The sequence below is a fragment of the Apodemus sylvaticus genome, chromosome 2, assembly GCF_947179515.1.
Source record: "Apodemus sylvaticus chromosome 2, mApoSyl1.1, whole genome shotgun sequence".
Lineage (NCBI taxonomy): Eukaryota > Metazoa > Chordata > Mammalia > Rodentia > Muridae > Apodemus > Apodemus sylvaticus.
The window spans coordinates 79,929,440-80,072,843 of NC_067473.1; the positions used below are offsets into that span (position 1 = coordinate 79,929,440).

At 46.2% G+C, this 143,404-nt stretch overlaps 3 protein-coding genes and 1 pseudogene across 6 annotated transcripts in view; 2 read left to right on the forward strand and 2 right to left on the reverse strand.

Annotated features, from left to right (window-relative positions):
- Positions 1 to 28,126: 28,126 nt before the first annotated feature.
- Positions 28,127 to 76,969, reverse strand: Nod1 (nucleotide binding oligomerization domain containing 1). Of its 3 annotated transcripts, XM_052173772.1 has the most exons (12): positions 76,595 to 76,967; positions 51,268 to 51,587; positions 49,632 to 49,806; positions 44,593 to 46,417; positions 40,375 to 40,458; positions 39,198 to 39,281; positions 38,399 to 38,482; positions 35,290 to 35,373; positions 34,429 to 34,512; positions 31,776 to 31,859; positions 29,841 to 29,924; positions 28,127 to 29,244 (listed from the first exon to the last, which is right to left on the reverse strand). In XM_052173772.1, the coding sequence occupies exons 2-12, from the start codon at positions 51,466 to 51,468 to the stop codon at positions 29,172 to 29,174; spliced, it is 2,862 nt and encodes a 953-aa protein (XP_052029732.1). In that variant the 5' UTR covers positions 51,469 to 51,587; positions 76,595 to 76,967; the 3' UTR covers positions 28,127 to 29,171. The 3 variants fall into 3 exon arrangements, with proteins under 3 accessions (XP_052029732.1, XP_052029733.1, XP_052029734.1); XM_052173773.1 differs by lacking the exon at positions 31,776 to 31,859 and having other exon boundaries at positions 76,595 to 76,968; XM_052173774.1 differs by lacking the exons at positions 28,127 to 29,244; positions 29,841 to 29,924; positions 31,776 to 31,859; positions 34,429 to 34,512; positions 35,290 to 35,373 and having other exon boundaries at positions 38,397 to 38,482; positions 39,194 to 39,281; positions 76,595 to 76,969.
- Positions 76,970 to 79,176: 2,207 nt separating this feature from the next.
- Positions 79,177 to 79,296, forward strand: LOC127679557 (uncharacterized; annotated as a pseudogene).
- Positions 79,297 to 88,420: 9,124 nt separating this feature from the next.
- On the reverse strand, positions 88,421 to 94,558 carry Ggct (gamma-glutamylcyclotransferase). 2 transcript variants are annotated; one of them, XM_052173775.1, is made up of 4 exons: positions 94,295 to 94,554; positions 90,989 to 91,134; positions 89,619 to 89,754; positions 88,421 to 88,778 (listed from the first exon to the last, which is right to left on the reverse strand). In XM_052173775.1, the coding sequence occupies exons 1-4, from the start codon at positions 94,433 to 94,435 to the stop codon at positions 88,635 to 88,637; spliced, it is 567 nt and encodes a 188-aa protein (XP_052029735.1). In that variant the 5' UTR covers positions 94,436 to 94,554; the 3' UTR covers positions 88,421 to 88,634. The 2 variants fall into 2 exon arrangements, with proteins under 2 accessions (XP_052029735.1, XP_052029736.1); XM_052173776.1 differs by lacking the exon at positions 89,619 to 89,754 and having other exon boundaries at positions 88,721 to 88,778; positions 94,295 to 94,558.
- A 43,561-nt stretch (positions 94,559 to 138,119) lies between these two features.
- Gars1 (glycyl-tRNA synthetase 1) overlaps positions 138,120 to 143,404 on the forward strand; it is a 39,073-nt gene continuing 33,788 nt past the window's right edge. The window contains exon 1 of the mRNA XM_052173777.1: positions 138,120 to 138,384. Coding sequence (XP_052029737.1) covers positions 138,199 to 138,384 — 186 coding nt within the window. The 5' untranslated portion in view covers positions 138,120 to 138,198. The remainder of the gene's footprint in view (positions 138,385 to 143,404) is intronic.

Here is a 143,404-nt window from a genome sequence, read left to right on the forward strand (position 1 = left end):
ACAGCAAGTTTTCTTCAGAAGACAGGAAGCATCACATCACAGGCCTATGGAAACAGTAGAAACTTAACCCTGAGAATATCCCTAGATGACAAAAGGACCTAAGTTTATATATTCCACATAAAATGCTTTAAAATTTTTTTCTTCAGTACTTAATATAAAATTTAAAATTCTGTTAAATAGTGCTTTAACTAGCAGTAATACTTTCTGTGAGCTCTTGAATTCACTATGAGATTCAAATAGAATTCAGACAAAAATGCCTTCTCAACAAAAGTAAATTTGAGTGTTTAGTATTTCTGATTTACTTGGTCCTTTAGTAGCTGAGTGACCAGGACATTAACTGAACAGTGGCTGCAAAGTGTTGGCCATAGTGTAAAACTACTTCAGGAATACGCCAAAGAACTAAAGAACTGCGTATCATGAGCCTTTGGTAGCTCATTAATGCCTGGTATGTATAGTGTTAAGCCAGATGTTGGGGGGCAGAGGCATCTCTTGAGTTTGAGATGAGCCTAGTCTACAATAGCCAATTCCAGACCCCATCCCACTTCACCCCCACCCCCTGAAAAACAAAAAGTTAATTCTAAGGCTATTTACTACCCAGATCCTCTACATCAAGGATGGCAAAGAGCACATAATTCACCTGTTCTTAGAACAAAAACAAAAGCCACAAACCACACCCTAGTCTGTCCATACACAGATCCATCTTATCATGTCATTAATTTGATGGTCCTCCACTGATACATTACTAACTTGTTTTCATCTTTGGAATTTGGAACTGGGCCTGTTTTCAGTGCTCAACAGTTGATTAACCATTGGTTGTTGTCCTGAAAAGTAAGTTTGGGTAGCTCTACCTCAGGAATCTTTAATATATGATCTTTTTGTGCCTGGATATTTCTGAAGTCTTGTGAAGACTCTGACCACATTTGGAGTTGGTTTGGTTGAACAGCTTTCTGTGAGCAGCTCTTGCCCAGTGTTGAAAATAGAAAGTGTCAACTTCTGCAGCAAAAGGAACTGGAGAAAAACAAAATAGGAAAATTCAGGTCCTCAGGGGCATTCGCAGACAACTCTGGCCTTCTTGGGGCTGCAGCTTTTGGAGGTGATGAGCAACTGGTCTATACCCAGGAGCTGAAAGGGCTTGTGAAGTCTGATCACCAGTGTTGTTTGTGAGCCTGTTTTAGATATATCACCTGTCTCAGGTTCTGCCTGGTCATTTTCCTGACCATGTAATTGTAGTTGACTTTCTACCATGTTTGTGCTTAGTGCTATTAAGGCTGATCCACAAAACAGTCATTTGCATAGTGTGTTAGACTCACAGTCTAGCTTGAGGAGCAGTCTAGAGGTGGTGAGGTCTAAGCATTCTTGAATGTACTGCCCAGCCTGCCTAGGGGTCTTGTGCTCCAGTGTTATGAAGAATGGAGTTGTGTCAAGTTGAACTGTGCCCTGGGAAGAGGCATGTTAAGCTGTTGTGCCTTTTGATTCCTGTGAGTCAGTCATTTCTCAAAACTTGGTCAAGTATTAGATCAACTTGAGGCATAAAGGCAGCTTTTTTAAACCTGTTAAGGCCTCAACTACCCACGTGGCTTATCACGGGTATCCATACTCAGGAATGGGCCCGAGAGACCTCAGCCTGTGCAGCCAGACTCTGCACATCTCTTCTGCTGTTCTTCCTAATCACAGATATCCATACTCAGGAATGGGCCCAAGAGACCTCGACCTGTGCAGCCAGACTCTGCACATCTCTTTTGCTGTTCTTCCTTCTAGTCATACTTCTCATGCTGAATGATGAGAAAACTGCTCTTGGTGATGTTATAAATTCTTACCCTCTTTGGTTAACTGACTGGCTAAGGCTCTGACTTTAATTTTGCACAGCCAAGCTTAGTAGATTCCTCTGCGCCTTTTCTGCCTCCAGAGCTTGGCACTCAGGCAAACCAGATCCTATTGCTTTCAGGCCTTTGTCTTCTTCACATTTAATAAACTCAGCCTTGCCCCTCAGGACTGAACACTGACATCTGTCCCTTTATCCTCAAGCAATGACTCCAGTGCATCAGTTGCCAAAAGCAACCAGAACATAAGCAGTTACCAGGAATGAGAACCAGAGTTGTCAAATCTAGTATCCACAGCTGGCCTAGTAGCACACACCCATAGTCCCAATACTTAGGAATAGAGGCAGGAGGATCAGTAGTTTTAAGGTCATCCTTCTACTTAGCCAGAGGCCAGCTTGGGCTACCCCAGACCCTGTTCCCCCCAAAACGTATTCCAGTGAGATGGGAAAGCTGTCCCAGTGTGCCTCATTCATAGATGACCCTTCAGCTCTCATCCTACAGAGGAGTAAGGCTGTCTAGGGGATAGAGAAGGAGTTGATATTCACCATAGCAAACAAGCATAAGAAAAAATAGAGCATGCCTGCATGCGCCTGTGATTCCAACAGATCTGAGGATTGTTGCTGTGAGTTTGAGACTGACCTCACCTCTGTAGTAAATGCCAGATCAGCTAAAGACATGACAAGGTTGTCTCAGCAACAGAGGTTTGAAACTGTCCTCAGGTTTTGGAGGGGGTGAGGGATGGTTGTCGCATAGGACAGTGGGCTCATATGCTGAACCAAACTAATGTACTAGTGAGAACCTGTGTGAGCCCTGTGGGTACAGGCACAAGAGAGCGAGGCAGGTTTGTTGGCCCTCTTTGCTCATCAAGCACAATGGTGTGTCCTAATCGAGCTATTTCTTTTTTACATATAACAGAAATACCCATGGGAAACCACACCTAAGGAATTGGACAGAAATGGCACCTGCGTGACTTATCTCCACAACCAAAACAGAACATTTCCATCACCCAAGTCACCCCAGGTCCCTCAAGTCAGTTCCCATCCATCAATGCTCAGCCCTGAGCCACTGCTGTCTGCTTCATCCTGCTGTGTATGAGATGAAAGCAGTTAGTATAGTTAGTATGGCTTTTTTTTTTTTTTTTGAGTGTGATTTCACTCAGCATGCTTCTGTGAAAAGCGCATCCATGTTATTTGAGTCAGTTTTCTTCAGAGAGTAGTATTCTATTACATGAATATATCCTACTGGTGTGGGCATCAGCTGCTTTTAGTTTGGGATGTTATGAATACAATGCTTATGAACATTTATATACAATGTGAACATATAACTTCATTTCTCTTCAATAAATATTGGTGGTTAAAAAATGGCTGAGTTGCGTGGTACTTAACGTCATAAGATGCTGCCAGATTGTGGCAGAGTGGCTTGTCTGTCACTTCCCACCAGCACCATAGCACATTAAATAGTACATGCCTACTATCCAACATTCAGGAGGTGAAGGCTGGTAGATCAGAGGTTCAGGGCCAGCCTCAGTTACATACCCCAGGTTTGAGGCCTGTAGTACCTGAGGTCCTTCACCCCCACCCCCTCCCCCCAAAAAAGACTTTTCTCCATCTACTCTTTTTTCAGCCTTAGGACTCTGACCATCCTGCTTTCTGTAGATCAGCCAATCAGTTTAGCCTATGTCAGCGAACTCCAATATGGACCTGAAATGTTACCCATGTTTAGTACAGAATAGCATTCTTTTTTGTTGTTGTTGTTGTTTGTTTTTTTTGTTTTTTTGTTTTTTGGATTTGGTTTTTTTCGAGACAGGGTTTCTCTGTATAGCCCTGGCTGTCCTGGAACTCACTCTGTAAACCAGGCTGGCCTCGAACTCAGAAATCTGCCTGCCTCTGCCTCCCAGAGTGCTGGGATTACAGGCGTGCGCCACCACTGCCCGGCCAGAATAGCATTCTTATTTTAGTGAATAGTTTAGTGTGGTGTTATGACACATTTTATCCACCCACTAGTTGGAAGAAGTTTTATCATTTCTGCTTCTGAGGTTGGCTGTTCCTTGGACATCCTCTCTCTAGTCTGTTTGGATTGGTTTCCGGTAGGTATTGAAGAGTGGGATTGCTGGGTCATGTGCATGCACTTCCCTCCTGCTGTTGGTCTCTTCACCCAGACCTTTCGATTCCTGGCTCTACTGTTCCCTGTTCCAACCAGTCGGTCTCTTGTCCTTGGGCTGCTGAGCACATTGACTTCCCCTGATGTTGTGCCCCTTAAATCAACAGTTTCCAACACTGACAGACACAAGTGTTTCAGTTTACTCACAGTCTGTTCGGTCCTCCCAGCTGCCTCCGCCCTGGTAGAACTTTGCCTCAGAACCTCAGAACCTGCTCTGTTGTGTGCTTTTCATCAGTTTCCAAAGCTTTGTCAATGCTTGGAGGGTGGGGTGAGAGTTGGTAAACCTGTGTGGTCACTGGGCTGTTCAGTTTTAATTGGCTCTTCTGTCTTACTAAGTTTTACAAGGAGTGCAAATCTTTTATTAGCTGATTTGTAGAATGGTAGCCTATGGTTTGTAGTGGGTTTGGTCTAGTGCTGCTTGTATTATGTTAATTAGGGTCCCCAAAATTGCACAAAAATTCCCACATCCACTCTTAATAAGACACTGAAGGTCCCTGCCCCCAGTTGGTTTTGATTGGTAGATAAAGCTGCCAGCAGCCAATGGCAGGTCAGGGCAGACAGAGGTGGGACTTTTAAGATTCCCGGGCAAAGGATCAAGGAAGGAGGAAGTAAGAGAGAGACCCACCATGCCAGGAAAAGGTGGAGGACAAGAGAGAAGGTGTGGGATGGAGAGCAGAGCCGCCATGAGGGAGAGCAGTCCCAGGAGAGCTGGAAACCTGGGTCCAGGGCAGCAAAAATGGAATGTAGATTTTAGTAATAACTTGAGACTATCAGACGGAGGTGGATTAGTCACATGGACATTTGGAAGGGGCCCAACCATTAAGGCATATCAATATAAAAGCTGAGTGTGTGTGTCTTTTATTCAGGAACCCAGAATTGGGGCGGGTATGGAGAAATGAGTCACCAATGGCTCCAGGATCTATTTGAGTAATAACTGGGTGCCCCTACCATGCCTAATGTGGGGCACTCACTGGAGAAGACTACTGGGATATGGGCTTAAGCCAATAGAAAGTCTGTATTAGCTACACTGGATATTCAGGATCCCAGTGGAGCACTGAGCCTTTGTTGGGGTGAGCTTTTACACACAGAAACCATGAACTAGGTTGACGACAATTAACAAGAACAGTTTTACAGAAGGTAAAAAAGTAAGGTTAGTACATTTAGAGACTTCCCCAGAACCATGTGGACTTTGATGGATTGGGCCTTTGTTTTAGTTTTGGCAGGTGGTGCTGTCCTCATGAATTGTACAGCCCGAAGGTCACTTCCATCATGGAGTCAGTTATGCTAAGGTCCAGGGACCCACAAAGGTCTGAGGCTGTGTTACAGCTAGCCTCAATGAAAATGTTATATTTTAATGCCATCAATTTATTAGTGTGTTCTTTTCCTAACTTCCTGTTTTCTGCCCTAAGAAATTCTTGCCTAATACAAAGCCACAGCATCTTTGGTTTGGTTTGGTTTGGTGTTTTTTGTGGGGGAGGGGGATAATTGTTTTGGGGTTTTTTTTTTTTTCTGTAGCTCTTATATTTAGGTCTATGATGCAGTTGAAACCCATTGTATGCTGTATCACAGTAAGGGTGTAGGTTTGTGTTTCTTCATGTGACACTCCAGATAATCTGTTATGGTAAATGTATTTTTTAAAGATTTATTTATTATTTATATGAGTATACTGCACCTGTCATCAGACACACATGAAGAGGGCATCGGATCCCATTATAAATGGTTGTGAGCCACCATGTGGTTGCTGGGAATTGAACTCAGGACCTCTGGAAGAGCAGTCAGTGCTCTTAACCTCTGATCCAGCTCTCCAGCCCCTGATTGTTTTTTCTATGGAATTAATTTGACATCTTCACTGAAGATCAGTTTTTTCTTTTTGTCCCCTGTGGTCTGCTGTGTTCATGCTAATGTGTTCTTGACTTGGTTGATGTTGAATTATACTGACTATAAAGCCATCACCTTCAGTTTTGAAGTTTTTGCTGGCATAGAATTATGAATTGTGTTTTCTGTTTGCTCTGTTTTCTTCCAGTATTTTGACGTTTCTAACAACTCTATTCTCTTTTGTCTTAACAGCACCATATAGGAGTACATATAAAATTCACTGTCTGCAAGTGTGCATGACATGTTTTAATATATCCACAAAGTCATGCAACTGTTTTCATCGTGTAACTCCATCACTCCAGGAAGAAACTTCATGCTCTTATCTAGATAACTAGATTTGTTGATTGGTTGTCTGACTGGTTGATTGGTTGGTTTTTTGAGACAGGGTTTCTCTGAGTATCCTTGGCTGTCTTGAAACTCTGTAGAGCAAGCTGGCCTTGAACTCAGAGATCCCAGTACTGGGATTAAAGGTGTGTGCTACCACCCCCCCTGGTGAAAATCCATGTTCTTTTAACAGTCACTCTTACCTACCTCCTCCTGCCCCTTGTGCCCTGGGAACTCCCAGTGATCTACCTGTTGTCTGCCTGTTGGAGACATTTCATCAATGGAATTGGACAGTGTGTGGCCTTCTGTATCTTGTTTCTTTTACTTAGCCACCAGGTTGTCAGGTCATCTCTGCATTACTGTGAGTTATTTCTCTTGTGCAAATTAGCATTCTTGATGTCCTCTGGTGTTTCCACTCTGGAGATTATGAATAAGGTTGCCATTGACATTACTGTACATTGGTATGAACATGGGTTTAATTCCTTCGAGTCTACACTTTGGAACTGCTGGGTTATGTGGGAATTCCATGGACCTGTTTGGAATTTGTCAGGCTTTTTTTTTTTTTTTTCCACTTCACAGATCTAGAGCCCTGGTCATCCAGCAGCTCTGGGGCTGGGGATTGCTTGCTTTTGACTTGCCTTTCCATGGTTGTAGTGTCGTTCTTTGTCTTTTCATGAGCTTATTGGCCACTTGCACTTTTAAAATCCTTTTAAACTAATTTTCTGTTACTGAGTTCTGCATACTAGCCTGTATTCAGATATGTGATTTGTAAATGGTTTCTACCATCCTAAGGGTTGTCTTTTCATTGCTTTTGACTTTTGCAGTCTTGATTTTGATGAGGTTCTTGCTTGCTTGCATATTAAGTATATCTAATAAACCATTGCCTGGTACTGGGGAAATGGTGTAGTTGGTAACATACCGGCCAGGAAATGAACCGTTGGCTTTCTGTCGTGCCCACAGACCCCTTTGCCTTTCCTCCACACAGAACTCCCAAGTTTTACTCCTTTTGATGATAGCCTGATCTTGGCGCCCTGCCCCTAACTCATTAGAATCAGCCTATGTACTGCATAAGCTCCAGCAGAAGTTTAGAAAAGCCTTCTCAGCCTGTCTCCAGGGAATCTCCATGGTTCTCAGCATCAACTTGAGGAAAACTGGTCACTAGGCAAGTGGTATGGATGAAGCTTCTAGATGACTCTCCCCAGATGCCACCAGCTGCATTCGGCAGCCAGATGAGAGTGCCTGAGGGAGGAAGCCTTTCTGGGTGCAGCCCATCTCAGAACTAACCGTTGTCCTTGTATCCCACTAGGGTTGGGGTAGCCAGACACACTAAAAGAAACTAGAACAGACCTGTTCTAGGAATCAGAGTACCTGCCGGCCGGATGGCCTTAGACCACTTCGAGGTTTGGCCACTTGCTTCTCTACTCATGGCCGCTGAATAGGTTTTCTCCTATCCCCTATTCTTAGCCACACAAAGTGTTTTCTCATCTTGCGGTTATGAGAATCCTAAAGAAAGACAAACATATAAACTTAGAGTGAGCCGGGTTTATATGTCTCCCCACCAGAGCTAGGGAGGCAGAGGCACATGGATCCCTGAGCTCACTTGACCAGCCTGCAGAGCCCAATGGGAAAGCCAGGCCAATGAAAGACCATCACTCTAAAAACATTTAAAGGAATGTCTCCTAAGGTTAACACCCACGTGTACCCATATATATGTCTACCACATACATGTGGCACATACAGAGAGAGACAGAATAAAGGGTTTGGTTCATTTCATACTTCCACATCCCAGCCCATCCTTGAGGGCATTCAAGGGAAGAACTGATAACAGAGGTCATGGAAGGATGCTGCTTACTGGATTGCTCCTCATAGCTTGCTCAGCCTGCTTGGTTTTTTTTTTTTTTTAAGATTTATTTTTTTATTATATGTAAGTACACTGTAGCTATCTTCAGACACTCCAGAAGAGGGCATCCAATCTCATTATGCATGGTTGTGAGCCACCATGTGGTTGCTGGGATTTAAACCCAGGACCTCGGAAGAGTAGTCAGTGCTCTTAACTGCTGAGCCATCTCTTCAGCTCCCCCAGCCTGCTTTCTTATACAACTTGGAAACATGTGCTCAGAGGTGGTACTAACCATAGGGAGCTGGTCCCTCCCACATTCATCATTAACCAAGAAAACACCCCACAGACCTGCCTACAGCACAATCTGATGGGAGCATTTTCTCAGTTGAGGTACCTCTTCCTTAACTCGTGTCAGGTTGATGAAAAACCAACCAGGACAGTAGCTTTAATAATTTATCCTTTGTTTCCAAATAAATTTTTCTACCTGCAAAATGATGGATATTTGTTATAGGAACTTTTGAAAATGCAGGGAAGGCACAAAGAAAAAGTATTGGTCGTGTCCCTCTTTTGGCCAGACATTTGTTTCCTGTTAATTTCCTAGTAAATATTTTTCCAGACTCTTTTCTGTGTATATATATTCTTGGAATTATATATAGTATTTTATAATCATTTAATCCCATTTATCAGTTTTTACATAGTATTTCATTTTTAAATTGTGCCATAATATTAGATATTAATATTTTATAATCCTATTTAATAGTAAATATTTAACTGCCATGGTTGAGTAACTCCTCTAAGTTTTGTAAATGTCTTATATAAGACTAAAATGAACATTGTTATCTAAAGTTGATGGATCAAGCTAACAATTACAATGTCCGGTCATGATATTCCTCCACTGAGTCCAATCCTGTGTCTCAACACCAAGGCTTAGGTCCTTAGCATGACCTAAAGACTCCATAACACACAGGCATGGGCACGCCCCTCCCACTTCCTTCTCAAGCCCTTCTGTCACCTTCCCTCACTTGCCTTCCTGTTCTGGGCTCTTCTGCCTATGACACTTCCTCCCCAGAATCCTTGTTTGCTTTGGCATGATTGTCACCTAATGAAGACACCCTTTAACCATCCAGTGTAAACACCAAACATTCCCAGGCCCGTAGTTGTCACTTAGTAAGCTAAACAATAGTAATACCAACATTGGCATTGTGAAAGGAGAGACTGTGGTATAAGAGAAACCACTGTTTTGGATGCTCAAGCAACCTTTCATATAGTTTTATTCAACTAATATTTGGTCCAGAATTTTTTACACCACCTATATGGAATGTCATTTGATCTATGGCTTTTCATTGTTGCATTATTTTTTGGTTTTGTTTCTAGAAAATGAGGGGCTCATTAAGAGCCTTGGGAACTGTTCCTTGGTTTATAAGTTTATACAGAATACTAGGAATGTCCTTCTGTGCGCTGATTAGTCCACATGTCACAGATTGTGCCTTGGCTGAAAAGAGGCCATGCCAAGGTGTGAAGCAGATTATTCTGGCAGTGTGGGTAAGATTTATTACAGCAGGTACTGGCAGTTTCCTCTCTTGGTAGGCAGGGAGAGTTCCTGGGGGAAGGTGGCTAGTGTCTGCGAATTGGGGTAGAGAGTCTCAGAAGCAATCAGATGACCCTCACAGTAAGGACAGCACGGGTATGTGTTCCCACGCTAGCAAGTTGTGCTTGAGTAGTTTCAAAAGAAGGATTTTGTGAGTTTGAGGTTAGGCTGAGTTCTCGTTTCCTTTCTGTAGCTGTGATAAGACACCCAACAAAAGTGTGTTAGGAAAGAAGGGGTTTATTCCAACTTACAATTTCAGTTACAGCCAGTCACTGTGGGCAGATCAAGGCAAGAACTTCAAACAGCTAGTTATATCACATCTGTGGTCAAAAGCAGCTCCCCAGTGCAGGGCTTCTAGGAATGTGCAGCCGTGCCCTCACTTCTGTGCACACACGGGTGCTAGGAATCCTATCACCCTTCTGATTGACCTTTATAGTTGATTAGACTTCATGAATATTTGAAAAATATGTGGGAATTTTAATGTTTACTTAGTTACAGATAAGTAACATTCTTTAATTATTCATTATATATTATGTTTTATAATCTATCGTCTTATTCCATGTAATTATCATTCATCCCTTTTGACTTTTAGGATTTATTTATTCTGAGGCTGGAGAGATGGCTTAGCAGTTAAGAGCACCGACTGCTCTTCCTGAGGTCCTGAGTTCAAATCCTAGCAACCACATGGTGGCTCACAACCATCTGTAACAAGATCTGATGCCTTCTTCTGGTGTGTCTGAAGACAGCGACAGTGTAATCTACATAAATAAATAAATAAATCTTTTAAAAAACAAAATTATAAAAAAATATTTATTTATTCTATATATGTGGGTACACTGTTCCTCTCTTCAGACACACCAGAAAAGGGCATCAGATCCCCTTGCAGATGGTTGTGAGCCACCATGTTGTGGTTGCTGGGAATTGAACTCATGGACCTCTTGAAGAGCAGTTAGTGCTCTTAACCACTGAGCCATCTCTCCAGCCTCCTTTTGACTTTTAAAAACTCTTCCATGGTGACACATGCCTGTCATTCCCTCTCTGGAAGCTGAGGCAGGAGGTTTGAGGGTCTGAGGCCTGCCTGAACTATATAGTGAGATCCTATCTCTTAAAAATAACAACAAAAAAAAAGTTAACAAAAAATTTACCTACCTTTTTATTCATTTATGGCCAATATACATTGCTGCCTAGGTCTCTGGGTAGATTTAATATCCTCACTAATGTAACAATATCGTATGGTCTTCTGATTATTTCTGCTGTGAGGCAAAGCACCTCAGACTTAGCGGTCTTTGTGTGATATCCACATTGGGCTATAGGCTGCTTACTCATCTGTTCTCCTTGCACTTCAGTCGGAGCTGGTGTGATGCACAGGTTCAGGTGGGGGTTGCCTGAGCCTTCACTCTTGTCTGCTGGTTGATGTTGGTGGTCAGTGTGAACCTCACTCAGCTGGTGATCTTTGCCAGAACACATACTGTGAAGATTAGTGGTATTAACTTGCTAGACTCTAGAATCACTTGTGGGCCTCCCTCTGGGGAAATACCTTGTTCGGTGATGAGGGAAGAACCACTCACTGTGGACAGCGCCATTCCCTGGCTGGGATCCTGAACTACACATGTGAAAGAGCTGAGCAGCAGCAAGCAGCCCTCTGTTCCTGACTGTGAGGCTCTGTGCCCAGCTGTGTCAAATCCTGCTACCTTGATTCCTCAGTCATGAGGGACTGTAATTCTGTCAGCCAAAATGAACTCTTCCCCCCTTAATCTCCTTTGTTAGACATTTTATCACAGCAAAGAGAAAAGAAACTAACGTCCCAGTGTGTCTGAATGGCAGCTTCTTAACTGCAGAGGCTGGGCTCTCAGTGAGGTTTTCCCAAGAGAGCAAGGCAAATGTGCTTGGATTTTATGATCTCAGCTCACAAGTCACACACAATCACTTCCACTCTATCAGGTTAGTGGCAAGGACACAAAGGTCCTCCCAGGTTCACAGGAAGAAGACAGGCCCACCAATCAAGAAGGGGTGTACAAAATTAACCTAATAACAAAGAATGTGAGGTAGGATAGATCAGGGACCCTCTTTGAACATGTGAGGTAGGGTGGATCATTGCCTCTCTTTACACCTACAAGGTAGGTAGACCAGTTGTCCCTCTTTGGAAAAGACAGTTGAATATGCCTAAAAATTGAAAGTAAGTTAGTTACAATAGCATGATATAAGTATTAAAATTGATTGACAAGGATATGAAGAGGTATACTTTAAATAGTTAATTCTAAACACACAAACACACACTAAATCATAGTTCTTAGTACTATGTTATAGCCAAGAAATTCTTACTTCCCATGCCCCGATCTTTCCTTTCTAACGTTCTGTCTTTTCCCTTGCCTTACTTCCTTTGATGCTGCCAATTCATACAGCAGGTTACAAACTGTGCACACCTGGAGTGTGATCAAGAGAAACTGAAGCTTTGCCTCATTCTGTGCATTGGGACACATGCTTTAAGTTCTAACCATCTGGTCAGGTACATTCCATCTGCAACAACCATCCTGAGGCTTTTTGTCTCCAACTCAAAACAAATGGGTCCATAGGTTTTGTGTAGCTCTTTCTGTGACCAGTCTCCCTGGGCTCTGCCGGATTTGTGATACTTAAAGAAAATACTACCGTATGGCTCTGCCTTTTTTGAATGGTAGCCACAAAGAGAGATGTATGTTCCAGCAATCAATATCGTGGGAAAAGGTGTAGTGGGTTCCTCAAGCCTTGTCAAGGTCCTGATTTCTGCAGATTATGCCACCAGCATGAAGACTCCTGGGGCTACATGTGTGAATCCAAGAGAAACTTCTGCTATATGTAAATTGTTTCATCCTCAGGAGTCTGTTTCTTTCAAGGGTTATTCATCCTTAATGTGTTTGGACAACTTCGTTTACCCTTTACTGGGGTAACAGGGTACTCTGAAATTGTAGTGCCTTCAAACCACAACCAGTCTTAATTAGCTCCTGATTATGTAGGTCAGAAACCCGGGCTCTCACATATGCTTGTTCGTGCAGTTACAACCAGCAGGTGGATCCCATGCAGTCTAGCTGGTCTGTAGCTGGTTTGTGGCTCCTTGGCAGGTGCTGGCTGCTGACTGGACCACGTGCTTCCGGCTTGCTTGCCTGAGCTCGTTCATGTGATAGTGCTCCCAGGAGCAAGAGAGAACAAGCCCTGCTCTGCAAATACTTTCAGAGCTGATCTGGCTTAGTGCACACCACTGCTCTACAGCCCTGACGCATCACCCAGGCTAGAGGGACACAGGATTTGTCAGGCCATTTCCTGCTACAATCTCTTGTGTATGTGACAAGTGTACAAAGTAGGCACTTGGTTCACATTTGCATAATAGCTTAATTGCATATTTTGTCATAAAGTCCAGTTGTAAGGCTGTTTTTATAGCCTCCTGAATCAATTGAAAATATTTCAGAGGGAGGGCGGGAGTAGGTAAGTACTATGTCATAACCACAGTCTTGTACGTACACAGGCCATGTACAGGAGTCTCCCTGTATAGCTCCAGTCTGGTTTTGAAATTTTGATCCTGTTTTAGCCTCTGAGAAGATGGGATTGTAGATGTATACCTCAGTGTCTGGCTTCGGAATCAACTGACTCAGTGTTGGGCATAATAAAAGTCCAATTTTGTTTTATTACTTTTCAGGTCTGGATATGAGACTAAGCTATTTACCAATTATCATGGTTGTGGCTTTTCTCCCAGGGGCTCATGGGTAGAAGGTGGAGCTGTCAGGAAGTGTGGGCCCTTTAAGAGGTGAGGTCCATGAAGAGATACATAGGTCACTGGGACACACCCTTGGAAAGGATTGGGATTGGTCTCATTGGATTCCTGAGTTATTTCTCTAAAGGAGGTTATAAAACTGGGTGTGAAGGTGCGTGTCTGAGATTCAGAAGTGGAGGCAGGAAAGTCTAGACTTTGAGGTCATTCTCAACGACAGAAGGAGCTTGAGGCCAGCCTTGGATTCCTGAGAGCAGATTTCAAACAAACAAGCAAAACCTTGCAATGAAAGAAGCCTGGCTATTGGAAGGGATGGAAGCTTAGCAGGAAGAATGTAGGTGAAAAGGGCGGGTCTTGTCTACACCATGTACCCAACCCTTTTCCCTCCTGTCACCATAGGGTGAGCCCCTGCTCCCCTATTCATGTTCTGCTCCATGTGCCTAGAAACAGGCTCCAGGGCCATGAATTGCAACTGTGAGCCAAAGTAAACCTTCCCTCCTACATTTGGTCCTTTGTCACAGCTGTGGAAAGCTAACCAAGAAGACATGGAATTGATTTGGCCCTAAGTCTCTGCCTCTATATACCTAATGAGAGCTTTCTCAGACAGACAGCTCCTGTTCTGACATATGAATGATCTGACACGGGCACTGTCTTAGTCAGGGCTTCTATTGCTGTGATGAAACACCATAACCAAAATGCAAGTTGGGGAGGAAAGAATTTATCTGGCTTATACTTCTATATTGATATTCATCATCAAACAAAGTCAGGACAGGAATTCAATTAGGTCAAGAACCTGAAGGCAGGAGCTGACGCAGAGGCCATAGAGGAGTGCAGCCTGATCTTATAGAGGCATTTTCTCAGTTAAGGTTTCCTCTGTTCAGATAACTCTAGTTTGTGTGTCAAGATGACAAAATAGCCAGAAGAGTTATTGCCATGAGACACTTGCATTTTTTTCTTTTATTGAAAATAGATAGTTTTCATGCAATATAGTATAAGAAAGGTGTTCTCTCCCCTGTTCCTCCCAGTTTCTCCCACTTCCCCTTCCATCCAGAGCTGCACCCATTAGAAAACAGGCAAAACAATGAAACAAGAGAATGGGCCAAGGTAAAGAACAAGAAATGAATATAGATGCAGAGACACATTTTGCACATATAGTAATCCCATTGAAAAACTCAAACAGGAAACTAATATGCAAAGGACCTGTAAAATAGGGTAAAAAATTAATGCCCTGACTTGACATGAGACAAAGAACCTCCAGAGATCTCCTTGAGTTTGCTTTCTGTTGGTATCTACTGCTGGGCATGCGTCCTGCTGTTAGGAGTAGTTTGTTTCCCTAGGGAGACTCCCTTGGAGAGAACCAACTTTTCATTTGCACATGGCTATCAGCTGGAGATAGCCTCTGGGCTAGGGATGGAGACACATGTCTGCTTCTGTCTGCTCTAGGACCCCATCTGGTGCAGATCCCTGCAGGCCCTGTGCATGCTGCTGCTTTAGTCTCTTCGAGTTCACAGTTGCTTCAGCCCCATGGTGCCTAGAAGGCCTTGACTCCTTTGTGTCCCCCAGCCTTCTGGTGCCGACACTCTTTCTGACTCTTCTTCCACAGAGTTCACTGAGCCCTGAGGGGATGGATCTGATGGAGACATCCCATTCAGGGCAGAGTGCTCTGAGGTCTCTCATTTCCTGCATATTGTCCAGTTGTAGGGCTCTGTATTGCTTTCCATCTGCTGGACGAGGAAGCTTCTCTGATGGTGGTGGGCAAAGCACCTTATAGCAGTGCCATTCGGAAGCCTGTTGTTACCATGTTCCTTTAGCAGAACAGTAGTATTTGGTTTTCCCCTGGGTTCCTGACCTATCTTGGCTCAGGTTCTCGGCCACCCAAGCAGCTTTGAGTATGGGTTCCACCTCAGGGAGCAGGCCTTGACACAAATCACATATTAGTTACTTCTAGCAGCTGCCTGCCACTATTGTATCTGTACCAGCACATCTCGCAGGCAAGCAACTCTTGTAGAGTGAAGGGTTTATAGCTGGGTTGGTGTTTACCTTTCTCCTTTAGTAGCATGCAGAGCTCCCCTGCCCCAGCATTCTGAATACCAGTCTGCAGGGTTGAAGGCACAGGAGAGGCACCAGCTCAACTTCTTTGCTGTGTCAATGAGTTCTGTAGGTGTCGTTGTCAGCGATAGTCTTACCATCAGTTTGTGGAGCCACCAGTAGCCTTGGAAATAGCATGAGTTGTTTGGGAGATCCTTTTGGCCAACCATTCTGTTAGATGGAACCTATTTCCAGCACTGGAAGCCTTATTTGGTGATAAGATGCCCAGCTAGGGCTCTGTCTCCCCATTATTTGGTGATTTCACTTTGATCCCCTTCATATATGTCTATATTACAGGAAGCTTCTACTGGATTCAGCTTCAATAGAGCCCCAAGTAGCCCTTAGTTTTAGCTGTTCCTTCCTGTGTTCCCTCCCTCGTCCACCACTTCACTCTCCTCCCTACTTGATCCTTCCATTTCAATGCACCCTTCATTAATAACCACCTATTTTATTTCTCCTTCCGAGAGAGATCCATCTCTCTTTCCAGTCTCTTACTACCTAACCTCCGTGATTATATGGATTGTAGCTTGCTTGTCAATGACTTAACAGAGAACAATGAACACATAAGGGAATTCATACCGCATTTGGCTTTCTGGGTCTGAAACAATGACTTCTTCTAGTTCCACTCATGTACCTGCAAACTTCATGATATCATTCTTTTTAATAGGCTAGTAAAATTCCATTGTATGAATATCCCACATTCACTTTATCCATTCATCTGTTGACAAGCATCTAGATTATTTCCAGTCTCTGGCTATTATGAATAGAGCAGCAGGGAACATGGTTGAGCAAGTCTCTCTGCAGTAGGACAAAGCAATCTTTGGGTACACACCCAAGAGTGGTAGGTATGGCTGGAGCTTGAAGGAATGGATTCCCATCTTTCTGAGGATCTGACATACTGATTTTTTTCATAGCTGTACAAGTTTGCAGTCCCACCGGCAAAAGATGAGTGTCCCCTCACCAGCATCCACTAACGTTTGTTTTATTGATCTTGGCCATTCTGACAGGTGTAAGATGCAATCTCTACAAAGTTTTGGTTTACATTTCCCTGATGAATGAGGATGTTAACCATTTCTTTAAGTGTTTCTGAGCCATTTGAATTTTTTGAAAATTTAGATCTGTACCTCACTTTGTTGTTGTTGTTGTTGTTGTTGTTGTTGTTGTTATTTGGATTTTGTTTTTTTTTCCCCCGAGACAGGGTTTCTCTGTTTAGCCCTGGCTGTCCTGGAACTCACTTTGTAGACCAGGCTGGCCTCAAACTCAGAAATCCACCTGCCTCTGCCTCCCAGAGTGCTGGGATTACAGGCGTGCGCCACCACCGCCCGGCTGTACCTCACTTTTAAAGTTGGATTATTTGTTTCCTTGTCCAGTTTTTTAGTTCTTTATATATGTTGGATATTAGCCTTCTATTGAATGTGTAAAAATATTTTTCAGTACTATAGCCTGCTGCTTTGTCCAAATGATGCTATCCTTTGCCATACAGAAGCTTTTCAATTTCATGAGGTCCCCTTTATTAATTGTTGTTCTTACTGCCTGTGCTATTGGTGTTCTGTTCAGAAAGACTTTTCCTATGCTGATGAGTTAAGGACTTTCCTACTTTCTCTTCCATCAGATTCAATATATCTAGACCTATGTTGAGGTTCAGATCCTTTTGGAATAGAGTTTCATTCAGGGTGATAAGTATGGATCAATTTACATTCTTCTGCATGGTCAAACTGTATAGTTAAACTTGATGAAGTAAAAAATCAGGTGTCCATAGATGTATGGACTTATTTTTTGGTCTTCAATTCTTTTATTATTATTATTTTAAGAGATTTATTTGTTATATGTGAATACACTGTAGCTGACTTCACACACACACACACACACACACACATACACACACACACACACACACACACACACACATACACACACACACACACACACACACACACACACACACACACACGGGAAAAGGGCATCAGATCTCATTATGGATGGTTGTGAGCCACCATGTGGTTGCTGGGATTCAACCTCAGGACCTTTGGAAGAGTGCTCTTAACCTCTGAGCCATCTCTCCAGCCCTTGTCTTCAGTTCTATTCCATTGATAATTGTGTCAGTGTTTGTGTTAGTACCATGCTATTTTTATTACTATAGTTCTGATGTAAAATTTGAGATCATGGATGGTGATACTTTCAGCAGTTCTTTTATGATTCAGGAGTGTTTCAGCTACCCTGAGTTTTGTGTTTTTTCATACGAAGTTGAAAATTGTCCTTTAAAGTTCTTTGAAGAATTGTGCTGAAATTTTGGTAGTGATTGCAAAGAATCTGTATAATAGATTGCTTTTGGTAGGATGGCCATTTCCATTTTTACTGTGTTAATTCTACTGATCCATGACTATGGGAGACCTTTCCATCTTCTGATACCGTCTTCAATTTCTTTTTTCCAAGACTTGAAGTTTTATCATTAAAAGTCTTTCACCTGCTTGACTAGAATTACCCCTAGAATATTATACATACATACATACATACATACATATATATGAGGCTATCATGAAAAGTGTTGTTTCCCTGATCTGTTTGTCATTTGTATATAGGAAGGGCATTGATTTTTGTGGGTTAATTTTACATTCTGCTACTTTATTAAAAGTGTTTATCAGCTTTAGAAGTTTCTTGTGGAGTTTTTGGGTCATTTATATATTCTATCATATCATCTACACATAAAGATACTTTTACTTCTTTCCTTCCAATTTATAGCCCCTTGATCTCCTTCAGTTGTCTTATTGCTCTAGCTAAGTCTTCCAAGTACTATAGTGAATAGATATGGAGGGAGTAGGTGACCTTTTCTTGTTCTTGGAAAGGTTGTTCCTTGTTAGTGGAAACGCTTTGTGTTTCTCCCCCTTTAAAGTTAATGTTGGCTATGGGTTTGCTGTAAATTGCCTTTATTATGTTGAGGTATGTCCTTTGTATCCCTAATCTCTCCAGGATTTTTATAATGAAGGGATGTTGAATTTTGCAAAGGCCTTTACCACATCTAATGAGATGATCATGTGGTTTTTGTCTTTCAGTCTGCTTATATGGTGGATTACACTTATTGGTTTAGGTGTGTTCAACCATTGCTGAATTTCTGGGATGAGGCCTACTTGATCATAATGATCTCTTAATTTGTTCTTGGATTTTGTTTGCAAGAATTTTATTGAAAATCTTTGCATCTATATTCATAAGGGAAATTGGTCTGTAATTCTCTTTCTTTTGGAGTCTTTATGTGGATTAGGTATTTGAGTAACTGTAGCCTCATTAAAAAACAGGGCACTGTTCCTTATGTTTCCATTTTATGAAATAATTTGAGGAATGTTGGCATTAACTCTCTTTGAAAGTCTGGTAGCATTGTACAAAAACCATCTGGCTCTGGACTTCTTTTTTTTTTTTTTTTGAGACTTAATGACTGCTTCTATCTCACTAGGGTTCATAGGTTTGTTTAATGCTGTAGCTTTGGTAGTCAGTATATGTAGAGAAAAGTATCCATTTCTTTTAGATTTTCCTGTTTGATGGAGTAGAGGCTTTTAAAGTATGTCTTCATAATTCTTTGGATTTCCTCAATGTTTCCAATTTTTCATCTCAAACTTTGTTAATGTGGGTATTTTCTTGACACCTTTTTGCTAATTTGGCTGAGGCTTTGACAATCTTACTGATTTTCTCAAAGAACCAACTCTTTGTTTCACTTGTTCTTTGTGTTGCGTTGTGTTGCATTGTATTGTAGTGCATTGCATTGTTTTATTGCTTTCAGCTCTGAGTTTGATTATTTCTAGCCACCTGCTCCTTTGGGGTGTTATTTCTTCTTTTTGTTCTAAGGTGTTTAAAGTATACTGTTAAGTGACTAATATGAGATCTCTTCAGTTTCTTTATGTAGGTGCTTAGTTTTATGAACTTGCCTCTTAGAACCACCTTTATTGTGTCCCTTAAGTTTTGTATATATTGGATCTTCATTTTCATTCAGTTCTAGGATGTTTGTAATTTCTGTCCTGATTTCTGTCTTGACCCATTTTTCACTCATTTGTGAGCTGATCAGTTTCCAGGAATTTGTACGTTTTCTGTTGTGTCTGTTGTGCTTATATCCAGCTTTCCTCTGTGGTGGTTAGATAGGATACAGGGTATCATTCTAGTTTTCTTGTATCTGTTGAAAGTTGTTTTGTGTCCAAGTATGTGGTCAATTTGGGGAAAAATTCCATGAACTGCTGAGAAGAAGCTATATTGTTTTGTGTTTGGGTAAAATGTTCTGTAAATACCTGTTCGGTGCATTTGGTTTATAACATCAGCATTTAGTTTCAGCATTTCTGTTTAGTTTTGCTTGGGTGAGTCTATTGGTTAAGTGACAGTTGAGTATAGAAGCCTCCCATTATCAGTGTGTGAAAGCCATATGTGATTTAAGATGTAGTTGTGTTTCTGTTATGAATTAGGGTGCCCTTGTGTTTGGTGCATAGATGTTAAGAATTATAATACCTTCCTGGAAGAGTTTTTTTCCTTTGATGAATATGTAGTAACTGTCTCCTCTGACTAATTTTGGTTTGAAGTCTATTTGTCAGATATTAAAATGGTTAGAGCAGCTTACTTAGTTCTGTTTGCTTGGAATATCTTCGTTCATGCACTTACCCCAGATGGCGTCTGTCCTTAATGTTAAGGTTTGTTTCTTGGATTCAGCAGAAGGATGGATCCTGTATTCAAATCTATTCTGTTTGTGTCTTTTTATTGATGAATTGAGACTACTGAGATTGAGAGTTATCAATGAGCAGTGTTTGTTGATTCCTGTTAGTTTGTTGTGGTAGTGTGTGTTTTTCCCTCCTTTTAATTTGTTGGTCCGATATCATTTATTTCTTGTGTTTTGTTGGGTGTTGTTAACCTTCAAGTTGAAGTTTTCCTTCTAGTGCCTTCTATAGGGCTAGCTTTGTAGATAGATAATGCTTAATTTTTTTTATCTTGGGATTTTTCCCCCCATCTATTATGATTGAAAGTTTTGCTGGGTATATTAGTCTGGGCTGGCATCTCTGGCCTCTCAGAGGTTGTAGAACATCTATCTAGGCCCTTCTGGCTTTTAAACTCTCCATTGAAAACCCATGTGCTATTCTAATATGTCTGCCTTTATATGTTATTTGGCCTTTTTCCCTTGAAACTTTTTATAGTCTTTCTTTCTTTTGTACATTTAGTGTTTAATTATTATGTGCCATATGGAGTTGGTTTATTTTATTTTATTTTTTTTCTGGTCCAGACTGTTTGGTGTTCTGAATGCTTCTCGTACCTTCCTTCTTTAGGCTGGGGAATTTTCTTCTATGACTTTGTTGTTGTTGTTGTTGATACTATTTTCTGATAATATTTTCTGTGCCTTTGACCTGAGTTTCTTCTCCTTCCCTTCCTCCTCTATTCCTATTATTTATAGATATGGTCTTTTCATGGTGTCCCAGATTCCCTGGATGTTTGGGGCCTGAATTTTTTTTGATTAACATTTTCTTTGACCAAATATCCATTTCTTCTAACTTGTCTTCGATGACTGAGATCCTCTCTTCTACCTCTTATATTCTGTTGTCTTGAAGATTCCTAAACTTTTCTTTTCCAGATTTTGCTCAGTGTTGGCTTTCTCTCTGTCATATGTTTCCACTTGCACATCTTGAACTGTTTTCTTCATTTCATTCGCTGTTTGTTTGTGTTTTCATAGATTTCTTCCAAGGATCCCTTCATCTACTCTTTAGGGACTTCTAATATATTCATAAAGACTATTTTGGTGTCTTTGTCTTGTGCTCTGTTGCATTTCTCAGGGCCTGCTGTGGTGGGGTTGCTGGACTCCAGCAGAGACATATTCTTTTGGCTGTTACTGATTGCGTTTTGGGGCTGGCATTTAGGCATCTAGGTTTGGGAAGATTGTAATTCTAGGTTCTAATATCTGGTCTTTATTGGGTGGGTGTTTTGTTCTATGGTTTCTGTTGTCCTCTCTTGTTCTAAGAGTGTAGTGGCTGTGGACTGACTGGCAGGGAATGCTTCTGGAATCCTTCCAGATGTGGCCTCAGAGTGTTCTAGGTAGAAACAAGGTGTTTTTTGGTACCAGGAACTGACACTAAATAATAGAGGTTGACTAGGATAGGGTGTGTGAGAGGGGCCACAAAGAGGGGCCACCGCCAGCAGCCTTCCGAGGAGCTGAGGATGACACTGGGGAGGAAAGGAGAGAGAGTGGCGATCTGAAGATTGCCTATCCACTCCCCTGGCAGGCAAGTTTCCCCAGAATGTCTGCATGGAGTGGTAGCTGAGACAAAAGGATGGGGTGGTGAGGACGTCTGTAGACCCTCTGTGGATGGGGATAGAGAAAAAAGCGAGGCCAGAGCAGATGGTTTGCTACCCAGCTGGGCCTGAATCTGTAGAATTAGATTTGGAAAGGGGGAGGGAGAGTGAAGTTCTGAAGCTCACCCACTTGCTTCTCTGGCCAGTATGACTGGAGGGTGATGGTAGGTGCCCAGGGAGCCTGTGGGAGTTGGCAGCTGAGAAGAAGGGGTGGGGTGGTGAAGGAGACTGTAGGGGAAGGTCTGCTGGTCTGCTGGAGATGGGGACAGAGTGCAACACTTGCATTCTGCTCTGAACCTCCTGATCCTTGGCCCAGGTTAGTGGTGTGGTCACATGATGTGTGTGAGGACACTAATGTCGTAAGGAGGCCAACTTGGGTACCCACAGAGGAGGCTCCTGGTCTCTTGGAGGACAGGATGGTAGGAATCCAAGAAATAAGAGAAAGTACAACAATAGCACGTGTGAGCAAACCTGGCTTCTTGACTCTGCCCATGGGTTGATTTTAGGAATCGGGCCATGACGGAAGTCCTACAGGGCCACTGCTGCATGCACTTTAGAAGGAAGCTGCTCCTATGGTGACCTCTTCCCCTTTCATAGAATGTTGAAAAAATAATAACAAAGGAAAAGTCATTGCACGGGTTAAGATGGTCTCTGAGACAGATGAATGACAAGAATCCACTGTTAGACCTGTGACCATGACTTGGTCAACTGAAAACTATACCATGTACTGAAGGAATGATGGTGAGACAGACAGAGGGGTTCTGGACATGGCAAGGAGATAACTGGCAGGTGTGAGCAGACAGAGCACACTCAAATAGGGCAAGCAAGCACCAGGGAGACAAAAACAGGTGAGGTGAGAGGCTGGGGTGGTAGAAAGCATAGATCTTGACCTGTGATCCTTTGGAAATGAAACAGAAATGCAGCATATCATGTGGCTAAAATGTGCTGAGGGGAGGAGATTAAAGAAGATGTACCGGAAGTCAGTTTATGATGAAGATAGAGGAATCACTGGACTACTTGGGACAGGCGCAAGAGTTTGTTGGCTACTAATGAGTCCTGCTGGGAAATTCATCAAAGACAGGGATTCTCTTAGCTGGTTGTGTTGGCCTATGCCTGCATTCCCAGAACCTGGGAGGCTAAGGCAGGAGGATCATAAAGTTGACCCCTGCTTGCACTGTATAGTGAGACCTTAGACCCTTCCAAATAACCAAGCACATCTCGGTAGCAGGAATCAGAGTCTTACAAGTCACCTGGTAAAACACCCGACTGGACGTCTAAATGCCACCGCAGGCATCTGGTCTGTCCTGTGGGCTCAGTAGTTTGTGAACTTGCTTTTCCTGTAGCCAGGCTGCTGGGTGGTGACCTCACATGTGAGTCAATTTCCAGGGGTGAGCCCAGCCACTTCCTTTTGCTCATTCCTGTGTCACCTCCCTCCTCCCGGTTCTCATATCTTTGTGTTATAGGCAGGAGCCAGAGCTGCAGTGTTATCGAGTGGGAGCAAGAAGTGCTAGAAAGAACCACTCGCTGATAGACAGAAGTTAACTGCAGCCATGGATTCTGATATGGAAAGCCTCTTGTCTGTCCAATCCATGCCCTGCTCACCTGGATGCAAGGCCCCTTTACAAAGTAAAGAAGACAGTTACAGATGTGGATGCTGGTTCATCCCTCTGCATTTAGCACTGCGCATGGCCTCTTGTGTCTGTGCTGTGTGAAGGGGTGTTGCTGTCTTGGCTGTATACTTAAGGTTGGGAAGGGTAGCCCAGCACATCTCTGCTTCTGCCTACCCCAACTAATGGTTCCACTGAGGCAGCACCAGAGGAAAACGGACTGATGAGGTAATGGGAGTCGCTGTTTCTGGGGCCCTAACTGTGCATGGATGCTGGGTAAGAGCTTGACATTAATTTATTTAACCTGCTTGCTCAAATAACCAACCCTACAGCAGGAGCACTGTTTAACCAGCCTGCTTACAGATGGGAAACTCACCAACAGAAAAGCTAAGTCACTTGTACAAGGCCACACAGCTGCAAGAAGCCCTGGGATTTGAACCTAGATCCTCTGTACTCGTGAGTGACTAACCAAGTAGTCTTTTAAGGAATCATTAGCCAGTCCTCTGTGTGTGTTGCTGTCTTGGACCTGATGGATAAATGGAATTAAGATGGTTTCTTTTATTTAGTGCAGTTTGCTTTGGTCTGAATTTCATGGCTAAGCAGGTAAAAGTGCTGGCAAGTGATGTCCCGAGTTTGATGCCACCTGGAATCTACATCCAAAGCCAGATGCAGCTGGAAGCATCTGTAGTACCTACTGTGAGATGTTGGTGAACCAACTAGAAGCCGGTCAGCGCTCTGGCCTGAAGAGGGCAGCACAGCAGCAGAAACAAAAGAAAGCCCGTCTCAAGGTGGATGGAGACCCGGAGCCTGACCTCCCTGTGCAAGCCATGGTGCGCATATACCCCGCTCACCCCGGGAAGTGCAAAAGTGAGCTTGGGCGGGCACGCACCAAGTAAATAAACAATTTAACATTTTATTTTAAGAAATGACAGAGTGCAATAGTGCACCGGTCACCAGGGACCCTGTTCAACTGCCTCTTTTGGGTCCCCCTGTAATGAAAGTCCCCCCCCCCCCCCCAATGTGTTTGAAGCTCTAGTATACACCTGCTGACTTCCGCCTGTCCGGTGTCCTGGCTGGAGGGTGGAGGATGCAGCTGTTGGTTCTCACACTCTTCCTGCCCATGATGCTACTCCACGGTGCCCCCTTAGCACAACCCTCGGTGATGCCCAGCAGCCTGACTCCAGAGTCCTGGGATGCAGGTACCTTAATTGAAGGAGTAAAGTAAGGCTTCCTGAAGAAATCCTGGATACTGAGCAGACTCGCCGTGCCCTCGGGGAAGTCCCTTTCTGCTTGGCCTACCTGGGTTTAATAGGGATGCTGGATAGTTAAACTGAAGACTGTGAGCTGTGTCCTCACTCCAGCACCCCCAGTGATCGGCTGTGTGGCATTCCCTTGTCACTTTTGCCACCTGATACCAGTTTTTTTCTCTGGTGGAGTGAGGGTTTGGATCACGCGGAGCCTCAAGTTCCAAACAGGACAAGTGTCTTCCACATCTGCCCGGGTCCCATCCTGTCGGCTTTGCTTGCTTCATCGTAGGTCTGTCCTGGCTAACAAGACAATGCACAATCGCAGCCCTGATTCTCACTGTCCCTGTTCAGAAGCATTTCCACTCCACAAGGCTGTGCAGGGAAGCAGATGCCGCAGGCATGGGCTTGTACTGGGTTTGTTCAGGCGAGTGAACCCACCCAGAGATAGGACATGTTTCAGTCAAGGAAGAATCCAAGCCCTGCACACTTCCTACTGTCTCCCGCAGGCCTCCTTAAAACAGAAACCCCTCCTTGGGGCCACCAACTCCTCTTGTGGTCGGTCTTGCCACCACCAACGAACAGTCTTCAGCCATTCCCAACCCCTGACACAGGCAGTGTTTAGGCAGTGTCTAGGCTGAAGGGGATGGGCACAGAGCTTTGCTCTTCCATGGAAACGCCCTTGGCATGATATTACACTCTTCTCTGGTTCTCTATCTATCTAAACCATTTCTCACACCCCTAACATGGGTGACAATGAAATAAAATCTCAGAATAGCAAGAGTTCTGCCTTGAAATGGGAATGGTAGACACTGGGGGACATGGGCTACTGAAGGAAGTAGATCTCTGAAACCAGCCTACAAAGGGAATGCTAATGCCTCATTCCCAAACTTCTGGGTCTTTCTGCTCCGTGGCTAGGAGATAAACAGCCTTCTCTTCCACACATGCCTGCCACCAGGAGCCTAAAGGTACCGATCACCGATCCAATCAGCCTTGGCCCAAAACCACAGAACCAGGAGCCCACGGCTCTCCTTTAAACTGTACTTCTCAGGTGTTTGGTCAAAGCAACGGAAAAGGAACATGCTTACATGCAGTATTTTTCAATGTCCGACATCATAATGTCTGTTTAACAACAAAAACAAATGTGCTTGAGGAAGAGCTCGAATAAGGGGACATTGCAAGGCATTAAACACTTACCAACTCCAAGTAGCCAAGTAATTAAGTCGGGCATGGGGGTGGGAGGTGGGGGTGGTGGGAGGTGGGGGTGGTGGGAGGTGGGGGTGGTGGGAGGTGGGGGTGGTGGGAGGTGGGGGTGGTGGGGGTGGTGGGAGGTGGGGGACCAAACCACAAGCTTATTCAGCATCTCATTTCTCACAGCCTCGTTCTGTGCCGTGGAACTCATCCCAGGGAGCCTTTTCAGCACTTGATGCCTCTAGAAACCTTAGGCTGCTTGTGGCTGAGGTTCCTTCCATCTCAGTTGATGAGGTCAGCGTTGGGTGCTCCCCGACACCCACACAGCTTTGTTACAGGACATGTCTTTACCTGTGTGTGAGCATGTCTCATCCTCCTCTAGAGAGGTAGTGCTGGATAATGGCCGATGTCTTACCTCAGCCCCACAGCAGGGCTGTGCTTGCTTCTGTAACTAAGTAGTTAGCTACCAGAAACAGATAAGTGCCATGTCTGGAAGTGAACTGAAAATAGTGATGAGGCCACCATTCCTTGTTTGGTAGTGTCACCTTTCCATCACGGTGACAAAATAGCAGAGAGCAGGCAACTTAAAGAAGAAAAGTTTAGGGGGGCTAGAAAAGGGGAAATCATTTGAAATGTAAATAAATTATATCGAATAAAAAAAACAAAAAAACAAAAACAAAAAAAAAAGAAGAAAAGTTTAGCTTGGTTAACTTGGTTCATCTCATGGACCCTTCACCCTGTCTCTGGGCCTGGGTGAGGCAGAACACTGGCAGAAGGATGGAGTGGAAGACAGCTGCCCTATTCGGAGTGGCCAGGAAGTAGCAAGAACAAGGAAGCCAGTGAATGACCAGTTGGGGCTAGGGAACAAGGGCATGCCTGCATTGACCTAAATAACTGACCTCAACTAAGCTTCACACCCTCTTCTGATAACTCAATAGATTAACCTTTTGATGAGGCCAGAACACTGAATACAATCACTTTCCCAAAGCACCAGCTTGGGACTTCACTATGTCAAAGAATAGTGTGTGTGTGTGTGTGTGTGTGTATGTGTTTATTAATATTTCTAAATGTGTATTTCAAGATGAAACCATAGCAGAATCTGAAAGGAAATTGGACAGCTCGTGGCATAACTCTGCACCGACCGCAGTTCTGGTCCCTGTCTTGCACAGCGGAGACATGGCCTCCAGCTGTGCTCAGCAAGTCCACACTTCTACTGCAGTGTCCTTCAGGAACTCTGGTCAGGACTGACCACTGCCTTTCATTGACAGAGCTAGAGCCTTACAGGAAGCGTGATGCCCACTAATGCTGGAGAGGCGAGGAGAACATTCACAGTCCCTTTGACTTTGCTGGGAGGAGCTCTCTGCCTGAGGGAGAAGAAACAAGTGGAGAATCCACTGGACTGGGCACAAGGATGTCAGGTTTGTGGCAACTGGAGCCTGTAGGGTGGGGACTCTGTGCCAGGACTGCTTGATACCCTACACGACAGCTCACTTCTTCCTCACAACAACCTCCTGAGTTAGAACTCTTTGATTCTCATTTGTCAAAGAAGAAATCAAGATTCTAGCAGTCATAGCCACCAGGCAGGCTGTGGAAGAGTGGGGAGTTAGTCTCAGGTACATAGAGATTTTACAGGCGTGTGTGGGAGACAGCTCAGTCAGTGAAGAACTTACCGCTGGGCATGAGGACCTAAGTTTGATCCCCAGAACTTACATTAAAAGAAAATTTTTTAAAAAAAGCCAGGCATAGTAGCAGGCAGTTGTAATCCCAATGGTGACATGTGTACACACACACACACACATATGTCACACAAAACCACACTTGAACTCTAGGACCTAGATATCTAGAACATCTAGGGGATGCAGTTGGGGGATTCCCTGAACCATCTCCTTTCGTCCCTATTGGCTCAGGGCCTCTCATCATCGGCTTCCGCCCAGCAGCAAACCAGGCCTGAAGAACCTACTGTGTGTTAGTGACAGTATGGAGAACCTACTGTGTGTTAGTGACAGTGTGGAGAACCTACTGTGCGTTAGTGACAGTGTGGAGAACCTACTGTGCGTTAGTGACAGTGTGACATGGGGCCTTCTCTGCCCCAATACAGCCATGTGTCCTCACTCAGGAGCAGCCCATTTGGATTCAGAGACCAGATAGAGTGGCCTTGGATGCCACCTCTACCTTTTTTGTTCCTTGGTGGGACCTGTGAAGGACCAAGATGGTGACACCTCTAGCTTCTGTTCATCTGCCCTCTGTATAGGATGACACCTCAAAATCCCCACTGCCAGGCTGAGCTCAAGCAGGCTTTCCAGGTAGAGTCCCTTCAGAAAACCCCAGACCTGGCCATTAGAAATAGTGAGAATTTTTAATATTTTATTAACAAATGAGGTGACAAAAGAACATTTTATCTACAACATCCAACCCCACTGGGCATCCCCAGATGCCCACCATGGTGTGGTGGTGGGTATCTGTCATGCTTTGCTGCCTGAGCTATCTGTCAGCTGGTTCTCTGAGTCTTAGCTGTGTTCAGTCACCCTCCAACTTCTGAGGACACGAAGACAGTTCCTGCTCACAGGCAAGGGAGAGAGTTTTGTTGGGATCTCAGGACCATCAAGGCAAGCCATACCTGCTGCTGCGGAGGCTGGGGACTGATTCTCCCTCCTGGGGCAGGCACAGTAGATAGAAACGGGTAAACATTCTGGGTGGGACCTCAGCCCTCTCATAGCATAGAGTCCTCTGAGACTGACTTAGAGGGCACCCTCTGACTCTCGGTTGCCACCAGCGAGAATCCAGAACTGAACCAGTCTGTGACGAGCCTTTGACAACCAGCTCGCTGTGAGTCCTCAGATGAGCCCTCCCCACAGTGGACCTACTTCAGCAGCCATAGCTTGGGGAAGAAACAGACCTGTACAGTGGGAGCTACTAAGCAGAGGAAGGAGGCTTCAGGATAATCATGTGGTCACCCAGGGCCTTCTTTCCCCGAGAAGTTGCCATCAGCTCTGCTCCTGTTCCCAGCTCTTCCTTAAAGGTGACGTCATCGATCCCGTGGAGCCGTCAGCCAGGCATCGGTGGGAACGGAGGTTGACCTCCTCTGCTGTTCCATCCCTTCAACTTCAGACTAATTGATATGCAGGGAGATCTTTGTTACAGAAAATGCCTTGCTGGTTGTGAATGGTGACGAGGTTCCTAAGACACTGTTTCTGTGGAGTCTCAGGCACTGCTTGGGCGCCACCAGTCCAAACCTCTGCAGGGAGAGTCGGTCTGCACTGTGGAGGTGTGGGCTCCTGACAGGGACCTGGCTGAGGGCCCTGCACAGCATCCTGCTTCCCTGCTGACTGCACAGTGCTCTCTGTGCCTGAGGAGCAACCGAGGACAAAGCCCCAGCCCAGGAATGTCCGTCAGAAACAGATGAGCCGCTTCTCATTTTCAAAGACTTTAGTTTCCTCCGGCTTAATTAAGTTTCCATTGAGGCTGGTGAAAAGGAGAAAAAGCAAATTTTAAATAAGATGTTATGGACTATTATCCATCATTTTCTAGTAAGTGGCCCCACACCCTGTGCATACCATACAACCCTGAAATAAAGGACCACACATGATCCAAATTATGCTTTGATATGAATACCAGTCTTACCAGTTAATATCCAGCTACCCATGCTCTGCTTACTGGGTCTACCAGGCTCACTAGCAGCCACTATAAGCTCAAGTTTAATGACAGGTCCTCCTTACAGAAAGCTTGGCCTTTGGGTACCAGACAGTGGTCTCTTGTTGGAATAGGACTCTATTTTCTATAACAGTCTTTTTCATAAATGTTTTGCTGTGACTGTAAGAGTGACAGATTCATCACACTGGCAGGGACACTCCAGGCCAGGGTTCCAGGATACATTTCCAGAGCACTTGTGAGTACTCAGGACCACTGGGCTCCCTCCTGTCCTGTAACTGCTGCTCTTCACCACAGCGTCCTCACAGGCAAGAGGGAAGTGGAATGGGCTTCCATAATAGCATGAGGTGGTTAGTGGCACCTGGTCAGAAACGATGGAGCTGGTTGCTGTGACAAGAGCGTGGCCTTACCAAATCTCTGTTATGGTGGTGTTCTTCTGCAGTGCCCTGGCCAGCTGGGCTGTCCCCTTGGCTGTGATATGATTCTGGATCAGCCTGAAAGAAGAGTACACCTGTGTCAACACAGAAGGCTGGGTCCAACCTGAGATCTGTGGGGTCAGGACTGGGTGGTAACAGGATACCCATAATTATTCCTCACTTGACTGACAGTGGCTCAACACAAAAGAACAATGAACAGCCCAGGAAATCCTCCATGTTTTTACACAATGAGTGTGATCTATCCAGGCTCATGCATAGCACCCTCTGTGTGTGTGTGTGTGTGTGTGTGTTTGTGTGTGTGTGTGCCTGCCCTTCATTGCAGGGATCCCTAGGTCAAAAGAATTGGAGACCATCAATCTAACCAACAAGAGCAGGTTGTCTGCCACTCCTTCCAAGTAGTTAGGCAAAGGCAGGGCAGACTTTAAGGTTTTTGGAATTTGAATTCAGAATTTAACGTAACTACCAAGTAGTCCTGTAAGATGGTGCCAGGTCCTCCCAGCATCTAGAAGAGCAGGCAGGGAAAGGGTTCTGCTGCTGTCACTCGTGACACCAGTGAAGCAGCACTGTAAAGAGGCCTTCATAGAAGACGTGTGCTACAGACAAGACATGAACCAAGCCAAGCAGCGTGCAGACGAGGCTGAGAAGGCAGACACTGCCTGGAGCCCTGGCCTGCAATCGGGAACCCTAACCTGCCGTCTGGAGCCCTGGCCTGCAGCCTGGAGTGCTAGCCTGTAACCTGATGCCCTAACCTGGAGCCTGAAACCCTAACCTGATACCTGGAACACTGGCCTGCAGTTTGGAACTCTGGTCTACACAGCCTGGACTCTGGCCTGCAGCCTGGAGTCTGTTCTGCAGCCTGGAACCTGGTTTTGTAGTGGTGCTTTTGCCAACCACAACATAAATTCAGACAGAGGCGATGATGCGTCTGTATTGTATCAAGGACTCTCTTTTTCACCAGGCTGCGGGTACATGAGGCTTCTGCCATCCTCAGTGCCACAGCCACTGGTACACAATTCAAATAAACCCTCTGTTCATGCTCTTGTCAGAATGATTAATTGTAATGGGACACAGATGCACGGGTGTACACACACACACACACACACACAACATGGAAATAGGAAGACTTGAGAAGAAGAGATTTGTTGGGAGGGAGAAGAAACAAGGGAAGATTATTGGGACTTTGCTCAAAGAACATTTTATATGCTTATGAAGTGCAAAATAAATTATATTTAAGAAAAGAAAACAAAAAAATGGATAAATGATTTATTTCCAAAATGGGAAACCAGCTTTTGGTGGGAATCAGGAGAACTGGCCCTCACCATGGCCCTCACCCTTCCACTTTGAAAAGCTGTGTAAAGTTTCCTCAGAAAGTTAAACAGGCTCTCTGTGTTACCAGCAACTCTGTGCTTAACTTTATACACAAAGAAGAGGAAAATATGCTCATGCAAAAACATGTGCATGACTGCTCAAGGAAGCACTAGTCAGAATGCATGGGAAGAGGAAATGGCCCAATATCAATCAACTGATAAAGAACAAAATACCATATTTCTATGCCCTGAAGTCCACGTGGCTTTAAGGCAAGGTAGTACCAATGCATTCCTGCCATGCATGGGCTACCCTTGGGAACTGTGATAATGAACACAGATAAAAGGCTAGGTTGAATGGCCCATTTGTATGAAATGCCCACCACAGAGGCAAAAATCAGAATTGTGTCACCAGGGCAGAGATGGCACGACAGGGCTTGGGGGAAGGGCAGCAAACATGGTCTAGACCTAGACTGTCACAGCTGTGTAGCTTTGTGACACTAATACCCTCTAACCCTTCCATGGCTGAATGCTGCGCTGTGTAGAATTTATCACAAAGTCTATGTACAGAAAGCAGAGTCTGGGACCTGGGCCCATGAGTTACCATAAGTGCTTCAGTGTCTGGTTGACCCTCAGCATCTCAGCGAAGCACTCTGCGGCCTCATCATTAAGTTCATTTTTAGTCAGCCTTGAAGAAAGGAAATGTTGAGTCAGAAGTGCTGATGGGCAGATGTTGTTTGCGAGTTCGCAGAGGACATTTAAAGCCTTCCCTCCAGCCTGGCATCACATGCTGGGACCAGGCTCCCAGTCTACACTGAAACCCTGCAGCTCAGCAGATAAGCATGATCAAGGGCTCTAGCTTCCAGGCAATCCTTCACAGAGATCTTATTTCCTGTCCTCCTGCCTGCAGTGGAGTTCCCCACCAAGACAGAGCTCTTAGATTTTATAGACTTTGATCTCCCCCAACCCCCCACCCCCGCTTCTGTAATATAAGGGGCCAGTGCCTGCTGATCAGCCTCCAGGTCAGTTTCCAGCCCCAGATTTCTGAATGTTATCAGCAGCACACTACCCAGGTCAGGATGGAGACCTGGAAAAGCCCTGTATGGTAAACCATGCTCAGCTGTGCTCTGAGGTCACTGTGAAGGACAAGGACTCTGTGACAAAGCTCAGGGAGCCTCTCAGATGCTCTAAATGCCACAGCTGATGGGACAAGTGCACAGAAACTCCCTGATGTCAACAGAGGAGGAGCCTCTTGTTGCAATGGGTGAAAGAATAAGAAGATTACAGGAATTAGCACTGTTTAAAAGATCATTCTAGGGGCTGGAGAGATGGCTCAGTGGGCAAGAGCACCAACTGCTCTTCCAAAGGTCATGAGTTCAAATCCCAGCACCCACATGGTGGCTTACAGCCATCCGTAAAGAGCTCTGATGCCCTCTTCTGGTGTCTGAAGACAGCTACAGTGTACTTACATATAATAAATAAATAAATCTTTAAAAAAAAAAAAAGATCATTCTCTGCAGGGCGGTTTGGTCACATCCATCCCAATCTTAAATGTACTTTACTCTGAGATAAAAATCATCAGACTAGAAATTCACCCAGATGTGTATAAGATGTTCATTGTAGCTAAGAAAAGTGATTTCTGTAACCCTAGCTACTCAGAGCCAGAGGTAGGAGCATCCTGAGTTTGAGGCCAGCCTCAGTATATTTCAAGTTAAAAAAAAAATATGTAAGAACTGGGAATAGAGAACACTGTCAGAGCTGTTACCCAGTGTGCCAAAGCCTGAGCTTGACCCTCAGTACTGAAAAGGGAAAAGACGTGTAACAGATTTAGACTTTGCAACGCACACTGGGGTTTTGTGCTCAGGGTGCAAAATGTGAAAATTTTTAGGTACCAATAGACAAGACTGATAAAATAGCAGGCATCCATTCGAAGGTGTATTGTGCCTTAGAGACGGTAAGAAAGATTAAGAAGGAGACAGCGTTAAAGTGCTCTGGACACCAGCTTGCTGGCCTTATACTGCTGACTAGCAGAGGCAACTCAGACAAACAGATTACTGTGTCTGATCTTAGCATCCTCATGGGCAAGTGTGAAGAGCAACACCCAGAATGGGTGGTGTCTTAGGGTTGACTGCTGTGAGCAGACACCATGACCAAAGCAACTCTTATAAGGACAACATTTAATTAGGACTGGCTTACATGTTCAGAGGTTCAGCCCATTATCATCAAAGTGGGAACATGGCAGCATCTATGTAGGCATGGTGCAGGAGGAGCTGAGAGTTCTACATCTTCATCTGAAGGCTGCTAGTGGAAGACTGACTTCAGGCAGCTAGCATGAGGGTTGTAAAGCTCACACCCACAGTGACACACCTACTCCAACAGGGTCACACCTTCTAATAGTGCCACTCCCTGGGCCGAGCATATGCAAGCCATCCATCACAGGTGGCTTGAGTCTGCATGTGTGGACGTGCAGAAGGACCCACAGCTTGCATTAAGAAACTTGCATTCTTGTTCATGTCGAGCAGCTGCCCCCAGCCAGTGTGGATTTGGACACTTGACATTACGTAGAGGGAGACCTTTTTGACCATCACAATTTGAGGTGCTCCTGGCACCTAACAGGTAGATGCCACCTACGGAGGCTTCTATACACCCTTCAGTACTGGCCAGCCCCAAGCAACAGCCAAAACAGCAATATGCAAGTGAGACATCCTGACAAGAATGGACGCGTCAGATATGCAATGCACAGTGAACAGCGATGTCGGCACATAGCCAATAGCTGGGTGTTCTTCTGTCTGGTATACATTTGAATACACAGAAAGACACAAGGAGAACAATACAATCTGGAAACCATGAGAAATTCTATTTCTGCTTTTCAGACTTTCATCTGAAAAGCAGAAATAGAATTTTTCCCCCTACAAAGCATATGTTATTTAAAAATACTAACTTTTTGGAGGGGAAATAATGTTTAAAATGTGTACTGACTGACCAGCAGATCCAACATCAGGGGTGCCTTTGGGTCAGGTGTGTGAAAGCTGGCCCTGAGTGAAACTGTCCTGAGGGGACTTCTGGCACCTTCAACTAAGCGAGGGTGAGCAACAAAGTTGGCTTCATCCTCGTGGTAGGCCCGGGTTGTGGAAATAGTGGGAGAAATTTAATTCACCTTTTAAATAAAGAAGCACTTTTCAGTTTAGAGTTCATAACCTGTGCAACCTTGGGAACAGTGACCAGACCCAACCCTCGGAAATGACTCAAAATGTTACCAGATTATTGTCAGCCTGGTGTTCTGCATCAGGGCCTGTGCAAGGCTCTTCCCTCCCTCCGGGGAGATGCCATTGAACGCAAGACTAGAAAGGAAAACACAGGGGATGGATTATTCCAGGCATGTCCAGAGTTGGCCTTGCTGTCAACTCTCAGCCACCTGGGAAGTTTCTGTCTAGACAGCACCAGGCCGGAAGCAGGGTGCTTGGCTCATCAGCGGGTGCCTGAGAGGGAGAGGTCTGAAAAGATCAGGAAGAAACAAAGGCAGAGCTCCAGGGTTTGCATTTGAGCTGAAGGCCAAGGAATCCTGGTGCTCTGAAGGTGGACGGTGCCAGGCTTGTGTGTGTGAGGGTATTCACGGGGCCACTCAGACCATCCGGCAGTTTCAGAAACCCATGAAAGACCTGGGAAAGTCTCTTTGCTAGAGTCTTAGACTCCTTTCCATGGTAGAGCCCACAAGACTCTAAGACTCCAAGGTTCTGGTGTCAGGCCAAGACGCTAATGGATGGCTGTTCACAGGGAGGGTCCCTCTCTGTCCTGGAGTCATTTGAGAAAGAGGAAGGACAGGAAGCTGCTGGCCAGTGTCCCTTCCGTTTTATCTGGGCTCGAACATTGCTCCCAGCCTCTGCCCCTACAAAGAGTGCACATGGAGAAACTGAGGGGCTGCAGGCGTCCCATGCCATCCTGTTGTTCACTGAGCACGTGAGAAGAACGCACTTGACTGCAAGCCTAACACCCACTGAGGAAAACTTTAGCAAGAAAAACCAAGTGCCAATCAATCTTGCCCCAGTAGAAAGGCCAGGCACCCACTCCTCACAGCTCCTCCGGGGCTCCTGGAGCCCACATCTCAGAAGGCATGTTACCTGAGAGTGGTCAGGCTGGGGTGGTCCCTCAATGCCTCTGCGAAGGCCTTTGCCCCTTCGTCTCCAATCTGATTGCCCCACATCCTGAAAGTAGAGGTAAGAAAAGGACTGTTACAGGGCCACACCTCCATCCGATGACAGCTGCCCCCTTGGTTCATCCTCCACAGGGGTTCATCCTACCTCAGCCTCAGCCTGCAGCTGCATAAGAGGCCTGCCTTGGGCTACCAGTTACACAGAGCTGTGAAAGTAGCAACAGCCTAAAGTCCAGGGAGGCAGATTAGCAGGCTGTGCAGCTCAGAGACCAGCCTGTCTGAATTTCAAGAAGGCTCCAGTCAGAGATACTCAGCCGGCAACTTCCCTGGAAGGAAATTCCCAGGCCACTCTGAAGAGCTGTGCACAGGAGTTAGATTCCCACCCTGGATCAACTGAGATAGCAATGGTATGGCCACTGTGCATGATTTTGGCCTCCTAGGAAGCCAAGGCCTGAAACTGGGCTGAAATCACACCAGCAACCTTCTTTGTATGTGGCGAGGATGTTGCCAACCAGACCCTGCGTGCCACTTCAGTCGGTGGAGAGTTAGAACACTGAAGTTGACTTCCCTCCCCAGGAAGACCTCTCAGAGGGCAAAATAAACAATCTGAGTAGTGAAAGTCTCACAGCAAGCTCTGCCTCTGGGAAGAGGAATCTCAGTGGAGAAGCTGCTTCCATCAGATGGACCTATAGAAACTCTAGGGAGTTTTCTTGATTGATGATTGATGTGGGAAAGCCCAGTGCATTGTGGGCAGAGCCATCCTTGAGCAGAGCACACCTTGTTCCTAGGGTGTATAAGAAGGCAGGCTGGAGTGAGCCCCAGGAGCAAGCCAGTTAGCAGCACTCCTCTGTGGTCTCTGCTTCAGTTCCTGCCTCCAGGTTCCTGCTTGAGTTCCTGCCCTGACTTTTCTTAGTGATAGACTGTGATGTGGAAAATGTTAAGCCAAACAAACTGTCCCCTCCCCTGGCTGATTCTGGCCACAGTGTTTATCACAGCATTAAAAAAGTAAACTAAGACAGACACCTATACTGTCTGTGCAACCTTAGGTAAACATTAAAATGTCTTCAGCCCCAGTTTCTGAAATCCACTGTCAGATAGGGTGATGAGGGCAGCCTTTGCAGACCAGTGAGTGAGGTTTTGTGATTCCACAGATGTTAGCCCTTAGAATGGCGCCTGGCCTGGAAGGGTTAGCTGTTTCCAGCAGGAAGAGGGTTTCTGTCTCGAGGGAACAAGACAATCTGCCCCATCTGCAAACTCACAACAGGTCCTGCCCTTCACAGCAAGGACCAGCAGGTTGCTTTCAGGTGTGGGCTACGGGGGCCTGGTTTTCAGTGCTTTACTGAGGAAAAAAAAAAAGGCATGCACAATACAATTGAGTGGCATCTGTTTTTTAGTAAAGTGTCAGAGTATTTATGATATTGAAACTAAGCGAAAAACTGAAGATGAAATCTGTCTATGTGGTTGGTTTCTGCTGTGTAAGGAGAGTGAAAGAAGGAGAAGAGGGAGACAGAAGAGTTTACATGGTCTCAAACACCAGTGACAAAGCTCTCCCCCTCTCTCTCCCTCTCTCTCCCTCTCCCTCCTCTCTCCCAGGCTAGCCTTGAACCTGATATGTAGCTGAGGCTGGGACTAAATTGTAATCCTTTTGCCTTCATCCTCCAGAGTCTGAGATTCTGGGTATGTAAAACCATATCCAGCTTAGAAGCAAACTCTGGGATGGGAAGATGAGTTTATTATCATTCATCTGCCCTGTAGTTTCTCAAGAAAACCACCTATGTTCCTTTTACAATCTAGGAAAAATTACTATGTCACAGGAGCTTCTTACCGTCAAGGAGATGCCACTCCTGCTGGTAAGATGGCTACAGTCAAGACAGAAGAAACAAGTGCTGGCAAAGAGGTGAAGGAAACAGAGCCTACGTGCACTGCAGGTAGGAGTGTAAACCGAGGTGCTGCCCTGAGGAATATATGGGCGCCTCCAAGAATCCAGACAGAGGGCACAGAGCTGGCTCCAAGGATAAGGGGACCTGGGTTTGATTCCCAGCACCCATATGACAGCTTACAATCATCTAGAACTTTAGTTCCAGGCTCTCAGATGCCCTCGTTGGCCTCAGGGGCGCCAGACGGTACACAAACATACATGCAGGCAAAGGATCCGTATACATAAGATAAAATTGTAAATTAAAAAGTATAAGGAAAAAAGAAATCAAAAAATAGAATTAACATTCTACTGTAACCCAAGGAGGGGGGCTGGTTAACCCCAGAAAGTGCAAGCAGGATCTAGCAGGGAGGCCTGGCTCCTAAGCCTGTCAACTGTGTTCACAACCCACATGTCTAGTGACAAGCAGACCAGTGAGCAAATATCCAGAGGACAGTCAGCCTGAAAGGAAAGGAACTCCCACATGCAATAACAGGAATGACCCTGGAGGCAGAGTGGCCCATGGGGTGTCACATTAGGAGGCAGAGTGGCCCATGGGGTGTCACATTAAGTGAAACAAGCCACCACAAAACAAATAAATAAATGAGCTAACTATCTATCTATCTATCTATCTATCTATCTATCTAACTAACTCTACACCCTTCAGATTTAGATGCCTAGAAATGGATTAGCATGCCAGTTTCAGAGCCAAGAAGCACTTTGGAGAGGATGGTCTTATGGCTGTCTTACATGTATGAATTAATACCACTGAACTAAACTTAAACGTGGTGAAGGTGGTTGGCTTTGTATCGTGTGCATTTTACCACAATTTTTAATATATAAAAAAAGCTACCCAGAAGATAATACATTCTTAAAACCAAGACCGGCCACTGGCAGCAGTGACTACATAGAGCTCTGATGGCTTCTTCCAGTCCCAGTCACAAAGACACTGACTTCCAAATGAGTAATTAAAAGTTTGTATAGTTCTGAGTGTCACTGCCTCTGGGACTTCCTACCCATTTTTTCATGCAGAAGCCACCAGGGTGTCTGTGCTGCTGGCCCCCGGGTCCTTCTAGATCACTGATGTCCAGAGGAGCAGCTGGTGCCGGCACAGCTGGCAGGCTGTGTGCCCCCGAGTGTGTGGGAGGTCCCTTCTACTCACCCAACATCAATGATGGAGGTGCTGTTCTTCACAGCCAGGGCCACACACTTCCCGCCCTCACCTGTTATTCTGTTTTTCCCCAGCCTGCAGAGAGAGGCAAGCACCGTTAGTCTCTGTATAGCAACTCCACCCAGGTCATCCTTCTTCCCAGCACTAAGCCCACCAGGCCTGGTTGTCAGTGCGATCTTCCTCCTGGTAGGCATATATTCTATATCTGGGGTCTCCTCTCAGGGTGGGACCCACAGCCCAGGACCAGCCACCTGAGGAGATACTCATGATCTCTGCTGGCGGTCAACCACTGGAGTCTTTCCTGGGATTCTTTAAGTGACCCCAAGACCATCACTCACTTCAGAAGGCTGAAGAATGCACACACTTATTGACAACAGCCAGAGTGCGTGTTTCCGTTATCAGAAGGACTGGATGGTCAACAGCCTGAAAGGGCTTATCTGTGACAGAGCCAAGGAGCTAGCTCCCTGGGAGAGGAGGATCTTTTGATGGCATTCCAGAAAAGGCAATAGATACAACCCTTCTTCCTAGCCAATAGTTAGGGAGATTAAAGTGCTAACTCCCCACCAACAGGTGGCTCTTTTACAATCCAGGCCCCAAACTGGGTCATAATTCCTACACAGAATGAGCACATCTGGTCAATTGAACCAATATGGCCATGGGACCGGCAGACGCTAGAGGGTGAAACCTCTTTATGATGACACTGGTTCATGCAGTAATGGAAAAGGTGGTCAGGGTATTTGTAGAGAAAAGCAATTTCTAAAGAGTCCCCGCCCCTTCCCCACTTACTTACTTAAGGTGCGTGAGGCCTCTGCATTCATCCAGGATTTGGGCCACATACCTGGCTCCGATATCAGTGATCTGGTTGTTGTATAAACTTGGAGAGAAAGCAGAGCCAGGGGCCTTTGTAAGTCTCAGTGTCACTTGAACACCCTCTCCTACATTGCGTACATGCTGCCTACTGATTTCCACTGCCTAGGTTTAAAGGGGAACTCACAGAGCCCAGAGTTTAGGCTCTGCTTCAGTCTGGCTCCAAAGTCAGACTTCCCTTCTGTGCTGAATCCTTACACCGCTCTGCCCCATGGTCACGGGAAGAATATGCCATCATGCCCAGCCCTGGCACGCAATTTGGTAAACACAGGTGATACGGATTTAGGTTTTCTGAAAAGTAAGTCCTGTGTCTTTAAAACACAAAACAAACAAACAAAAAACCATTTCCCTAACCATTCTGATTGAAATGTAAGAGCAGTAAAGCAGCCAGGCTCCTCTGCTGTCTCTCATCTTACGTAGCAGAGAGGAGCATGGGCCCCAGTGACTATGTGTCCTCGCGCTCCAGAGCCCACAACTGAGGTCCAGGGGTGCACAGTGACAGAAGTAGCAGCAGCCATGGGCCCACCTGCTCACCTCAACTCCAAAACTCAAAGCCTTTTGTAACTGAAGAGCACCTGACGTGAGTCTGTGTGTGCTCTTGACTTAACCCTACTTGGTTAAGTATTCACTCCCTTTTCTGAGGTATTTGAAGAGGGTCCTAGTTCGGACCCCTCTGGCTGTATTACTAATATTCAACATATATGCCACTTGCTTTTGACCTAGGAATAGACCCAAAGTAGTTAAATCTAATGTATAAACAGGGATTTTAACCTTTACAAGACCTATCCTGATATGCTTTTTCTTCATATCCTCCAAAGTAGCTTGCCCAGATTGGGACTCAGTTGTTCAAGTAAGGCAGCAGGGGCTCCACACGAGTTTGCGATTAGCTCAGATCCTACCTAGATACTGGTTCAGCCTAGAACAGAACCCAGAGCACCTGTGGTGGAACACGCTTGTAAGCCCAGCACATGGAGGCTGAGGCTGGAGGATGCCTGCACTGGCCCATGGTTTCTGTCTCCAGTGGACCACGTGGCTGCTAATTTTCTGCTGCTTAGAACTGTGACCAGGTAGTAGGCCCAGGGTCCTCAAGCGAGACTCACCCCAGGAACGTCACGATCTTGTACTTGGTCAGTTCCTCACATAGCACCTTCACCCCCGTGTCGGTGATCTGGTTGACACTGAGTCTAAAACACAACAGTGAAGACAGCTCAGTCCAAGGATGTCTATAGGCAGGCCAGCAGCAAGGCTGTAGCCCAGCCCTGAAACAGAAGGGGTCACAGAGACCAGAAGGGCACGTGCAGCTAGCGACCTCCAACATCCTGCATTTTGAGTGTGGTTTCTCCATCCTCTCCACACAGTGGGGATCATGAAGTCTGAAACGTGAGGGGCCACCTTTTGAGATGACTGCCACTAAGGGTACCCTTGTATTTTAGGAGTGGGGTCAGGACGTAAGATAACTTGGAAAATACAGGACAGGACAGGACAGGACAGGACACTAGAACTGACCCAGCTCCTACGCAGGAGGAGGCCCAGCATCCTGCCGCCCAGGGAAATTGCTCCTTTGAAGCAGCTCTGGGTGGGAAATCTCAAGAGAAACCAGTAGCTTTCTGGGAAAGGGCGGGCCTTGGCTGCAGCCTTCTCCAGCTAACTTTTGCCTGTGCTGGCCAGACTGGGCCGGGCCACAGGACAAACAGGAAAGCAGGGCCTGAGGGGCTGCTTCCCTATAGCGGACTTCAGGCTGCAATTTCTCTAGAAAAAAAAAAAAAATCTCTGAGCCAGCAGAACACTTTCTCATGACCAAAATGTCCACGAGTGTATGTATTTATTGGCAGTCGGAGTAGAACCCAGGGCTTGCGCACGCTAGGCAAGTAGACCCCAGAGCTCCAACGGCCTTCCTTTCCATCCCCTTTCCCATTTCTCTTTCTCTCCCCACCCCCACCCACCCACCAAGCAATCCAGGTAACAAGCTACCCTGACACTGAAGAAGGAAAGCAGCTGAGAGACGAGGTGAGAGCAGGAACCCCCACCACACACACACCCCCAACCCCTTATGAGGGCACAGGATGGCACAGCAGACTTGCTACCCTAAAACCAACTGGCAAATGCTGAGGACTTTGCTGGCCCAACCAGAACTGCTCAACCCTTCCAGGCGAAACTGCCGGAAAAGCAAACAAAGGGCGTGGCTACGCTCCAATAAACCTTTACTTACTAGCACAAGCCACGGCTGAGTCGGACCACAAACTGACATCCACGACAAATAAATAGTGAACAGAAAAAGCTTTCTTATCAAGCCACAGTAATGGTGTCAGCGCAAGCACAGGCTGCTCACAGCACAGCCTTCCCCTTAGGTTTCAAACTGCCAACAAAGGGCTGGGATGCCCACTAACACATCAGAGCAGACCCTGGCCGCCAGGTTCTCCCAGCATCCCTCAGTCCATACCTGCTCCTTGCCAACCTACCCTGCCCTCTACCCTGAACTGTCCCGTCCAGAGACTGTCCAGACTGTCTAGGGCTGTCCTTCCCCTAGATGTTCTTCCCTATATAATCCAGATAAGGCTATGCTGGTTCTTTTTCACTCTTTCTGCCTTTTTAGCCTCCTGGTCTCCTGGCTCAGCTCAGTCTGGTCCTGTTAGCCCCAGACCCTCCCAGATGTCCCTGCCTCTGGCTATGCTCTCCCTCATATTGACAATAAACCTTCTCCTCCACCATACCTGTAAGAAACCCCCAAGACCTCCAAGCAAGAACGCGATTTATTTGCTCCAGAGGGGCAGAGGACAGGGAATAAAAAACAACGACAGGAGAGGATGAGGGAGAAGGAGAAGGGGCAAAGGAGAGAGAGGAAGGGGTAGTACTTGTCCCTTGTCCCGGTGGGGACAAAGGACTGCCTCTGGATAAGCAGAAGACAAATGTAGTACAAAGGAAAATGGCAGTTTATAAAGGTAGAAGGGGAAACCCTGTGTTAGGATGAGGTGTTTAATTTTAATTGAGCTTGTTAATTGGGTGAGCCAAAAGGGGGGATTTTGATTGTAGAACTTCAATACTCAGATAGCTGGACTTTGGACTTTGGTGGGCAGCCTCAGAGGGAGGAAGTGTTCAAATAAGGGAACAGAACTCAGGGCTAGCTTTAGCAATGCCATTTAATCTATTGTTTGTCTGTTTGTTTTTAGCAAAACAGGAGGAACAGGGAAGCAGAGGGAAGCCTGCTGGATGCATGCGCGCAGTCCCTTCAGTTTCATTGGCCACAGGTTTTAAAAACCGTTAGGAGTGTGGAGCTCAATGGTAAGTGCGTGTGTGGTATGTGTGGTGCCTCCAGCTCAAACCCCAATACTGAAGAAAAAAATTAAAAATAAGACATACCCCTTTTGTGATTCCTTCTGGCTATAATACTAAGTAGTTGCCTGGAGCTACCATCTTGTGCAGGCGTATTGGGTCAGGATATAGAAGCCAGGTAGTAAGGCAAAAGAGAACTGGGTTCAGTCAGAGAGGCGACATATCAGCCTTTAGTCACACATTCCTAGACTTTGCTCCAGAGAGAAATAAGATGTAAGCTACCAAGATTGGATGTTTTCTCAAGCTCTTTATTGCAATGAACCTTACCTGATGTCCTCCAAGGACTCGAAGTGCTTCTGTAAGGATGACCATAAGCCCTGCTTTTCTATAAGCTGCTCTTTCCTCTGTGGGTGTGGAGACTGACAGGGCAGGATCCCACCCTGCTCCCGAGCTCCTTACAGAATAGGCACTAGGTGGCGATTGCCCAGGAGAGCGGCTGACCCACCACACCGAGGACAGGGCAGGTGCCAGCTTTGGTTCTAGGCTGCCTTCTGCCCCCAGCTTTGTGCACCTGGAGTCCCCAACAGTTCTCACCTAGTTCCCAGGCCTAAGCATGAGCTCCAGAGCCCCACTGTCCTGCGGAGCTGCATGAGCCAAGGCGGCAGACTCAAGTCCCTGCAGAGACTGACCAGGTTTGTTTCCTGCGGGAAACGCTGACAGGAGAAGCAGAGTGGCCTCTCATTTCTACCATCAAGCAAGAAACCCGCCAGAAGGCCCCAGGTATGCAGCTGCCTTTCTCACGGGAAGCAAGGCTTACTAGTTCATAGTCTGCCTTCCCTGGAGCCACACCAGAAACCAGGAGCCAAAGGCAAGAGTCTCTGCTCTTTCTGAGCCTCAAGCTAGTCTTCAAGGGCAGCTCTTCCCCCTCTGGCCCCACCACATCCCAGCCTTGGGGCCTGGAGCAATTCTTTAACTTCTCCAAAGGCTCTGCTTCCGATTACTGCCTAAATGGGCAGTACTGTTCCAAGGCAATAGCAAACCCCACCCTCCATCCCCCATCCCCACCCCCATCCCCCACCCCCACCCCCCACCCCTCCGCTTACAGGGGATGTTGCTGGTCTTTGCTATTTTGTCAGTTCTTCTTTTTCCCACCCTTTATCCCTACCCTGTTTCATCTCCTATCACTAGAGAGGAAAGAAGGATGAGAGAGGGGGAGGGGAGGAGGGAGAGGGGAGGAGGAGGGGAGGAGAGGAGGGAGAGGGAGGAGGGGGAGGGAAAGGGGGAGAGGGAGGGAGAGAGGGAGAGGGAAGAAGAGGGGGAGGGAGAGGGGGAGGAGGGAGAGGAGGAGAGGGAGGGAAAAGGGGAGGAGGGAGAGGAGGAGAGGGAGGGAGAGGGGAAGAGGGAGGGAGAGGGGGAGAGATCTGAATCTAATTTCTTTTTCTTCTTTGAGCACGACTAACAGACCCCAACCACCCCCACCTGAATGAGCAGAAACCACTAACCCTTTTGGGGCTTTAGCATATATATACCCTCTGAAAAGTTCCCAGAGTTCCAAATGTCATACAATTACAGAAAAATATCTGCAGCTGGGAAAAGCATGCCTCTGCTAGAGCACAAGGCAAATCATAGTCAGCTACTACACAGTCCAACATAGCCCCACATCTCTACACCTGGGATTAAAACAAAAGCACAATCTTATAAGATTTTTGTGTTTTTTAAAGAAACCAAATTCCAGACAATTCCAGAATTGTCACTGCAGGGGAAAGAGCATTAAGCTGGTTACAACCCTAATGCATTTCACCCCCTTCCTGTATACACTGGCTGTTGGGTTGGCCATGCTAGGACAATAGCAATTCTCCTTGAGGTTTCCTGAGATTGTGGTTAGTTAAAGGATGCCCAACTGGTTCCGAATTGGTCACATGACTCGCTTTCCTCCTTGCCTTCCCCCACCCATTCCCAGACAGAAGGGTCGAGCCCCCTGTGTAATGGACAGACCAAGAATCCTAAACCAGGTTACTAGTCATGTGAGGCAAGCCCTTCAGCCTCACCTGATAACCGTGAGGCGGCTGAAGCAAGGCTGCAGCTCCTGCACTCCATAGTCATTGAGGTTGTTGTTGTCCAGGTCTAGAGCCAGCTGCCTTTGGAAATGATGCAGGACAAAGGATAGGGCGCTGCAGTCGGCAGAGCAAGCGTTGCAGAAGGCCAGCTTGAGGTAGTCCGCACTGATGCCCCTGGCGGCTAGGCGCCCCACCTTCTGGCTCTGGGTCTCATAGATGCAGCGCAGCATCCACAGGAATGTTGGCATGGCGTGCACCTGGTTAAAGCCTCCAGACCGGACCCGGGGTAGGCTCTTCAAGTAAGAGCGCAAGCTGGCAAACAGGTGAGCCCACAGGGCCTTGCGCTTCCTCCTTAGGATAGCCTTGGGCACCAGCTGCTGAAGGAGTTTCTGTCGGGCTTTGGCCAGCAGCCCGCACAGGAAGAGGTTGGTGAACTGGAAGTGATCTTTGTTCCTGAAAGGATCGGGGCCCAAGCGGCTACTGCCACGCAGGCACCGGAAGGAGAAGAAGGCAGGATAGCAAGACAAGCTGGTTGCCTCCCCGGGAGACGTCCATTCTCGAAAGAACCTCAGCAGCTCCCGGGTGCTCACTTTTTCATCCGCTACCAGGAAGAAGGCGGTGAAGAAGCTCTGGAGCGTAAGGTGGAAAAATTCGTAAGACTGCTGGCCCTGCTCAGGGCCCACGTCGGGCAAAGCCCGCAGGAAGCCCAACTGCAGATCTCCTTCCTGCAGCTTCGACGCCTGCACCTCCTCCTGGTCAAACACAAAGAGGCTCCTGTCGGTGCCTCGGTGAGCCACCTCGCCCAGCGCGTGCAGCGTGCGCCAGCCTGCACGGAGGGTTTCCGCCGGGCTGCGCGTGTTGCGCTGCACCAGGCTGCTGGGCTGCGTCCTGTTCAGATGCACCTCAGTGACCAGCAGAAAGACATCAGTCAGGGTCACAGCACAGTCCGGCAACTGTGAGGAGCCCTCGAAGGCCGTATGGAAGTGCTGGAAACAACGGAAGATGATCCAGCAGAAGAGCGGCACCCCGCACAGGCTGCAGAGGTTGGGGTTGGCATCCAGCTGCTGCAGCAGGTGCTCCTGCGCCGTGCGCTCGGGGAACATCCGGCGGGCATAGGCGCGCAGGTGGCCCGGGGAGAAGCCCCGGAGCAGCACCTTCTTGCGCAGGAACTGGCGGGGGACCTCCACGCCTGTGCGAGCAGTGAGCAGTTTGCCGGCACCCTTGAGCAGCCTCCCGCTTAGGAGGTTAGCTAGCAGGACGAGAGGATGCGCCGGCTCCCAGGGGCAGCAGCTGTCCGGCACGCGGCTCAGGTCGAAGTCTGAGTGCAGCTCATCCAGGCCATCGAAAGTGAAGAGCGCTGTGTGGGGAAAGCGCAGCAAGAAGGAGAACACCTCCTCGGGGTCCTGCTCCGGGTAGCAGAAATGCTTGAAGAGCAGGTCCTGCAGACTCAGCGCGTCGCTCTCCTTGAAGCAGCTGAACATGCGGCAGCGGAAGTGGAAGAAGAATTTAGCTGTCGAGGCCAACCTGCCAGACGCCCAGAGGCTCTGCAACCTCTGCAGCAGCATGGACTTGCCTACTCCCGCGTCCCCGAACACGAAGACAGTCTCGCCATGTTCGTTGAGGACGCCCGTGCTGTGGTCCAGCAGGCAATCCAGGCCTCCCAGGCTGCCCAGGTTTTCATTGTTGAAGCCTACCAGTTCCATGAGGGTGTCCATATAGATCTCCTCCAGCAGCAGGTCCTCCTTCTGGGCGTAGCACAGCATGAACTTGGAGTCGCGGCCCAGTTGGTGTCGCAGCTGCTGGGTATACCTGCTTACTGGAGCAGGGAGGAGTGTTTCCCAGCAACCAGGGGAGGGGAAGGGAGTAGATGCATTAAACAGAGCAGCAGAGGCAAGCACACCAACACCCAGACTCTGAGCCAATTCCTGTACTCCTCTCCCTGGAGCCCCCAGGGCCTCAAAGAGCCAGTGTCCCAGAACTTGAGGGTCAGGACTTGTCTCCCTCTGCTTGACTTTAGGATTAGCCAGCTGGAGGGCGGCAGGCCCCTCCAGGTCAAGTATCAGGGACAGGGCCTCCCTTGTTTCTCTGCACAATGTTGTCATTGAATTCTAGAGACAGAAGCTACTCATGCCTGAGGGCCAGGCTCTGCTGCCCCATCCCATCCACAGTCCTGTTTAAATACTGAGTCTGCACCGAGAGTCTTGTATGGGGGGAAATTACCCCAGCCGTTCTTTGTTTTAATGCTGTTCTTGAATAAGGGTCTGACAAAACTGTACGTCAAAAACGTTTGGTTGTGAAAATACAAGGCTGGGGGCTGGAGAGATGGCTCAGTTATGAGCACTGACTGCTCTTCCAGAGGTTCTGAGTTCAAATCCCAGCAACCACATGGTGGCTCACGACCATCTGTAATGGGATGCAATGCCCTCTTCTAGTGGGTCCAAATGAAGCAACAATATACTCACAGACATAAAATAAATAAATCTTAAAAAAATACAAGGCTGGCATTAATCTGACTTATAAAGGAGCTGTGCCTAACCTCAAACATCACATCAAATATGCAGAGCTAGCACAGTGCAACCACTGGCTCCCAGGGTGAGCACCTTGGGGGGAACCCCAACCTATCACAAGAGTCAGAGAAGCCATAGTGTGCTCCATGGTTTCCACGATCCCATCAAATCTGAATGATAGAAAAATGGGGCTAAGCCAAACAAAAGAGTGTTCTACACACTCCATTAAAATAGTTCTTGACTTTGAATGATCTGATTAACAAAAATCAGAAACTCATATGCACACTCCTGGATTCATCCCATGAAATTAGTCCAACTGATTGTTCAAACTCCGTAAGGAGGGACGGGTATGACAGCACACACACCTTTGTAATCTCTGTACTTGGGAGGCTGAGGCAGGAAGATTGAGAGTTCAAAGCCAGCATAGGCTTATATATTGGTAGATCCTGCTTCCAGAACACAAATCCTCATTTTTAAAAAAATAAGAAGTTTAAAGCTAATTGCACATTATTTTTAGCTTACTTGGGTCTAGCTCATAATAATTTATATTGCAGAAATTTTACTAATCCCATTATATACTAGTCATTTAAGTTTTAGTAAATTTATAGAGTTTAATAAGTACTACTATAGTCCGGTCTAGAAATGTCTATCATCCTCCTAAATTTTTGGAGCTGATTTGTAGCCAGCCTCTGTTCTGTCCCAACTCCAGACCCTGACAACTGCCAGTGGACTTCTTCTCTTTATAAGTGTGCTTTTCTGGCCATTCACAGATGTGAAATCTTGCAATATGATTCTATCATGTAGAATAAATTACTCTCTACATGCTAGTCATGGCTGAAGGAACTGAAAGAGAAGTCTTTGAGAGAGCCACTTGAGTGGAGTAAATGAACACACACACACACATACACATGCACCCACACACATGTGCACACACACACTCTCACGCGCACACACACACATGTGCACATACATGTACACACACATACACAGGAAGGAAATGAAGCAGGCAGGCAGGAAGAGAACGGTCTGAGCAAGAGGCTGCCCTAGGACAGCTGGCACCCTGGGCCACAGGAGCAAACTCAGCCTTGGCACTGCTGCTTGGCTTTATCTCTGTAAACATTCACTCTCTGGGAAGGTTATTTTTGTTTCTGAGTGTAGCATCTTGAATCTGATGTGCCCCATGAAGGCCGCTAACAGGCCCAGTCATCGGGCTTTGGATAGGTGATGGATCTTTAAGGCTGTGACCTCACCAAGATGAATCCACTGACAGTTTCATGACCTGATGGAATTGTAGGGAAGCGGCAGAAGCTAGGAGGTGGGGTCTAGTGGGAAGCAGCAGGTCACTTGTCCCTGGTTCCTTGCTGCCTGTCACTGTTGGTTGGGAGCAGCAGTTCTCTGCCAAGTTCCTCCACCATAATGTTTCAGCCCCACCTAGACACATGGCAAAGGAGCCAAGCAACCTTGCATTGAGACACTAAAACAAAGCTTTTCTTCTTTTAGTTGCTTTTCTAGACATTTTGTCACAGTGTTATAAAGTGACTAGAACCCCAGGTCAAACTGGAGTCTAAAATTGGAGGGGGTGGGGCTTATTTCTGGTTCCTGGTAGATGTCAATAGCTGTTACAAAGCAGAGCTAGAACAGATCACCCTCTCCCAGAGCGGACTCTGCCCCGCCAGTTACACCTTACGCTGCTGCTGCTGCTGCTGCCGCTGCTGCTGCTGCTCTGGTCACCCTACCATAGACTCTGAACTCCTAGAAGACAGCACACTCTGGGCCTGGGCATTACTGCATCCTCAGTGTCCAGCACAGTGCTTCAGTGAGTGTTGGGTGTGTCATAAAAACTATGGGGCTAAGCGGGCAATGAATGAAATCTGTAGCACTTTGAAAACTGGGACTGACTCCTGAGTGACCAAAGAACTTTACCTAGAATCAAACCTGGCAATTTTATTTCTGGAAAGTTATTTTTCTTTATTATTATTTGTGTATTGGAGGTTGAGCTCAGAGCTATGCATCTACCATTACCACTAGGCATCTAGGCAAATACATTACCAGTGAGTGGCATCTTAGCCCCCTGGAACAAACTTAAAAAACAAATAAGCAAAACCCACAGTGTCAAAATTGCTATCTCTGTGTCAGAGAAGGCAGTAATCAAATACCCAGAACAAAGGCCATTCCTGTAACTCATGGGGGCCCAAAATAAGCTACAAAGGAGGGCTGGAGATGGAAACTAGTGGTAAGGCCTAGCATACCTAAGGCCCAGGGTTTCATCCCTAAAACAACAGTGTCGCTCCACATGTTTGGATCAGTTGACACTGCCTAGTCTGCGCTCTGGTGTCAGGGATGATCTCTTCTTTCCAAAATGGAAGGAACTGGGGCTTGCTGGGTGAGGTAGAGCATAAAGCTACCAGGGTGCCTGCCTTGCTGGCTGGCTTCATGTTTATGCCCATGTAGCCCACAGTATTTCCAGACCCCAGTGCCTTGCCCCATACTCCAGCCTTGCAGTCGCACTGTACTGACTCCTACCTGGGTCAGTATTGACGATAGTTTTGGTCTGAATGAGTTGGGAAGGGGAGAAGCCGATCTCTGATAGCCACAGCCTGAGGTCCACGTAAGCATCCTCCAGCTGCCGTAGCACGTAGAGGAAGAACTCAGACACCTCCTCACCTTTGCTCTGCACCAGGTCAAGAATCTTTCGGACCTACAGACAACACACACATTAACAGCATGAGTTGGTATGAAGGATATCTTCCTGTCAAAAGGATCCCGGTGCACCCAGCTGCTAGTACAGTAGCAGTAGCCTGGCCACCTCCAGACCCAGTATAAGAGTCAACATGGAATCTGCAAAATGGGCCTCTTTAGCAAGACCTCATCCCCATGGCAATAAGAAGCCAGGAGGAATCTGTGAGTCTAAAAACAGATCAGATACAGGTAGAGCTGTCCAGCTGTGGTCTTTTTTCTGCCTTTCCCTGCTAATTTTGTGTCACTGACATCCCAGAACAAGGATGCTAAGGAGGTAAGGAAGCAGCATAGCTGGGTTACCCTGCAGGAGGGTAGCACCACTCCCATCAAATCACATGCTTAAAACGGCCTATTTATTTAAAATACAGGCAAAACAATCAGAAGCTGTACACAGTGGCACACGCCTATAATCCTAGCACTTGGGAGAATGAGACAGGAGGATCATAGTCTCAAATCAACCTAGAATACAGAGAGGACCCTGTCTCAAAAAGCAAAAAGGAAGGGGGGGGGATCAAAAGGGAAGCCCATAGCATCCTGGCAGCCTCGTGGGTGTCCCTTCCTGTCTCCTCTCAAATAAGCTCTTCATTGTGCTATCCAGGGACTTCCAGGCGTCTGTTAGATTTTTCAGAAGATACCCCGAGCTTAGGGAACTAAGAGTTGCTCTACTTCCTACTTCATAGTGTGGGAAAGTCCTCCATGGGGGCCCCACCTTGGGAGGCAGTCACTTCCAAATTGGGCTTTGTGGGTGGCTACCCTGAGTCTTTGCCTCTGTGCCCTTGGGGCGTCGAGGCACTGAGCGTGGTGCTCTGTATCGCCTATTCATTCAGAGCACACTCATAAAGTCACCTGGGGATCAGTACCCACCGCAGGGAGAGCTGCAAGGGAAGGGCTTGCTCCCGCCTCCTACGGAAGTGCACTGTTCGACTGGGCAGGAAGCTAAACATTGGGGTATTTATGGTTCTACCAAGACCCCGGTGTGAACGGACATATGTCATCAGCCTCTTCTGTAATGTATAAGCTGAGGCTCAAGGATGAAGATAAGCCAGGCATGGTGGCGCACACCTTTAATCCCAGCACTCTGGGAGGCAGAGGCAGGTGGATTTCTGAGTTCGAGGCCAGCCTGGTCTACAGAGTGAGTTCCAGGACAGCCAGGGCTACACAGAGAAACCCTGTCTTGAAAAATCCAAAAAACAAGGATGATGATAACCCAAAGACCATGGTATGAGTCCATATATGTCATCAATGCTCCCCATGCTACAGAAGTTGCATGGGACTAAAAACAAGAACAACAACAAAGACCCCACTGTGAAATTTAACCCAATATACCAAAATCCCCTAACACATTTACAGGAACCAGCAAGGGGAACTGCTGCTAGAAACGCAGGTCAGTGACTGTCAGCGTCCGTGTCCCCCACTGCACCTTGTCAGGCTTGGTGGGACAGGCACACACAATCTCTGCATCTTCGGCTGAGAAGTAGCCATTCTCCAGCAGGTTGTCCACCAGACACTGAGTGTTCCGAATGTTGGTGACCAGATGCTCCCTGTTGATCTTCAACAGTTTAATGTGGGAGTGACAACCCGAGGCGATGCCTTCCATCTCAAGATGGCCGCGCTCCTCCATTGTTCAAGCAGCCAGCAGCTACTTTTCTCAAATTCATCCTTGGCCACATGTGCCTCGCTGGCAGACAGGCACTCAGGACTCGGGGCCACCGCCCGGGATCCTGCCTTTCATTGCTGGCCCTGAAGAGGTAAAGGACATTGTCAGCAAAGCCAGTCACTGGGGGATCCTCCCTCTCCCATCTTTCCTTGCATTTTCCTGCCTCTGACAGGAGGAAGCCATGCCTAAGACTTTTACCAGGGAAGATGAACGACAACAATCATAACTCTGTTGTAATGTCTATTTAACCTCAGTCGGGGGTTTCTACCCTGCCTTTGATCATTCAGTTTCCAGATAAAACACACAGAAACTTTTATATTTATAATAAACTTTAATAGGCATCATGGCTGGGCAGGTTTCTACCCTCTGTGCCATCATGGCTACTTCTCTGCCAACGACCCCAAGCTATGACTTGCCATATTCCATCTAGACCACACTTATGTAGACTGGCCAGCTCTCGGAGCCAATTCTCACTGCCTCTCAACACCCATGGCGTATTCTCTTCCCTCTACCTTCTCTCTTTCTCTTGGTCCTCCTCAGACCCCAAGCCTGGGAACCAAAACCCCACCTGTCTCTTCTGCCCAACTATAGGCTGTAGGCATCTTTATTCAACCAATAGATTTAAATTAAGGAGCAAGGTTACTCTTGGTGTACTTGAAGATTTCCTTCTCACTGAGGCAACCAGACTTGGGGGGCCAGTAGAGCAACAGACCAAACCTCAACACAATTCATTGCTGTCAGTGGTTTTCTGCACCACTAAATGTGTTCATCAGTGTTACTGTCACTGCAGCAAGAGACCAATGGCAGGGAAGAAAGATTTATTCTGCCTCCTTGTTTCAGTCCTTCCAATGGGGAAGGCATGGCAGAGTGGAGCAGCTCTGTCTCTGTGTGGAGATCAGGGAGGAGAGAGTGGGAGAGGGGGAAGAAGGTGGTCACTAGGACCCAGTTAAAGACCCATGGCTTCTTCAGTAAGTGATGCCCAAAAGACATCAAGCTTTTAACACCGAATTCAAATGGCTGGTCACACACTGAGTCTCTGGCATCATCCTTTGAAGGAAGGTAAAATGTTCTACGGTGGCCTTCTTCTCTTAGACTTCCACCATCTTTCTGGAATCTGCAAAGCCAACACGGATGTAGAGGACACACAGGCACAGGAGAAGCCAGAAAAGTCAAACTCAGAGGTATCCTTCAAAGGACAGAGATGTTTAACCTGTCCTCCTTCTGGGGTGCTGGGAGAGGTTGTAGTTTACAATCTGGTGATCGATCCTCTGCTGTCTCTGCCCATATTGCCCAGAATTTGTGATGTACTTATCCCTTTCCCTCTAAAACCTTGAGTATTACTTTAGGCCATAAAGCTCATCCTTGTGAGAGATGATACTCTTTCTATTTTACAACAGCCTAAGCGATGTGTATGCCTTAGGGCCATGCATTATGTTGACCTCATAGGTCATTCTCTCTGGACCATTATCTTGAGCTTTGTCTCTAAGTCAACAAGAACTGATCTTACAAATGGAGCCAGGTGTCCTCTGCCAAGAGCTTCAGTGTAAAGCTTGGCTTTGCTATGCTCCCAGGGCTGAGTTCATTGTTATCACAAAGCTTTTCCCCAAAATTGTGTTGTGCTGAAATATGGCTAAAATAAATGATCTGGTGTCAGCCTCTAGAAGCCCTGGCCCCGCATCTGTACCAAAACCTGACTGAACCAAGTTTAATTCTTGTCTTTTTGAGGATCATTTCCCAGACAGCTATAAAGCCTACAGGGACTCTCCCACACAAGGAGGGTCTCTTTTTAAATTTAAATGTTATAAAAAGTTGCAAAAAAAATCACACACTGAAGTTAACAAGATCCAAAGACTACACATCTTAATGAACTTCTAAACAGTTAAAATAGTCATTTGGAAAGGAGGCAATGGAGCTCACATTGGGTTTTGTTCTTCCATAATCAATACTTATCTACTACCCCAAACAAAAATTCTAAGACAGAGTTAAAATTAGAAAAATAGAGGGCTAGAGAGATGGCTCAGACTGCTCTAAGAACACTGACTGCTCTTCCAGAGGTCCTGAGTTCAATTCCCAGCAACCACATGTTGACTCACAACCATCTGTAGTGGGATCTGATGCCCTCTTCTGGTGTGTCTGAAAACAGTTACAATGTACTCATATACATAAAATAAATAAAAGAAATATTTTTAAAAATTAGAAAAATAATAACTTTATACCGCTTTCATAACTCATGCTTATTGCTGGCATTTAGTTCTTATGGTTTGTTTGTAAGACAGGTCTCACTTTATATCTCGGATTGCTGGGATTAAAGGTATACCCAGACTTATTTTGGCTTTTGGATGGTACTTGAGGGTGCTACAAAGATAGCTCAGATGGTAACGTGCTTGCTCTCTCAGCACCCAGTGCCAGAGACAGAGGATGGAGGCATGTGCCTGGAACGAAGGAAGTGACCAATAATCTTACCCAGCTATGGTGCCTCCAACCCACATCAATGACCAGCATAGCACAACAAACCTGAGGGTGCGGTAGCGGCACACACACCTTGGTGTTAACCAACAGCTCTCTAGTTGGACTTAGGAGCTGCTCAAAATTGAGATCAGCGCCTGGTGCTGGAAACCTAGATACTCGGTACTAGTGAAATCATGGTTATTAGGAGAGAATCATCTACACCTACTAATGTATTAAACCGGTATAATCTCAACCAACAATTTATAAACATTTGTCCTTATACCCACAGATCAGAGTAATTTTCACCCTTCAACAGGAAAACTTTGCAACAGATGGAGACCACTGTAGAAAAATCACAGCTAATAGAAACACCAAGCTGTGGAGTCAAGTCCCAATGGACACATCTACAAAACAGTCCCATGTCTAGAGCTCAGGAAGCATGTTGGAAGGGCAGATATACTGTAAGAGCCAGGGGATTGGAAAGTTATCTATGAGGTTGTATCTCCTAGTGATATCAGAAGCTACATCCATAAAGTCTCACCAACATGACGGCCCAAATAAGGGTGACACCAAGGAAGATGCCAAACTGGACAGAGAAAAGCCCATGAGGCCTCAACCCTACACCAGGAATTATAGACAACTGACGAAAGCTGGGATCAGGAATGGTCAGCCCTGAAAGCATGCATATAAGAAACAGTATATGGCCTGAAAGGGTTATATGTAGGAATGTGTGTGTGTGTGTGTGTGTGTGTGTTATCATATTCTATCTAGGCTATTCTTACTCAGACTGGCCAGCCCAGGGCCAATTCTCACTACCTTTAACCCATGGTGTCATGGAATTAGTGGGGGTGGGGAGGAAGCCATGAGTTTGAAGGAGAGTGGGGAAGGAGTATATGGAAAGGTTTGGATGGGGAAAAAAGAAATGGAGAAATACCATAATTAAATTATAATCTCAAAACCTTTCTAAAGTGCTTTAAAAATGTACATTGTGACATCAAAAAATCAAAAATGTATAACCATAACTGGCTAGCTCAATAAATAAATTATAGCCAAAGAGCCTGGGACAAGAACTGAAGCAGCAGCAGCGTGTGGTTGCCAGGGATGAGGCGGGTCTCTGGGCGTCTGTGAGAAAAGTGGAAGCTCAAGCCCAGAGTGGAAACCTTCTCTTGAAAATTATCACAAATCTGAGAGAACAGGGAAAGGCCGCGGTTCTCCCTGGGTGAGTCAGCACGGTTTGGAAGGCTGGGGAATAAAGAAGGTTGAGCAATTTCCTCCATCCTCTTGACCCAACTCTTATCAACTGGGAGTGGTCTGTTAACTCGGCTTCTCCTTCCAGGGCCTGCAATTCCCACAGAAATCGTCTCTCCGCTTCCCAGGACTTTCCTGTGATATCCACCACAGGCACTTCACAGTTTACCAGCAAAGGGGGAAGCTTTCTCCTGATTTGTGACCACAGGAACAAAGCCACGGGTCACGTGACCCCTAGCTGGCAAAGAGGCTGCTTTTATTGTCATTTTCAGACGGCAGTTAAGTTTTCTTTGGCAGGAAGTTGAGGAGGGATGGACATCAAAGAAGAAACAAAGAAACATACTGCCTAATAAAGCGAAGCCAGAGACAGAGCAAGCTGCATGAGACACCTCAGAGAGAGTGGCCAACATGAGCAGGTGCCAGCAGGAACAAAGCGCCAAGCGGCTCCCAATTCACAAGGCGCTTGATGTCTTACCTGACAAAGGGTGGGCCCTGTGGTGCAAGAGGAAGGCAAGGGGGCTGGGGGGAGAGTAGGGGAGACAGCAGAGAAGTAAGGGAACGGGAGGACTGGAGAAGTGGGGAGAGGGGGAGAAGCAGGGGTGGGAAGAGCAAGGAGGAATGGCTAAGGTTGAACAGCACAGGTTCTACAGAGGGAGGCCACTCAGTAGGGGGGAAGTTCTCCCAGCTCTAGATCTGGAGCCTTGAGGATGGGTGTTGAAGGGAGATCCTGTCCAGACAGTCCAAGGAAACAACCAAAGAAACAATTCAAGGCTGTGCTTGTGGCCTGAAAACAAGTCCACAGGCTGCAGAATGCAAAGTAGAACACCAAGTAGAAAAATTAGGATAAAATATGCAGGTCGTAAGCAGAGGCAGGTAGAGTATGTTGGTAAGAGGAAACCCCTGAGTGTGTGTGTGTGTGTGTGTGTGTGTGTGTGTGTGTGTCTGTGTCTATGTTTCTGGTGTTTTTATTTATTTTTTTTTTAAGATAGGAATATTTCTGTATTACTTTGGTTGTCCTGGGACTCCTATGTACCCTAGACTGACCTAAACTGACAATCCTCCTGCCTCAGCCTCCTGAGTCCTGAAACTTCCAGGCCTGTGCCACCATGCATGGCTCTTTCTGTCTCCAGGTTAGAGAATCCCTGGTCCTTGTAGAGACTGATGTCTACATTCCCTCTTGCAACTTAGACTTCTGAACTAGATATGCAGTGGGTGCTGGGGGAAGGAAGTTAGAGGAAAAATGATTACAGAACAGGGTCATTTTTTAAAGGCTTCCTATGTTTCTTAGGCTGGTCTTGAACCTATGAGTTAAAGTGATTCACTCAAGGCTCTGAGTACCCACAAATAAGACAGTGCTTGAAGAAAATAGTCCTAAAGGATGATAGAAGAAGCTTACTTACAGAAAATAAAATATAAACCTCATTGTAGTTCTATTTTACTATTTATAAAATGATTTATCTTGTTTTATTTTTTGTGCATTGGTGTGAGAGTGTCAGATCCCCTAGAACTGGAGTTACAGACAGTTGTGAGCTGCCTCAGGGATGCTGGGAATTGAACCTAAGTCCTCTGGAAAAGACCAAGTGCTCTTTAACCACTGAGGCATCTCTCCAGCCCCTATTTTACTATTTTTTTTTTTTTTTGCACTTGGTTTTTTTGAGACAGGGTTTCTCTATATATCCCTGGCTGTCCTGGCGCTCACTCTGTAGACCAGGCTGGCCTCGAACTCAGAAATCCACCTGCCTCTGCCTCCCAGAGTGCTGGGATTACAGGCGTGTGCCACCACCGCCCAGCTATTTTACTATTTTTTAATAGATTTTTACATTTATTCATTCAGTATGTGTGTGTGTGCACTCACATGTGTACAAGCACCAAGGTGCATGTGTGGTGGGCAGAAGACAAGGTTCCAGAATCAGTTACCATACAGGTCTGGGTACTGAAATCCAGTCTTCAGGCTTGCAGGCAAGCGCCTTTATCCCTTGAACCATCTCACTAACCCTGGTAACCTAATTTTTTTTTTTTAGTAGTCACATTAATGAAAGTGAAATAAGCAGGTGACTTAAGGAGATATTTCAATTAAGTAGATATATGCAAAGCATCACTCTAATATGTCCTCAGTAAAACATGCTGCTTCTTCTGAGATTAAAACCTTCCATCTTGGAGGGAAGCTTTTTAAGACACAGGACGTTAGAACAAGGTAAACAAGTAGATAGTCTAAGGGGAGGTGAACCGGTCCATTACTCAAGGAAGCTTATTAAGCTCAACAGGTAAACAATTCAAGCTTCAGGAAGTCCCTGAAACTGACAAGATACACTAGGCCCCTCTTTCCCCAAGCATATATAATCTGTAAGGACTGCTGAGTGATGCTATCAGACAAGCTGGCTGCCCAGAAGAGGCAGGAAGAAGCAGAGGCCAGCAGAGACGCTTGGAAAGGGAGCTCACCAACCTGCTGGGCTGCCACAGGCAGAGCAGCCGCTCCAGGCTTCCAGCTTTGACACTGGAACGGGCTTTGGTGATGAAGGTCTCTGAGTCATTTCTGCTCCTATAAATAATCCTTTACCCACATTCCTCTAAGTAGCCCCAGTAAAACTACTTATTTGTTCACCAAGTTGGACTTTGATGGTATCTATACTTTGGTCTGTCACTGGTTCTTTATTTGGGGTAAGTAAACATTTGTTCATGTCTCCTCAGAATAGTGTCACACAGCACATGTTTATGAAGGAATGTCTGTGTACTTATTTTTCATACTGAGTCTTTGAAGTTTGGCGAGTCTCACACTCAGAGATCATGTAGACTCTGGCCAGCAATACTGGAAGTGTTCAATGGCCACGTGGTAGATGCAATTTTGCAACTCTGTACTCTTGAAATAGAAACCTACTGCCCTTTGTCAGTACATAGCCTGATCTGCAACTTTGTTCCCTATCAGTTCCTTCTGCTCCTGAGCTAATAATAATAATGTTGCCTTTCTGGTCTTGTATATAACACGTGGCTTGGTCCAATGTCTACAGTGCTAGTTCCATAACATCCCACCATTGGGTGTCACTGTCAATATGATGGCTTCCTAAATTCTTGCCAGAGACGCATGCAAGGCGCTGTTAAGGTGTGCTATAAAGAGTGTTCCCCTTTTTCTAGACTTTGCACTCCAAGTTAAGAGTCAATGGTAAAAAGCAATTAGGCAATGTTACTGGCAGAATTCACACATGAGAGGTGTTACCCACAGTTAGGGGGAAGCTAGGAATGGTTTCCTGCTGTGTGACCTCCACTGTTGGTAGGTTTTAAGTCACCTGAGTGCAGGTGCTATGGTGTTGGAGCTTTCCAAGGACTTTTATAGGACCAGGTTTTATCTTACTAACAGCTAACTTTGAGGGGTTTGGGATCTATCAGAGGACATTTGTGTGGCCATATTGAACTGTACCAGTTTTAGCTCATGGAGTAGAGAGATGCTCTCAGACACGCTGGACACGTGGCCTGGTCTGCCAAGAGTCCACAGACAAAACTGGGCCAAGGGCCCAGGGTTTATTTGCTTTTTTCCTCCCCTTTCTTGTGGCGAGCTGAAACTTTCTCAACACCAGGCATCAGCAACCTTGAGAAGTGTCTTTAGCAACTTCCTTTTCTAAGAAATCTTCCCTGTGAGGAGAATCAGAAGTTCTGACAGGGTTTTGGTTTTGCTTCATTCCAACAAGGCCTCTGCTGTTGACTGTGAGAAAGGAGTTGGCAGTTCCCAGAGGAATTGAGTGACTGAGTCAGCACAGTGTCTACAGCCACATAATGCACCAGGCAGCAACACATGAGTGCAATAAAATATACCACGTGTGTCAGAGACAAGGCTGGGGAAAGTCAGGCTCAGTAAAAGAGAATATACTGTATGGCTCTGTGCAGAAGCTGGGAGATGGTAGCTGGGTAGACACAGATTGTAAAGGGAGAGCCATGCGAACTTATGGGGACATAGGAACACTCTGTATCTTGAGTGAGTGCTAAGTGTGTGTGCGTGCGTGCATGTGTGTATGTGTGTGTGTGTTGTTTTATGTATACACTCTTCCCTCCATATCTGCAGGGTTCAGTCAGTGTCAGGATACTCCAAGGGAAAAAAAAATCCACCCATGCTCAAATCCCTCACAAAAGACAGAGTGATTATCTTTATATACCTACACATACCTTCCTGAACATTCCAATCATCTTTAGGTTATTATGATGCCTAATGCGTTGCAAGTGCTATAAAAGTGATTATAGCATTCAATCTAAGAAGCAATGACAATGAAAACATCTACAAATTCATGTTTAATGAGGTACAATGTTTTTCTGAATATTCTTGGTCCATGGTTGATTGAATCTAAGAATGTGAAATTCACAAATGTATATATACACACACACACACACACACACACAGTTTGCCAAGTGTCATCAACCTATATTTTTTAAATCTGAAATGTTATATGAGCATTATGTGTGTTTTAGTTTCATTTTGAGGGAGGGTCCTACTGTGTACTCCAGTGTGGCCTCCAGCTCTCAAGATCCGTCTGCCTCAGTTTCCCATATGCCAGTTTCAGCTAGGCATATGCTACCATGCCTAGCTGAAAAGCACTGCTTTATATTATATAGCAATAATTTGTAGATTTCCATTTAAAAGTCGCAAAGGAACACAAGACAATTGAAAGAGGAAACGGATGGCGAATATGCTTTTTTTTTTAAAAGACAGATAAACAGGAAAATATAAAAGAGGTGAGGCATGCGGCTGTAGAGATGGCTGACCGTCACAGGCACTACGCTCAGGTATACATACCCCTCACACACATAGAGAACCAAGAATACAAATAAATCTTTAAGCCAGGTTGTGATGGCACATGCTTTTGATGCCACCACTTAGAAGGCAGAGGCAGGCAGATCTCTGAGTTGCAGGACAGCCAGGACTACACTGAGAAACCCTGTCTGAAAAGCCAATGATGATGATGATGATGATGATTTTAAAAAGAGGTAAAGAAACAAAATATATATCCCAAAATACTATTATTAAATCAAGTGTCAATAATCTAAATAATCTAAATACACTAATTATAAGACATAATCTGGCGGATTTGATAGAAAAACTATATGCTACTAAAAGAGGTAGATCTTAAATAAATGGCAGTTTCATCAGTCAAGGAGAAAAGATGTACCGTGGCTGACACAGCTACATTAGGATTAAGTTAGAATTTAAGAATTTTGAAATAGAATGATGAACAATACTTTGGGATGGCAGAAGAGTGAAATAAGCCAGACTCAGAGACAAAAACCCTATTTTCTCTCATACAGAGCCTAGATTTAAATCTCTCTCTCTCTCTCTCTCTCTCTCTCTCTCTCTCTCTCTCTCTCTCTCTCCTTCCCTCTGCATTGAGAGGAAGAAGATTACTAGGTAGGGAACAGAGAGGGAAAAGGGGCACAGGGAGGTTTAATGGCACACACGTATGAAACACTGTGATGTCACCCATTACTTTTTCAGGGGTGTAGGGGAAGGCTCCAGTAAGTCTGCCATTTTCCTAAGGGCATCCTTGGGTTTGTCACTGTAGTGGTTTAAATATGCTTGACCCGGGGAGTGGCACTATTAGGACCTGTGGCCTTATTAGAGTGGGTGTGGCCTTGTGGGAGGAAGTATGTCACTGTGGAGGTGGGCTTTGAAGATCTCCTATGCTCAGACTCCACCCCATGTGAAAGACTCTCTAGCTGAGAGTCCCCTCCTGTCTGCATTCAGATCAAGATGTAGAACTCCTAGTTCCTCCCACACCTTGTCTGCCTGCACGCTGCCATGCTTCCTGCCATGATGATAATGGACTGAACCCCTGAAACTAGAAGCCAGCCCCAATTCAATGTTTGCCTTTGTAAGAGTTGCCTTGGTCATGGTGTCTCTTCAGAGTAATAAAACTGAAACTGCGAGAGTCATAGTGGTGCAGGACCCATGAGTGCCTCTGGTGGGGGCGGGGGAGGGGGGCGCTACAGGGAGATGAATGTAAGCAGATGTAAGCAGTCACGCTCTCTTAGGGAATCTGAACTTAAGATACCCAGAGGGACCTGGAGCACTTAAGGAACATGCTCCACATACACACCCCAACCTGTCACCATTGTCTTACGTGTCCATGACCAGAGGCCGTCCATGTAGTTCCCTACAGCAGAAAGACACTAACAAAGGCTGCCCAGGCAGCAGAAGCTTTGCTCTGTACAAAACTATCTGGTGGCACCATCCCACAGAGGCTACCCTGCCTACCTAAAATGTGATCATAAGTGTAGACTCCTTGGAAGGACAGCTAAAATCCAGATTCTATCCCAGTGAAGGGATTGAATCAAGGAGAGAATGCTTAAAGAAATCACTTCCCATCAGCCACGCTGGCCTTATGACCCTGCCCTTTCCCCACACACCCTGTTGTTGGGGACTTTCATTCATTCTTTTGAAACTATGTATATTTCCAAATAAATAGCCCAGCTTTCTCCAAGTTGCTGTTGCAATACCAGGAGAGAAGATTCCAGATTGATATGAGCCTTTCCCAGAAAACTATTCTGTAACAACATAGCAGATGCTAATTAGAGTTACACCCCAAGTTGTCGTTAAGTGGCCAGGCCATCATACAAACGTTTCTGCATAGAGGTTGGCCATAAACACTAATGTAAACAGAAACAAGCAAGTCCAGTGTTAGAATCTGGCCGCCCTCTCTACTTCTTCCCTGGGCCTGATTCCTCCCCCTCAAGCTCCTTTCCTGGAATGATTGTTCACAAGGAGCCTGTGACTCAGGGACTGTGGCTGTCACAGAAAGAGGGCACAGAAAGACCTGGCTTGTGAAGCAATGCCGTTACTGTCCATGTGGCAGTTTATACAGCCTCGTCGCCTTCTTCCTTGAAGACTGACACAGGTAGAAGTCTGCTGTCCCCCCTGGAGCCTGGTTCACTCTCTCAGCCCCTTGCTATAACTTAGGACCTGAGAGCAGAGGAGAGTTTTGTGGGCTTATAAGAGAAAGGGTGGCTATGTGGCTGCCACAATTTCAGTCTTTCATTTCTGGAACAATGACCATCCTCCCTGTAAGCAGGTGACAGCTCCTGCCAGGCATTAGCTCCCCCATCCTAGGCTCACAAATCCCTACAGTGAATGAAAAAAATATATATATATTACAATGTATTATTCATATATATGTTCTAATCACTGTATATATGTGTACATATATATGTATATGTACACACACACACACATATATATATACTCTGTGTGTGTGTGTATGTGTGTGTGTAGTGTTTGTTGCTGTTGAGGCAGGGTTTCTCTATATAGTCCTGGCTGTCATGGAAGTTTTGCTCTGTAGACCAGGCTGGCCTTGAATGCAGAGATCCACCTGCCTCTGCCTCCCTTATGCTGGAATTAAAGGCATGCACCGCCTTAAAAATTTTTTAATTTATATGTGTGTACTGGCTGGCTTTGTGTGTCTACTTGACACAGGCTGGAGTTATCACAGAGAAAGAAGCTTCAGTTGGTGAAGTGCCTCCATGAGATCCAGCTGTGGGGCATTTTCACAGTTGGCAATCAAGTCAGGAGGGCCCATTGTGGGTGGTGCTATCCCTGGGCTGGTGGTCTTGGGTTCTATAAGAGAGCAGGCTGAGCAAGCCAGGAGAAGCAAGCTAGTAAGCAGCATCCCTCCATGGCCTCTGCCTCAGCTCCTGCTTCCTGACCTGCTTGAGTTCCAGTCCTGACTTCTTTTGGTGATCAACAGTAATGTTTCCACAGTGTAAGCCGAATAAACCCTTCCCTCCCCAACTTGCTTCTTGGTCATGATGTTTGTGCAGGAATAGAGACCCTGAGTAAGGCAACGTGTGTGCGTGAGCCCCTTTATTTTATGTTTTACATGCACCTTGCCTATGCCTAAGGCTGAGGAGGCCAGGAGAGCGTCAGCTTCCCTGTGTGGGTGCTGGGGGGCAGCAAAGGCTCTGAATTGCTCTCCAGCCTGAGTGGAGCATCTTGCCAACTTGCAAAGGACCTTGGCATGCAATCAAGAAATGAGATACAGCTGTTTGATTTGTTTGACTTCTTAATTATCCATTAATATGGCAAACCCTTCCCAATCATTTGACAGATACAATAATTTTCGACAAGAATAGGCAGTGGGCCCACGAGGAAGCTGGATTAAGATTGGTTGTCAGAGCAGCATGGAGGTATCTAATATATCTGCTCAGGAAGCTCACACCTCTTCCCCCACAAGACCACAATTTCTATAGGAGAGAAGCCAGGTAAAGAATGCACTGCTCAGTCAATGTAATGATTACTCCTGGCTGTCAACTTGACTCTATCTGGAATGAACTACAGTCCAGAATCAGAGGGCTCACCTGTGATCCAGATCTTGAGGCTGAAGACACAAGTTTCTGACCTGGATCTTGGCATGGAGACCTTGAGGCACAACGGCCATGAAAAGCTTAGACCCAGGCAAGGTAGTACATGCCTTTAATCCCTGGAGACTGAGGCAAGGAGATCTCTGAGTTAAAGGCCAGCCTGAGACAAGGCAAGTCCAACATCCAGGTGTGGTGGTACATACCTATAATCTGGGCCACACCTTCTGCTGGAGACCTACATAAGGACATTGGAAGAAGGAAAATTCGTTCTTCAACACTTGCATTACTTGAATCTGTAGAATCTACTTCTACAGAAGACCATCTGAAATAACTACCCTTGTGGGACTGAGCAACTACAAGATTCTTGGACTTCCAATTCACAGCTGGCCACTGTTGGGGACTTGGACTACAGACTACATAATAAATTCCCTCCATATAGAAAGGCATCCATACGTTCTGTGACTCTAGAGAACCCTGACTAAAAGTCAACTATCTCTAGGAGCTTGGACTTCATCTTAACCATACCATCTCCTAGAAAGAGCTGCCTAAGGAGGAGTGTCCATCTAGGAGACAGTGTCTATCCAAGGAAACGCTGCCCATTAAAGCCTCTGACTCAGGTGGCTTGAAGACCCACCTGTGCACCTGAGAAGAGTGAGAATGCTTTGTGGTTTACATATCTCAGTAGACAGGATAGATAGGTTTTGGGTGGAACAGATTTACTTCATCTTCAGTTGAGCAGGGACTATCAATTGATAGCCTAGCTGGAACCTAAAAAAAAAAGGGAAGAAACTCCCCACAAAAATAGCTTTCTTGGCAAAAGCTCTTATTTCCTTTGTGTGTGGGGAGTTGGGGATTGGGGGTTGGAGGGTGGGGGTTGGGGGTTGGGGTGTGTTTGTATGGATGAGCATGTGCCACAGGGATCAAACTCTTGTGTTGTGCACCTTGGATTCCTTTCCTTTCCTGAGAGCATTTCCCATTAGACTGGGCCAGCTGATAGTCAGTGAGTTCAAGGGATCTGCTTGTCTCCCCCCAGTATGGGGATGGATTACCAGTGCACACCACATGCCTAGCTTTTTAATAACATGGTTTCTGGCCTTTGCAGTTACACAGCAAGCACTTTCCAGAATGATCTACCTCCCCGGCCTGCCCCCCACCCCGCTCTCATCTTCCCCTTCTTTGCAAGTATGTTGTAGAACACTGTCCATTACTGTCTTCATATGGGCAACTGTGGTGACCTGAAAGTGAGCTTTATCTTGGACTTATTGTAAATGACCTTTAAGCACGAGCTTATTGACCTCACAGAAGAAACTAGGGGGCCCGTCATTATCCCCTCCCCCGAGCGTCCAATCAAGTTTCTTTCCTCCCTCCCAGCTAGGGAAGCCATGGTGCAGGGAAGGAGAGATCTGTGATGTGGCTGCTTTGAGCCCCTAAAACCTATCCCAGAAATACTTTAGTTTGATTTCTCTGAAGCAGATGGCTGATGTTGAGGCCTCTCTCTTATTACCACCCATTAACTGTTCCCACTCTAATTGTTACCAATGAAACCTTTCAGATTCTTGCACCCTTTTTGATAAAGGCACATCTTAGAGTGGGGTGCCTGAAATCCTAGCACTTGGGAGGCTCAGGCAGGAGGATCATGAATTCTAAGGTAGCCTTGATTATGTAGTAAGACACACACACACACACACACACACACACAAATGGAAGCAACAAATAAAGTCTGCAGCGAGGTCAGAATTTGCTGTGCACAATATGGGCAAAGATAGTGTCATAGAGTCTTGGGCACTAGAAACAGGAGTGTAATTTATTTATGTATTGAATTGAAATAAGTTAAAACCACAGTTCCTGCCTACTTTAAGTAACCCCCAGACTTGAATTACCTTGGTGGAAAATGTCATTCAGAACTTTTCGGGTCCAGACAGCAGTGTGACCAAACCCCCAGGCATCCCTTGATACATCCATGAAGGCCGAGGGTCAGATCTTCACTCTACTTTATGGAACGGCTTCTGTTTTATGCAAGAGTCATTCTGGGAACTTTAACCCATAGCCTCCTTTGCTGAGGAGTTCCTGGTGATGATTATTACACTGTATTCACACATGCGCAACTTGGACGGATTCTCAGAATTAAAGTGATGAGAAGTTGAGCCTCGTGGCTCTCCTCTCGTCCTGCTGCCAGGCAGTGACTGGGTGGGCTGACCCATCCCAGGATCTGGCTAATAGATACCAATGCCAAGTCTGTCCTTGTGCAGTGCTCATACAACAACATACAGCACACATGTTCAGCCACTCAGGTGGGTCCCAACATCTCTGCCACACGGTCCACCAAAACCCACGTTCTTCTCTCTATTTCCTGTTTTGGTGTCCATCTCTTAATGAACTTAACCTGGGAAAACAGCCCACTTTGATATTGTTTCTGCCACATCAGGAAATGATTGGCAGGCCACATATCTGGAGCACTCTTGGTAGGTGGATGAAGTTGCCATGGTTACTGAATGTTTCCAAGCTATATTAGCTCTCGTTTACTTTTAAGCATCTAAAAGCATTTAATCCCTCAGCATTTCAAAGCAGAGAGAGAAATTAGCCCCTATCCAAAGCTTCTTGCTCTTTCTCTCTCTTTCTCCATATAACTTGAATCCCAGGCACACAGGCACTGCCATCCTGCCCACAAATAAAGGAATGCAGACACCTCTGAGACAAGAATTCCTTAGAACTCAGCGCTGACGCACATCCTTCCACAACTGCTCAGATTCTGGAAAGCCTCCACATCTTCAGAGCCAAGTCTCTTTCCACAGAGCGTGCCCAAGAGCCAACCACTCTGCTGGGATCATGGGCTTCTAGAGAATACCATCCCACACACCCATGAATCATGGGAAGTGAGACCCTTAGCTGGGTAAAGACTTTTATGGACCCACAAAAACTGGAACCAAGGGTTCCTGCCTTGGGCAATACTATCTCTGCTTACTTCTGGCTAGAGTAATCCCCTAACCAATGGCTTTCCCCAGTTTTCAGTAGGGACTGAAAGAGAGAAGGGCCAGATCCTTTCTCAATCTGTTCCTCCCCTAAGCCCATCTCTCCCCATTGGGAATTCCCATGGTACTTTATCCTTACTGCTTTCATGGGAAGTCATTCTTTTGTACTTTACTAATCCTCTTGATGGCCAAGAGATACTGGCAACGAGAGACATCAATGCATCTGCATAGTCACTTCAGAAGACACACCTACCACGTTTATCAGCAGACAGTGAAGGTTTGCTTCTGGAAACTTCCTATTGCCCTAAGTCCCTCATATACCACCTTTAAAAAGATTGAGAGCCAGAAATGGTGGCACAGACCTGTAAACCTATTGTTTTTAAGACAGGAAGATTGCCACCCTGAGCTATACAATGAGGGAAAGTAAGACAGAAGGTAGGAAGAAGCAGGCAGGGACATAACTAGAGTCAAGATCTCAATTTTTCAAAGCATTTTAAGTGCAATGGCTAGAAACTGCAGCTTTAGTGACTGTGGTGGTTTGAATAAGCTTGGCCCAGGGAGTGGCACTATTAGGAAGTGTGGCCTTGTTGGAAGAAGTATGTCACTGTGAGGGTGATCTTTGAGAACTTCCTCTGAGCTGCCTGAGGATGCCAGTCTCCTCCTAGCTGCCTTCGGAATAAGATGTAGAACTCTCAGCTCCTCCTGCATCTGCCTGGATGCTGCCACTCTTCCGCCTTGATAACAATGGACGGAACCTCTGAACCTGTAAGTCAGCCCCAAGTAAATGTTGTCCTTTATAAGGGCAGCCTTGGTCATGGTGTCTCCTCACAGCAATGAAAGCCCAACTAAGACAGTGACCATGCCCTGTCCCTTCAGAATGATGCTCAACTGATAAGATACTGTTTCTGTTTAAATCCAGGCTTTGAAAAAGACCATGCCTGGAGCTCGTCACTGAAGGGCCAGTGAGTAAACCATCCTAATAAGAAGAGCCAAGAGAGGAAAGCAAACCGTTGGCTTTACCCATTCCTGGAATTCCTCATGGGGAATAAAGAAGTGTCTCCTATGTCCCCATGACGTGTTGAGAAAAGAAGATGCCAAATGGATGGCCTGAGGTCGATCCCTGGGTCGTGTGTGGGAGAAGGAGAGAATTGATTCTCACAAAGTGTCCTCCTGAGAGGTCCAAAAACCTTGGGAATAAAAACTTCATTTCCCAGGGAAGCGTACTGGGCTCCTCAGAAGGCCCCACTGACAATGGGCCCTTAGTCAATGGCAGCCTTGACTTAGGGAGGTGAGTCTGGAACTGAGTCAGCCCCTGGGACACCTAGCTGCAGGAGATAATAAAACCAGAACTGAGCTGGTTTCTGAAACACTTCAAGGTTTCACCAAATATAACAGAACTAGCATAAGCAGCCAATCAAAGTTGTACTAATGTCACTGCTTTGCTCCTACCAATCATATCAGAGGTTACCTAACCCTTCTGGAAAATTCCCTGGAAATACATAAAAGGGGGCTGTGAGCCCCTCAAGTCGCCACTATTTGGATGAGTGGTTGACCCCTGCATGCTGGCAACTTCTGCAGAATAAACACTCTTTGCCTTTGCATGATATTTGAGTCTGGAGTCTTCCTTCAACAATTCTTGGACCCTAACATTCTGCTCTCTACAAATTCCCCCTCTCAAATAAATACTTGTAATTTTAATTTGGGGAGAGAAGAGAGAGAGAGAGAGAGAGAGAGAGAGAGAGAGAGAGAGAGAGAGAGAGAGATATGCTATCTATGCACAGGGCAGATCTGCAACCCAGAAGAGACCTGAAGGGTAACATTTAGGATCTATGCAGAAAGTGTCTGAGGCTTCTCAGATGAAAGGCGTTTCTTAAGAACAGCGTGTGTTACTCACCACAGAAGCCTAAGGTGGAACTTGGCTGTGAACAAATAAACACACTGCTGACTGCCAGCCAAGGGTTCCATGCAATCTGTCTCGCCCCACCTGAACATATGTGCACAGTCAGCAGAATCAGGGCCACAAATCTGCCATGGCTTTCAGATAGAGAGGGCCAGAGTGCGTGGACCCTGGGGGTGTCAATGAGACAATGAGATGACAGAGATGACAGAGCCACTGTCCTCTTCAGAGCCCGCACGGCCTGCAGGCCTTGCTCAGTGAGCTCCTATCACAGGGAGACCTGTTGAACCAGCCACAGCACATGCGAGGGAGAGGGAGAGGGAGAGGGAGAGGGAGAGGGAGAGGGAGAGGGGGAGGGGGAGGGGGAGGGGGAGGGGAGGGGGAGGGAGAGGGGGAGGGGGAGGCAGAGGGAGAGGGGGAGGCAGAGGGAGAGGCAGAGGGAGAGGGAGAGGGAGAGGGAGAGGGAGAGGGAGAGGGAGAGGGAGAGGGACAGCGACAGGGACAGGGACAGGGAGAGGGAAGAGGGAGAGGGTGGTGCAGCCACCTAGCTACAGGACAGCAGCCAGGGTGGGGCTTTCCCCTTCAGTGGAGCATATCTTTCTGACATAAAAGGGCCAAGCCAAAAAAGAAAAATTGTTTTTCTTTGCAAACCCTGACTTCTGGGTGTGTGGCTCAGGAGTGTAGCACACACTTAGCACCTAGGAAGTCCTGGGTTCACCCCCAGCACTAAAAACAAAAAGGCAAAACAAAGCCAACCAGGTGCCTCCCAACAGTATGCAAATCCCCTAGAAGATGAATTTGAATTTTCAAAGATAATAGGGGTGGGGGAAGCACCTCTTTCAACCAGAGATGGCAGAGCAGAGGCTTGAAATGCTGTCTTAGAGCCAAGGAGGACCTAGTAATAATTTGCGCTTGCAGTCTCTACCCCACCTAGTGCGAACCTCACTCACTCTACTTTGGGGAGTCTTTGTCCTTGCTCCCAGATGCTAAGATGGACTAGAATCTCTCACACCCACCGGCTGGGGCTCCCCATGAAGGCTGTTCCTGGCCTAGAGGAGTTCCACCTGTGCATATTTATCTGTCTCAGAAACTCTATGGGCAGGGCACACCTGGCTCCCAGCCCCCCTTCACTGTATTCTGAGTTTAAGAGTCTTTTTCCCTAAGTTGAAAACACTGCCCTTTCATTCTCCAATGAAGGTTTGCTCCCTCCACCCCTTTCAGAACCGTCCCACTCTCTGACCCAGGCTAACACCACCCACTCTCACTCCCATCTGCTTTTCTTTAGCATAGAGGATGGAGTCGAGTGAGGTTTCTAATTTCAGTGTACAACAGATGATATAGTTTAACCAATCGATCCCTAAAATGTTTGTCTTGGAAACTGATCCTCAAAGTCACAGTTAGTGGTGTGTGGAGGGATGGACCTTTGAAGGAAACTGCGTCATGGGAATCCCATCCCAGACCTCAACTAACTTAGAATGTGGGCCCAAGACGCCCACATACTAAGGTTGAGAGTCACCATCTTATCCAACTGGGAAATGGTGGAACCTGTAGTAGGTGGAAGAGTTTCATCACAATATCAAGTCACTGAGAGGACTAGTAGGACCTCAGTGGTCCCTTCTCTCTCTTAATCCAGCCACCATGACTCTAACACCTCGTTATGATGTTTGCCTCATCACAAGGACAACAGGACCAAAAAATCATGGCTAAAGCCAGAGCCGAAACAAAACCATGTTTCCTTTCAAGTTATCTCCCTATTTGTCACAGTGATGAAAACTGACTGTCACAACAGGGGTTCTCAAGGGAGCGGGACTGGTTATGCTGAGAGGGGTCTGTTGTAGAAGCAAGTTTTGGCCTTCTCATGTGAGGCCTCTCTGTTCTCTCCTGTAATCTTTTGCTTACAGACTAACAATAGGGAACAGCCACAGGGGAGATTCTTGCGCAGCCCTCTACCCTCCTCTGAGAGAATAACATCCTCTGACCTTTGTCAGCCCAGGAGTCTGCTCAGCGTGAGACAGCTCCTTCTCTAGTTCCTCTCATCCTCTCTCTTCTGCCGCAGGCCTCACCAAGAGGGCCATTCACTCCTCATAAACCCAGTTCCTTCCCACCGCAGAGCTGCAGGCATGGTGCTGTTCCCCACTGGCAAATGATCTTCCCCTCCTGTGCACATCCCCAACCCTTTGCTGAAAGACTCCCTAGAGAGAAACCTCCAGGCCTCTGATCCTAGGAATGTTCTCTCTCAGGAAGAGCTGTCACTTCCCCTTGAAAAAGTACATTTTATAATTGTGTATTTTCTTGTGTTCACATCCTGACTATCTAGGTACCGAATGCCCACGTGTCCATGTGTGAATCTAACCCCAGCACAGCAGCCTTGGAGAGGACCCTGAGTAATGTTTGCAGTGAAATGATACCATGAGGGAGGGCTTCAGCCCCGGGGTGCTGGACTTATAAGAAGGGACAGAGAATGCTCTCTTGTTTTCTCTGTCCCACAAGGACACAGGTGCCCATCTGTAAATCAGGTAGAGAACTCCCACTATGATTGACCATGCTGGAGGCCCAATCTCATACTCCTTGCCTCCAGGGCTAAAAGAAACAAGTAGCTGTTGTTTAGAACACACAGTCTAAGATAGTTTTCCATACAGGTGACCATCCTAGCTTGTACACTTCGTTAGCCCACACACTTTATATAGCCCGGACTGGTCTCAAAGCTGCTGTCTTCCAGGTCTAGCCCCAGGGTGCTGACTGGCATTACAAGCAACCACTTACAGACCCAGCTAAAACAATGTCTGGCCCTTATCTTTTCAGTTTTGGTTTTGTGACACTGGGTCTTGAACCCAGGACCTTGCGAATGCTGGACACACATTCTATGACTGTGTTATTACCTCCACCCCCACACCCCCAGCTCCCAAGTATTAATACATCCCTGCTCCCAGTGAGACCTTCTGATAATAAATGTTGGATTAACGTGTTAAAGAACGGAAACTCCACAGAACAAGGAAGAACCAGGGAGCTCAGTTTTTATACCAGTCTTCCTCTCAGGCTGAATAGCCAACAAAGTGCTTCGCATCCCTGGAAATGCCCACTTCATATTAGATATGCTCAAGCACCCACCTCTTACTCTTGGCATTTACTCTTCCACCCCCACCCTACCCCACACAGACCTCGAGGAAGGATGTGAGATCGCAAGAAGAGGAACAAACCCTTGAGATGCAGAGGAGAGGGTGAGATGAGTAAAAATACAAAAGCCCGGTGTGCTTAGAACGACTTAAACTCTGTCGCTGTTTACCTAGTCTCACACAGGTAGGGTTTCTGTGCTCCCCACCCACCCACACACCTGCCCACCATAAAGGGATACTTTACTGCATCCAGGGGACATTTTTTTTTTTACAAAACAAACATTATAATCCACCCTAACAAGATTACTGGTAACAAGGATTTTGAGTTTCCCTGTTTTGTTTCATCTCGTTTTTTCTGTCCAGTTACAGTCTAAGCGGTGGCTGGGGTTAGTCAGGGTTCAGTCGTCTGAGGGGCACGAGAGGAAGCTCCCACGTTGTCCGCTCCTTAAGCAGGCGGGAACACCATTCTGCAGGAAACGTGCGCACACCTGCCCTTAATTACAGCTAGGAGGCTGGAGAGGTGGGTCGGGCCAACAGAGGAGGGCGTGGCCCGACTGCACATTGCTTACTGAACAGGTTTACTGGACTGGCTTCAAGTCCTGAGCCAAGCACTGTGGACGTGGGGTTAGTTCATTAACCTCATGGGGCTTCAGTTGTCCCACCTGGAAGATGGGAGACACAACTAAGGGTTACTGGGCTGTTGGGAAAACTGAGTGTGTGCGGGACAAACCAAAAGACAACTCATCATCAATTCCTCAGCCTGTGGAGGCGTCCATCTTTGTTATCTGCGGTCTCCACATTTTCGTCTCTTCGTTTCACCAAACTTAGCATCATGATGAGCTTTGACCCCTATTTTACAAATGCCGGTCCAAGGCTACACGAGGAGATGGCAAAACCAGCCCTGGGGCCACAGTGTACCCACGGTTATTACTGTCACCACAGTAATCACTACTTACTGGACGCTAGATGAGGGGAGGGGACTTAGCTCAGCACTGACTCAAAACAACCCGTTTGGAAAGGCTGACCTGTTTTATGAATGGAGACACCACCTTTAGTTAAGGAAGGAAGTCCGAGGGTGTGACCCCCACTCTGAGTGCAAAGCCTGAGGTGTCCTCCACATCATCTGCTTTCTGCTTTGCAGAGATCAGGAGCCGGCATGGCCAGCTCGGGGAAGCCGCAGAAAGCAAGCCTGATGGTGTGTGTCTAAAATCTCCATTTTACCAGGTGCTGCTTTCAATCCCAGCACTCTGGAGGCAGAGCCAAGGGGATCAATCTGAGTTGGAGGCCAGCCTGGTCTATATATCAAGTTCTAGACCAGTCAAGGCTACTAGTGAGACCCTGTCTCAAAAATACAATAACAATAAAATTAAATTTAAAGCTGTATTTTTTTAACTCGATATATTTTTTATTTACATTTCAAATGATTTCCCCTTTTCTGGCCCCCCACTCCCCGAAAGTCCCATAAGCCCTCTTCCTCCCCCTGTTCCCCCATCAACCCCTTCCCACTTCCCTGTTCTGGTATTGCCCTACACTGCCGCACTGAGCCTTTCCATAAGACTTCAGTCTTCTCCTCCATTCTTCTTGTACCTCATTTGATATGTGGATTATGTTTTGGGTATTCCAATTTTCTAGGAATATCCAATATCCACTTATTAGTGAGTGCATACCATGATTGATCTTTTGAGACTGGGCTACCTCTTAGTATGATGTTCTCCAGCTCCATCCATTTGTCTAAGAATTTCATGAATTCTTTTTTCTAATGGCTGAATAGTACTCCATTGTGTATATATACCACATTTTTGTATCCGTTCCTCCGTTGAGGGATACCTGGGTTCTTTCCAGCTTCTGGCTATTATAAATAGGGCTGCTACGAACATAGTGGAACACATATCCTTATTACATGCTGGGGAATCCTCTGGGTATATGCTTAGGAGTGGTATAGCAAGATCCTCTGGAAGTGATGTGCCCAGTTTTCTGAGGAACCGCCAGACTGATTTCCGGAGTGGTTGTACCATAAAGCTGTATTGTTAAATGGGTCCATGAATGCCCTCTCAAGGAGAGATCTATTAGGATACACAGACTACCTATCCCCAGGGGAAAGCCTAGCTTCCTATCTATTTCCAGAAAGTTTGCTCCATGGGTCATGGAAAAAAATAAGATTGTATTAAGATGAAGCACAGCACAGAGGTTCTTGGCCTCTGCATTTTTTTTTTATCTTCTGGGAATTGGAATAACACACATAATCTCCCAAGTAAAATTTCACCTTCTCACAGCTTCTAACACCAGTGACGTTTCCTCAGTAATAGGTGACTGTCTTAGCTAGCTGTTAAATATGTTGATGTGTCTACTATATCTTTATATAGAGACACATAAGGATATATATCTACATCTAGAGAGTGATCTCTCTATATAAATAGCTAGACATACACATATAGACATAAACACATCAGTATAGACACAGATATATTCCAGCTACTCAGGAGGTTAAAGAACTGGGACCTAAAACCTGTGTAATTTAGTGAGACCCTGACTCAAGATTTTAAAAGTAAGAAGAGGGCAGGCCCCATGGCGGAGCTCTTGCCTAGCATCTATAAAGTCTGAGGTTCAGTCTCCAACACAGTCTCCATCCTGTAGTAACAATGTATCAAGACCTTGCGCTCGCTAACTGGTCATTTCCCTGGGCATTTGTCTTCGACTGTGTATCACTCCTTTAAAATACAGCTTTCTGTTGTTTAGAGGGAAATCACTTGACAGCAAAACAAACCCTAAAGTGAGTTTCCCCGAGTACCCTGTTGGTTTTACGGAAGGATGGCACTTCATTCCCTTGTTGGCAATAAGGAAGCGAATCTCCTTTAGGGACTCTGTTCCATCAAAGGCCACGTTAGGGCCCCATCAGTTTGAAGCCGCACACCATCGGTTTGCAGTAGGGCAAAGAGGGAGGGTGGTAGCAAGCCTGCTGTGGCTGACTCTACAGAGGACTCTCTGCCCAGTTTGGTGCCTGCTAATTCCAGATGAAATTTAAGTTTAAGTAAGCAACCAAGCCAGGAAGTCTTGTGCTAGCCAGTATTCCAGCACTGGCTGAAATCCAGTAGTTAATTAAAAGGACAGCACTACTCCCCTCTTACTACAGAGTCAAGTTTAGATGAAGCACCTGCTCTCTCTGAGCCTCACACATGCAGCCACAACCTGGAGGTGGCTGGGAGCAGACTGCTACAGGGCATGCAACTAGCTTTCCGCCGAACAACAGAGACAACAAGACTCTGGAAATTTGTGAAATGCTTATAGCTCACTGTGGCAACAATTCATAACAAGTACATATTTGGTTTCCTAACTTCATCTTGCCTAAAACCTTCCAAAGGAAAGGGGTAGAAGAAACTGTTATTCAGATCCTAGGAATCAAATGCCTACCATTTCAGTAGTGAACCTTTGCTTTGGATAAAAGACACAGCCTTGGTATTTTGTTGTTGTTGTTGTTGTTGAAGCAAATATCGGTGACCACACATACAGACACTTGACCTCCTGCCTCTGTGGCTTTACAGTTTATATTTTAAATGTCTTATCTAAGCAATACTACCACCGTTGCTCTGGAAGTGATGACCCCAACAGAATGGGCAGCTGGGTAGCAGTTTCAGTTAGGAGGCAGGCGTTGGTACAGCAGGACTTGGAATGCTACAGATTCCTGACTGTCTTTGATGAAAGAGTCCCTGGCCAGGAGTTAAAACCAGAACAGCAACGCTGGGCGTAGTATCTCAGGCTATTGCCAGCACCAGAGCCATGTGCGCAGTATCAACTGTGAGTCCTGCTGACAGCCCAGCTTTCTTAAAGATATGTTTGGTATAGAGGAACAGGAGAGCAGAGCTTTAAGGAAGACAGTTTCTGGATGCACTCCGACATAGTGGCTATACCCAAAAGATAATTGTCTTCTAGTAACAGAGCCCTTGCCATGGACCATAATGTCCATGGGGTGGATGTTACCTTACCCTGTATTAAGCTTCACTTTGTCTAGACTTTACCAGCAAGAAAAGAGAGGCTCACATAGACCATTTTTAACTTGTAGCCAATCACATCACTCAAGTGAGAGAATCAAAGATAGGAACCAGGATTACTGGGTCTATGTTCTATAAAAACAAACCTCTTGTGGTCTTGGAAAGGGCCCTTCCTCTTCTTCCTCTCTGCCCCTGGTTTTAAGTCTGCCTCTCCCCTGAGCAGCATACATGAGGATACCTGTCTGTAAACCAGCGGCTCCCAGATCACAACTACCACACTGGTCTCTGCTCTCAGCAGAGAAACCTCTCCTCTCCAACAGACATCCTGAAAGTTAGCCATACGCCAGGTATTCTTAACATCCAAAGCAGGAAGGCTGCTTTTAAGTAGGCAATCAGACTCCATTCTATACCTTTGACTGGACCCTTAAAGGATGGAGCCATTGACAAGTGTTTTCTGGCCTCCCAAGGCAATTTCGAACACCAGTAACATAGGCAATACAGAACCAAAGGTGCTTCGCAGTCTAGCCACTTATATGCTTTTTGCAATCTGTGAAAATGCTGCACACTCGAGGACCTATTTGGGCGACTCTGCCAAGCAAACATTGTCTTCCTTCCTTCTTTTGTATCCCACGAAATCCAAGGGAAGTCCTCCCTTGACCTCAGGACCATAGGAGGTTCCTGGAAGCAGCCAGCCTGTCTGCAGCATGCACTCAGGCAGGTCCAGGTCAGCAGGCGCTTTCCCTAGGAGGCTGCCCACCCACTGGTCTCAGGCTCCTAAGCCTACGTGCACATTGGAATCACCTAGGGAGCTCTGGACCAGTAGTTTAGAGAATTAATCTGTCGAATAATCTGGGAGTCTAGATTTGCTAAATCCACACTTGATTCTAAATTGCTAGCAGGCAGGCTGAAAACGCGGGCCTTAGATCACACTGGGATCGTAGATTCCGCGGGTCCCTAATTAGGCCTGCCTCTGAAACTCTGGGTGAGGGGTGGGAGATGGGGTCTCTCCCCTCGGGTTTCAGCCAGAGCTCTTCCACAACAGCCTTGCATTTCCTCAGCGGGTTACAGAACCTGCGGGCGCCAACCCCCATGACTTACCAAGTTGGCAGAACTTTGGCTCAGGTGACCCTGGAGTATGGTGGCTCTCGGCACGGGGATCCGGGGACTAGGGTCGCGGATCGGGCGGGACAGCAGCTGGCAGGAGGGAGGCTGCTGCGGCTCGAGGTCGGGGGATCAGGAGCTGGCTGGGACTACGCCCCGGGCTCGGGTGGGCTCCGGGGAGGGAACGGGGCGGAGCGGGCGGAGGAGGAGGGGACCGGCCGAAGCGCTGTCCCTTGTCACATTTCCCGGGCGGGAGCCATCAGCGCATGTTAGCCGGACGAGCGGCCACTGCGCAGGGAGGTGGGCAGGCCTCGGAGTTCGCCCAGGGGTAACACCCTGGGAACTCGTCGTGCCAGCTCTGCCTCCGCCGAGAGCCAAGGCCCGCCCCCTGAGTGCCACCCAGTGCCGGTAACCACAACCAATGCCGGGAACCGGGCAGAAAGGATTGTTAAACTCAGTAAAATTCAGTGTGATCTACCTTCAGAGACCTAGGTGTTCTCCTGGTCTGTTGTTAAGTCTTCTCTTGACCACGAATAATCTAGAGCCTTTTCATTTGCTGTGAGGAATTAGGTGAAGGAATTAACACGTTAATAAACCTTCCGAATAAATATTTTTAAACTTTTTGACAGTTAAACAAAAGTGCTTTCAGATTTGTGGCCACGAATAGTCATGGCTAGGAAAACTCGCATGAAGGTGACCCTCTGAGAAAAGCAAAACCGAAACTTTGCAAGACCCTTGGGCCAGTGTGTAAGGGTGTACGTGCGTGGGTGAAGGCCTCTCTCCTGCAGTGTGCTGCAGTGATGTGGCTAAGTGACTGAAGGGAAAACTTTTATTCTAAGAGTCTGATCTGTTTGCAAGGGCTTGAGCCGGAGCCAGGGCCAATCGTACTGTGCACCCCACTCATCCTTAGCCTTCTGGTTTTTCCTTTTTTTTTACATTTTTTGAGACAGCTTTTCCTTACTTGTTATTTTGAACTTTTTTTCTGAGGGGGAGATAATTGTAAATTAATAAAGAACTGGGAGGATAAGGCACAGATTCATGTAACCATAACACAATTTGCCCTAGTCTTGGGGAACTACGGCACAAAAACCTACTGTAAGCAGAAAACAGACTATTAATAGAGTCAAGATACAGAACAGGACCACCACAGCATCCTTTCACACTGTCCCAGCCTGTGCTCAAACTCTGGCAACCACAAACTTGCTCCCATTTCTAGAAATGTATCAAGATTTTTAAATAGATGGAATTGGGTTGCACTTTGGGATAACATTTTTAAATTCTGTATTCTCTCTCTCTCTCTCTCTCTCTCTCTCTCTCTCTCTCTCTCTCTCTCTCTCTGTGTGTGTGTGTGTGTGTGTATATGTAAGTGTATGAGAATGCCCAGTTGTGGTAGTGGCACATGCCTTTAATCCCAGCAGTTGGGAGGCAGAGGCAGGTGGATTTCTGAGTTCGAGGCCAGCCTGGTCTACAGAGTGAGTTCTAGGGCTATACAGAGAAATCCTGTCTCAAAAAACAACAACAACAACAACAACAAAAAGTATATGAGTACATACATGTCATGATGTACATGTGGGGGTCACAGAACAGCGGCAGGACTTGGTTTTCTCTGTCCACAATGTGGCTTTGGAACATGATTGAACTCCAACTCAGTAGCAGGCACCTTTCCCCACTGAGCAGTCTCACCGGCTCTAGTATTTTGCTATTGTCTGTTTTGATTCAGTATAATCCTAAGAGGACTCGCCTAGACCATTGCCTGTATCAATAGTGATTTCCCTTTAATTGTTGTCATTGGGCAGCATTCTGAAGCATGTGTTTCTGTAGCTCTTTGAAATACTGCTTGCCTTTTGGGGCTATTTTCAGCTTTTGGCACCAATTTCTCCAAAGCCTGCTGAGCTATCTTCTGAAATAGCTAAAACATTTAGCATTTGCACTATCGACCAGCTAAGTGACTGCTTCCTGGCCTGTCACCTGTCTCTGGTGCTGTCCCGTTTCATCTTGATGATGTGGAGAGTTGTATTGTCCTGGTGAGACACTGCTGTGGTTTTAACTTGCTGCTGACGTGGACTTCTTGCCTGTGCCTACATGCCATCTGTCTCTTCTCTTGAGGAAAACATGTCTCTGTGTCTCTTGTTCTTTTCCTAAATATTGTGTGTTGAGAGTGTCTATGTGTGACTTGTAAATATTTTCTCCAATCTTTGCCTTTCTCCTCCCTTTCTCTCTCTCTGTCTCTCTCTTTCCCTCTCATTCTGCCACACACACACACACACACACACACACACACACACACACACACAGAGAGTTTCAGCTGTCCTGAAACTCACTATATTGCCAAAAATGACCTTGAGCTTCTCCTTCCAAGAGCTAGGATTGAAAACATGAAAACATAGGATATGAAAACATGGGCAGATACCATGGAGCAAACCCAGGGCATGCCAGGCAAGGGCTGTTAGCCGCGGAGCTCTATGCCTGAGCCCCCTGCCTGCCCTTTCATGTTATGAAGTCCAGCTTACTTGTTTTCCTTTCAATGGGTCGTACATTTGGAGTCAAGTCTGAACTCTGCTAATTCCTTGATTTTAAACCCTGCCCCTAGAGGTTGCTGGCGTGGCTGCTGTGTCACATGGGCGTCAGTAGGTGGCAGAGAAGAGAGAGGCTATGTCTACACTCTGATTGATGAACTGAATGATTACTAGCCAAACCCGTGAGCCTGAGATGACCACCAATCTGGTGTCGCAAAGGCCCAGATGGGCTCCCAGATGGGCTTTGATTCACTGAGGAGTGAACCAAAGACTGGATGAACTCTGCGTGGGACCCTGGAACTGGGGGCCCCAGGTGGAAGTGAGCCCCAGATAGACAACCTCCATATGGGCAGGCCTGGACAGGGAGCTAGCCTGAGATGACCACAGGTCTGTTAAAAGCAGGCCTGGGGGGCAGGCCATGCCTGAGATGGCCTCTGCCTGCTGCCATAGTGCACAGGCAGAACATAGCACTCCTGAGACCACTCCTCAGATGAGGCCTGGCACTCAGAGACCCTGGGCACCACCAAGAAAAGGAAGTAGTGGTAGAGAAACAAAAGAGAGAGAGAGAAGCAGAAGGCTGTATGCACAATGAAGAGAGGCAGAACGGCAGGCTCGAGGGTATGAGGAACAGCCGGATGTGAGTAGCCACAGCCGGACCTGGGACCTGGGACCGTAGTGTGGTCCTGGCCTGTGCTGCCACGGGAGGCCACATCTGGGTGCATGGCTCTGCAGCAGCAGGGGTCTGTTACCACCCCTCACCTGAGAATGATAGGAGAGCTGGCCCTGAGGGTGCGGGGCTTGGGGTGGGGGTGAGATTAGGAGAGTTGACCTCCCCTAGCCAGCTGTAGTACTTAGAAGAGCTTCGTCGTCGCCCACCCACCACCACCCTGCGCATCGCCCAAGAAGCACAGTAGCAAGAAGCACAGTAGCAAGAAGCACAGTAGAGTAGGCCCTGGAGTAGGGAATTGTGGGCCGGTGAGCAGGCTCAGAGGGAGCAAATGTGGGAGAGCTGGTCTGTAACTTGTCTTCTACAAAGTGACAAGGACCAGGGAGAAATGCATTCCCCCACCCTTGCCCTTGCCACCTATGACAGCCTGAGAATTGACCCCATTCCTCCCCTGCTGCAGCACTTGGGAAAACGGGCCCGGGCTTTGCCTGGCAGCACAGTGGAGCCGGCCCTGACGGTGTGGGTGTGGACAAGCCAGCCAAGAGGGCACGAGAGCAGGAGAGCTGGCTCGGCCCCTTGCTGGTGACAGCATCCGGTGGCCCATCCAAGGCCAGGCGGAAGAGCTCATTCGGGTGGTGTGGGTACAGGAGACCCGGAGGGCTGACCCGCTCAGATTCCTCTCAGGCCCAGATGCAGGGCTTTGACTTGGCCCTAACATCTACCCCATCGCAGAACTATGGGGTCCATGAAGGGGCTGGGCCCACAGATCCAAGTCCACAGGATCTCCACGACACAGGGCCACAAGATAGCCAAGAGGAGTCCTGTGAGGTGCCAGTATTGATGGTGTAGCAGAAGCCAGAGGCCTTGGACCAGACTAAGGATTCATCACGATGAACCCATTTGAAAGCAAAAAAACAAAAACAAAAACAAATAAAACCTATGGACAAAGGGGTTCACTGTATGACACGCTGCGACACACTAAGCTTCCACAATGAGATTTTTTTCTTCTCTTGGGGGGAGGTTGCGAGGGTGGAGGACAGGTTCTAGGAGAGGGGGAGATAAGTGGGATTGGGGTGCATGGTGTGAAATTCACAAAGAAACAAGAAAACGTATAAAAGCTGGCAGTTACATCTTTTTTTCTAATAGTTTTACCGATTTGGGATTCCATTGTTTGTTTTCCTGAACAGGGTCTTGTTACATAGCCCAGGCTAGCCTCACACCTGTGGTCCTCCCCAGGTTCTGGGGTTATAGTCTATGCCACTGTGGCTGACAGTTACTCTAAGAATCTAAAATCCTCCCTCTCCTCATAGACTGTTCCGCTGCTGATTCAGGATTGTTGGCTGCGAAGGTTCTCCCATTAAGTTACCGCGGGCAGAAGTGAGTTTGGTGCATTCTTGTGGGTCCTTCCCCGGGTTCCTTGTTCTCCATTGCTCTATGTACCCACCCTCCTCCATCACTCTATGTACTCACCCTGCTCCATCACTCTATGTACTCACCCTCCTCCATCACTCTATGTACTCACGCTGCTACATCACTCTATGTACTCACCCTCCTCCATCACTCTATGTACTCACCCTCCTCCATCACTCTATATACTCACCCTCCTCCATCACTCTATGTACTCACGCTGCTACATCACTCTATGTACTCACCCTCCTCCATCACTCTATGTACTCACCCTCCTCCATCACTCTATATACTCACCCTCCTCCATCACTCTATGTACTCACCCTCCTCCATCACTCTATGTACTCACGCTGCTACATCATTCTATGTACTCACCCTCCTCCATCACTCTATGTACTCACCCTCCTCCATCACTCTATATACTCACCCTCCTCCATCACTCTATGTACCCATCCTCCTCCATCACTCTATGTACCCACCCTCCTCCATCACTCTATGTACTCACCCTCCTCCATCACTCTATGTACTCACCCTCCTCCATCACTCTATATACTCACCCTCCTCCATCACTCTATGTACTCACCCTCCTCCATTACTCTATGTACTCACGCTGCTACATCATTCTATGTACTCACCCTCCTCCATCACTCTATGTACTCACCCTCCTCCATCACTCTATATACTCACCCTCCTCCATCACTCTATGTACCCATCCTCCTCCATCACTCTATGTACCCACCCTCCTCCATCACTCTATGTACTCACCCTCCTCCATCACTCTATGTACTCACCCTCCTCCATCACTCTATATACTCACCCTCCTCCATCACTCTATGTACCCATCCTCCTCCATCACTCTATGTACCCACCCTCCTCCATCACTCTATGTACTCACCCTGCTCCATCACTCTATGTACCCACCCTCCTCCATCACTCTATGTACCCACCCTCCTCCATCACTCTATGTACTCACCCTGCTCCATCACTCTATGTACCCACCCTCCTCCATCACTCTATGTACTCACCCTCCTCCATCACTCTATGTACTCACCCTCCTCCATCACTCTATGTACTCACCCTGCTCCATCACTCTATGTACCCACCCTCCTCCATCACTCTATGTACTTATCCCTTTACCAGCAATTATATCAAGTGCTCATTTTATTGTCATTTTTTAAATATCCCCTTACCTAGTCCACTTTGACAGTTTTAGAAAAATTAATCATGTTACTATTTGACAACAGATTTGTTAAGTTTGTTCTGGGTTTGGGGAGAGCAGAGAATTTACCACGGGTCTTCCTCATGAATCTTTCAGCACTTGACTGTTACCATTCACCTTTCATCCTCTTATGCCCATCTTGGTTTCTTTCACCAGAATTTTGTTTTTTCACTACATTCTGCTCATAGCTTTCTAAGGTGTACACTTAAGCATTTCCATGGTTATTTGTTTCTTTTTTGCTATCATTTTGAGACAGAGTCTCATTGTGTGGTCCATGGAGACCTTGAATACACAATCTTCATCTTCCACTTCCCAAGTGCAGTGAATACAGGCACACACCACTGTGCATAGCTAGTATTCTTTTTCCTTTTTTTTTGAAACCAATTGTGTAATTGTGTACATGATCAGTCAGAATTACAATGTTCCAGCCCAAGTAGAAAATTGTGGTGATTTCTTAAGTTAAATATATAGAATTACCATATGATCAATTATTCTGCTCCTAGGTATAAGTCCAAAATAATTGAAAAGTAGAACTCAAAAATATATGTACATAAATGTTCTTGGGAGAATTATCAGTAGTAGTTGGAAATGAACAGTCCAGGTGCCCATGATGGGAGGAAGGCTAAACAGGTGTGGCGTGTGCACATGACTCATGCTATTCACAAAACAGATGTGAAGCTCAGGTGCCTACTACATGGAGGCGGAAACTCCAGGACACCGCACTGGACACTGCACTGGAGGGACGGTATAAACGGCACCTGTATGATCCCACTTCCATGAAATATACATGACAACCAAATCCTTATACACAGAGAACAGACTGGAGTTTCACAAAGGTGGGAGAATGGGCAAGGCTTTTGTATCTGCTTTCACTTGGTGTGACATAAATGTTTTGGAACTGAGATGGTTATAGCTGTAAAAGATGCCAACTGTCCACTTACAATGGCTATTTCATAAAAATATAGCTACAAACCTGGAAGTGGTATTCTCAGTTGCTGCTGTTTTTAGTTTATGTGTATGAGTGCTTTGTCTGCATGTATGTATGTGTACTGCCTGCATATCTGGTACCTATGCAGGCCAGTAGAGAACCTCCTGAGCCTCCGTGGGTCTAGGAACAGACCCCAAGTCCCCTGGAAGAGCAGCCAGGGCTCTTAACCACTCGAACTCTCCTTCTGTAACTTTTTTAAATTTTATTTTAACTTTTGCTGTATTGGCACTAAAATGCAGGACCACACACAGGCTGTGTCCTTCTGAGCTCCAGCTCCAGGCGGTATTGTATCTTTACATTCATTGCCTGTGTATTCATCTCAAGTGTGCAGAAACACAGTGGGCTTTTCATATATTACCTTGTATCCCGCGACTTAATGTGTATCCTATTGGACTTGATTATAGAGATTTCTTAAAATCTCTCTTGTTATTCTCTATGAGGACAATTCTGTCAACCATGTATAAATGGGGATAGTACCACTTACTGGTTTTTTTTTAACTATTACATTGAGAGAGAGAGAGAGAGAGAGAGAGAGAGAGAGAGAGGGGGGGGCGGTTGTTGGCGAGAAGCCAGAGGACAGCCAGAAGGGGTCAGTGCCCTCCTCCCATGTGAGTGAGTCTGGGTCTCAGGTCCCCAGGCTCGGCAGCGAGTGCTTTAGCTGCAGTCTTCTCCACGCCCAGTTTACTCTGCACTCCTTTTCTCTTCCACTTTAGCGCACAGGCTGTGCCATCTCGCTGTGTTGACGGGAGAGCATGGATCCTTTTTGTTTAGGGGTAAAGCATTTGGTAGTAATGTCACCACTATGGTTTTTATAAACTGTCAAACCGTTAGTCCCCTTTTCTATGTGCTTTAATTGTGAATGGGCGTGTGGCTGTTTTTTCCTTTTCTTTCCATCCTGAAGCGGCTTGACAGATTTGTAAATGCCACACCACTATAACATCTGTGGAATAAACTGCCTTTGTCATGGCTCCTAACTCTCAGGTATGGCTGAATCCTATTAATTCCTTTTTCCTTAAGCATTTTTTTTTTTTTTAACCCACAAGCATTAAGAATACTCATCTGTGGGCTTAGTTTTCTTTGTATTGTCAGTTTGGGCACCGATCTAATACTAACTTCATAAACTGAAACAGGTAAGGTTAGCAATTGTTCTGTTTCCTTTGCTCTGAATCCTTCCCTATCTGAAATTAACACAGGAATGAGTTTGCTTTGGCTCAGGTCAGCATCCAAGATCTTTGTCCACCTCTCCCTTTCAAACTGCCTGTCATAGTTTCCTGTAGACAGCGCAAGGCTGGGTTGTGTTTTAAATCCACTTTACCGATTTCTATATTTTAATTATCATATTTAGGGATTTTTTTACATGCATAAGTGTTGGCCCACATGTTCATATGCGTACCACCTACATGCTTGGTGCCTGAGGCCAGGACGGGGTGGTGAAGCCTCTGGAACTGGAGGTATAGGTGACTGTTAGCTATCCTGTGGGTGCTGGGAACCAAATCCACATCTTCTGCAAGAGTAGTGAGTGCTCTTAACCAGAGCCTTTTCGGCAGCTCCAATCATACACTTAGACACGTATACTTAATATGATAATTGGCATGCTGAACTATAACTCTGACACCTTGTTTTTGCTTTTTAGTTGACGCTTGTCATATTTATGATCCTCCTGCCTCAGCCTTTCAAGTACTGGGATTATAGGCACACACACACACACACACACACACACACACTGGCTTTCTTCTTGTCTTCTAATAGTGAGATTTTTTAAGTTTTTGTTTTGAGTAAATCCCTTCTGTATTTGTTTTATTGGTTGCCTACTGGGGTGTTACACATTCAAATACAGGGGCTCATCTTCTTGGCTTTCCTCTTCTAACCATGCTCTGGATTTTTGGACCTTGGCAGTTAGGATTACAACTTGTGCACCATTGTCGGGTGTGAATCAGGAGACTAAGAAGGGATTCCTAGTGCACTTGCCCTAATTTTTCTCACCATGAACTCTGATGTGCAAAGCTTCCTCCTTTTATTATTTAATAAATTCCTCCTTTCCTGTTTATTTTCTTCATTGTTTTGGGCAGGATAGCTGGTAATATTTTTTAAAAAAGTCTTTCTGTCTTACTTTGCCCTCATTGTTAGCGGTTCTGGGGGCTTCCCAGCTCTCCAGGACGTGTGCCACTTTCCACTGGGCTCCACCACTTCTGACAGGAAACATCATCATCATCGTATCCCTGCTTTTTCTCTCTAAGTGCTAATCCTCATTATGGAGTTTCTTTGGGCTTGCACAGGACCCACTCAGCTACTTTGTCTTCTGCAAACCTCAGGATGTTTTGGCATCTCTGCAGCCTGGCCTCTTCCAACAGGTCAGCTCTTCTCTTAGTCAAACGGGCTCCAGAGTTTCTTAGCCTCTTGGTTTGGCCTCCGACCTGCTGGTCTCCTCTCGCCCAGGCAGCTCGTGCTCCATCACCCAGTTCACTTCTTCTTCCTGTGGTCCCCACTGTCCGCTGCTGACCCCCATGCACTGAACTTTTAGATTTCAGCCATGGTTTTTGATACTAACATCATCATTCGGTCTCTCTCTCCTCTGCTTACTGAGTCATCTCTGGTGCCCAGCAGGATACCATTGCTTGCTGTGGCACTTCAAAGGCGGCCACTTACTCAGTGACTGTGGAAAGTGATGGCGCTCTCATAAATAAGGCACTTTGGCTTGGCGAGCTGCACTCTATCGTTGGGTGTTAGAAACAGTCACAACTCCAGTGGTCTATATTAACCCCAACCTGTGGCAGTGTCGAACCCACAACCAGGCCCTTGTGAGCACTGCACACTAACCCACTGAACTAGCTCACCACCGCCAACGGCTGTTGAAAACCTTTAACGGATAATCCCAACACGTCACCTCACCCTGACAGCTGGTTACTACTTACCATCTAGTCTGGGAGCTTCCTTGTTCTTGGAATATGATCATCAATTGAAATCAGGATATACTGGGATTTTAAAGGATCTCTTTAAGTCCTGTTTCTGCTGGTTCACTCTGAAGCTGTTCTAGCGTGGAGGTCAGGGGAACCAGCAGTGACGGATGGGAGTTCCCATGACTCACTGAGTGGTGCTGCCAGGTCCTTCCCAAGCTTTTTGACACATATACGGTGGCAAAATGGTTACAGGACTTCTAGTCATGTATGTGTATATGTAAAGAGACTCTCTTCCAGCCTCTGTTGGCATGGTGGAAACAAGTCTACAGTGCGTCTCTATGGCCTGCGTCAAGTGTTTGATGTATGTTTTTGAGCTGTTCTTTCCCGGTCCCTTCAGTAGAGCAGGCTGTGTGTACTGTGTGCAAGCATTCAAGCACACACTCTGCTGTTTCCAGGGCTTGGCTATTTTAGTTATACCCCTGAGCTGTGTGAGGCAAAAGAAAACTCAGGGAATTTTGCACTCCGTCTTTGGGTCTTAAGGCCCCTCGGAAGGCTCTGCCATCTCCCCAAACTTTCAGTCTTGCCCCCAGTTTGTTGAATAAACAACATGCAGAGAGTTGTAGTAGTACTTGACTGGAGAAATGGGGGAAAGTACATCTACTCCATCATCCCAGGAGCCAGTCTCCACAAACCCCTATTTTAAATTGTGGGGTTTCGGTTTGTCGTTGAGACGAGGCTTTACCATACAGACCAGGTGGGGCTCAGGCAATCCTGCCCTCGGCTCGAGTGCCAGGACAAGCACACCGTTCCGAGCCTAGTAACACCATTGCTTGCGTGGGAGAGGGTGTGCAGAGGCCAGCCTCGGTGGCATTCCTTGGGAGCCATCTACCCTTCCTTGAGATGAGGTCTCTCCTCAGCAGTCTGGGAACTCTCCGAGCAGGCAAAGCTGGCCAGCCAGCGAGCCCTAGAGATCCAGCTGTCTCTGTTCTTCCAGTAGTAGGACTGTAAGCTTATAACACCAGGGTTTTGGACAAGGGTTCTAAGGACGGACCTTGGCTCCTCAGGCTTGTGTATTAGGCACTTTACCAGTCGAGCTACCTACCCAGTTCCAAGCTTCTGTTTTCGCTGCTTTCACTTGTGGGAACTGGGCCAGCAAGTAGGAGCCACGCTAGTCCTACCTAAGGGTTCTGGTTTCTTGTCCTACTCTGAACACAAATGCTGCATTTGCACCCAGGACATTGAGGTTATTTCTTCCCAGCCTTGGTCTTGGCTCATAATCCACTGCTTTTTTTTTCTGGGACAGGGGATGGCATACTTTGTTGATTTCTGATATTTTTTCCTGCAATCTAGGACCTAATTATAATTATTTGTTTTTCAAGAGTTGTATTTTTTGTTAAAGGGCCCAAATCACTGATTAAACAAAAAGGCATCCCCCTGTCTCATATGATGACACACATCTGTAACTAGATGTAGGAAGGCTGGGAGGCAAGACAATCCTGAATGCGAGGCCACCCTGGACTTCAGAACAGGCTTAAGTCTTAAAAGACAAAGACCCCCCAAAAGTCCACTACTTGATAACGACTGCTAACACTATCCTAAGCTTACCATGTTTACTCATGAAATCTTCAAATTCATGTTTTTGATTTTCCCTATTTATACAGGTGAAGCAACTAAGGTCCAGTGAATCAGAGATGCTCAAATTCCACAACTGGGAGCTCAGCTAGGCCCAGTAGCACAGACTATAATCCCAGCTACAGGAGCTGAGGTAAGATGGTCACAGGTTCAAGGCCAGCTTGGCTCCAGAGTCCACAATACCACCTAACCCAGACTCTGAGCTGAGGCTGCTCTGTGTGATGAGCTGAGCACAGTGAGGCAGAGCTCTTGCTGGGAAACCCCTCAGAGCCATGAAAGCAGTTGACCCTCAAAGGACAGCGGATCATCTTTGTACTCCTCAAAGCCTTACCACCTACTCTCTATATTTTGCTTACTTCTTACAAGGAGATTGGCTACCAGCAGAAAGCAGACCACGCACAGCAGTGCGCCCCGGGCTGCAGACGTACCCACTGCCAAGGTCGTCCACACAGGGGGGCTATAGCGGTGTCCACAGGAGAACTCACAGCCATCACCACTTACTTGCACATGCCAGGGTCCCCTGGTCCCTTTTAATGGTCTAACCCTTATCCCCATTTCAGTTCTTTGTTACAACTGAAAATAAAGAACCACCCAAGTGAGAAGCCCCTCACAGCACTGTCGGAAACCAATAGGTCAAAAACAAGAAGGTCCAGACTCCTGCTCACAAACACTGAAAACACTTCATACTAGCACACATATCTTCAGAGTCTGCTAGGACAGTTTTGACTCTCCCTTTTTGATGATGTCTTCCATTTCATCTGAGATCTTTCCTTTATAGTCATTTGGTTCTATTGCGTTTAACTTTTCTTGATATTCCTGTGGCAAACCATTTTCCTTCGCACCCATGCAGATAACCTAGAAATGGTTAAAATAGGTTTAGTTAGGAGTGTGATTTAGTGTAGCACCATAGCTTTGCCTGTACTGTCAAGATCCATGATCCTGGCTTTAGATGACTAAAGAATTGATCCATTTTAAAACAAGACCCAGGCAAAGCCAGTGTTCCTCATTCTGAGTGTGGCTCCAGAGGGATTTTCTAAGGAACCTGGAGCATTACCAGATTATCAGTTCTACTCAACAGCACGATTTAAGATGTTTTAATATTAAGACAAAATGCATTGTTATGGTATGAAACCCACATAATATTTTGAGAAAAAACACACTCTTAAAAATGAAATTAAATTCAGTTTAAAACAAGACAAAGCTTACAGGAAGCAGCTGCCAGTGGCACTGTTTATTTCTGCTTGGAAGACACAGGAAGAGGGACAACTGATCTGCTGACTCCCAAGACCCTAACGGTCAGACGCTTAGCACCCCCACAGGCCTCACAAGGCACCAGGGAGCGTCGGGCCTCGCATCCCTCTAGCATCCCTCTTGGGTCTTGTGTGTTGGAGAATGGATTCCCTGACTACAAAGGGCCTAGTGAGCTTTCCATTTAGGGAAAAAATTACTTCAGGAGCAGAAACTATATTCCCCTCCCCAGCCAAAATAAATGCTCTATTAGATACTGTTGAAGAAAAAACTACAAAAGTGTGTGTACAGACTACTATATATAATAGATTATCATAAATCTATTAAAATGCACTTTTCTTATTTAAAACATTTTGATTAAAATGTTCATGTGGAGTTTTAAATTCTTAAATGCTTTCTAAGACTGTATGTTCTAATTTAGCTCAGTGATTCAGCACCACAGCTCACCTTCTTATACTGCGGTGATGGAGGCGCTTGCTCATAATTCGTCATCAGGTAACTCCGGCAGGTTATTTCCTTCCCTTCTTGAGTTGAAACTTTAATTTCTATTACAACATATACTCCACTTTTTACTCCTTCTTGCCTGAAACCAAACAAACCATATTTCAGCTACATGGGACCTATGAGAATGATTCTGACGTAAGATGTTTTACTCAAGCTGAAGTGTAAGATGAATCATTTCCCTACATACACGTTTGCTCACTGTGTGCGAGGGAATGCAGAATGTATGTGTGTCGCCATGTCAAGAGTACACTTACCATGTTTTAAAACTTTTTTTTAAAATAGGGTTTCACTATGTAGCCCTGTCTGGCCTGGAACTCACTATATAAGCAGGTTGGGCTTCAACACGCAAATCTACCCGCTTCTGTCTCCTGAGATTAAAGGTATGCCCTGCCTTGTTTTGGGGTGCACCATTTCTAGCATACTTAGCATTTTAATATTACAGCTGGTTTCTGGATCCACATATTCAACCTACTTTGGACTGAAAATTATTTTCTTAGCTCTGAACTAAATACACACAGATTATTTTTACTGTTCATTATTCCCTTCAAAGGAAAGCTGTTACAGTAAAATACAGAGATACTGTATTAGGTAGTGAAGTAACTAAGAAACAATAAGAACACTACAGGTCAGGCTAGGTAGGCCACAGGCGAGCATCAGGTCAAACTACAAAGGGGACTTAACATCTGTAGATTCTGGTGGGGTTAAAGTGATACTCTGAACACAGAGGAATTCCATTTGGTACACTTCCAGCTGACCTCCGTCTATTTTAACTGTCTGAAAACCTGCTTCAGTGGGCTCATTTTTACTGTGGTGCCCCTGAAGCAGCACTCCCTAGAAGACTGAACAAGAGTCTATGGTCTGACAGCAAGAGAATGCCAGTCAGCTCTTCCTTGGCCGTCTGCACTGCACAACCGAGAAGTTTCATTCTACTGTGCTGTTCAATGCCTTTATCACTACTTATTCAACTGCAACCTCAAAGAATTTTAACCAACTCACTTTCAAAATCATTTTTTGACAATTTTAAGTTTCATAACCTTTTGCAATATGAAGCCAGAAAGATAATTTTTAGTAAGAGACAAACAGAACTAAAAAATAAGGACTTTCACTTTTTACCTAAAAGAGACAAGCACCGCCCCCATCCAATCAGTAAGTGTGACACTCCCCTTCTAGACTAGTTAGTAAACTCCCGGTTTCTAACTATTGTACTGACTCTGAAGAATAAAGTGTGTATCTACAAGGTATCCACAAGGGCACATCCAGACAGCAAGCTTTGTATTACTTATTATCGTAACTGATAATTAGAAGCCACCTACTCATCCAGAGAACTTAAATTGCTTTTGTTCATTTTCCATACTACTCCCCACACTTCATCGCCAGGACTTTGAAAAATGGTAGCTATACCTCCGTGCCACCTCTCACTCATTTTGCCTTGGAAATTGCCGAAGTCGAGCTTAAAGTCCTGCAAAGGAAACCAAAGCGGTATGATCAGTATCTGTGTGGGCATGACTCTCCTTCAAAATACAAAGGATTTGCATTGGCCTCCACTCAAGTAAAATATTCAACCAACTTTTGTTTCTATGTGTACAAAGCTGTGGAAAATACAGATAAAAAGATCAAGACCCAAATCTAAAAGCATATAGATTCTTCCTTACTTTCCTTTTAAAATGAAGCACATTCTACACATATAGGTATCTAAACATTAAAACAAAACCTTAAAACCAAAGATCCTTAAATCCAAATATACCACACAATAACTTTAGCTTTCTTTCTTTCTTTCTTTTTTTCAAATTGTGTCTCAGTCTACTGAAATGCATGTGTATTTTTACTCAGACTTGCTGGATGATGGTTACACAGGGGTTATGATACACTTTTATGTCTGTAGATCACCTTACCTGCAAATCACTGCATGTGCCCTAAGGGAGCTGGCATGTGTGTGAGCATTAATCTTCATGAACTGTACCAATTTATTTCCAGGAATCTAAGAGCAGCTAGTACTGAATATTTATTGTGTGCTATACACACTAGCTATGACTTTACATAGTCCGATGTTTTGCTCAATTTACAACAGAAAATCTACAGGTTAGAAAGATTAAGCCTCTCCTTCCCTAAGATCTCATAACTACCAAGCAACAGAGACACCTTCTAATTTAGCTTCTGCCACTAGTGATGGGCAATCAGGTCTGAGGGAACTTGCATTGTGTGGTCTAGGAAGATGTCCTCCCATCTCTCCAGGCTTAGTTTCCTTAGCAGCAAAAGACAAAAGGACGGGCTAGATGGCAGTGTCGTCAGTCCCTTTCTGGTTGATATCATCCCTGTCAGCAATGTTTGCCCAGAAACCTTGGTTGATACTTCAGGGAAAACACTGGTCCACATGACAAGGCCCTTCATGCAGCAAACTGGATATTCCAGCATCAGGAGATTTGATCAGAGCTACAATCCACACCAGAGACTGGTAGCCTCCTGCTGAAGACAGCAGGCGGTGCCATTCCGTGTCTGCTTCCACCGCTCAGTGCCTCTGTGTGACACGGGGAGCTACCTCTCTGCATCAGCCTTCTTCAGATTGAGGGCTGATCTGATCTCACCTCTTTGCCAATTCCCCCTCTACTCCTCATCTTGAAATGTCAGGGTTTCTTGGGATTCCGCTTAGCCCTTTTTTGAATTTAGCCATGTGCCCAGGACGGCCCCACGACCTCCAGCAGCTTCTGATACCCTCAAATGCTTCAGTCGCCTTCAAAATCATCCCTCATCTCTAGTCTGAGGCTCAAAAGCACGTAGATCTGAGACTAGAACAGTAAGGGCCTAGCAAATGTTCACAAATATTTCCTGTTCATGTGGTTGTCTCAAAGGCATCTTAAACTTGATTTTGTACAAAGTTAGTTTATAATTTTTACCTCCAAACCTGATTCTCCTCTGTGAACATTATCACCATCACCTACTTGGCTGTTCAAAACCTTGAGTCATATTTGATGTATCTTCCCTTCACACACACACACACACACACACACACACACACACACACACTCTTCAAGTCTTACTGATGTTATCTTCTGGGTATTACTTTACCTTCCCTGGCACCACCCTATTAGATCATGGTGGCATTATCTCTGACGTGAATGTGGCAAAACCTTAACTGAGCTTCCAATAGCCACACTTGCCCCATCTGAGACTAGAACAGTAAGGGCCTAGCAAATTTTGCATAGTAACGAGAATGAGCTTTCAAATACACAAATCTCATCATCTGTAAGATGCTCCACTCACAGCCTGCAAGAGCCCGCCCCAAGTTCTCTGCGGTCACGTTAGGATGTGACACTGTCTTTCCAGCCCTCACGCCACATCTCCCTGTAGACTCCATCCACTTCCTTTATCTCCGATCCTTTGAACAAGCCATCCTCCCCCAGGGGTTTCTGCTCTCCCCATCTCCACTCAGGTCTCAGATTAAAAGTGAGATCCAGAAGGGCTTTCCTGAGCACCTAGGTCGGGTCCTCTGGTCATACTTTCTGTTGCACCTTGCATGTCCTCTTTTAAAGCTAACCACAGCTATAATTTATCATTTATGTGGTATTTCTTTCCTGTACTCCAAGTACTGAACTTCCTACACTCCTATGTGTTTTAGATAGAATGCAGAGCATGACTCCCACTTTTGAAACTTGAAAGGCCAGGAGCTGGTTATCAGCTCATCTTGCTTGCTAAGTAAGGTCATGGATACATGATGAGATGTAGCCATCAGGGTACCTGCAGGGGCTCTCAATTGGAGCTGGTGTTTAAGATCACTAGGGACTCAACGCTGGGCTTCAGGAATTGCAGAGCTGTGGCAAAGCAGCAGACAAGAGCCAGGTCCATATTGTGTTTACTAGTGGAGGAAAGGTGCAGCCAGTTTCCAGGGCTGGTCCTCTCCTGTAATGCTAGTTACACACACACACACACACACACACACACACACACACACACGTCCTCTCCTGTAATGGTAGTTGCACACACACAAACACACACACGGCCTGCCGGTTTACTCAAGTTCTGTGCTCCAGACTTTCTTTCAGGTGAATCCATGAGCTCTATCAGCCTTCCAACATCCGCCCCCTCCCCAATCTCCTTTCTTAAATCAGCTGGTTTCTGTTGCCTGAAATCAAGAATTGACAAGGTTAGCAAAGTCAGCTAAAGTTATCAAGGGCCCTGCACACAGTCAGATTGTACACCAAAAGGTCCTGCAGGTAGCTAGGCTGTGCAAGTCATCCTTGTAACCCCAGCACTTGAGTGCCCGAAGAATAAGTATTGAAGAGGAAATGAACTATGGTCAGGAGCAACACTTTACCACAGTTAAAGTTCATTGGGCTACTGTACTGAGCGAACACTGCTGTCACTACTGAAGACACGGTTCCAAGTCCTGATCCAAGTCTCAAGGCCAGGTCTGCTCAGATCCCAAGGAAAAGACAGATAGGCAGAATTTCATAGATAAGGTATGCACAGGACAGAAAGCAGCTAGTTCTCGACTCAGAAGCACCTATTAAAGACATCTCCCAGGGCAGCCCAGTGGAGGGCTGCGAACTCCGATGGTAGCCAGAGGTTCCCGTCAGGAATCCTAGGTTGCCCGCTCTCCTGGTCGCGGGCACAACGGCACTGACCTGCAGGCGCGCCACGCAGCAGAACACGGCGGAGGGGTTTCGCAGGTGGATCCTCTCGGTCAGCAGATTGCTGCCATAGGCGAAGTACAGGAACGTGTCCCCCTCCTGGCCCGCATGGCCCTCACAGTCGGAGCTCGCCATGTCCACTTGTCCACGCCAGCAGCGTCAAGCACAGAAAAGCCGGACTGGCGCTGCTAAAAAGAGCAGCGCGCCGTCACCCACGCGGGAGAGTCGAGCGGCGGGCGGCACTACAGAGAGAGCGCGCTGAGGATTGGCTGCCGGCTTGCCGGCGTGGGCCAACGACTAGGATTGGCCCGTCTACGCCTCCTCCCGCCCACTGGAGTCGCTTTTCTATTGGATACATCTCTCGGATGTCCAGCCCCCTGCCTGAGGTGCCGCTGATTGGCGGGTCTAACGGACAGCCTGAGAGCGGCTACTGGCGACTGTGTTGGCTACCTGCGACTGTGTTTTCCCCGCCTGGCGGCGATGGCCATGGTCAGCCAGTGGTGCAGTAGGCTCCGCGCCTGGTACAGGTCAGGCAAGACCTCATACTGCTGCCGGCCTAGCCCGGAACTTGCAACAGTCCTCCTGCCTTCCTGGAATGGGAAGGCTGATGCTACACACGTGTTCTTAGGATCACTCCCTGAAGTCGCCTCTCTGGATGCCAGGGTAGCCTTTCCTCCACGTTCAAATCTCTCGGCGTGACATCTGCTAACCAGTTGACTCTGTTCATTATTGCGATCTGTTTCCTCTTTAAAATAGAACAACACAAAATCCGTGTTGTTACTCTTGAAGATAGGAGTACAAACTAAAGGTCTAGATCAGTGACTGCCGTTGGCCCTCAGATATTAATGTAAATACAACTCCACACTGACAGGTGCCAGGATTCCTGGAGAAATGGCTGAATCTCGGTTAAAGCTGGGAATGAAAAACACCTCTTGGATGAACAATGATCCAGAAAAGGAGAATGCCAGGATGAACAAGGCCCTTCCTAAAAGACCACTACTAGACAAAGTGAGAACAACTTGAGGAGCAGAACAACTGGAAACTATAAAATGATCACTAAATTAAAACAGAAAAGAGAACCATATTGCCTCGCCATCAGTGGTGAACACTTTATCACTTTTAAAATGTGATTAAGAAAATGAGTATTCTGCCTTTCTAGTACCAGCTGTATTTTTTAAAAACCAAATAACATTAGCTGCTGAGGAAGCAATTCATTGTTAAAAAAAAAATGTGTACTGGTTAAATGCAGGAAACGGGGCGCTGGGATTAGAACATTCGTCTCTGATGCAACAAAACTTCCTGTCAGGAGCATCAGGCCACAGGGATGCTTATAGGGTGTCAGTTATCCCCCAAGGCTCACTGCTAGTCATTGGACAGGAGACCAAGACTATTTGGGAAACCTGACCTCTCTCACCTGATGGCCAGTCAATCTGGTCACCAATAAAAGAAGACTAGCCTGACACAGTCTTCTGATAGGAAGAAACATGGAGGTGCAGCATGGTGGACTGCACCTTTAATACCAGCACTCAGGAGGCAGAGGCAGGCAGATCTGTGAGTTCAAGGCCAGCCTAGCCTACAGAGTGAGTTCCAGGACAGCCAGGGCTGTTATACAGAGAAACCCTGTTTTGAAAAGCAACAATAACAACAACAATAACAACAACAACAATATGAAGCAAGATGAAACCCGCACATCTGTGAACTACAATTTACAAAGGTCTTTAGCCTCAAAAATAAGCCTTTTATATCACACTGTTCCAGAAACCATTCACATATAAGAACAAATGGCAATAGAAGAAAACAATGAACACCTCTCTCAAAGACATATCTCTTCCATCTTTGTGGTTAAAAATAAAAGGCAAGGCTGGGTCCAGCTAGACAGATCAGGAGGTGAAGCACTTGCTCCCAAGCCTGAGACAGCTACATCTCCAGCGCCCACATGGTAGGAAAGACCGTGCTCCTGCAGGTCACCTCTGACCTCCATGTGCACCCGCGTATACACACACAAGGTAAGTAAGCATGCAAAGGTGGTAAAAGGTGTTTGTAGAAGACAAGACCGAGGGAGGGCTGTTCTAGTTTGTGAGGCTTGTCCCTGATTGACTCTGATATGGTAACTCAATAGAAATATATTTTAGGGACAACTGAACTTGAATTTGGATTGCAGTATTTGCTGATATTAGACAATCACTATTAAATGGATAATTGTTTTGGCTTGTGCAGGAAAATGGGTTTATTTAGCACGCACACTGACACATTTAGGTTGACACACTTGTTAACTATATTTTAAAAGAATTCAGAAAAAGATAAATGCTAATGGGAGTGATGTGTGTGGATGTTCACCATACTGTTCTAGACTTTTCTTTATATTTGAACATATTTATCTTAAGAGGGGAAAAGACAGAAAGAGAAGATAGAGGGAAAGTCTCTGGTGCCGGTGTGCCTCAGCCGGTGTGCCTCAGCGGGCGCTTGCTGTGTAGTCTGCAGTAGGGACTGCTCTCCTCTCGCCCCAGCCACAAGGCGGGATGCACGCATACCTGGTCCGCTCAGAACATGAACTCATCAGAACATGTTCTCTCTGTTAACCCGATCCCTTCAGGCCTCTGCTTCAGAGGACGCCAAAGGCTGTTTTAAAGCTGCTTGTAATTCTGAAAAGTGGGTTGTTTAGGGTTTTGTTATAAGATGGATTATTTACGGTTGGGGGTATTTTTTTTTCTTTTTTGAGACAGAGTTTTGCAGTGCTGTCTAGACTGACCTTGAACTCCCTTCCTATCCTGCCTCAATATCCTAAATGCTGGGATTACAGTCCAGTCCCAACACAGGCAGCAACTTAGTTATCTTAAAAGTTATCTCTCTTCCCATGCATCTTTCCGAGGCCTAACCGTCTCATGGAAGTTAATTATTCTGCACACTGTTTTTGTGAAAAAAAAAAAATTCTAAAGTGAAGTTTAAAGTTTCCTTAAACTCTGAAAGTCTTGCTTTTTCCAAATATTTATTCAGCTATCCCTTGGAGAATGTGGTGCTCAAAGCAGTGTTGGCCAGTAAGGGGCAGTAGGTAGCAAGGGTAGTTGTGGGGTTTGTATTTGTTTTGTCAAGTTTAACCAAACCCAAGTTAATACTAGTTAACACTCCCTGAACCCTTGTTAACTGTGAGGTCATGGCCTGAATTCTTTCCTTTACTAACTCATTTATCCCTGAAAAACCTGAGCAGAAGATTGTATTACCTTGTCCTCGTGTGGGCACGCAGGCTACAGTACAGAGGACTGAAGCAGATTCCTGCATGGGGCCCTTCCTCTGAGTCACTGCCTCAGTGCAGCCTCCCGGACTGCCCACCCCGCAACGCCCTAGATAGAAGAGTTAGTAATAACCACCTCCAGATACAATCGAAGATATTACACAAAACCGGTGTTAGCCTTCGGTCACTTGGTGATGACAATAGCAAGGCCAGATGTCTTCCAAGCGCATCTTTCAAAGCAGTTGTCCTTCAGGTTTTCGGATTGTGTCATTAAAATGTTTTGAGCATGCACAAATACAATTATATCTATTAACCTATGCCACTATAGAGTAAGACATACCTAGCATTATGTTACATTATAAGGGTAATATTACATGTTAATTTATTAGTACATCAATAAATAAAATTCTTATGCAATAACCACAAATTACACATTTGAAAGTAAACAAACTGTTGTAACTATCATGTAAACTGTGATAGTTACACATTGCCCAGTTTCAAGGCACTGTAGCTCAAGGGTAAATATACACACTAGAGAGTAGAGACGCACATTGTCTGGAGTCCCCATGAAAAAGCACTATGTTTAGCTGTCCTTGTCATATCTCACTAGGTCACCATTAGCTTCATATCAAAGTAAACTACAGGAGCTTGCCCTAGAAACCTAAGAAGTGTCTTCCCCCCGCCCCTTTGGTACTTAACTTTTAGTAAGAGTTCTGATGCAGTTCTTTGTAAGAAATCTTTTAAATCGTGTTTCCATTCTGTGAGGATGAGCTGATTCTATGTAAATTCGGTGCTCCTCTCAGGGCCTCTGTCGGCCCAGATGAGCTTCGTGGTGCTAAGAGCCAACCTGAGACAGGAAGGTGCTCTGGAGTTCTGTCTCCGGCCAGTGAGGAATAAAGACTCGACAAAGGAGAAGCAAGCAGAGCAAAATCAGCTTATTAAGAAACACTGACAACTCCTGAGTGGAAGGGGACCCGAGGGCGGTGAAAATGGATGTACTGACGCATGGGACTCATGGCAGACACTGGACAAAGTCTGAGGGGGTTTCTATTGAGATCAACTAATTCGGGCTGTATCGTGGGCAGGGCCGTATAGTGGGCCAGGCCGGTGTGGCACCCACGCACTTTGGGCGGGGCCTTTTGTCCCAACTGGAAAGGTGCCCTCCCGCTGCTTACCCAGTGGGGAATCACACATTAAAGGCCCGCTCGCTCTGTCCGACTTTAATCTGTTGGTTGGCTGGTGACCTTGGCGCACCTGCTCCTGATGCCCTGATGCCAGCCTTAGCGGTGTGGCTGGTCTCTGACCTTGGCAGGAGTCTTGCTGTTCTTTGTTCTCAATATTTAGCTGGCTGGTTTGTAGTTTAACCATGGGCCCCTTTTCTTTTCCTGCCTACGGAGAGCTATCCGCTGCCAGGAACACATTTAACCCAGCCTGGGCAAATGACTTAAGTGCCCAGAGAGAGCAGGTGAATGAATGAGGGCCAACAGCCCTGTCAGACTCCCCGAGAGTACCCCTTCCCTTGGGCTACCTCACTGCCTCTGCAGGGGAGACCAGCTGACTGACTTACAGTTACAGTAGTTATATAGTTGCAGTGGAGCAAAATAAAGTATATAAATTTCTTTACTAATGACAACAAAGACAAAACTATGGAGAAGCAAGAATCTTTCTGTTCTATATTTTATTTTGGTTTTGTTTTTTCAAGACAAGGTGTAGCTCTGGCTGCCCTGGAACTTGCTCTGAAGACCAGACTGGCCTCAAAATCATAGACATTCCCAAGTGCTAGGGATTAAAGACATGGGACACCACGGGCCAGGTTCTTTCTGCTATTTTAATAAGTAAAATTTGACTTTTACTCATTTTCATACGTCAATACGGCTGGCTTACTCATTCACTTTGCATACTATTACTATGATCAGGTTTTGGGGTTTTTTTTTTTTTTGTTTTATTTTGGTTTTGTTGTTGTTGTTGTTCTTGTTGTTTGGGGTTTTGGTTGGTTGGTTTTGGTTTTTCAGGACAGATTTTTCTCTGTAGTCCTGGCTGTCCTGGAACTCAATCTATAGACCAAGCTGGTCTTGAACTCAGAGATTTATTGTTTATATGTGTGTGTGAACATCTGTGTGTGTGTGTGTGTGTATGTGTGTGTGTGTATGTTTGTGTGTGTATGTGTGTGTGTGTGTGTGTGTGTAGATGTGGATGTGGGTATCTTTGGAGGCCAAAAGAAGGCATCAGATCCCCTGGAGCTAGAGTTCCAGGTGGTTGTGAGCAGGAGTTAGGAGCTCACCTGGGCTCCTCTGCAAGAGAAATAAGTGCTCTTAACTCTTGAGCCATCTCTCCAGCCTCAACACACTGTCTTTAAAAATAACCAAACAGGCCGGGCAGTGGTGGCGCATGCCTGTAATCTCAGCACTTTGAGAGGCAGAGGCAGGCAGATTTCTAAGTTCGAGGCCAGCCTGGTCTATAGAGTGAGTTCCAGGACAGTCAGGGCTGAACAAAGAAACCCTGTCTTGAAAAAACCAAATCCAAAAACCAAAAACCAAAAACCAAAAAACAAAACAAAACAAAACAAAAACAAAAAAACAAAAACCAAACCCAAAATAACTGAACAAACAAACAGTTTCATCTGAGTGATTCTGGATACTGATGGGATGGTCAATAACTTAGAGGCACAGCAGCTATTACAGACGTTAGAGAGCTTTGTCTTCACTTTTGTGATGCTCAGGTTGAATTCAGGGCCTCACACATGCTAGGAAAGTGCTCTATCACCAACCCGCACCCATGGTCCAGCTTTGACTACGTGCAGGGTGCCGTGGACTAGGGTAGAGGGGGTGAGGCTGCAAAGGGCTGTACCTGAGCTGCTGGACGACCGCTGGGACTCCATGCTTGGTCCACTCTCTTTCTCAGTTTTTCTTCTGGGGAAGGAAGTGACGATCAAAGGGATCTGATTTCCTTCTAGTCACCTGAACCTGAGTCTGTGATTCAGCCTCGACTTGGAATTGGTGGAGGAGACTCGTGGATGAGGAGATAAAGATGACCCTGCAACAGAGAGTTGGAGAGAAGATAGCTACCAAACCAGAGAAGGCAGATAGAGAAACTGTCATGGGCTCATTGCTATGTCACCCCAGCTATTGCCAAAGCCAGGCGGGTTCCCCACTCTAATTCTCAGATACCCCCGGAAGCCTTACCCACAAACCACACTGTTAATGAAAATCAGTCATAGATTTATTACTATATGAGACAAGGTCTTGCTATATAATTTAGCCTTAAACTTGCTGCTATGGAAGCCAGGCTGGCCTTGAATTTGCAGTCCTCCTGCCTCAGCTTCCGAGATGCTGGAGTTAACAGATGTGGACAACTACACCAGGCAGCTCTTATTAAATGTAAGTGGTTTGGAAAAGTAATACATCTAATCTCACAGCAGTAATTTAGGGTGTGCCCTAAAGACCTCTACCTCCCACAGTAAAGTGCACTGCTGGGCCTGTATTATTTAAAATAATTATACATGTCAGACACCTGTAATCTCAGCACTGGGAGATTGCAGCAAAAGGATTGTGATTTCAAGAACAGCCTGGGCTACACTGTGAGACCCAGGCTCAAATAACAATAAAAATCAGAGTGCTGTGCCAGGTAGTGGTGGCACACACCTTTAATCTCAGGACCCGGAAGGCAGAAGCAGGCAGATCTAAGTTCACCGCCATCCACTAGATCAGCTTGACAAGCCTGGTCTATAGGGAGAGAGAATTTCAGGGCAGCCAAAGTTACACAGAGAAATCCTGTTGTCTCTAAAGACAAAAACCAAACAAACAAGCAAAAACAACCTACAAACACACAAAAGAGGGCTGGAGAGATGGCTCAGCGGTTCAGAGCACGTATTGCTCTTCCAGAGAAATTCAATTCCCAGCACACATTTAAATTGGCTCCCAACTAATTAATTAATACAACTCCCTGTAACTTCAGCTCCCAGTGATCTGACCCCCTCTCCTGGCCTCCTTGGACACCCAAATGCATGTAGCGTATTCTCATGTCTACGAGGCCTGCACTATAAACCCCAGCTCTCCTAGGGAGGCCCACAAAGGTAGATCCCTGGGGCTGGCTGACCAACCAGGAAGCCCCTGGTCTTAGTGAGTGACCCTGTCAGAAAACAGGGTGCACAGCTCCTGGAGAACAACCACCATGATGACTTCTGTCCTCTACACGCACACACACACAAGCACTTTCACACACACAGACACACATCTTTGCCTCCTCCCCACCCCATGTACAAAATTCAGTGTAAACACATATTTAGTAATACAAAGACTAGAAGACTTCTCAGCAGTTTTCTAAGGTCCCATCGTATGCAATATGAAATGCGCATGGACTTCTGGTCACTGCAAGGATGTGGTGTAAGGAGTATGGGGAGAGAATTCCATTTGCTGCCTAAAAGCCAGAATGAGTTCCCTCTAAGTCTGCTTCTCCCTCCCAACCTAAGCAGCCGAGTGTCCTGCTCTGCTCCTCCGGCCTCTCTGTGGGACACTCAAGCCAGCCTCTCCCTGCCAACAACAACTTCCCTGCTGCTTCCTTTCTGATTTTGCTTGCTGTGGCAAGGAAAATGGCCGAGGATGGGGGGTGGGGATAGGAATTGTACATGGGAGGGAATATGAACGTGGACTTGGGAAACAGTGAACAGTCCATTTCTACAAATCACCAGAGTCCTACTAGGGAAGGAGAGGCAGCCCTAGATATTAGCATTGTTTTTGGGAGGACCCTGAATTTTATACTAGGAACTAAAAAGGGTTTTTGGGGATCCCAGGAGAGTCGTTGCTTCTTTGGAAGTAGTGTCCTCTATATGCCTTTGGGAACTCATTCTTGACGCTATATGTTCAAAATGGCCCAGGAGAGGATAGGCTGGGGAGATGGCTGAGTGCTGGATACAGGTTCTTGGCTGGATACAAGAGCCAAGGCCAGGCAAGCCCGAGCCTGAGCACTGGTTATAAAATGGGATGAAACAGATTGAAGATGTGTTACTCAAGATTGATTTTATCATATCCCACTGTTCTGTCAAACCCTGTGGAAGCATCTTTGGTTTTTATTACACTACCAAACTCGGGCTCTTGTGCAAGCCCATCATTATCTGCTTCTATTCCATCTACCAAACTGATTTCCCAGCAGATGGTAAACTCTTTAGAGTCAGCGACCACACCCTGAAGGCCTTCAGCCCTTACCACAGCACAGATGACTACCAAGTAGTTGCTGACCCAGAGTGAAAAGAACTTGCTCTAGCTCCCAAATTCGGTGTCTTTCTGGGGTTTTCCGGTTCCCTGGGTTGATGGAGAAGCAATTTCCCTTTAGCTGTAAGCCAGTGGTTCTCAACCTTCCTAACGCCGCGTCCCTTTAGTACAGCGCCTCATGTTGTGGTGGCCCCACCCCAACCATAACATTATTATCACTGCTACTTCGTTACTATAATTTTGCTACTGTTATGAATCATAATGTGGAGATAGGGGTTTGTCAAAGGGGTCGTGACCCACAGGTTGAAAAACACTGCAAGTCTTACAAGCTAAGATTTAAAGCTTTATACTAATACTTTTGCATATTCTAAACAAACCTTGTCAACATGGTGGTGTTGGTGCTGCATTTCCTAGCTTGTGGTTTGGCCCATGGCAGGAAGTGAAAGAGTACAGGGGCTGCCAGCATGGGGTTGGGGGAGGTGTATAAACATTCGCTGCTTAAGGCTGATGGCCAGAACTCAGAGAGAGCAGACTCTGAGGATTGTCTTTGGGGCTCTACCACACGCATGCATCTCTCTCTGCCCCTCCCTCCCCTCCCCCTCCCCTTCCCTCTCCCTTCCCTTTGTGTGTATATGTGTGTGTGTGTGAGAGAGAGAGAGACAGAAAGACAGACAGGCTATAAAATAAAGATTTCATTATTAAAATTCTAGCATGCAGCAATCTCCCAGGGTGCGTGATAGGTAACCTGTATTCCTGTTTTAAGAGTGACTCTGATGGGTACTTGTAATATGTACTTAGTAAACAACAACAACAACAATAAACAGCTCCTCGGGTGTCTCTGTAACTATGTCCTTCAGGAAGGCTGGGCCAGGCTGTAGCTAAGCTTCCCTGCTGAAGGAGAATGGAACTGGAATGGGGGGGGGGGAGGGAGGGGAAAGATGGTGGAACAGAAGCAGGTTTCCTCCACACTGCAGATTGAGTATGGGGCCTGCTGGGTGCTAGGCAAGCACTCCCTGCTAGGCTGAGCCCACACCCTCTGTTTTCACTTTATTCCAAGTTAGGTTCTCATGATATCCAGGCCGGCCTTAAACTCACTCTGCAGTTCATGCAGCTGGAAGCTGGGATCCTAATGCCTCAGCCTACCAAGTGCCTGAGCCTGTGGCCCACGTCACCAGGACCAACTAGGTGTTCAATTTTTTTTTGTTTTTAACGTGTATTCTTTGTAGTTTGGGTACTTTTGAAGATTTTTGTCAGCTTTTATTACACATACACACACACACACAGAAGGGAAAGGAATATAGCCCAGTAATAGAGTAATTAAACAAAGTACTAGGTTCTATCTTCAGACACTAAAAAAATAAAATCTATTAAAATATAGGTATTCAGGGCTGGAGAGATGGGTTAGCAGTTAAGAGCACTGGTTGCTCTTCCAGAGGACCTGGGTTCAATTCCCAGCACCCACATGGCAGCTCACAACTGTCTGTGACTCTAGTTCCAGGGGATCTGATGCCCTCACATAGACATCCGTGCAGAAAAAAAACACCAATGCATATAAAATAAAAACAAATACATCTTTAAAAAATACAGGTATCACATTTATAATAAATAACATTTTATAGAATGTTGTGTCTGTTTAGAGCTCTGACATCAAGTAGATAAAAGGAGGGTGATGACTGAAAAAAGTGCTGAGAGAAACCCACCCAGCAAACACATTCCCAAGGGGTTGGTCACGAAACACGTCAATCAGATAATCAGGCTGGATCCAGTCAGTCTTGCTCTACAGAATTCTGAGACTTCATCTGGAGACGCTGCTGTCGCTGTGACTACGAGAGCCAGACTTTTCCAGGCTGCTTTAGGAGAGGACCACAATATATTTGTTCTAGATCCTGCTGCCAACCATGGTAGTTACTTCCAGAAGGTTCTGAAAGAATCACTTAGCGTTCTGTATGACATTTCCTGGAGCATGTGTGCTGGCTAGCTTTTTGTCATCTTGACACATGCTAGAGTCATCTCGGAAGAGAGAGCCTCAATTGAGAATTGCTCTTATCAGATTGGCCTGTGGGCAAATGTATGAGGTATTTTCCTAAGTTATGACTGGTGTGGGAGGGCCCACTGTGGTACTGGGGTATATAGAAAACCACCTGAGCAAGCTACTCAGCAGTGTCTCTCCACAACTTCCCTATCAGTCCCTGCCTTCAGCTTCCTGCCTTGAGTTTCTACCATGACTGACTTTCCTCTGTGATCAACTTAGACTAGGCTATGTAAGCTAAATAAACCCTTTCTCCTAAGTTGTTGTTGGTCATGTTGTTTATAGAAAGAATTCAAAACAAACTAGGACAATATTTTCAGACTGAGACAGATGTACCAGGAGTGATGACTGTTATGGCAAGGTCTCTGGGAACACAACACCAATATCCACTTCTTAGCTCTATGCTTATGGTATTTGCAACACTTTAACTTTAGTTGCCCACAATGAGACCAATTGCACTATTTGATAACTTCAAAAGTTAACAGGAAGTCAGTTGAAATCAAAGTATAAAGGAAAAGTTGTTATCTGTTGCTGACAATTGCAGCTCAAAGCAGACTTAACTTCAGTGGAGATCCCATATTTTTTTCCTTGAGTATTGACCTCAGTTTTCTTGAATGGAGTTGAAACTCAGTCAGTTGTTAACATCATGTATAATAATTAGCTAAGAACCTAGAGTTCAGGTAATGTCTCCATTAAAGGAATTTTGGAATGAGGTCTGGTTTAGGTAATGTTTTGATTTCTTTGTTTTTGAAATTAAAAACTATGCTTGAGTTCTCTGCTTAATTAATGTGCTTGGAGTTCATGCTGTCAGTCTATCTAACAACCTTTAATTAATAATTAACTACTCTCAGAGACATATGCACTCAAGTTGACTATTTAAAAACCAAAAACAACAACCTTTGAAGATTTTTAACTTTATAATTTAGCTGACCCAGTGTTGTTGGCCATCACTTAAAAAAATTTTTTTTTGCTGCATTATTTTCTGCCTTCACCTGAACACACCTTGTGATCATAAAGCTACCAAAAGGTGGCTCTGCTTTTTGCATGTTAACATCTTGCTAGTGCAGAGGTCCACAGACACTATATTGGATAGCTCAGTAGCAGGATAAATGGCTCACAAAATTAGCAGTGATTGATGGGAGAACCAGGTGAGTTCTACATGTTGAGAAGAAACTGGCTCAAATGCATTATCCTCGAGCACTCAGGCTGGGCCTAGGTAATTCTAGCCTTTGAGAATCAAAGGCTAGAAGACTATGGACTATGTAACAACAACTTCCAGCCAACTTGATCTGCTGAGCTACATATGGAGACCTTGTCTTAAAAATAAAACAAAAAACATGCAGATGTTTTACTTGCTTTGCTATTCTTCACAGTGGTAGAAGCAAAACCTTCCTGTGATTTAGCTATTTCAAATCTCAGGTATGTCTCTAAACAGACTGAAAATAACATATGTGAACACAAATCTTTGTAGCAGCCCCATTCACAGCAATGAGAGGTGAATAAAGCATATAGGAATAGTATTGGCCAGAAAGGGAAACAGAGTGCTTATAAGTGCTACAGTGTTGATGAATGCATTGTTACGTAAAAGGAGCAGAAAGTCATTTAGTAGACAATTCCAAGTATGAACTATCCTGGTGGGGAAACCTTTGGAAGCAGAAAGCAGATTAGGAATTGCCAAAGACTAGGAGAAGGAGGGATTCCATTAGCTACTTAGTGAGTGTGGACTTTAAAAATGTTCAGGAACTGGAAAACAATGATATCTGAATGGTGTGGGTGTGTTAACTGACAGAGCTGTGTATTTTAAAATGGTTAATAGCATGCCATGTAAATTTCATCTCAATAAAGTCAAACAACAGGAACGTCTTCAGTATTTATGACTCAGGGGAGAACGCTGTGGAAACTTGAACATCAATAGGCTTTGATTTCAAGTGGGGTGGGGGATTTAAAAGATGATTCATAGACAGGTCACTATTCCTGTGTATACTGCACTCAGCAAATGAGAGGCTCTTCATTTTGAAATGGATGGTTCTAGAAGCCTCACCCCAACGATGAAAGTTCTTGGCAGGCATTGTTGGGGAAAAAAATTAGTCATTTCCAATGTGTTTGATTTATGGTTGGCTGAAATTGAAAATGGGGAAGCCATAGACACAGAGGGCTGGCTACAGGCCTCCAGAGATTGGTGTTGTTCATGGCCGTGTGCAGACATGTGACTGTGCACCATGAGGGGCCTGTGAAGTCCATTTAGTCCCAAGGGCTTCAAACCTCCTCGTTCCAGAACCACTCAGATATGAGAAACCAGTTACCACCAGGGTAGAAAATGCTTTTGTGGGAGGCACACCTGCCTAGATTCATTCATTCAGGGTAAGTATTTGGATCATGAATAATCACTCACTATAATCCCAAATTATCCAAAAACTTGATAACCTGTAGCAGTGTGTCAGGTGGAAAGGGAAGAGTTAACAAATCTCTGCCCTATTTGGTTTGTCCTGGCTCTGCCCATGGTGGGGGACATTTTAGTACAAGGCTGAATCAGAAATGTTGATGGGTTTGCTGGTTGCGTGCCTGTGGTTGGTTTGAGACTGAAGCACTATGTGTAAAAATGCTCACCAACTTCTGCTTGACATAATAACAGTTGCACCCAGGCAAAAATAATCTGATCACCAGGCTAAGAGCAAGGACTGAGCTGGGTGCACCTGGGCTTTTGGGGGTCCCCCTTTTTTTTTCTTTCTTCCTTTGTATTTCTTTTATGATTTTCAAATCATTTACAAGAGGAATAGAGTTAAGTTAGACAACTCATGGGACAGCCCTAATTAGAATGGGACACACCTAATTAGCATAGGTAGGACACACCTAATTAGCATAGGTAGGACACACCTAATTAACATGGACAACACGGGCAGGTCTTGCCAGACTGCTTGGCTCTTGAGACACACTAGGGCTCCTTCATTAAAACATTTCGGCGAGTGTCAATATTGATCCTCCCGGCTTGCTTCAAATAAGAGTTCCTTCTGAATTCCAATCACCCCAGCCTACTGACTTAGCAAGCTTGGCCCCTTGTGTAAGGTAATTTTCTGTGCTGTCAAGCAGTTAAGAATTTTCTCAGCATACTTAATCACTAGTGAATTGATAGCGACAAATTAGATTATTGCTCTTTGCTGTCCCAAGTCCTTCTGCCATTTTGGATTAGTGTGTGTGGTGTCTGATGGTCAAGCATTGGTTTGGTGTGGACCAGCGTGCAGGATGCAGTTTCTCAACTAAGAGTAGGGTAAAAAGTTTAAAGGTAGTAAAGACACTTTAAAAAAGAAAATAATGACACTGAGCGTGGAACCCAGGGACTTCCTGGCAGCAGGTGAGTTACCACTGACTGAGCCACATCCCCAGCTCTGAAGAGACTGTTATTATTAAGGAAGACTCTCCTTCACCTAGTTTTAAGATAACAACAGAAGAAGAAAATCAGAAAATATTTTTCTCCAATTTCATCAGTTCTATGAAAGTAATCTCTTTAGTAGAGTTGTTTTGCATCTACTTTCACTAACCTGTTACAACACAGATAAATTCAAAGACTTAAAATCCAACAAAATATTGACAAGTGCCATAAAAGCAAGCTGAAGAGACTGTTGCTGTGACTGCCCCGGCAGGAAAGACAATGTCGAAAGAAGGGAACTGTATCCTGCCACGCTAGCAGGGGCTGGAACAACGGTTCCAACAGATTTGGAGTGTCTCCTGCAAAGCCATGCTAGGAGACTGGAAAGCCTGGGGTCAGCCAGAAGGGGAGCCTGGTTCTGACAACCTGTCAGAACACCTTCCAGGGAAGACATGGAGTGAAAACAGTGATGGGTGGGACCACACCTTGACCAGGGCTGCACAAGTCTACAGACGTACCTCTGCCAGTATTTCACTTAAACTTCACATCGGGACCCCAGAGATGGATTTGGGTGCATTATTATCTTCTGTAATAACATACGCCTTTGTCCCTGACAAAATTTTTATTTTCTCTCACAGTTGGAGGGTACACTGGGTCACAGTGGGGAGCCATGCTGGTAGGAGCTGGAGGTCACAATGCATCTGAGGTCAGGAAGCAGAGAACAACAACAGAGAACAACGGATGCGGTTGTCAACTCCCTCTCTTCCTTTTGACCTGTGCCAGTCAGTGTGGTCTTCCCACCTCAGTTAACCTGGTCTGGCTAGACTTTCACAGACCTACTCAGAAGGCTTTTCAGAGCATCTCACGGGCATGCCCAGGGGCTGGTCTTCTCCGCAATCCTAGAGTCCGTCAACCTGCAACCGAAAGTCTCTGGCTACATTGAGTCACCTTTCTCTGCTGAAGTAGTAACTTATGGCTTCTTTGGAAAGTCAGTTGGATGGTGTTTTGCTGGGGCACACATGAAAATGTTTCACTAAAGTGGACTCGTGTAAAAGGCTAAGGCAGACTAGTGAAGGAACATTTTGCTGAAGCAGACACAGGAGAGAGGATATCCTGCTAAAGCAAGCACGTGAAAGGACATGTGATGAAGGATTCTTTGCCAGCAACATGCATGTGTTGGTCTGCTTTACACTGTGTAGTTGAGCTGCATTTGTCTGGACTCCATAGAGAGAAACGCAACAAAAAGCTTCTGGTGGTATGTGTGCTGCAGTTAGTTGCCACTTCCAAGGACTCGGGCTGATTGGATGCATGTGATGAGGCAAGGCCTGTGCTGGGGCATGGCCTGTGGAGGACACGTGATGTGTGGAGGGTGTAAATAGGTCACCACGGAGTGAAGGAGACAGACCTTGGCTTTGCTGGTACAGCTGTGGGTCTCGTGTCCCCACTAATCTTCACTTCCCTGATAGAGGCGCAGCCAAGAACGTCTCCTGGTGTCCCTCAGGGTCCCTCCTGCTGACTGGAGCAGAAGCTGAGGCCTGGCCATCCCTGCTGTTGCTAACCCAACTCCACCAAGCTGGACGGCTGGTTTATTCATGAGATGCTTTATGAGATGTTTAGGAGTGGATTGAGCTGCTGTTTGCTGTCGTTCTGTGAACTGAACAGACAACACAGATTGGAGTTGCTCAAACAGGTCCACTTCCCCTGTACTCTTTCTTTTCCACTACCTCTGGTGGGTGGTGGGTTACAAGGACGGTTAAAGTGTTTAAAAACCATCATTAGTAATAGGAAATGAAAATTTTAAGTTATATATATATTACACTTTAATATTTATTACACTTTAATAAATATATTACACTTTAATATATATCTCAAGACCAGATAGTTAAATCCAGCTTGTTAAGGTTGCCAGAATCTTCGCTCTAACTAACTGCAGCCATGCCTGAAACACAGTAACAAAGGCCTGCAGAGCCGGGCTTGGGTGTTCCCCCTTCTGACGCCAGCTCCAGGGATGCAGAGGCAGGAAGATCAGCTGCCCGGGCCAGCCTGTCATACACAGTAAGATCCTGTCTGGAGGAGGGAGAAAGAGGGAGGGAGGGAGGGAGGAAGGAAGGGAGAGGGAGAAGGAGAGGGAGAGGGAGAGGGAGAGGGAGAGGGAGAGAGAGAGAGAGAGAGAGAGAGAGAGAGAGAGAGAGAGAGAGAGGCATGGGACGGGGAGGTAGTTTTGGAACCTACAAAAAACTTACGTTTCTTATCTAGAGAATGTATATTTACTCTTTAAGCTTAAACATTACCTCCTGTCTCAAACCATCCTTACCTTCTAGTAGATTAGGTCCTTTATATGCTGTGTTATACTAATCGATTCCTTTACCATTAAAGAATTTAAGTTTCCATTTGCATGCTGTTCTCCTATTTCACCAGAATGCCCAAGAGAACAGAATTATCATCCACTCAATATATACAATTCAGAGCACACGTACTGGGCGCTTCCTACACGCTGCCCCCGGAGCACTCCGTGCTCACCTTCTATGCTGGCCTTGGAAACATGCAGTGCGATTACTGAGCCGGCATTTAGTAACTGGTTGCCAAGTAATCAAATAGCCGGGTGTGTGGAGAGCTCAGCAGATGAATAGGCTCTATTGTGTGAGGTAGAAAAGGCACGGTTTTACAGGGCAGCTTCAGTTCCCAGATTTACAAACAGAACAGTCAGCACAGAAAAGTCACGTTAGGAAGAAGTGGGGAGTTGGCATTCTGCAGGGCGACACAGCCACGCAGTTTCTGGAAAGCCAGCCGAGGACAGAGGAACTGGGCCTTGAGGCATCTTTAAAGGAACTGTGAGAGATGGCAGACCTGGTCTGGGTCCTTCTAGGTATGAGCTCTGGTCTCTGTGAAGTCAGAAGATGATGCCTGAGCCAGGCTGATTCCCAGGGCTCTGCTGCTAACAGCCTGGAGCTTGTGGGACAATGCCTCCCCTTACTGCAGAATGTTTGCTGAGGAAGACAGGCAGCACAACCTTCCTCTCTTGTGGTAGTCTGTCCCACTGTGAGTAACGTGTCAGACTCTCCAGCTGCGGGTGCAGATCACCTCTGACAGTGGGGAGAGCTTTCCCCAGCTGATAGATAGCTGAACTTGCTTGCTATCAGCTGCTTGCTCCCAAAAGGTTCCCTCAGACAATTCCATCTTAGAATCTCACATGTGGGACCTAATCTCATTACACTCTCTGGCCTAGTTAGCAGCTGTGACACCCTTGGTTGGGTTTGGCCCAAAGAAGCCATCAGTCTTGACTATGTTCCCTACCAAGTCGCTTCCCCATTCTGCACAGTTATTCTGATCTCTTGCCTGCCTGGCCGCATCACCTCACTGTCAGGTGACAAACGTCACATGTAATTTCACAGAGATAACAGGCACCATTAGCCTTTTCCCTCCTTTCCTGCCCAGATTACACCTGCCTTTTCTTGTTCTCTGATGTCCTTATACTTCAGAAAATGAAGGTGGGTTAGTGATCTATTTCACTGCATTACAAGTTGGTTCCCAATTTAACAGCTTGAAGTAGGCGTGGCTAGAGAGATGGCACAGTGGATAAGAATACTTACTGCTCTTCCAAAGGACTGGAGTCCAGTTCCTAGCACCTATCTTGTGTTTGTCATACCTACCCTGTACCTACCTCTAAGTCCTGAGGATTCAGTGTCCTCTTGTGGCTTCCATGGGTACCCACTCACATTCACACACACACATACACACACAAAATAAATATTTTAAAAAGACCAAACATTCATAACCTCATCACCCCACTGAGCTGGCAATTTGGAAGTCATTTACTGGGCAGCTCTGGCTCTGAGCCTTCCTTAAGATGTCAGTCAAGGTATCACTGGACCACTAGCACACGGAGATTCTTTTCCAAGATGGCACATTAACAGAGCTGTTGGCAAGAGGCCCTCATTACCTGGACCTCTCCAAAGGATTTGCTTGGATGTTCATGTGTGTGAGTGTGTATGTGTGTGTGTGTGTGTGTGTGTGTGTGTGTGTGTATGTGTGTGTGTGTGTGTGTGTGTGTGTGTGTACACTTTGCCCAGCCTTCTGACTAAGAGAACAGCATGGTAATGTCTTCTGTAATTCACTTGGAAGTTGCATATAAAAACTTCCTCCAAATTCTTTTAATTGAAGAGAGTAACTAAACACCATCTGCCTTTAGAAGGAGGGGATTGAGACTTTACTCTCCGGAATAAAAGTGTGCCAAAGAATTCATGGACATCTTTTAGATCCACCACAGAGAGACCGCCCTTCCTTTCAGGGCTAACTCCTCACCTATGAGCGTGCCCCCCCCCCCCCCCCCCCGTCATCTTTCCTTCCAGGACTTAGTTCATTCATGATGCTCCCTTAGTCTCTCAACAGTGGGTCCTGTTCATGAAGCAGTAACCACGTTTTCTTATTTCGTGTGGTTAATCTCAGCTCTATAACAACTCAGTATAGTAGGAGAAGGCAAGAAAGGCCCGAAAGTTTGAGATATTCAATGTCATATAAGCAGTAAAAGTTTCCATTTAAACTCAGTCCTAGCTGGGCATGTAGCACACATCTGTCTTCCCACATTTGGGAGACTGAGGCAGTAGGGTGCAAGGAAGGCCTTCAAGTAGGGCCAGATAAGGATATCTCCCTAAAGTCAGGAGGGGTAGTATGCTCAGGACTTTGCTGGGGAAGCTTAGAAGCAGCATTCCTGGGAGAAGGCAGAAACAGTTCTTAAGAACTTTCCCATCAATCCAACATCCCAAGTTGTACAAACGTCAAAAGCCTCCCAAGTGGGCAACATGTGGCGATCAAGCCAGAAGCGGAAGGCGTGCGGTGATGGCGTCACTCGGCTCAGCTCTGGGAATCTTTGTCAAGCAGCTGTGCTGGCTTTATGACTTAGCTGCTCCCGTTAGGTATGGCCGTGCCAACCAAGGGCAGCGTGAGTCACAGGGTGAGCTTCAGTTCGAACTGAACTCCATAATGACACTGCCTAAACAAATAAACAAACATACAAAAAACAAACAAAGCAAAAGCTCCATAAATAACCCTAAGTAAGTAGCAAACCCAGCCCTGCACAGCAGCCATGCCCCCCCCCCCCACTGATTTACCCTACACTGCCTCACACACTTCTGCCTTTAACCCACACATCAGTTTCTCCCACTAACTTCTCTGTTTCTTCTTCTTAACCTCATCACAAGCTTTAAGTTTTCCCTTCTCTCCATTTCTTGCCAAAGTCATCAGCATGTCGTATCTCCTTCTTCACCTCTTCCTGTGGCAACCAGGAGCCCTGAGTCCTGCTGGTGCTTGCCTACCAAGATGGAGTGAAGCCCTTCTTCCGGGCCCTGTTAACTGCCTGACTCCCAAGTCTACCACTTCCTTCTCAGACCACACTCTGCTGTATGCTATCCGTTTCAAGTTAGACTATGTTCTTATGACTTCTGGCATTTCATCATGGCCCAGATACTTTTCAAGGAACTTTTTACGCTCATACGAAAGCATCCCTGTGCTGAAGAGTTTTGTCAACTTGACACACGCTAAAAGTCATCAGAGAGGAGTAAGCCTCCATTGAGAAAAATGCCTGCTGTAGGGCATTTTCTTAATTACTGATTGATGGGACCAGCCCAGCCCACTCTGGGTGGTGCCATCCCTGGGCTGGTGGTCCTGGGTCCTAGAAGAAAGCAGGCTGAGCAAGCCATGGGGAGCAGTCCAGTTAGCAGCACCCCTCCGTGGCCTCTGTATCAGCTCCTGCCTTCAGGTTCCTGCCCTGTTTAGTTCCCATTCTGCCTTCCTTCAGTGACATCTGCCATGTGGAAGTTAAAGATGAATAAGTCCTTTCCTCCCCAGCTTGCTTTTGGTCCTTGTGCTTCATCAGTCATCGTAACCTTGACTAAGACAACCCCTGTGGAAGGTTCTAGCGGCTCTGCTTAATCCCCTCCCCCTCCTCCTCCTCAGCTACCCTGAGCAGGCAGTGTGGACAGCATCGTGATGACCCAGCATTTTGTCTTGTGTGCCTAGGGTTCTGCACCTTCTATCATCCTCCTTCCTGCCTTCATCTCTCCTCTTCGTCACATCGCTCCCGTGATCCTTCACACCTTAACCCCCTTCTAAATTAGTCTCCCCATCTCCCCAATCTTTCATGTTGGCATCAACTTTGCAAAGAATGTTTCAGAGAGTTTAGTTTAAAGCGCCATTGGCACTCACGTACGAAGGATGTCCATCTTATACAGGTGCCACTGGCTTGGTTACTGTCCTGAGAGACACTATGACCAAAGCAACTCACAAAAGGACGCATTTAATTGGGGGCTTGCTTATATTTTCAGAGGGTGAGCCCATGATGATCATGGCAGGGAACATGGCAGCAGGTGGGCAGGCCTGGTGCTGAAGCAGTAGTTGAGAGCTCACACCTTATTGGTAATTTGGCTGCAGGGAGGCAGCAAGGCTGGGCCTGGTATGGGCCTTTGTAACCCCAATCACCTCCCCCATCCACAAACCTTCTCCAACAAGGCCGCACCTCCCAATCATTCCCAAAACAGTTTCGTCACCCGAAGGCCAAGTGTTCAAATATAAGAACCTGTGGGAGCCATTTCCATTCAAACCACCAAAGAAGCAAAGCAGTTACAAAAGTAAATACCCAGTAGTGAGCAATGAGACGTCTGTTTGGGGCCTGGGGAGGTGGCTCAGTGGTGAAATGTTTATCACACAAACGTAAGGACCTGCTCAGATCCCCCCTTCTGAGGATAGCTCACGTTCAGATAGCATGCACCACATTCCTGGCTTGGTGTTTTTGCTACAGTTATCATCCACGGGTACTGACTTGAGATAAAGCACTTAGCATCATTTAAGCAGCAGGATATCAGACCGTTGAGGAGTTTTCACACTGGGCTGCATCATAAATACAATTTTAAAAGCCATTTGGACCCCCCCCCCTTGGCATTCAGCATCCTAATTAACCTGTACGAGCTGGAGGACGAGGCTGGTGCCTCTTTTTTGTCCCTCCGGCATTCCCATAATTCTTCAGAGGCTTCTGTAACATTGAGGACTAGCATGGTTGCAGGCTACAGTTCAGAGAAACAAACATGACCAACTGTGGTTTCAAAAGCCTTTAATGACAGCAGTCTGGAGGCGGTCAGCCAGTATCTGTGAACTAAGGGCAGCTTGATACAACATTCTTAACTAATTCTACTTGTGTGATTTAATGTCTCCTAAGCAAAAATATTTGCAAATCCCTCCTAACAGGGATTCTGTTACTTTGACTCTCTTCTCTATTCGGCTGTCACCTCATCTGAAGCTACAGAAGCTAGGAGACAGCAGCCCATGCAGCCAGGGCTAGAACCTCCTCTAGCTCTCAGTGGCCTACATTCCTTCTGCTTGTGTCAACTTGACCACTTTAAATACCTCATATGCTGTAGTTGGGGTTTCTATTGCTTTGATGAATCACCAGATCATCAACTTGGGGAGGAAAGGGTTCATTTTACTCCCACTTCCAGGTCACCCCCACGACCCCCATCACAGAGGGAAGCCAAGACAGGGACTCGGGCAGGGCAGAAAGCTGGGGCGGGGGCTGATGCGCAGGCTTTGGAGGAGTCCTGCTTGCTCCTTGCATTTTGTTCAACCTGCTTTCCTGCTGAACCCAAGACCACCAGCCCAGGGGTAGCGACACCTGCAGGGAGCTGGCCCGCTCACCTCAGTCACTAAGAGATGGCCCCACAGGCTTGCCCACAGCCCGACCTTACAGAGGCGGTTCCTCAGTCAAGTCTCCCGCCTCTCAGATAACTCTAGCTGGTGTCAAACTAATATTAAACTAGCCAGCACACCGTGTAAATGAGATTATGTGATGATTGTCTCTTTGTATGTGATTTATGTCACTGGGCATGTGTCCTCAAGGCTCTTTCTGTGTATTTGTGTCACAATATTCACTTCCTTTCCATGTCTGGATAGTAATGCACCGGGCGTGTTTGTCCTGTTCCTCAGCGGGGCAGGCACGCTGGAATGCTGCCGCCTGCTGGCTCTCGTGACTAGAGCGTCCATCAAGTAGGGAGCTGCGTTAGGCACAAGCTCAGATTACCTCGGGCAGGCTACATTGCACAAAGTCAGAGCAAGCTGTGTAGACGGGAAGCCCCTCCCACCCATGCCCTCTCGCCACAGAGCTCCTACCTAGTACTCTGCTTTTTTCCTTGATCCCAAATCAGCAGCCGACATTTCAGCAAAGGGCCTGGGGCCAGCCAGCCCCATGTCAGGTCCCAGCAGGCGTGGGACATCAGACAACACCCCTCTCCATCCTCAAGAGCCCTGTGTGGCTTTGCTGGACAGAGGACTTAGGGCAGGGCGGAATCTGCTAAAAGAAAACACTAGACACATGATGCTTGATATTTGCTGAATGTAAGGCAAGTCGCTCTAGTTTAGCTGACAGACTCCATGAGTTACTTTTGATTTTTGTTGTGAATAACATACAAAATGTACAAAACTGAAGTTTGCAGTGAGCACACTTATTTATATGTGTGTGTACGCCTGTGTAACCACCATTCCAAATATATTTTCAAAACCCTAGCAAGCTCCTTCATGCCCTTTCTGCCTGCTCTCTCCCATCTCCTCACCTTCTATCTGTAGGTGAGTACAGTTTTGGATGTCCTGTAAGCCCTGCAGACAGCTGGATGATCTTTAGTCATCATCCGAAGCACTGTAGGATAGGAAGTCAGAGGTAAGCTCACTGTCACAAAACACACAAGGAGGCATGCCAAAAGACTGCAGGAAGATCTGGGCTGGGTAAAGTGGGAGGATCCGGCGCTCCAGGCCAGCCTGAGCTAGTTACCAAGACCCTATGTCAAAAACCAAACAATGGTGGCAGCAACAAAGGGGGAGACTATGCGACACATGGAGTGTGGTAGAGAGAGTTCCTGGCATGCCAGCGGCTCTAGATTCAACTCCTAGTGCTACCCAAATAACCACAGCGGGAGTTTCTCCAAGCCTTCCCACTTTATTCTCATTTCTTCCCTAGCCTAGGAGCATCTCTGAGCCTGGTCACGAGAAACCATGTTAGACACCATTATTTCCACTAGGGGGCAGCACTGCACTAGCAAGCACGGGCGTTCTCTCCTCCCACAGCTTTCCAAACTTCTCCCCGTTACGTCTCTGTTAGCGAATTGGCAGAGGCCAGGTTCGTGCGGTTGTGGGTGCTTGCCTGTTTCAGTTTGTTTTGCTTTTGAGGCTATAGCTCTTTCAGTCCTTATCCGTCCATAGTATCTTACCGTCTCCTGAAGATGAAGTCTGAGCTCTGGGACCATGTGGATCAGGGATTTGTCTTTCTAGAAAGTGACAGAGCTTCTGTTCCTTCTCCTCCGTGAGCTGCCTCAGAGTCTGAGAATCAGAGATTTGGGGTGAGTCCGATCAGTGCCACTTACTGGTTAGGAGACCCGCTCATTAGGCCCTCGATGCGGCATGTCTGTCATCTGCAAAGCCACCGCTAGGGGTGTGGACGAAGTGGCCACCACAGACCCCACCTCACGGATACACAAAGCCCACGTCAGTTCTCAGGGAGCAGCTGACTAAGGCTCTGTCGGTCTCCAGGCTGAGAATAAACGTTACTTACCTCTTTAGTGCTCGTTCTCATAACCGTATTATAACCATAGGCAAGGAGGAAGAAAAGAGAATGGTGGTTATGTCTCGGGACAGGAGATGCAGTTTTAAATTTCCTCATCTTCCAGATTCTCTCCAGCATGCACTGGTTTTGTTTGGTAGGGCTGGAGAAGGTGGGCCATGCCCTAGCACTGAGCCACTGAGCTTTGCGGAATGCCATGGGACAAAGACACCATGAAATATGAGAAGAGCTTGTTGATGTCAACTCTTGACAGTTTCCCTCAGCACCCAACCACTTTCACCCTTACTCAGGGAGGAGCGGAAGCCGGGTGGTAGGTGGCCTAGCTATTTGGGCATCTTTAGACAGTAAACATGTCCCTTGATACAAAGTAGGTGGTCAGAATCCGTTTCTAAAGAGACTCCCATTCTCTCAAGTTTCCCTTCCCTCACCTTCCTCTAAGGAGTGATCTCGTTAAGGAGTTGATTGAGCCCTCTTCCTGCTGAATTCCTCCTGGTTGGTTTTGGGCAGGTTTGGGGGTGCCCTTCGCCACAGTGCCCAGAACTCCTGACAGGAAGAATTGAAGTGGGCTCTTGAGTTGAGGTCAGATCTTTCAGCAGCTAAGAGAAAACGCAATGCCCAGGACCACTCCCCTCTCCTCCTGAGCCCTCTCCCTCCTAAGCTCTCCCTCTCCTCCTGAGGCCCCACCCCACCCCACCCCCTAGCCCCCATCCTGAGGGGAGCCCGTCCTGAGCCCCCCTCCTGAGCCCCCTCCGGAGCCCCCCCCCTTTCCTGAGTCTCCCTCCTGAGCCCTCCCTCTCCTTACCACTATTGTGCTGGGTGACTACTGTTGTTTGTCCCTTGTGCTTATCCCTTCGAGGCCTTCACCATGGATGATGGGCCAAGCATGACACACCTGGTGTTTCTTCCATAAAAACGAAACCAAGCAAGTGGCATCAGCCCTGGCCAGCTGATATAGTTTAACTTTTTCCTCAGATTATCATCATCATCATCATCATCATCATCATCATCATCATCATCTCACAGTACCAGGATTTCATGTGTGCAGGCAAGCACCAGCACCGAGTATCCTCATGAGAATACTGTCTTGCCAGAGGATTCAAATCTGAATGGGTTTCAGCCAAGCCCGGAGGTAGAGTCCCTGAAGTGCCTCACCTTCCCAGACCCTAACTAGTTTCTCCCTTGACTCTATATTCCTTGATCTAGGAATATACCCTAGATTCCTCTTGACTCAAGGTGTCGATCATCTAGACTCCTCTCTAGGTCCTCAATGTGTCTAGGCCACGCTGAGGTCCAGAGCCCACGGGTAGGGGAACTAGGGTTGCTCTGTGGCTGCTGAGTGCTTCAGGACGTGTAGAAGGTACAGGGAGGGAGAAACGCAGGCAACTCACCTGCGTTTGGCCAGGATGGTTTTCCATCCCTGAAACCTGAGATTTCAGTGATATGACGGCAAAACTGGCCCTGCTCCCTTAGGCTTCTGCTTCTAAGCAACTGAGCCCTGGCAGGAATGTAGGGTGGGGTCCTCTCAGGCACATTGGGGTGGGGTGGGGTTTTCTCTGCTACTGCCTGTAGCCAGCCCCAAGCCCCTCTGTCCAGACTACTCAAACTTGGAGTCTACATTTGGAATGCGCACTGCTTTCTGTCCCTAGGTAACCCACAACCACCCTCCTCCTCCTCATTTAGACTACGGATGAACACGTAAGAGAAAACCAAATCCTGCAACTCTCATTCACAGGGAAGTTTGGATGCTTGTGACTGTGGTTTGTATATGCTCAGCCCAGGGAGTGGCACTATTAGAGGGTGTGGCCCTGTTGGAGTAGGTGTGTCACCGTGGTTTTAAGCCCCTCACCTTGCCTGCTTGGAAGCCAGTATTCTGCTAGCAGCCTTCAGATGAGGATGTAGACCTCTCAGCTCCTCCTGCCCCATGCCTGCCTGGACGCTGCCACGCTCCCGAATGGGCTGACCCTCTGAGCCTATATGCCAGCTTCAATTAAATGTTGTCCTTAGAAGAGTTGCCTTGGTCATGGTGTCTGTTCATAGCAGTAAAACCCTAAGACCGTGCTCAAGACTCATACAGAAACTGCCCTTGACGGCACTGGTGTCACAGTGCAAGAGGCTCTGGGGGCCCAGTGGACGAGCAGTAGAGAGAAGCAGAGAAGAGAGATTTACTGGATGAGGGAGCATTGGGAAGAACAGAGAAGGGACCCTGGTGCATCATCCAGGGGTTAGCAAGAGAAAGAAGGGCGCGGTCCTTGTCCTGGCTAGGTTTATGTCACCTTGACATAAGCTAGAGTCACCTCAGACGAGGGGACCTCAATTGAGAAAATGCCTCCAGAAGATCTGACTGTGGGCAGTCCTGTGGGGGAAATTCCTTAGTTAGTGACTGATGTGGGAGGGCCCAGCTCACTGTGGGTGGTGCCACCCTGGGGCTGGTGGTCCCGGGTTCTGTAAGAAAGCAGGCCGAGTAAGGCATGGCGAGAGCATGCCAGTGATCGGAAGTCCTCCGTGACTCCATGCCTCCTGCTTCCTGGAGGCCCTGCCGCAAGTCTCTGGATGATGGATGATGATAGGGAACTGTAAACAAAATAAACTCTTCCCTCCCTAACTTACTTTGGGCCAAGATGTTTTATCACAGCAATAGAAACCCTACCAAGGGCAGACAGGCATGGCTGGTATTTTTTTTTACCAGGCTGGGATCTGGCCGGTTGATCTCAGGTTTGCCCTTTGAGGGTTTCTGAGGAGTCACTATCCTGTTATCACTTGAGGGAAGTAATCTAGGTCCCATGAGGGGATTGCTCTTGCTACAAATGCAGCCTCGTGGCTGTGGGCAAGTGCCCTCATTAGCAGGAGGGTGACCTGTTCTGTGAGATTCGCTGGCTCTCCGAAGTGCTCTGTCACGAATATGTTTGTGGCTCATGCTTATCATTCCCGGAAGCCGAGGCCAACTGCAAAAGAGAACGACAAGGAAGGGAAACCTTAGAGGCAAAAATAAAACCAGAGAGGAATAAAATGAGGTAGTGAAGCCAGGGGCATGGAAAGAAGGCAGCCGAGTGGCCCGCTCCACCGTGGCGTCACCAGGAAGGGTGCAGCGTTGTGGATGGATGGATTAACGGGCGCCATTGTTGGGGGCTTGGTTTAATGATTCTGGGAGTGGCTTTCCTTAAGAAGTGAACTGCCTTAGACACAAGCGCACTTCTCCCCACGTGACGTCATCGGAGTAATGGCGTCGGAAGTCCCGTCTCGGTGCTGGTCCTCGCCTCAGGCACCTCGGTGTCCGGGGCGGTAAGAAGGGCCTCCATTCCTTAATTCCCCAATCCCGGGTGATTTGTTTCAGAAGCAAACAGATGGACTAAGCTACCCAGTACCCACGAGGCACTAGCTGCTTATAGAGTGCTTCAGCTAAGGAGCTAAGGCTGGCTGGCTGCACACCCAGCCCCTATGCATGCTGGGCCCCTGCCTTCCCACCGAGCCACCTTCCAGCCTAGTCTCAGTTTTCAGTGCCGTGGGAATCGAAGTGAATGGATTTGATCCCGACCCGTGCGTGCTTGAATCGGAGCAGCCAGGGTGGTTCGATCTGGCCAAACCTCTTCAGGCCTGGAGGTGGGTTTTGTGAGAGGCGATCCATCTCTGGCCCTGACTGTCCCTGGATGCAGCGGATCACCGGTGAGACTGCAAGGTCTCAACTGCTCCTTGCCTGGGCCATTTCTCAGGTTGTACTTACAGGCGAACAGCTTTAAGGACACCATCTCCCCCACCCCAGGATAACGAGCAAACTTGCTCACTGTTTATTACTAAATGATGTATTCCCAAATCAGATGTGAGGGCTGTAAGAGATCATCTAAGTCCTGGTCCCTCGCTGGGACGCCTAGTGAAACCGTCTCTGAAAACCCTGCAAGACCCTTCCAAGGAAGCGAAACCGGAGTTGGGGTGAGGCCCTCACTTCTCCCAGCCAACAGTCTGCAAACAATGCCTCTGTCTTTGAGCTTGCCTGAGTCGGCTCTGCCCTCATCTGCTTCTCCTCCACCCTCATCTGTATCTGCTCCACACTCATCTGCATCTGCTCCGCCCTCATCTGTATCTGCTCCGCCCTCATCTGCATCTGCTCCGCCCTCATCTGCATCTGCTCCGCCCTCATCTGTATCTGCTCCGCCCTCATCTGCATCTGCTCCGCCCTCATCTGCTTCTCCTCCACCCTCATCTGTATCTGCTCTACACTCATCTGCATCTGCTCCGCCCTCATCTGCTTCTCCTCCACCCTCATCTGTATCTGCTCTACACTCATCTGCATCTGCTCCGCCCTCATCTGTATCTGCTCTACACTCATCAGTATCTGCTCTGCCCTCATCATGCAAGTCGATAATGACGATGATGACAGAGAAGGATAAGTTCAATGCCTTTTTTTTTTCAGAACTTTTTTTTTTATCCTCTCTCCAGGTCTCCCCTCCAGAAAATCCTTATTCCATCCCCCCTCCTCCTGCTTCACAACCCTCTTATTCCCTGCCTTCCTGCCCTGGCATTCCCCTACATTGGAGCATCGAACCCTCACAGGACTAAGGGCCGCTCCTTCCCCTGATGTCCAAAAAGGCCATCCTCTGCCACATACACGGCCGAAGCCATGAGTCCCTCCATGTGTGTTCTTTGGTTGGTGGTCCAGTCCTGGAGATTTCCAGTGAGGTCTGGCCTGTTGACACTGTTGCTCCCCTCATGGGGCTGCAAACCCCTCAGCTCCTTCAGTCCCTTCTCCAGCTTCTCCATCGGGGACCCCAAGCTCAGTCCAATGGATAGCTGAGACTTCTTCGAGGACTATATTGAATATATATAGAGAGGGCAGCCTTGTCTAGTCCCTGATCTTAGTACTATTGCTTCAAGTTTCTCTCCATTTAATTTGATGCTGGCTACTGGCTTGCTGTATATTGCTTTTACTATGTTTAGGTATGGGCCTTGAATTCCTGATCTTTCCAAAACTTTTAACATGAAGGGATTTTGAATTTTGTCAAATGCTTTTTTCAGCATCTAATGAAATGACCCATGTGGGTTTTTCTTTGAGTTTGTTTATGTAGTGGATTACATTGATGGATTTCCATATATTGAACCATCCCTGAATCCCTGGGATGAAGCCTACTTGATTGTGGTGAATGATCATTTTGATGTGTTCTTGGATTCAGTTTGCAAGAATTTTACTGAATATTTTTGCATCAATATTAATGAGGGAAATTGGTCTGAAGTTCTCTTTCTTTGTTGGGTCTTTGTGTGGTTTTGATATCAGCATAACTGTGGCTTCAAGGAAACTGGGCAGTGATCCTTCTGTTTCTATTTTGTGGAATAGTTTGAAGAGTATTGGTATTAGGTCTTCTTTGAAGGTCTGATAGAACTCTGCACTAAACTCATCTGGTCCTGGGCATTTTTTGGTTGGGAGACTTTTAATGACTGCTTCTATTTCTTTAGGGGTTATGGGACTGTTTAGATGGTTTATCTGATCCTGATTTAACTTTGGTACCTGATACCTGTCTAGAAAATTGTTCATTTCATCCAAATTTTCCAGTTTTGTTGAGCATAGGCTTTTGTAGTAGGATCTGGTGATTTTTTTTAATTTCCTCAGTTTCTGTTGTTATATTTCCATTTTCATTTCTGATTTTGTTAATTTGGATACTATCTCTATGCCCTCTAATTAGTCTGGCTAAGGGTTTGTCTAGTTGATTTTCTCAAAGAATCAGCTTCTGATCTTGTTGAATCTTTGTATGATTCTTTTTGTTTCTACTTGGTTGATTTCAGCCCTGAATTTGATTATTTCCTGCTGTCTACTTCTCTTGGGTGTGTTTGCTTCTTTCTGTTCTAGAGCTTTCAGGTGTGCTGTTAAGCTGCTAGTGTATGCTCTTTTCAGGTTCTTTTGGAGGCACTCAGACTATGAGTTTTCTTCTTCGCACTGCTTTCATTGTGTCCTATACATTTGGGTATGTTGTGCCTTCATTTTCATCTTATTAAATTCTAAAAAGCCTTTAGTATCTTTATTTCTTCCTTGACAAAGTTATCATTAAGTAGAGTGTTGTTCAGTTTTCATGTGTATGTGGGCTTTCTGTTGCTTTTGCTATTATTGAAGACCAGCCTTAGTCCATGATAGGATGCATGGGATTATTTCAATCTTCTTGCATCTGTTGAGGCCTATTTTGTAACTGATTATTTGGTCAGTTTTGGAGAAGGAACCATGAGGTGCTGAGAAGAAGGTATATTCGTTTGCTTTAGGATGGAATGTGCTATAGATATGTTAGATCCATTTGGTCCATAACTTCTGTTAGTTTCACTGTGTCTTTGTTTAGTTTGTGTTTCCATGATCTGTCCATTGCTGAGAAAGGGGTGTTGAAGTCTCCCAATATTATGGTGGGAGGTGGAAAATGTGCTTTGAACCTTAGTAAAGTTTCTTTTATGATTGTGGGTGCTCTTGCATTTGGAGCATAGATGTTCAGAATTGAGAGTTCTTCTTGGTAGATGTTTTTCCTTAGATGAGTATGAGGTGTCCTTCCTTGTCTTTTTTGATAACTTCTGGTAAAAGCTATTTGATTAGAATGACCACTCCAGCTTGTTTCTTGAGACCATTTGCTTGGAAAATTGTTTTCTAGCCCTTTATTCTGAGGTAGTGTTTTTCTTTGTCACTGAGATGCATTTCCTGTATGCAGCAAAATGCTAGGTCCTGTTTACGTATCCACTCTGTTAGTCTATGTCTTTTTATTGGGGAATTGAGTCCATTGATGTTAAGAGGTATTAAGGAAAAGTGATTGTTGCTTCCTGTTATTTACATTGTTAGAGATGGAGTTATGTCTATGTGGCTATCTTCTTTGGGTTTGTTGGAAGAAAATTACTTTCTTGCTTTTTCTAGGGTGTAGTTTCCTTCCTTATGTCGGCGATTTCCACCTATTATCCTTTGTAGGGCTGGATTTGCGGAAAGATACTGTGTAATTTTGGTTTTGTCATGTAATACCTTGATTTTTTCCATCTATGGTAATTGAGAGTTTTGCTGGGTATAGTAGCCTGGACTGGCATTTGTGTTCTCTTAGGGTCTATATGACATCTGCCCAGGATCTTCTAGCTTTCATAGTCTCTGGCAAGAAATCTGGTGTAATTCTGATAAATCTGCCTTTATATGTTACTTGACATTTTCCCCTTACTGCTTTTAATATTCTTTCTTTGTTTTGTGCATTTGGTGTTTTGACTATTATGTGATGGGAGGAGTTTCTGTTCTGGTCCAGTCTGTTTGGAGTTCTGTAGGCTTGTTGTATGTTCACAGGCATCTCTTTCTTTAGGTTAGGAAAGTTTTCTTCTATAATTTTGTCGAAGGTATTTACTAGCCCTTTATCTTGGGAATCTTTACACTTATCTATACCTATTATTTTTAGGTTTGGTCTTCTCATTTTGTCCTGGATTTCCTGGATGTTTTGGGTTAGGAGCTTTTCGCTTTTTGCATTTTCTTTGACTGTTGTGTCAATGCTTTCTATGGTATCTTCTGCACCCGAGATTCTCTCTTCTATCTCTTGTATTCTGTTGGTGGTGCTTGCATCTATGACTTCTGATCTCTTTCATAGGTTTTTTTATCTCGGTGGTTGTCTCCCTTTGTGGTTTCTTTGTTGTTTCTATTTCCATTTTTTAAGCCTGGATGGTTTTGTTCAATTCCTTCACCTGTTTGGTTGTGTTTTCCTGTAATTCTTTAAGTGATTTATGTGTTTCCTCTTTAAGGGATTTTTGTGCTTCCTCTTTAAGGGCTTCTACATGTTTAGCTGTGTTCTCCTGTACTTCTTTGAGGGAGTCATTTATGTCCTTCTTAAAGTCCTCTATCATCATCATGAGATGTGATTTTAAATTTTCTGGTATGTTGGAGTATCCAGGGCTTGCTGTGGTGGGAGAACTGGGTTCTGATGATGCCAAGTAGCCTTGGTTTCTGTTGCTTATGTTCTTGCCATTCCTTTCACCATCTGGTTATCTCTGGTATTAGCTGGTCTTGCTGTCTCTGATTGTGGCATGTCCCTCCTGCAAGCCTATGTGCCCATACTTCTGGGAGACCAGTTCTTTTCGGGAGAAATTTGGGTATGGAGAGCTGTGGCACAGGGTCAGCTGTGGGGTGCAGACGGAAACCAGAAGGATCTTGTTCCCAGCTGTTCCTTGGTTCCTGTGTCCTGATGGCTCTGGCAGAATCCCTCTTGGGCCAGGAGTTTGAGCAGAAGTGGTAAGTCTTACCCATGTTCACAAGTGTGTCGACACTCCTGGGGGACCAGCTCTCTCCCAGCAGTATTTGGGTATGGAGAGCTGGGGCATAGGGTCAGTTCTGGGATACAGACGGAAAACCTCAATGCCCTTCTTAAAGCACCTGCAATCAATGTCGAACCTGTCTGGCTTGGCTTGTTTGGACTAGCTGGAATAGAAACCTCTAGTAGGGGCAGAGCACAGCCCATAAACATCAGTACAGAAATAAAACAAAAAACAAAAACAATTGAATCATCCTCATGATGCACAATGCAAGACTTTTCTGAGTCATTTTGAAACAGCAATGCACACAATATTTCTTCTTGGAAAATGACTTAAAAGGATGGGTCCCATTTTTTATACTTCCAGTCTTATCACCCTAAGGATATGAGGCAAATAAATAATTAAAAGCACAAAAGGATGACCGGAAATTAACCCAGAGCCTCCATCCCTCCACCCAGAACAGCCAGGGATGGCATGTTTTCACAAGACAATGGACACAAGCAGCAGTGTCCCCGGATGCTTGGGGCTTGGCACCTGCAAAGCAGTGACGGTAGGAACTGCTTTCCTTGCAGGGCAATGGGGCTGATGGAACTGTGCTGTCACAAACACTGGTTGTGTAAATAATGCTGTGGGGGCCTACTGTATTGGTCATTTTTTCGCTTGCCATGATTCCTTGCAAGAAGTAACTCAAGGAGGAAGGGCTCATTTGTGCTCACGGTTTGAGGTTTGGAGATACAGTTCCCAATGGTGGGAAAGACAGCAGAGGGTGGCTCAGTGCTCCAGCTGGTTAAAAAACATTTATAGTCAGGAAGGAAAGAGGGAGGGAGGCTGAGGTAGATCACGAGAAGGAGAGGAGATTGGGGTAGAATGGACTGTAACCCCCACCCAAGACCTGCCTCCCAGGAAGCAATTTCCTCTAGCTGTTCCCACCTCCTAAAAGTCCTGCCCCTCTCCCAAATGACAGCTCTACCAGCTGTGACCATGTGATCTAGTACTTGACAATCAAATCATCACTTACCAAATAGCCTTCATACCTTTCCTATATGCCCAACACTGCAAAAAGCTAAATCATTTCCCTATGTTTTTTCAGGGTTTTCCAGTGTAACAATAACAGGATGTGTGTGTGTGTGTGTGTGTGTATATATATGTGTATGTGTTGTGTGTACAGGTATGTATATGATCTGGAAGGCTAGAGAGAGTCCAGCATCTGTACAGTGGGCTGGCAGGATAGAACCCCATCATACTGCCTGTAGCTCCTTCTCTCTCTGTTCCATAGATGCATGAGAAAAGCAGCAGTTATTAAAATCCCCTACCCATGGGATGGAGAGATACATGGTGATTAAGAGCACTGATTGCTCTCCCAGAGGTCTTGAGTTCAAGTCCCAGCAACTATATGGTAGCTCACAATTATCTGTAATGGGATCTGATGCCCTCTTCTGGAGTGTCTGAGGACAGCTACAGTGTAGTCACATACATTAAATAAACAAACAAACAAACAAATAAATAAACAAATAAATAAAATTAAATGGTCTTGGGTAGGGGGATTTCAGTCCATTTTCTTCTGTCAAAAGGCCCAGAAAGGATAGAGCTAGCCGCTGATTATAGTCTCTGACATTAAAACAAATTCTTCCTCCTTTGTTTTTCTCAGGTATTTTGTTACAGCAATGAAAACTGACTAGCACAGTGGCCCAGACACGTTGACAGAGAAAGAGCAACTGTCACAGAACATCCCCCACCCCACCTGAGACAACGGGGCAGTAGTCTTTGAGAGAGCTCCTGAGGAGGAGCCCGATGTGGTATGGCTGTCTCACCTTCATGTCCTGACCCAAAAGGTGAACATGGAGACTGAGACTTGTTAGCTTAGAGGGAAAATCCAGAGAAGTGAAAAGAAGTCAGCCCCGCACCCTTAGGCCCCGCACCCATCCTCCTCACACCCAGTCTGTGTGTTCCGTGTCTGTGCCTCACGTCTCTGACTTGAGACCACAGTTTCTAGGCAGTATGTGAATGAAAATGAGGACATGATGGCTCCAAGGTCTGGCCAAGGAGAAGGGTTTATTGTGCATATGACGGAGAGTAGAGCCAGAGCCCTCTGGAAGGGTCCAGACTAAACAGGGTCATGAGAGGACAGAAGGGGTGGAGAAGAGCTAGAGAGGAAGAGAGGAGAGAGGAGAGAAGGCCGAGCTGTGGAGAGCCCTTGATGCCGCTTCTAGGATATTGACGAGAATATTTACACTGGGCTAGGAGGACAAGAGAGTAGGCTCAGATACGAATATTTACATTTGGGCTAATACAAAGCTCAAGGTAAACAGGCGAGGAATGTGTGGCCTTCCTTTTATCTTGGTCATCCCCTAGATCCAGTGACCAGGGGACTTGGTTTATTGCCTTGTTTGTTCCTTGACTACTTGTCTTTGACCTAAGAACTGACCTTATTCTTCTCATGTACCTAGAATGGTATAAAAGAAAATTGGAAAAAAATAAAGGCACTTCAGCTTCTGCACTGACTGAAGTCAAGTTATAATGATGTCTAATTGTCTTTTCTTTCTTTAATTCTCCCTCCCTCCCTCCTCACCCACTTCTTCCCTTCTTCCCTCCCTCCTGCCCCTGTTGACTGACTGAGCTGGCTTGGTCACCAAGAGGACCAAGAAAGAGCATGGGAACCAAGGGACCAAGAGAGTGCGTAGCCAAAATGGCTGGGTTATATAGGAGAAAGAGAAGCTGGGGGTAAGGGCAGGGAAACTCAGCGACTGGAGAGGGGTAGGGTAGGGGTGGGCTATGCCACCAGGATGAAGGCAAAAGGCTCGTGAGTAGGGGCTGAGGGAGACTAGAGTCTAGCATAGAACTTGCTACGCTAATAGGCACCACAGGCATAGGTTAATGGAGGAGCTATGTCCCTTTTGCTAGAGATTGAGAGAATGACTTAGCATGTAGAAACTATCTTGTCCCTGAGGGAATGCTGGCTCTCCTCTCAGTTCCAGACTTTGGGAAACTTAACAGTACACTGCTTGGCTGTTTTGGTCCAAACAGTCCTTCTAGAAGCTGTCTGACAGAATTCAACCAACTCTGGTTCCATATTCTGCCTTCTGGGCTGCCCAGATCTCATTGATTTCTCTAGAAGCCTCACCACCATGAGGCACAGGTCAGATGTAGAGGATGTGAGAGGGGCTTCGCCAGTGAGTGTGACAGGGCACCAGCTAGACATGAGGTTGAAGATAGGCCCCTGGGAGAATGGACTTGGACCTGGAGATGGGAAGTCATAGGTGGGCTTTGTGGCTGTGGAGATATCACACAATCAAATTAAAGCATGTAATATTCTAAGTGGAGACTTTCATTTCCTTTAGTAAGCCACTTACAATCACTACATATAATCTCTCTATCTCTGTTTATGGTGGCTAGATAATCCTCCACCTTGTCCCTCTCCTGCACTGTCTGCTAAGGATCTTTCTTACTGGGTAACCTCTTCCTAAAACAGTAAAATACCTTATGATGTAGACACTCTATCTTGTATGAGCTCTGTCAAGGAGCCATGCCCCTGCCTTCTTACCTGATCCACCAGGTATCTCACTCCCAGTCTTGGTCCAGGACCATAACCTAGAACTTGTTTGTGTGGCGTGTGTATTAGGCAAACATATCATGGAGGACATTGTTAGGGAGCCAGGATTAGACAGGTTAGAGGGAAGAGGCTGGGGGAAGACTGGGGAGAAACCAGTCACCTGTGCACGCATCACATCTGTGCACACATCACACCTGTGCACGCATCACCCCTGTGCACGCATCACCCCTGTGCACGCATCACCCCTGTGCACGCATCACCCCTCCGCACGCTTAATTACCTGTTTGGTTTCATTTTTTTCCATGTGCTCTTCTGGCTTAAGTAAGTTACCTCTCCCCCGCTGAACTGGCAAGGCCAGAGAGGGAACTGTGGCTGTCTGATGGCTGGTCCCACCATTCTCCTACAGAAGAGGAGCATTGTGTCTAGGTTGCCCTAAGAGTGGAGAAGGGGCTTAGAGGACTTCCTGCCCTCTCTCTAGAGACAGCTCCTCAGCCAGTGCTCCACACTATGGATCCGTGTGGAACCTCTGCCCAGCTTTCTCAGCCCTGGCACAGCGGAGGTGCTGGTTCACAGGGAACTGCTCCCCTCTACCGGGCAAAGTGAAATCTACTTCGCACAAGTGAATAGTCTTCAGTGAGAGTAGGAAGCCTCCAGAAGGCAGGTGGACAGAGACATCATTTAAGGTTTCAAGAAAGTGGAGGTGGACTGGAGAGATGGTTCAGCAGTTAAGAGCACTGACTGCTCTTCCGGAAGTCCTGAGTTCAATTCTTAGCAACCACTTGGTGGCTCACAAGCATCTGTAATGGGGATCCAATACCCTCTTCCAGTATGTCTGAAGACAACGACGGTGTACTCACATACATACATACATACATACATACATACATACATACATACATATATAATACACTCATACATATATACATATATACCTCTTTTTTAAAAAAAATTGGGAGGACAGTCTCTTGGAGGAGAGTCTGGGGCAAGAAATGAAACACTGGCCCTTCTGGTAGCCCTGGATCCTGGTAGCAAACCTTAGGATTCTTCAGTGTGGCAGGGTGGGGAGCCCAGGCCTGGGTGCCTGAGAAGGCAGTACACATACCTTAACCTGCAGGACAGACTGAGAAGGAGAGGGCACAGAGGTTCTGACCACCCAACTCCTAGCAGAGATCTTCTGACCCAGGTGAATATCTGAACGAGGACCAGCAATAGTCCATCCTCAGAGGAAAGCCGTCCCCAAGATTATCTGAGGCATTCCTCCCTGCCTTCCCCAAACACCCAGGAAGTCATGTGTAGGTAGGTCTTTTACAAGCCTAGTTATCTTTATACATCCTCCCTTCTTATGTGTTCCACATACAGTTTTTGTAGCTCTTACCACCCACACCACACATGGCTACGGGGTATATTATAGCAGAGTCACCAGGCTGTTCCAGTGATATCCCCTGACCCAGTCAAGGCTATCCACTCATGGCAACAGTTCACAGAGCTCATAGGAAATAGCAGGGAAGCACGCTTTGTTCCACACGGTCATCCAGGAACCCAGGCTCCGGCATCTGTAATGCACGATCTTGAACTGATTTTTGTGGTTCCTTCCTCAGTACTGGCCACTCTCTCCCTTGGTCTATAGGCTGCCGCTTTCCATTAGGTTTGATTCCATCAGTTGATGAACCATCAGTAAACCATGCATTAGCCAAATGTTGTGCTTTTCCATCAGTCCCCATAGTTCAGTAGGTGCCTCTCTTGGGGGTGGGGGGAGCAGTTTAGGTAACTGAACTATTTCCTTAGTGAAGGAAGGCACAAATTCCTTGTCTACCACATCTGGTTACAAAGGAATCCAGATAGGTACTGGTTCCACTGTGATACCTTTCCTTCCATGGTTAAGCCTGAAAAGAACTCTGCCTTTGAATGGATACAATCCATCATTGTATTATAAGATGGTTGGCAATGACTGAGTATAAGGTTCTCCTTGTGTCTTGGTTAAGGTTTTACTGCTATGAACATACACCATGACCAAGGTGACTCTCTCTCTCTCTTTTTTTTAATTTATTTATTATTATATCTAAGTATACTGTAGCTGTCTTCAGATGCACCAGAAGAGGGCATCAGATCTCTTTATGGATGTTGTGAGCCACCATTTGGTTGCTGGGCTTTAAACTGAGGACTTTTGGAAGAATAGTCAGTGCTCTTAACCGCTGAGCCATCTCTCCAGCCCCCAAGGTGACTCTTATACAGGATAACATTTAATTGGGTCTGGCTTATAGTTTCAGACGTTCAATCCATTGTCACCAAGGTGGGAAGCATGGCAGCATCCAGGCAGGCATGGTCCTGGAGGAGCTGAGAGTTCCACATTTTGTTTCCCATGTGGCTAGGAGGAGGGTCTCAAAGCCCACCCCACGGTGACACACAAGGCCATACTCACTCCAACAAGGCCACACCTCCTAATAGTGCCACTCCCTGGGCCAAGCATATTCAAACCACCACACCATGCCTCATAAAATGTCCAGCTTTGTTTCTCAAAGAGAAAATATCTATTCTCTGTATATGGAAAACATTTGCAATAGAAGCCAAGAGGCAAATGCTGTTGGACTCCTTTTTGGTTTATTGAGAGTCCCCAGTTGCCAGTTCACAAGACACGATGGTCTCTATAGTTAGGGTGTTACCCGGTTAAGTGTTGGTCAGGATTGCATGCATGAAGATGAGCTTACTGGCCAGGGCAAAAGCTGTTCTTTGTTCCGGTCTCTATTGGAAATTAGGTGCCTTTCTAGTAACCTTGTAGAGGGTTTTTATAAGAATTTGTAAATATGGTATGTGATTTCTCTAGTGAGGAAACATACCAATTAGGAACTGAGTTTATCCCTGGGTCGTGGGATTAAAGGCATGCACCACCTCCATCTTCTTCACTATAACTCTAGAATTTAGAAAACAACTGATTTACAAAGCCCTGCCTGTCTCTGCTGCTCCCATCACCCTCCTCAAATATTTTATCTTTGTTCCAAATCACTCCAATTCTTAGAGATTTAGAAAGCAAGTTTGAACAGTGGTAACCCTTTGAATCAAAACATTTTAAAATCATGTGTTTTTAATACCAAACAATAAAAATACCTTTTTTTATTTAAAAAAAAAAACCCTCAAAAGCTGATGTCCAAGATGGTGTGGGCCATGTGGCAGTCTACACTATGTTGGAGTCTGGGAATTGCCACACAAATATTACACTAATCTTGGTTAAGCAAGAATAGTTTCTTAAATACAAACCATAATACTGGATGTCCAGGACCACAAGAAGGAAAAGCCTAACTGTGGCACCAGTCACAGGTTTTATTTTTTTTATAGGAAAAACCAGGTTCAAAGGTTCAAAGACAAGCAGTGAAGTGATACAATGCATTTGTCTAACTAGACAAAGTATTATCAGCTGACCTTTTAGCTGATTGGTCCTGAGTGAGGTAAGAGGCCATGCTTTGTTATTCTATGGACCTGGCTTCCTTTTCCCACCACCTTCGCCACTGTAGCTGAGGACCAGCTTTCAATATTGCTGTTGTCAAATCTTTCCAGTCTTTGGGGATAATTCTGTTGAGTTGCCAATGAATTTAATGTCTCCTTCACGTAGGGTGAATGCATACCATGTGAAATGATAGCTTCCTTAAATCTCTTCAAGTCTAATATGTCTATAGGATTTCATTTAAGTTTTCATAACTTGGGGGTAGTTATTGTCCACTGGTAGGTCTTGTATAGCAACTGGATAAACTAAGGTTGATTTTTCTAACAACCTTAGGTTGCCTCTCTTTACATTCATCATGCAGGGTGAAGTAGGTTCTTATCTAAATTCCTCGAGTATTTTTCTTATTTTCATTTATAAGTCTTTCTAGGACTTGTATCTTATTGATCCGCTTCTCATATTTTTCCCATGATCTCTAAAGCTCTGTTCTCAGTGAGAGGGTACAGAAAGCCACTATGGCTATTAAAGATAAGTTATGAAATATCAAAATAATAATAATAATAATGATGATGATGATGATAGGCTGGCTGCCTGGTGGCGGGGGACTCCATGCTTTAGTTGAGGGACGTGTTTTCGCGCTCAGTCATGGAGGCGCGGTCCAAGCTGCAGGACACGGGACCACACCGTCCCGTCGTCCCTGGACCTGAAAGCTGGTGTTGCTCTTGCTGCCGCTGCTGCTGTTCCCGTTGCGGACCGAAGCCCTGCAAGGCTTGGAGAGTGATGATCGGTTCCGGACCCGCGAAAATGTGTGCCACTTCTATGCTGGTGGACAAGTGTCGAGAAACAATCATCCCAGATCCAGCTGGAAAACTGAAGTATTTCGACAAGCTGAACTGGAAAGTACTTCGGTTACGATGTTTGGGCCTTCTCAATAAAGGTCATTGTTTTATTACCATAAAAATAATAATAACAAGTATTGAACCAACTTCAATCAAGTCATTTAGCTTTAAATTTTCTGCTTCTATTTTCAAACCATCTAAACTAGCACTATGCAAGATCTCAGAGCAGCTTCTTTATGGCATTTGCCATCCTTCACTTTCTTCTTGAGGATTTCCCACAAGCTTTACCAAATCAGATGGTTTCTCGGTTTGGCAGAGGCTAGCCTGTTTTTCCTGTCCATGTGGTTGTGCCATGCACTAAATGTTGTTTTTTAAACAAAATCTCAAATGTTAGATTTGACCCACACACCACAAACATGAGCACTGATCTCAGTCAGACAGGGATGGCTTATTGAACACACATCTAAAGACTGATTGACCAGGGCAATGGCTGAGAGCTGTGTGCTGGACATTTCTCAGGGTCAGCTTACAAAGGCTTACACTGCAAAGACCACAGCGAGCTTATACTCAGGTGCTGGAAGTGCCGCCCGGCGGTTAGCCCTGACTCAAGTCATCTTAGACTTATTGACCTTTAGTTTGATGGGTCCTATGTAAAGCTTATAGTTGTGGAATTTCTTAAGATTAACAAACTGCAGCCGGGCAGTGGTGGCACATGCCTGTAATCTAGCACTCTGGGAGGCAGAGGCAAGCGGATTTCTGAGTTCGAGGCCGGCCTGGTCTACAGAGTGAGCTCCAGGACAGCCAGGTCTACACAGAGAATCCCTGTCTCGAAAAAAACAAATCCAAAAAAAAAAAAAAAAAAAAACCAAAAAAAAAAATTATCAAACTGCATAACATACAGAACACAACAGGGTATGTGGTGAGCCTGGCCCTGCTCTGAGTCAAGTTACTGGCAGGAATATTACAGAAACAATATGAAATAGCTGGCAGGTATGGAACAAAACGACTACAGCTATGCCAGGGGTGGGGGCACAGACCTCAACATTATATTTTACAATAAAGACTCAGGAGCCAAATGCTGGGGGTTAAAGCCTGGTAAGAGAGGCAGAAAAAGCCTCAGATGACAATGTCCCAAAAGGAAAAGGAAAAAGAAAAATCTCTTCCATGCTGTCTCACAAAACTTTTCAAACTGAATGTCCGCCCCCTCTACTTCCTGTGTCTCCATTCTTCCTCCTGACTTCCTCTTAATCTCTATTGTTTTTTCCTATGTTTACTCCCTGCCAACTGGCTGCTTGCTTTGCACCTTGGTCTATGGTCGACTTTATTTAATCCTGTTTATAATATTCAAGCAGAAGACCCTTGAATTAAAGGTGTGTGCTAGGGCTGAGCCACACCACAACTAGAAGCAGGTTTTTTCTAGTAAATAACACAATTCTTGGATTCACATTGTGATAAAATATCCTGCAACTGTAGTGTGGCACTGATTGGCTCTAAACTTGTCATCTTCCTGTCTTAGCCTCACAAGGGTTGGTATCACAGGCGTGTGTCATCAAAACATAAGCATCTGAGAGCTAAGGTGCCCGGGAGAGACATATGGTAAGGAGTGGAAAGGACTCATGTCACACAGAGTTCATTCTCAAGGTAGCACCAGGATTCCAGAAAACCAGGGCCCAAAGAGAAAATGCCAATGAAGCAAGGGAAAGACACCCTGTGGCTTGGACATGATGTGTGTCCTGCAAAAGGCCCATGTGCTGAATGTTAGTGTCTGATAGAAGCAGGGTTGAGGGATGCTTTTGTTACTGGGTCAGGAGTGTTCCGACCTCACCAACAAGTTAACCCATTAATAGATTCTTCCTTTGATGATATTGCTGGGTAGGCACTGACTGGAAGAAGGAGCTAAGCAAGGCGTTGCTTTGAAGGACGCATCTTCCTTTCCTTGCTTCTCTAAATCATTCTCTTCAGTTCCTGGCTGCCACGAGGGTGAACAGCCTTCTCCACAGACTTATGGTGCCAGGATGTTCAACCTTACCCCAGACCCAGGTAATCCTGGACTGACACCTCAGAAGCAGTGAGCCAAAAGGAATCCTCCTTCCTGTAAACTGTTTCTTCTGGATGCTTGCCACAGTGACAAAACCTCTGAATGAGCCTGGAACGCCAAGGCTTCTCCCACTGCTCTGGTGTGACACGGGGGGAGTGTCAGCATGATAGGAGAGACTAGCCACTCCCTGTAGCCATCGACTTTCCAGCTACCATTTGAGACGTGAGTATCAACATGCCGGCTGCCTTGGCGGTGTACATGAAGGCTGGTGGTCAGCAGTCCACGTTGCAGTTGACTTGGTATGACTTCACATTTCCTTCATTTTAGTCTCAATTGAGTTTGGGTGTTAATCTCAGATGTTCACACTCAGCTAGGACTGGCTCAAACATAAAACTTCCAAGCAACAGTATTGGGAACCAAGATCCTCGGAAGAGGCTGCCAAAGCAATACGGAGTATCTGGAACTAAGACTTTCACAACTAACACCAAGCCAGAGAGTTGAAGAAACGAGGAACCCACTTATTTATACCAAATTTACTCACTGAATAAAATGTCTCCCAAGCCTAGGAAGCATTCTCAATTGCTAAAGGAAATTTGCAGGGCTGCAGCAATGGGCCGAGTCCCTGGGGCAAGTGCTCTGGTCAGTGCTTGGATTAGTCCATGGGTTCCCCACACTGCGAGCTGTTAAACGGTGGGTAAAGGTCTGTCTGGACTTGCTCCTGGCTTGCTCAAACAGGCCCATATCATTCCAGCCACTGGAAAAAATAAGCATGGGACTGCCAAGCATGTGGCGATGAGAACGAATGTTGGACCTGACTCCTGGAGACTGGGGTTTGGAGTTATTTGTAGATAAAGAAGCAGGCTGAATGAAAGGTGATTGTAGGTGAGGATTAAGGATGCATCAGTGATCTTTGTCAGAGCCCCTTCACAGGATATATGTTTTTAAACAATGGTGCCGTTTACCCAGAATTCCATAGCCCACCTTTACCTGTAATTATGTCACCACAGATATATATAACAGGGCAGCGCTCTTTCCCCTCCCTCTTTTCTCTTCTCCCCTTCCTTCCTGCCCGGTACCCCTTCCCTATCTTAAATAAAATCCCACGTGGAACTATCTGGTCTAGTGTGTCTCATTGCGGCTCATGGTTCCGTTCCACCGCATCCCGCGTCCCGCGTCCCGGTGCAGCGAGCATGCAGTGGGCCGGTGCAGCGAGCATGCAGTGGGCGCAGCGAGCAGCCGCAACGCAGCGAGCAGACAGGACCTTCGAGCCAGCGCAGAAACCAACATAGACTGTCCATTGTGTAATATAAAAGAGCTAACCAATAACAACAATAGCACAAGGATAATGACGGTTTTCTTGATATTTGTGGAACTGGATGGTAGTATTGAAGGGGGGAGAGGGTGGGAGGAACAGACCACTGGCCACCTGCCGGTGGGGGAGGCCCAGAGCATGTCACTTCTTCTTTGGGTGTAGGATGACCCCAACGCATCGGAACAATAAATTCTTCTTGCTTTTTGCATCAATTTCCTGCCCTGTGTTGTTTACTCAGGGGGTCCCCGGTAAGCTAAGACTCGCCAAAGTCTTACAGTATCTCCTGATTGGGCCATAGGGAGAAGGTGTACTTCATTTGGCCCATCATCTGGCTGACTGGCTGTGAGGTGTCCAAAAGTTTGGGAGCATCCAACATCCTAAGCTTTTCTGCAAGAACTTTGAGGCGAGAGTTCCCCTGACTTCTCCATGAGCTGGATTCCCAAGTAAAGTCACCTTCCCTTTGCCCCCATACCCTGTCTTTCAAATTAACTGGCATGCCCTGAGAAGAACAGCAACGCAGATTCCTATAGTCTGAGGAACATTGGACCTCGAGCAATATTTTTTTGTTGTTGTTTCTTAAAGACAGGGGCTCACTGCGTATTTTAGGCTGGTCTTGAACTCGCGATCCTCCTGCCTCTCCTTCCCAAGAGCTGAGATTACGGATGTGCATCATTAACTCTAGGTCCATATTTCATGTGACTTTATGTACTCCTCTAAACAGTAGGCTAAGGAAGAAGCAGAAGTATGTGTGTTCCGGTGGGGCGATTCGAGCGTCTGGGACAATGGAGAAGCCGGAGATCTGAAGGTGCTCGGGCATCTAGGTTAGGTCTGCACTCTTAGAAGCCATGCCCTTCTGTGCATTTGTCTGGAATGTTCTCTTCACACATTTTTAAGCGAGTAGGTGCCCTTCCGGGTTCTCTGCCGAATCTGCGGTTGCAGACGCGGCGGCTGCGCGCGCCTGCGGGAAGTGCGGCTGCGCGCGCCTGCGGCCTGACTGCGCTATTTCATCATGCTCCGGGCGGGCCGCGCGCCGCTTCCGTAGCCGCCCTGCGCACAGCCTGGGCGGCGTGCTCATGCCCTGTCTACTCCTCACTCTCCTCAGAGCCACCCGCGCAGCGCTACTGTCGCCGCCCCGAGTGGTCGCAGCGTCCGCGTCTCAGCGGCTCCTCAACACTCCCGCGCAGCCCGCCGCCTCCCGGAGCAGCATGGACAGCGCGGAGGAGCTGCTGGCCCCACTGCGGCTAGCCGTGCGCCAGCAGGTACCGACCCTCGCCCGCATCCGCGCGCGGCACCCTCCGCCCGGCAGTCCTTTCCCTGTCCACGCGCTGCGTCGGCATCCGTGATCCTTGGGCCTCGTGCCCTCTCTGCATATCCCGAATTCGCCTCCTTTGAGCACCCCGGTGTCCCGGTTGGTTTCAGCGGCAAGCTGATGCTGTGCGCATCTTAAGACTGGGGGATGCTTTGGGAAACGTTCCCTTCTCTTCGTCTTCCTTGTTTCTGTATTTAGCCTCAGGAACTGGCTCACGGTCGATACGTGGCTGTGGGGAGGTGTCTACCCCCCACCCCCTGCTCTCCAGTACTGATGCGAATTCATGATCCCTTTCCTGTCATCGTCTTTCTGCCTTCTGAAGAGGGTGTCTGGAACCAGCGAGCTTTGGGATCAAGCTGGAAATTGTAGATGGATTGACTGAGCCACTCAGTGAAGTCATCCATTCTTAGGGTGGATCACCTGAAAATGTCATTTTGTGGAAGGAAAGAGAAAGAGAGGTGTCTTAGTTGGAGAATCCGGGGATTTAATGCAGACCTTCTTTTTACTGTATCACTGAGTGGCGGTGATCAGACTTAAGAGAGGGAAAAGAGAAAAATATTTCGGATGATACCCACACCCGGTGAGAGCCAGAGCTTTCAGTAGGGCCCGGCATCCATGACCTACTAGCTGTAAACACGGGTCGGGTTGCTCCTGCTCTGGTGCCTGATGCAATCGTTTGTCTTGCTAAGGACGGTGGAATCCTGTTTTAGGGATAATTCATTGGAGCTTAGCTGCTGCAGCTTCGAGGAATTCAGTCACTTTGCTCTAGGGTGAGCCTGACTCAGTTAATAGGCTTTCATTTTGAATTTCACTATGGGATTCATTTTTTTATTGTCGTCTCCTTCCATCCACCTTCCACTCCCCACGTAAAATTATCGATGATTCCTTTGGTTTTTTTGTTGTAACTTAGAATCTCCTTCCTTTGGAACAATACATTTAACTTTGGAGGATAAAAGCACACACTGCAAACCCCTCCCTCTGCCACGTTAGCCTGAAACTGCAGTACACAGTATCCATCTGTAGTAAGACTGGATCTAGTTAATTTCGGGACAAAGCATTGATCATAGAGAGCTTTCCTGTACTACTTGTGTGACATTTGTGTCCTTTGTTAAGTTGTTTGTTTTGGCCTGTTTTTTTGTTTTGTTTTGTGTGTTTGATAGGGTTTAAAAAAAAAAAAAAACACAAAAAACTTTGGAATATTTTCCCAATAGTTGAATTAATTCATTTAAGTTAGTTTGGATTCTTTTTCTAAATTTCCAGAAGTACTTATACATTCATTAGTTACATGGGAATTTTGAGTCATACTGAGTCCAGTGTCACTGGAAAGAGTTTAAAGATCATCTAGGTAAACTTTTTTCTTCTTGGATATGTATGGAAAAATGGAATACAGTCTGTCCATTTCACAAGTTTTCATTGTGACTCGTGCAGTTGAAGACTTCCTAAAGTGTCGTTTGGAGGATATTAAAGGATTGTTCTTAACAGTGGCATGTATTTTGAAAGGTGTTACCAGTAGTTGTGCCCCAAAATAAAATTCAAGCTTTTTCAAAACTAAAGTTTTGGAAAACTGGTTTGTGTTAAGTCTGAGCTTGACAGATTCACAGTGCTTCAAGAGTTTTTTATGAGATAAGTAGTGATATTAGCAAACATAAAGTTTTTTTTTAAGTATATTATGATAAATGAAGCTCCAAATGACCAGGACACAGGGATGAAAACAAGCATTGGTAAAGATTTTTTTTCACAGATCTAAAATACATTCCCGGGTTTATGTAACCGAGGATAAAAAGTTCAGTGCTGTGGTTTCTGAGTTAGAAATAACTGTTTCTTTTTGAGATAGGTCCTACTTTGTGGCCTCAAACTTGAGATCCTTTTCTCAGAGACAGAATTTCTTGTGTCCCAAGCTGTCCTCAAAGACAGCATGTAGTAGAGGATGACCCTGAACATCCGCTTCCACCTCCAGCAGGGCTGAGGCTAAACTCCGAGGGTTCTGCAGGCTAGGTGAGCATGCACCACTGAGCTGTCTCTAGTCCTTGGAAATTGCCTGAAAAATATTTTCATATATTTTTCATTTATTTTTTGTATGTATGTACACATGTATGCCACACATTCATTTGGAGATTCAAAGACAGTCTTCAGGATATCATTTTTTTAAATGTTTTATGTGGAAGTTTGTTTGTTTGTTTGTTTGTTTGTTTTTGTTACTGTGTGTGGAAGTTTTGCAGGCGTATGTTCTCTCCTTCTACCATGGCGTCCCAGGGACTCAAACCCAGGCTTGTTAGCCTGTGCTCTTGCTGCCTGAGCCAGCTCACAGGGCCTTTTGAAATCACTTGTAAGAAACTACTGATTGTCAGAGCTTTGATCAAAGAATTTCCACAATTACCTGAAAAGACTTAGAATTCCGCTTTGTATGATTTCTTTAGTAGACTTTACCCCCAAAGTATTTTGAAGTACTTAATACCATATGTCATAATATATAAAACATATATTGTAATCATATCATAAACATATATGATAAATTAGAAGTTAAGAGATTAGCAAATATAAAACTTTATTTTATTTTAGCAAATAACTTTTCAGAATGATGTTCATGTTATATTGTTTTTCATCTTAAATAATTTTTAAAATTTTTAAATTTTCTAAGTTTCCATTTTATTTTGTAATACAAGTATTCCTCTACCTGCAATGTAGACTGGTAAACTCTCTGTATATTGTAAATAGTGTAAGTCGAAACTGCCTGATAACAGCACCTAACTCACCTCAGAACACCTAGCTTAGCAGCCAGATGATTGTGGAATGTCTCTTTCACCCTTCTGGTCATTTAGCTGACTGGGAGCTACAGCTTGCTGCTGCCACCCAGCCTCTCAAGAGTATCCTATATATCTCGGCCTAGGAAATTAGAATCTCAAAATTTAAAGCACTGTTTCTACCAAGATGAAAATGTGTTAGTTAAAGCTTCCGTCAGGACCTGGCTGTTCAGCAATAGCTCACAGAAAAGCTCTTATTCTTGGTGACGTGATGGTTAAATAGGAGCCCTAGGGATGGAGAGATGGCTCAGTCAGTTGTGAGCCCGCTGTGCAGTCCTAAGTGTCTGAGTACGATCTTCAGCATCCATGAAAAAAGCTGGACGTGGTGGCACATTTGTATACTTCCAGAGCTAGAAAGGTGGCAGGGTGGCTCCAGGAGCCCCGCTCCTGTAGCCAAGGGGGCCCTGAGTCCGTAAGCTTTTTGAAGTTGTGTCTTAGTGTTTTGGAGTGCAGCTTTGGGCTCACAGTTCACCTGTTCCCAGCATCCGGCTGCTGTCCTGTTCCTTGTTATCAAGATTGTTTTTCTCATTTAAAAACAACAACAACCAGAAACAAACAAACAAAACTAGGCATGGTAGGCCACACCTTTAAAGCCAGCACTGAGGCAGGTGGATCTCTGAGTTCTAGGCCAGTCAGGTTCACAGAGCCAACTTCCAGGCAGCCAGGGCCACACAGGGACCCTTTCTTGGGCATGTAGGGTGGGGAAAAGGGGACAGACAACAAACAAACAAAAAAATCAAAAACTAAAAGGAAAATAAGGATTCTGTCTAAACAGTGATTCAGGGCTATATGGTTGCCGCCATGTAGATCTTCATACTTGTTAGTACAAGCAGGATCTTTGGAGGTGACTGACCTGTTCTAGAGGTTATAGGTACTGGTGAACAGTTTAATGAGGTTTTGGTGTCTGTCTCTGGGCTTGAGGGTGTGGGTGTGACTTGAGGTTCCAACACAGTAGTTGTAGTGGAGTTATTTTTTTTAAAGGCTAAGGTGGAACTTAATCGTTGTCAGTATAAGAAAAGCTTTGAAGAGTTGCTAGGTAGGCCTTTTTTAATAACCCCACCCTCCCCTCGTGTGTGTGTGTGTGTGTGTGTGTGTGTGTGTGTGTGTGTGTGTGGTGGTTTTAGGATTAAACTGTGGTAGCGATATAACCTTGTTATTCTGAATGCAGTCTCTGAAGCTACATTTCTAAAGTTGAGATTGTGACTTTGCTTTCATAGCTGGTGACTTTAGGCAAGTGACTATTTAGTCTTCGGTAGCTGAACATTTTCACCTATTGTGCAGAAAAGTTTTAAACCTGACAATGACTGGAGTTTACATGTTTTCTCAGATTCTTAGTCTGATAGCATTGTGAACCCATGCATGAAAATTAATGTCTTCTAAATTTGAGAAGGTGACAGAAAGACCTTTCATAATTTCCTTCTTGGCTCTGTCACTCTAATGGGTGAGGGACCCTGAAACCTGCTTCTTAGTTGTGGGGAGATTTAGCATGAGGAGCCTTGAGTCTTTCTTGGCTTTGATTTTCTGAGCCAAGAGTGACTTCTTGCTTAACCTACAAAGGACAAATGAAAAGTTTATGAAGGTTTTTTTAGTAGTTATAAAACATTTGGAAATCTAAGATGGACTCATTGACCTTAGCAAGAACCTGCTGGCCACATGTGTGAAGAAGCCAGGCACTCTCCAGCAGTGAGGAAATGGTGCCATGTTTTTCTTGGGCTGCTGAGTTTGACTTGGGCGTTTCCCAGAAGGAGCAATGACGATGTGGTCCCTTGGGATGAAGTTCTCCATTCACCTGTGTTACACTGAGCGCGCGTGCGCGTGTGTGTTTGTGGTGTGTGTGTGTGTGTTTGTGGTGTGTGTGTGTGTGTGTGTTGTAAGCTTCCACCTGGCAACAGGGCTTCTAGCTTAGGTGGTGATGCGGTGCAGGCCATTTTCCTTCACTGTGCTCACAGAAGCCCCCAGATGAGGTTTGGGTGCTGAAGAAAAACAGTTAGCTGGTGGAATCCTCGAGTCTAAGGTATCGCTATAGTTCTTTTGGTTTAAAAACAGATCACTATAAATTGAGATCTTAATTACTCTCTATTACTCAGAATAAATGTGAATTTCCTCTTCTTGCTGGCCTGGAAAGATGGTGACTTCAACAGTAGGAAACCTCACCTTAACAAAACTCTG

Bases quoted from the DNA above. Each gene is read 5' to 3' on its own strand.
- Ggct (XM_052173775.1), bottom strand. From the start codon at position 94,435: ATGGCGAGCTCCGACTGTGAGGGCCATGCGGGCCAGGAGGGGGACACG. The intron at 91,135-94,294 runs GTCAGTGCCGTT...TTTCCTTTGCAG, and splicing joins GCTGCGTGGCGCGCCTGCAG to GACTTTAAGCTCGACTTCGG. The intron at 88,779-89,618 runs GTGAGCTGTGGT...AACCATTTCTAG, and splicing joins CATCACCGCAGTATAAGAAG to GTTATCTGCATGGGTGCGAA.
- Nod1 (XM_052173772.1), bottom strand. From the start codon at position 51,468: ATGGAGGAGCGCGGCCATCTTGAGATGGAAGGCATCGCCTCGGGTTGT. The intron at 46,418-49,631 runs GTAGGAGTCAGT...TCCCTGCTCCAG, and splicing joins TATCGTCAATACTGACCCAG to TAAGCAGGTATACCCAGCAG. The intron at 39,282-40,374 runs GTGAGTCTCGCT...TTTCTCTCCAAG, and splicing joins AAGATCGTGACGTTCCTGGG to TTTATACAACAACCAGATCA.